Source organism: Copidosoma floridanum, unplaced genomic scaffold (genome assembly GCF_036245765.1).
Source record: "Copidosoma floridanum isolate Cflo_tuat_1 unplaced genomic scaffold, Cflo_Japanese_pri ptg000006l, whole genome shotgun sequence".
Taxonomy (NCBI): domain Eukaryota; kingdom Metazoa; phylum Arthropoda; class Insecta; order Hymenoptera; family Encyrtidae; genus Copidosoma; species Copidosoma floridanum.
In genome coordinates this window covers 24202872-24341346 of record NW_028321883.1, presented here as the reverse complement: position 1 = coordinate 24341346, position 138475 = coordinate 24202872, and the positions used below count along the sequence as shown (strand labels likewise).

Here is a 138475-nt window from a genome sequence, read left to right as displayed (position 1 = left end):
TACATATTATATGTTATGCCGATAATTTCGAAAAGGAGGGTTGAAAAAAAAAGCATTCTTTTTTTCTTCTTTCTTGAATCGAATAACATAGTATGAGGAACGGAAGGGGTACAAAAAGCATCGGCAGAGCACACCACCGGATGTAAAATAATCTTGGTTGCATGTGTTGCATTAGAAAGCAACGGCTGCACAGCGCGCAAATGATGTATGCACACACGCTGTATGGACGCAAGATCGAGAAGTGCATGAGGTGAAGAGAAGGGGGAGGGGGGGCGAGGAAAAAGTACGGCGAGTGGAAGTTCTTCATCTTTCGGACGAATCTCCGTTGAGCTTAGTATATAGCCTCGACGGATGAGCTGAGCATACAAGGAAAAAAAAAAAAAAAAGAAAAAAAAGGATGTGGCGAAAGAGGAGGTGTGGGATGAGGCGCGTCTTGTATATAATTATTATTCCGGGTTATATACGCGGGATGTGCACATCGTATCTTTGTACACATGTGCGTATGTATATACACATTATAAATGAGGGGAGGGAAGGGTTCACGCGCGGGCGCAACTTTTTCTTCTCTGTGTATATATCCTCTTCGACAACGTATCCACTGTGGCTATCTTTATGGCTTGTATCGCAGCGCTTTGGGCAATTTCGCGATCGGCCGAATAAGATGCCCCGGTGCATCGACTTCTCTTGCATGCATGTGCGTCCATACACGTCCAGGCTTCCTCCTCAAAGTTTTTTTTAATTTAATTCCCCCCCCCCCACCCCTTCTCGAGTACTGCACCCAACAACTCTTTTTCCCTCTTCGCCTCCGGCGTGTACAATAGATCTCCTCTGTGCTTCTTCCTCTTAATTTTTTGACTCATCGATCCTTGTAAAAAAATTGACTGACAGCTGCTTCGCGCCTCGTAAGATGTGTAATGTTTAACACAGGATAAAAAAGAAAATATAATGTACAACACGCCGGTTCGCACGTACGCCCGCAGTAATATCGCGCGAAGGGGCTGGTTTTTGTTGAAAAAAAAGGATGCAGGTTGGACTTGATGGTCAAACGATCGAAGAGTACGAGTGAACCATTGGGGAAACAATATCCCGCGAGTGGATGAATTCCTTCACCCGTGCAAATAGTAAAAAAAAAAAAAAAAAAAAAAAAAAAAAAAAAAAAAAAAAAAAACCAGTGCACCCGATGAAGAGCATCACAAACGGAGCTCAACAGTGCCCTCATTCACCGCGTCTCGTGTATCTCTCTCTTCGACTTTATATTGAATTTGCCGAGCGATGGCTGAATGCTATCTACATTATCGGAGCTTTGCAAGCGCGCCCGTGTGTTGACCCGCACACACACACACACATGCGGTCGCTTGTCGGCTGTTTGGCGTACAGATCGAGAGAGATTACGTCCATCCGTGCGTGTGTGCGTATACCGCGCCGAAAAGCATCAGAGAGAGAGAGAGAGAGAGAGAGAACGCGGTGCTGGTTGCACATGTATGGGAGAGAAAGATGAAGGGTTGTTGCCAGATGGGCGATACGCTTGTGTATGCCCACCCAAATCTCACGTGACGTCTCTGTCACGTATGGGTATAGCGGAGGGCCTCACGCGTATACAGAGGTATGTACACGCCATTGTCTTTTGGCTTCACGTATATATACGAATGGCTTTTAATGCCACCCCGTTTCTTTTCTCCCTTTTTTTTTTTTTTTTCATTCCTCGCGGGACAAGCTCCTCGGGCTGTTGTTGAAAAAAGTGCTGTAAAATGCCCCCGTTTGGGGCCTTGTGAGCACGCGTTCAAGTCTACAATAATTTTTATACTCGGTGAGCGTGTCGGTCTTTAGCGAGCGATTATCTCGCCGGTCGCTTTGATTCGAGATCGCGTTCAGCGATGAAAAGTAACGTATACGTACGAGGAGCGCGTGTCAGAAAAATTATGGACACAGCAGCTTGGGGTTTTCTTGGTTTTTTTATTTTTTTATTTTTTTTTTTAGAGGTAAGGAGCAGAAAATTCGAAAGACTCAAGAGTACGACAACCATGACAACGGGATAGGCTGTTAAGTGCATCACAAGAGAAGGTTTTCCCTATATATATAAAACCTCAATAATCGTCGTCCCTCCAAAATTGGTGGGGTGGGAGGGTGTAGCTAACGATCCGTGCAAATCTCATATCTTTCTCGCTGACGTTTAACAATACGGACGAGTGCGTGCGTGTGTATAAATATATATATATACGTAAACGCGTTATGAGAGAGAGAGAGAGGGAGGGAGCAAAAAAAAAGTGTATATAGGTACACGGGGAAGCCGCGGGGGAAGCGATGCAGATGAGAGATGGTATCGGCGAGGCGCGACGTAATCGGGCGCGGATCTCGCTCTCCGGTGGCGGACAATACTTACGGCACTCAAACATCTCTCCTCTTCGCGTTGTACGACAATGGCGCGCGCGCCCAATGGACGACAGCTGCCTAACGCTCGCTCTCCCTTTTTTTTTCTTTTTTTTTTTTTTTCCTCTCAAAGTGAAAAAAAAAAAAAAAAAATGGAAAGACATAACATAATCGGCCGAGCGCGGGGGACAATGAGCGCTACACGGGTGGGGATCGCGCGGGAAAATGGAGACATTAATCCTCGTTCGAGCGGCATTCAAAAACCACACACCGGTAGCCCCAACTTATACATATATATATGTATACAGATTCCTTACATACACGCGTGTGTTACTCGGGTGTACACTTTGACAAATTTATAGGCCCCGCTCTCTCTGTACGCTAGATATCATAATCCTGTGGGTTATTCTCCATACAGCCTCCGTATGGTCCGATTCCAGTATACGATATACCATACAATCGGTGGCCGACGGTGCCATTTGTAACGCGAGAAAACGCAAAAAAGGAAGAATAAGTACTCGCGCGGCCTTGCGATAAGGATCATCCTCATCCTTCGTATACGTGTATATTTGCGTAACAATAATAGTAACAAGTGGCTCTTGGAGAGCTTTTCCCCGCCAAGGGATCACGCACGCGTTTATATGTATACACACGGCCGTACGTACGGGTATTGAATTATATACTTGGTTGCAGGTATTGCGCAAAACCACGGTGTATGACGTTCCGAGCAACGCGATTGCAATGGCCTATCCGTCAACCCTACCGGCGTTGTTGTCAGGTTGCGAAAATCGCGCACATTCGTGCCGATCCGATTTTTTTTTTTGCTCGTTTATCGTCCTCCCCAACGTCTCAATGCGAAACTGTTTCAACCGTAACTCCAGCGGGCGTCATCGACGATCGAGCAATAAATTTTTCCCGATCCTCTCCTGATTTACGTTTAAACTCACTTTATTCAGCAATGACAACACAGTACATATACGTGTATACTTTTCTCTCGGTAATACGACAAAAAAAAAAAAAAAAAAAAAAAAAAAAAAAAAAAAAAAAACACGTGTTACTTATACCTTTCCGCGTACACGGAGGTAATTTTTCACGCAGATTTCGCCACGTCTATATACAATGCCTTCATCCCCCTCGATGGACGCAGGTGTATGTGTATATGTGCGAGGGCTCCTGCATTATAAGCGCAGAAAAGTGACGTCCCACGGCGCGCGAGCGTGAAAAAGGAGTCGAGGACTACTATGCATCGTTGTCGCGGTCAGGGGAGATGAGAGGAGAGAAGAAAGAAGAGTGGAACAAACAAACGAGACAAAAAAAAAAAAAAAAAAATGGGGAAAATCCTTAGATCGGCAATCAAAGATAGCCCAATAGCTCTCAGCTGCGTGTATACACGCCCATACGAGAGAGGGAGTGTGGGTATCGTGTCCGAGAACGAGTCCATTTGCAGTCCGCGTATGGTGATTCCGATCGTCGGTATTATGTGGCGTTTGCTATTATGCTACGTGTATTTCGAGCGCCATTGTTTACTCACGCTTCGTAGCACGCCAACAGGGTGTATATAGGCATATAAACGCATATATAGGTGCGAAAATACACGGAAAATTTGTTCTCCTAGCCCCCGATGTAACGTCGCAGAGGAGGCGTCCGCCTGGAAATGAAGAATGGCTTCGCGCGTATGTGTTCTACCTCCGGTGCGCACACGCGAGGAGGGAAAAAAAAAAAAAAGAGAGCCGGGGTCGATCGAGAAAAGCTCAAAGATGCCCAGCCGGAGATATAGCTGTCTGTGGTGACGATGGGCGCGCGGGGCCCGCGGTTTCAAAACGAACAACAGAGCTAGAGGCCTGCCTCCCGAAAACGACCGATTATGGCTGTCGTGCGGTTGCCGTACCGGTACTTTATTTTATTTTTTCCTCCTTTCTTCTCTCTCTCTCTATGTCATGTATACACGCACGCCTTTATTATTGTCGCGCGAGCGCGCGCGTGGCCCCGGCGTTTCCGAGGAAATCACAAAAAAAAAAAAAAAAAAAAAAAAAAAACACTCGGTTTGATAACGATCAACTTCTCCTTTTTGAGATTTACTGGCTCGAGAGAGAGAGCGGTATTGTGCGCGTACACACAAGAGCGCGACTGAATTATTCAATGGTTCGTGTGTTTTCATCGAGTGTGCGGTGCTATTTTATTCCACGCGCCTTGTATACAGGGTCTGTCGTTGTTGTGGCCGTGTTATTATTATGGATATGTGTTTTCGGTTGGAGGCTAAATAAAAGGCCCGTGATTGTTCGCTCCTTGGCCCACACAAAAAATGAAGCGTACAGCAGTTCACCGACACCCATGTGAGTATACATATTATGACAGTAGATAAATGAAAACGATTTAACGAGTCTCTTTTTTTTCTTTCTTTCCTTATACAGTCGATGTGATGCGACGTGATTTAAAATATGACAAAATATATTAAACAGCAATTTAAACGTCGGGCGCGTTGTGCAAAAAGAAAAAGACGCCAGGCGTACACGTGTAATTTTATCGATATAAGGCACGAGCTTTCACATCCGCTTGAGAAAGCGGGTATAGCGTAATAATCGCACGGTGCAGTTTTTTTTGTAATTATAAGTATACATCACTCCCGGGATGAGGTAATCGTGCGCGCTGCTTGCCCGTACAATATACTAATTACCACGTGCGATGAGTTGAATTGACGGTACGTCCAGAGCTGCTGCAATCCTATGCTTTTGTTTTTCTGAAAATAAAATAAAGATCCATGCGACTGAAAATTAATAAGTATTAAAACGCGCCACTGGCGGTCCAATCAAGAGTGGTGTGAAAAAAAAAAAAAAAAAAAAAAAACCGCCAAAGGTGAACAAATAAACGTGATCCTTCCCACGAGTGCTGTATACACACGCATTGTGGATCACCGTTATAATTGCCTCGCCTCGGAAAATTAAATAATCCTTGCACACGAGTACCGATATGTGCAACGCCAAGTATATTTCGAGCGATCACTCGCGATAATTCCCGGTATCAAAATATTAATAATACCGTGTATACACACAACGTATAAAGTGAGGTGAGACCACAGGAGGTCCCGCGTCATGATGAACTCTGCCACCTGCGCGTCCTCCCGAGGGAAAACGCACCTTTTAGTTTTTCCCCCCGCAGCCCAAGCCCACCCGCATTTCGTATACACACACACGTTGCCCCCGTCCCCCCCGAGTTGTTGTTCGTCCTCTGGAGATCGATCGAGAGCCGGTGATAAGCGGCCATCGGTACCGCGACTGATTTTCATTTTCCGGCCCGAGATGGGAAAATTAAACCTGCTCTCTTTCATTTTTTTTTTTTTTTTTTTTTCATTCACCGGTCGCACGCGTTGAAACACGGATTTGCCTCGAAATCAAACCGTTCGCACAACCGGGCAGTCCACCTTTCGGGAATTTGCCGGGCGAGAGGAAAGAAAAAAAAAAAAAAAAAACTCCACGCACGCCAGAGAGAGAGAGATAAGGTTAACACGCGAGAACACTCGCTAAAACATTCCGAGGGTTTCCTGCAGCTGCAGCATCGGCTGTAAAATCTTTTACACCTGGGTGTAACCCCCCCGCGCGTGGACCCTCTTCGAAAAACGTTGAAAATAAAAAAAAAAAAAAAAAAAAAAAAAAGAGAGAAATAAACGAAAGGGAAGAGTCGTTCGTTACCGTCGCGCACGCCTATATGCGTACACATGTCAGAGACAAACGATCGGTCGCGTGTGTATGTTCGTATACATCGTATCTGCAGCGACCCTTGTCACGCGTTCGCCCTGGTATATATGTGTATGTGTATGCACGGAGTGCGTGGTGACCCGCGTTCCCCGACGGTATGTCTTAATAGGCTCGGTCCCTATATACACGGTAGAGGACCTGCACCGCGACCGAAATCACCACCACGTGCCTATATATGCACGAAAATCGTTTAATTATACTCTTCCGCGTCGGTTTTGGCCCGATTAATTAGTCCTCGTGTGTATATATATATATATATGTATATTATTATGTATATGTATGCGTGTCGCTTCGACGGAGGGTCGATGTATCGGATCGATTAATTTTTTCACGGGAATTCACGAGAACCGATACAACCTCATACCGTGCATTTTTGGGACTTTGTTTTTCTTTTTTCCCTCCCATACCTATACGTATGTGTTTTTAGGTAGCGACTATTAGTTTCCACAGATGTGTATGAGTGTATATAATATATATGTTTCTCGTTGCACAAAGAGAGACGCACGGCTTGCTCGAGCTCTCTATCTGCGGACGGGAATCGCGACTCGAGAAAATATTCATCAATCTGTCAGGCGCGAAGAAAGAGAGAGATAATCGAAAGGGTGGGGGGGGTGGGGGGAAAGTACAAGCATAGAAAGGGGAAAGATCGGGACTGGTCATTATCGGCTATCGAGAAAAAGGAGCTGCTCTCCTGTAGAGTTACGTGTCATCCGTCGGTCTGATTAATGGACGACTATTAGCTGTGTGTATACGTATAGAGGCTCTCTCTCTCTCTCTCCGTATATTATATATGCAGCACATTGAAAGCCTGCTACCGAATAACACGTACAGTATACGCAGCAGTGATGGAGATATTGTGTACGCGTTTATTTCTGCGTGGGTGGGACAAGGTGTGGTCCGCGGGGCTGGACGACTACCGCGCAACTGCACACTACGCACCTGGAGATTGTTATTTAGCGTACAAGATGAATGTATACAAACATACAGTGTACAGGTTGTTTAAAGTATATATATATATATATTTACTCCCAAGTGATTTCTACAGATGATTGGTATATTACACATAACAAATGTAGGTATAATAATTATACACATCGCGATTTTCCGTTGCAATTAACTGCCGTTTCCTCGCTTCGAGGGATATTTATTGTTACGTATAGCTTGTTCACTTTTAACCGTTATTTTAGTTTTATTTTTATCGCCCATATTTATATGTTTACCAGAGCAGCCACGATCGGCACACATAGGGATACTCAATTTTTTATTTTTTTTTTATTTTTGCACCTCTACGAAAATGATCAAATTGTTGTATAAAAAAAAATCTCGAGTCCAACCGCGAGACTAATTTATCCCTGCCACTTTGAACATCGGTTGAATCAAAGCAACCCTTTATCCCCCAAAATCTCACGTGTGGCCAGAAAGAAAGAAAAAAAAAAAAAGAGAAAAAGAAGAGCCCGCGACTTGTCCCTCCACTTCGGAGTCTTATTCAATTTACTCCCGAGTTCTCTCGTTGCTCTCTCGTTCAAAAAGGATGCGTGGAGTGGCAAAAAAGGAAAAAAAAAAAAAAAAGGAGCGAGCGAGCTTCAACGGTGCAAGTAATAGGTGTATTTCAGCGCGGTATCCACGCGTAACGGGGAGGGCTCCCGACGTGCCCTGGCATCCCTCGCTCGGCTGTCTGCGCGTGTCACGCGCACACACACACACACACATTGTACCAGGTATGCACGGGCAAGGGAGCGAGCTTCTGGCTCTTTGAGGGCTGTACGTCGTCTATGCAGATACGTCCGGAGATACGTTTGAGCTTGGCCCCCGTTGTCGTCGCTCGCTCGTCCTCTCCGCCGAACCTGCAAGAGATAGAGCCCCGATATCATTCAGTCCCAGCCTCCTCGCTAATTCCATTCGCTTGGCCTCCCTCATCCATCTCCTTTTTACTCGCAACTCTCCGCACACCCGATCGAAGAAAACTCGGCTACGTACCTAAATGAATCTGGGCTTTATCCAACATCCAATTTTTATCACAAAATAATTGTGTAGCAGATTTTCAGGGGGGGGGGGGAAAAAGAAAATTATAAATCGTGCCTCAATATAGGGTTGGTTATAATAAAGTGCTCGATAATAATAAGTATACCATTTTGCTTATTTTATGCTTATGACCTATATACACTTTTTTTTTTTTTTTTTTTTTTACTCTCGGAAAATTGAAAACACTCAGTCAAAGCCCCCGGTGATAGAGACTCGCTTGCTCAAGGAGTTGGACGTCCGCTTCGATCGGATGTGACGGGCGACCGAAAATCTCTATACGTGTTACAAAGAGGGGAGAGATCGACTGGTACGAGGGCTAAATACACTGCAAAGGGGGTGGTGGATGGGACTCGCCACTAGTAATTCCGTTGGCACCCGCGTGGTAGGGCTATACGTATAATACACCGAAGGGGGACGTTGACACCTCGTGCATCCAGGGGATGAAGCGTATACGTATACATATATATATATACACACAAGTTAAATCGACCAAGCCAACATATTAGGTGCCTTCCGCTTCGGTGGAGGTTTTGGGTATTACGCTCACCCGGCTAATGCGATTAATCAATTGCGCCGATTTTTTTTTTCTTCGCTACTTTTTTTAGCACCAGCACGAATCAGAAGAAGCTTTAGGAAAGCTCACTTTTGCGACGGGGGAGTCGAGGAAAACCCGAAAAGAATTAGAATCAAAAGATATAATACCTGTACTCTGTCCTGTCGACGCGTAAATATATATATGTATATTTTCTCGCACAAAGCACAATGTATACACGGAGAGAATCTGTCGGGTAACGCATCACCATACAAAAGCCGTGCCGAGGTCGCGTATATTTTTTCCCTCCCCCTCGGAAAAAAAGTCGAGGATCGTCGGCATTTGTCGTCGAGCGGGAGGGTGGGCGCCATAAGAATAGGTACTGCTCGAAGCAGATAAGACTTATCAGCTCTGCCGAGTTCCGATACGCGTAGAGCGAGGCGTGCGAGCAAGTAAACTCCCCCTACGTACGTATATACGTGTATGTGTATGTATTATATGTATACGTGTGAAAGCGAGGGTGCACGCGAGAGTGGGAGTGTGTGCGTGTGTTATGAGCCATTGTTGCCTCGTGATGCATCGCCTCGTAAATATCGTATCGAGCCGGAAAGTATAGAGGGAGAAATGGAGTCTCTCTTTTTTTGAGATAAAAACTTTTTTCGCCACCTTCCTATATTGTTGCCTGCTGCTATGGCGTAAAGCGCCTTTTTCCAAATGCGTGTACATGCAAATGTGGGCCACCTGCGAGGCTCCCCAGTGAAACGAGCATCTTTTTCCAACTTTTCCTTCGTTGTGCGATTTATAGAGTCCAGTTGTCCGTATGGATCCGAGGCATCATTTTTCAATTTTGCGGGTCTACAAAATAATGTACTTACGGTGTATAGGAATGGCATTAGATGTGTGTACATTTGCATATAACATACGTGACAAATGGATCCACGAGGCTTCGATTACCAGTATAATATGTATACCTACGCGCGGAGACAGGGAGAGTGCAGATACGGCAAAAGAGACGAGGGAGAGGAGGAGGCCCTCGATGCCTATCTGGGGCGACGCTGCGAGCGGTGCTTCGTGCACCTAATATATAATTATAAGCGCTGTTGCCCCGAGAGCCACTGCCTCGTATACAGCGTACTGGTATGTGTATATATGTATACGTACACGTGCGGTTGCACAATGAGGCCTTTTTCTCCGGCACAATGCGCGCCCCGGGGCCGGGGGTGGAGCCGCTTGCGTCAGAAAGGTACGCACCTTATTTGCATGGGGAGCTACCCCGCGGATTCCTTCGTATAGCTCTGGGAGTTTTCTTTTTCTCTCTGCATCGGCGGCCAAACTCTCTCTCTCTCGCGGGTAATCCAAATTACACGAGAGCGAACGAAATTTATATGGAGCAATCGTTATTTTTCTCACCCGTGTTTATACAATCATGCACGAGGTGGTATACAATACATATATCCCATACAAGCGAACGAGTATAAATATCATTGCACATTGTATGCAAAGCGAGAAATTTTTTACTCAGTTTTTCGAGGCGCAAAGTTTTCGTACAATAAATCAGCCGATTCGCATAATAAAGCGTCCGAGAGATTATAATATTATTACGTAAAGTGACTCGGTGATATCACGTACACGTTTCGACGTGAAAATTACACGTTCTTCCATCGTAAACGCGGGTGGATTGAATAATTGATTGCAGAGGTATAAATATACGTATACCTTACCGATCTAAACGAGAAAGGCATCAAAGTTTCATATGGTACATAAATATGTGGTATACACCGATCGCGGCATTGTTCCGCTCGGCAGGAGTGATGAAATCCATCCGCGATAACGTTATGCGCGTATTGTACGCTCAACGATCGTTACCGAGGATCGAGATGTACACGTAGATGCAATTGAGTGGTTTCAGCCTTTTTTTTTTCTTCCTTCTCTCGCGCAACAACAATCGGCATCTCAAAAATATATGTTCCAACGATCGCGTGGAAGGAGTTGGTATATACATTATACAGACGTATTGGATTTACCACCCAATTTTTCTCCTGCCCGTCAAAAGACCACCTCCTCAATTTCAACGTAAACGTGAAAACTCGATCCAATAACGTATATCAATCCCTTTTATTAAAAAAACTCGGGGACAATTCGATTGGGAGTCCCGTCGTGGGGTTGAAACAAAGCGCGGGCAGATCAACGCGTCAGCCGCCACGGAAACCGAGTCAGTAGACGGTCCGGCGTTTTCAATTTCGCGCGGGTGATCCGCCTCCTCCCGAGGAGGAAAGTACAGATAAGACACTCGGGGCGCGGAGTGACAGATTCATTTTCGAGCCATCCTCCTCCTCCCCGCGGAGGGGGGGGGAGCAAAAAGTTTCCGAGTTCTACGATTTTTCCTCCCTCCCGAAATCTCAGCTGCCACTCGCTCTCTTCGACTTGTTTATTGCACGGCTGATTTATACGTGCTCCACACCGAGTCCGTTATTCCTCGACTCCGTATCGCCACACTTTTTCAAACAAACGTAAAATTACTACACATATTATTGAACAAAAAGTGTACATCATTCATGTAAACTGGGTCAACTTTATATATCTACGCGAGAGCTCCCGCTGATTCTCACGGAACGAGCCGAGTGCAAGTATATATACATATTATATATTATTAGCGTGCAACAGCAGTGCCATCACGTACTGCGTATACAATGTGGTTGGAGGTACAAAGGTATGCAAGCGCTTTTGTTTTTTGTGCGCCGTATATAGAGTGGAGAGAGGAGGCTGTCATCCGCGCGCGAGCCCCCGAGATACGCTTGATCGATATGGCTTCGAGGAGAGGCTGCGCGTGCGCTCGCGCGGGGCCCATTTATAAGATCATCGTATAACCCGAGGGAGAACGTGGCATCATTTTTCTAGGAGCTGGCGGGTGCCGTGTATCTCTCTTGTTTTCTTCTTTTCAATTGAGATGCGCCGCGCCGGGAGCGGTGCAAAAGTTTAGCCGTACGTATAATTAATGGTCGCGCCATGCGCGGGGCTCCTTGCTCCCCCCCCCCCTTTGTGGGGAATTCGAGGAATCGCGCGCACTACCTGGCTTACGTTATTAATTTAATTGATACGTGGGTATATGAGCACATATTTATATATACAGAGAGTCGCGCTCGCAAATAATGCCCATCGTTAAAACTTGATGGGGACGATTATTTTATCAACGATAATGAAAAATAAAGATCACAATATTCCAAGTTATTTAAATTGCGTTGGAATATCAAGCTTTTCTTTTACTATTTCATCCGTTGGTCAATTTGTCAAAAGAATCATGACACGACTCGATCTCTGCAGCCCCCATCGAGGACACCATATAATATTATATATACACGTGTAACAGTGGCTCGCGTAAGCGTTATTGGAAGGTGTATATACAGTATATACTTATACAATTGAAAAGAAGCGATTTTTTTCCTTCTATTGTACTTATTTGTTTTTAACCGCATCTCGTCTTTGCGCATATTGTATTTCCCACACGCTTGGGTGCGGTTTGCCTTTTCACGCTTGTATGCATATACACGTACACGCAACTGATCTGAAATTAGAAGGGATCTCGCTCTTTCTCCTTTGGTCCATTGTTGCGCCAGTCCTGGATGGATTTGTATCCGTTGGAGAGAAAAAAAAAGTGACGTACACATGATACATGTATGTACGTGTATGCGTGGAGAAACATATTTTTCCCCACCCGCGTAATCGGAAGAATTTATATATTTGGTTTTAGGTGCGGTGTCGTGTTTGGGTATATATATGTATACCTGCGTTCGCTCGAAGGGAGATTTCTCCGAGACATTTTCCGCTTCTAAATTCGATCCTTGGACCCGGGCATTCCTACACGTCAATGAGAAGCCTGACAGATCGCCCAGTCACGCACGGTTTCAGAATGTTTCCATCTTTTTTTTTTTTTTTTTTTTTTTTGTTTTAGCTGATCATTTGGAATGGCCTATACGAGCTTACAAATGCGCAAACAACGCATTTACATTTCAATTACAAATCATTTTTTTTTTTTTTTTTTTTTTTTTTTCACCGATTGCGGGATACATGGCGTACAGGGCTCTCATGACCGTGGTGCCATTAGCTACGAACGGCTAATGGTCTAAGTACAGCAGAGAGAGAGAGAGAGAGAGAGAGAAAACGTGGGTAGATCGGTAATATGCCTGTACATATACCTACTTTGTGCGACATGACACGAGAAGGAGATGGAGCGCACGTCAGAAATCACTTAGAGCTCCAATGGTCAGGTGCCTCCGCGCGCAACAATGACACGGCAAACGTCAGCGTCGGACGAGCAAAGTGGCTCTCTATATATACCTCGGAGCGTCGCATTGCTAGGAGTAGCTGCCCTCCGACCAGCTCGTGCGGCCGATATACCGGACAGTGACGCGCGCCACAATGGACCCGAGACTAATCGAGGGACCGCGCGCGCATCGATCGATCTCCACTCCGTGTCCCATTGTCCGAGAATATAGTGGGCAAGAGGGGAGGGAACGAAAGAAGAAGAGCGCGGTGCGCACGGTGACACGCGAAATTCCGGAAGGATTATGGACGATCGGCTCTCCGAGGTACATCTGCCTCTCGGGAGATGAGGCCTCGATACGCTCCGTGATCTAGATCGGTTTGGAAATGTCCGATCGAAGGGTGACGAGGTCCATTAAAAAAATTACTCGTATCTACACCATTGAGTGCGTTTCTCGCGCGCTACATTCACATGCAAATAAGCCCTCTTATACACACGGTGCTCCTTTGAACGCGTGTAGAGAATCTAGAGAGCTCGTGGCTGTGCCGTTTAATGGGCCGATCTCTCTATTTCTGGTTGCGAAAAGTTAAAAAAAAAAGATTTGTCTTATTACTTTGGTGCAGCGAATGAATATAGATGGACGCTTGGACCGGTGGTATTGTTTCTCCAGCCAAAAGAGGTGAATTATATAGTACGAGCAAATTATTTTGTTCTTGGTCATTATTTATTAGAAATAAATACATATCCCACGCATCACTCACCACATTCGTCTTCCCGGAAAATACCACGCGTCAGTCTCCCGGGATGATTTTGAGGGCTCTACGGATCACCCATGCATTTGTGCTCTGACAAGTTCACGCTGGGTGGGGCCGTTTTGACTAGGTACGTTTTCCCAGGATGTTTTACGGTGGTGTGGCTGCGTGTCGTGTTATACATACTCAGGCCCCCCTGGAATTTTCGGGTCCCCTTTTCCCGCTGCTCTCGTGTAATATGGCATATCTTCCGTGGTGCATTACGTCGGATGAAAAATCGAGTCCACAGGGACGCGGTGCACCTTGTGCTGTACGTAAGTGACTGGGTGTCTCGTTATGTTTTCTCTCGAGGACCTGCGATTATACAGAGGTCCAGACGGTTGGAGGAGGGATCCGAGGTCTGCCACCACGAAATTGGGCAATTCAAAGAGGGATCACGAGGGAAAATCAATCAACCGACAGGTGGCTCGTCATTACCGACTCTTACCTCCTCGGAGTGTCAACTAGTTTTTTAATCCAACTCCTTGGGCTCCCTCCACTTTTGTTGCTCACTTCAATGAGACGTGGGAAGACGAGGCCAATATTCTCACCGATTTTTACTATACTCCAATGTTACATGTACAACTATAAACATTGGTGTCATTGGTCACCAAGATATAGACGTATATGAACTGCATGCGCGTCCCAGAGGGTAGGTTATAGAGTGTATTATATACGTATATACCTTTAACAAGCACCCCAAAGGGATTCTCCGATGATGCATTGTGTCGCAACAACAGAGACCACATAACGCGGAAGAAATACGACGAACAGTGGGGCGGCGTGTCGAGCGAGTGTGTATAAATGCATTTGCGTATACATATATGTATACCTTGTAAATGTATATACATACATATATACGAAAGCGTGACAGTGAGAGAGAGAGAGAGAGAGAGAGAGAGACGGTGACTGGGGTGTTTTGTCAAGCGGATTCGGCACGGCCAATAAAACGGCCATTTGGAGCGGGACGCGCGTCTTTCGGCTGCCAATAAAATTATTCAAGGTAGGTATACATGCGTGTACCACGTAACGTTAAAGCGGGGGCTATTTCAATTAGCCGGGCTCGAGAGTTATCGGCTCTCGGGCGCCTCTCGCGAGTATACACACGACGTTTGGCGTCGATCGAGGAGGCGTGTGAACCGGCGCATCTTCTCACCCATTATACGTAACATGCAATGTGTATGATGTATATATGGACGCGAGTTTATGGTGATACGCACGAGCCGCAGATATATGTGACATTTGTACGGATGGAGGACCGATGCCAGCGATCGAGCAGTCAAGTGTCCCTTTGGCCCTTCGCTTTTGGCTTTTCACTCTCCGTGTTATTATTGCCGTTTTATGCTAAACTGGCCTCGTTGACTTTGTATTATCCTCGACCGTGAAATTAATGGGAAGTACATTTTCATGTATATACCCTCCGTCATTGGTTTCCCCGCTCCGCGTGATGTATGCGACAAAAGAGGGAAAAATGCGATTGGAGAGATGTGAAGGCTGCCGGGAGAGCTTTCCCAATGGATTTCCCTCATGAAAAAATGTGAGCTGATTTTCCCATTGTACGAGCTTGTGTATAGAACCGAGAGAGTCAAGTGCGATTGTCCGCTAACGAGGCTCTGCCGTCTTCGACAATAGCTGCGGGGTTTGTTGGGCCAAGTGGCGCAATCCATACAGGTTGAATTTAGAGGCTCCGCAACAATGAGAGTGCGAAACGCGCCGTGTGGGGAGGAGAAAGGTGATGGTGCGCGCGAGAGGTAACACAAACAAACAGATATAATATAGGATAGATCGAAGAACTCTATAACCCCCCACACCCCCGAGAGAGTCCCTCGTGCGAGCCATGGGTGGGCCAACCTGCCCTGTGGGAACCCCGCGGCTCCTATACGCACCTTGCCCTCCTCGCTTTTTTCACCATCTACTGCAGCTAGATACACTTTTTTTTTTTTTTTTTTTTTTTTTTTTCGCGACCAGTCACCCTCCCCAAGGCTTCCGATGATTTATTTCACGCGTTCGGAGAATCATCCGGACCGTCGAGTATCACACGTATACCCCGACAAGAGCCTCCGCGGGGTTCGTTGGATTCCATTGTGCTCTGATTTCACCTCGCGCCGTGGCTCCGAATCATTTTCACGCAACCTCGATCCGTTGCGCGCTGCTCTCTCGGCCGCTGTAATGAAATTTTCCAAGTCATTTGGACGAGCCGAATGTGTATTCTCACATGTATATAACACCCCGTGGGGTTCCACCACAAGGATCAAGTGTTCACGCAGCCAAGGTATTTTTCTGTTGTCCATCTGTATCATACACTTATCTCGAAAATAATAAAATTAAGGAACAATCGAGTGGTCGTTCATTGGTGTGAGGGTTATTTTACCTATATACACACCATGTAATATGTATATGCAACACAGCCCCTGCGCTCCCGTATACATAAATATATTATCCCAAAGATCGGGCAATTAAGCGTCGCCGGTCCCTTGATCCGGGCATTTGGTTCGCGAATGACTTTTCACCCCACCCCGCTCTTGTGTGTACGGGTAATAGCCGGGCTCCTCTCGCGCGGGAATAATTTGATCTGCGCCCTTTGGGCCACCGAGGCCGCAGGGGTGAAAGGCGCCGGGCTCGTTTTAACAGCCGAAGCATCAGCCACTTATCTGGCACGCGCATCGGATTGCGTCCCCTTATCGCTCGGTTGCACCACTTTTATACGCCCGCGCGCACACGCGGTCCGGGGAGAGGATATCGCGTCCGAGGCTCTAAGCCAACGCTCGGCCGAACAAACGGATTCCCCTCGGGTGTATCTATGCGTATGTATACAGCTGGAGGAGAGGAGAAACAGCCAAGGAAAATGCGTTATTTTTCTCTTCCAAACTTACCCCACCCCCCACTTTTTTGTTTTGTTTTGTTTGCCTCCTGGGGATATTAGGGTGTATGCTTGTGTACGCCAAAGTTTAGTTTGCATTGAGATAATCATCTGCGTGTAGGGTGTGCGTAGTGGTGGTATAGCTCGAAATAAACGATTTTTCGATTTATTATTTATTGCTATACGTAACGAAAAAAATGAGGATAAGTATACCAGTGGTCAGAGAACTAACATCTTTTTTCTTCTTGCTGTGCGCGGTAAAGAAAAACAAAAGGGAAAAAGGCGAGATTCGTGAGAAGGAGAAAGTTTCGAGTTTATTTTCACCCCCTCATTGTCCCTTTGGTGAGATGTCCTTATCGCGGGAGAGAAGTGCGCACATTCTTGGGGTGTCTCGTTGTGCCTTTTGCGAGCCCAAGGACCGAAATGAAATAAACGAGTCGCAGGTACATTAGTCACATCGGTGATGGCAAGAGCAGGATAGCGGCAACCAACAGGTTTGGCAACTTTTTATTTTTGCCACAGCCGTCGCGTATACTTGTTACGATTAATCGTCCTCGCGTGGACTACCTACTACCTCGGCTACCGGCTCGCACGAACTCGCCCTGACTCGACGTTCATTAATTACGTAATGATCGCCTCGACAGCCCCGAGCCTCTATACGCACTCGACGAGCTAACTCTTGACACACGAGCTGTACATTATGTATAGATATACATACATGTATTTTTGGGCGCGTTTCGGCACTCGAGGCGCCGCAGATAACGATTTTTTAATCAACTCTCCGAGCGTTGGTGCACGCGAGATTTTAGATTTATCGTCAACCATTGTGTTCGTGTATACAGTACACGCACTGCAGAGGGAAGGTAGAGAAGAAGAAAGAGATTTGAAAAGTAAATCGAGAGTCCTTTCATAAACATTTACACGGGCAATCTCATACATATAAAAAGCAAAGGAGAAGAAGAGGAGGTGGAGGACGAGCTACCGGCTGGTGTTGTGCTCGCCCATCCATGTGTCAACGTCTTATTCTTATTCTTCGGGGGGTCCTTCCTTTTCCATGGGAAACGATCGCGCCTGCGCTGCCGAGAAGAAAAAAAAAAAAAAAAAAAAAAGTCCATTATAATGCGCTTATTCTCTACTGCTGCCGTCCACCGGACTGCGTTAAACCGTGATGCGTGTGTGCGCGTTGATAAATAGTCCATACATACATGTAGGTATAAGGTGGGGTAGGAGGCGCCCTCTCGAGTGTTTCTTTATTTACGGGCTTGTCTCCTTTTTTATTATTATTTTCCTTTTCACCTATACCTACTCAACTCTCTTGTGCGTTACACTGCACTCTTGTACGGTATGTATACACACCTACAGTTTACTAGGAAGTGCCTTTTGACAAAAGCCATTGCCTCGCGGGACGACGATGATCCGCTTGAATGGAAGACCAATTTTTTTTTATTGCTTCACGGCTCCGTGTATCATCATAAACTCAAAATACGGCTCGATGATGATTTAAAAAAAAAAAAAAAAAAAAAAGTTGAGCTTACGTAACAATGGTTGTGTAAATTTAATCCAATTGAATCGACTTTTCACGATTTCTAGAGGGAGAAAGTCACATCCGCTGTTTTACAGTTTTACGATTGTGGACATTAGCGCGAAACAAGGTTTTCATGCATATTTCATCATGTACACCCACGTACTCCGATTTCAGGGATCAAAAGGGTCATTTGGAAGTTCCCCACGTGGAGTGCAAGTTCGACAATCGCATTTGCATTCGCTATCGCGTACCAGTTTCCCACGGATAACGGCGCAAGAAACTCCAAGTTGGAACTCTACGTGTTGTATAATTTGCTCTTTAAATCGAAGGCGTAAACATTTAAATGGGAAGAGAAAAAAAAGAAAAAAGTGTACTTGCGAAGCAAAAGGTCAGAGGAGTAGCAGCGGAGAGACGAAGATCGATGAAGTGGCCGCGAGGCGTGGTCGGTTTTTCGAGTGCGCGCGCGCGGCCACCTTCTTCCCTCGAGCGGTCCTCCCCAGCATCTGAAAACAACTCTCTCTCTCTCTCTCGGTGAGTAGCTCCCCCTCGCGATAATTGATCGCGCCGAGGGGGCAGCATAATGCCCGGCGATTTGTTGTCCCTGGCGAATGAAAGAAGGTGCACGGGTATATACGTGGGAGCCGCACAATCGTTGCTGGGGCGCGTATGGGGTGTCTCGTTACGCGAGCGGGGGGCATTATTAATCCCGGGCCATTAAAAACTGGACTCGCAGAGGAGAGGCCGAAGAAAGCCGGCTACCTGTCTTCCCCCCGGCTCGTCCTTTCTTCGAGGAGCCGCGGGGGAAAGTAGCGCCGCGTGCGTCCGCGCGATAGGTCATTTTTCTCGCGTGCCTTTCGAGGACGAAAATAAAAATAAATGAGTGAAATGTACACACACGGCCGAACTTTTCTCGAAAAGGTGCTCCCCGCGCGATCGGTCGATCGATTGTCCCATTCGCGAGGGCCATTCAATGGAGTGGATCCTCACCGGAGGGGACGACGTATTAAATTTTTCAAAGCGCACTGTCGATGCCTTTTATTCAAATGAGTTCCCGGTACATTGTTATACTACAACCGTTGCTCGGCCACATGATAATTAAAACGTGGCTGTATAATATATACCCACCAGTTTGTAAATCCGAGGGCACAAAGAGACCAGAATATGGATTTTACGGGAGGGCGTCCCGGCGAGAGAGGACTGCATAAATGCGTGTACAATATTCGTCGTGAGTGCGTATAAAAGGATCATCTTGAGACTCGTGTGGTCCCGATATAAATGTATACACCTACACCTTCTATGTACCTACTCGTACAGGGTAGGTATAGGTAAGTCACGCTGGGCCACACGTATAGGTATGTACATGATTGAACCGTCCCTCGTTCGTATTGATTGTTTGGCTTTTGTTCCCGATTACCGATTTTTCATCGGTCGGCTATGGACCGACGACCAAATGTTTCCTCTTTCTCTCCCTATGTGGTTTTCGTATGATTTATCTAATAATAAGCTCACTGTGGTTTTTCACTCAAGCAACATTATAGACCGCGCATGCAGTCGTTGCGAAAAAAAATAAGAATATAAAGTAACGTGTATACGTTGTAACGCTTAACGATAAGATCTAAGAGCGTTTGGTGACAAGCACGTGCACCAAAAGAGAGCTGATGCACCAAACTGCTCTTGCACATTTGAAGTACAGGGTACCCTGTAGGTGTAATTAAGCCGGTATAGAAATGTTTCCCCCCCCCCCCCATGCGGTGGAATCTGCGATTTGTTTTATCCGATGTTTGGAAACCCAAGTGGCGCTTGTCTGAATCGTGGACGTTCGCGTTTCGTTGCATTACGGCGTAATGAGACACGCGCGTGATTATACCTACGATGCAACGCGCGCGTGCCTTGTAATTTCGGAAAAGCCCGACTCCCGAGCGACGAGCCCCCCAAAGGGTTTTTCATAAATACCTGTTAAGCAGAGACCCGAGATAAAACTCCAAACGCGCACTTTCCGCTTAATGAAACGTCCCAGTTGTGGCCCCAACGGTCTGCGTGTAACGATGCTCTTTCGGGCGAAAAAAGGAATGAGTCGGGGCACGCACGGAAACAAAATCTCATCTAGCCGTGGGACACTTTGAAAAAGCGTGTAATGGGCTGCCTCGGAAATGTAAAAAAAAAAAAAAAAAAAAAATATTACGTCGTTGCCGTAAAAACGGGGAAACCCATTGGTACGTATGATGCTGGACCAGATAGCTGCTTCTCGTTATTTTTTTTTCTCCCTATGCGAACGTACCTGCGTATTATATGAACGCGCCGTCGGGGAGATGTTTGTCTCTATATGTAACAAAAAAATTCCTTGGTTTGTATATTGTGCAGTGATTTGTCACTCGATCTTTATTGGCATGGCACGATTTTCACCGAAAAAATGTGTGAAGCTCAGTGTATCTATCAGTTCTTTTGACAAAAGTTTATATGTATACACGAAAATCAAGGAAATAGCGATATTTTACCGTCTCGTGAACAGAGGTAAAGACAAGGTATTTTTTTCACATACTTACTCGATGTAGTTTGGTTCATCTACGCACCATACAGTTGCTGCAGTAGCTGTAGGTATTCTTTTCCACAGATATCCCACCGTAAACTAGAGCTTCTTGGATCGAGATTCGCGTCTTTTTTTCTTCTCACCCCAGGATGCGAATATCTGAATATCATACTTGGCAACACCTGTCCCCCCCTAAAACAATAAATGCTCCGAACGATGAAAAGTTTGAAACAAAAGAAAAAAATCCTCATCTCGTTCTGTGTATCTCCATCTGATTCCCCAACGGTGGCGAAACAGGCCCCGGTGTAAGAGGCCGATCCGACGCGCGGGGGAGTCACCGTATGTCCCGGGGGGAGCCGCGAGCGAAGAAAAGCCGTCGCGCGTCGCGGAGAAGACGAAGAAGGAGGCACGGGGGGGGGGGGGTCGGAGCGGCAGACGTTGGGGGAGGAGGAGCTCCCGGGAACGAGAGAGGAAGGACGGATGAGAAATCGATCGCGAGGGACGACGAATGGGCAAACGGACCGTGTTGTGTGCGTGTGTGTATAGCTCAACTGCCCCCGTGCACCGTCGTAGTTCTTGCTCTCGAGTTGAATCTTCGCGGGGAAGAGGAGGCATGCCTATTGCGGTACCCATCTACCATAATCATAATGTGAGGATTATTCTCGTGCTTAGTATAGCTGGCAGTGTCGATGTGCCCCAAAGTGGGGTTTTAGTTGTAAAAGTATTTGTGGGGAAAAATAAAATTAAAAAAAAAAAAAAAAAAAAAAAAAAAAAGGAAAAAGGCAATTTCCAGGGAACAGCCGGGAGATACAGGTAGAAGATTCCACGGAGCTGGGTTGGTATAGACATCGGTTGCTCGGCTAATTAACGACTCTCCTCGCGCGTGCTTCTACCTCTCTCACCTTCTTCCGTCGCTACAGTTAATTTGAATGCGGGTATACTTAGTATGGATGCTGGAGGACCGGAGGATGAAAGGAGATGCAAGCGCGTGTGTGTAAAGCATATTTATATACCGGTAAGGTGTTTGCCCGCTCGTTTCCTTGATGATCCACCAGTATCGCCAAGTCCCCCTGCAACATATATATACCAACACAGGTGATGTGCAATATATATAAGGTTTACTTACTCCGGTAGCCACTAATATAAATACACGTGTCTATTAATTACATCTACAGTTGATTGTTTTATTTATGAACACTCGGTGTACTTGGATAAGTGATTCCAATATAATTTACGATATCTTATTATATCGTGTACTTGGAAATAAAAAGGGCCGATTTCGATGTAATAAGTCTCGTCATCCATGTACATAATGTAATATATGTTTAATATCATCTTCATTGATATCTGCCCTTAAAAAAAACATTGAACCCCTTGATGTCCAATCTGATACGATCCTTCTCGATGTTCGTGCCACGTGTATGATTTTCGAATTATCGGTGCGGGCAACGCACCCGTGTACACCGCAGGTGTACTAGACGACCGTACCCCTTTCAAAGTGGGGCTGAGCCTCACTAAAAAAAAAAAAAAAAAAAAAATAAAAAAATTACGTGCCCGACAGTAATATCGCTGGACATGCAAGCGCGCGGGCCTCCCCGAATCTCCAAGGATGATCGACACCGGTGTAATTCGCGGTCGCGCACTTCCTTCCGCCCGTGTGTAAATGACGACAGTGATACTCATGTATATTCGTCCTCGTTAATGAGAGAAGGTGCAAAGTCGAGAACCTACACGCGCGCCCCTCCCCCTTCTTTTTCTCCGGTTGGCCGTTCGGGAGCGCAGCTGCACACTAATCTGATAAACTTTTCCTTCCTCCCGACGATTCGTATAATTCGCACACGCGGCGTGGTATATGGTACACTGCACGCGTGACGCGCACACGAGAGAGGAGAGCGCATCGGGGCGTGTGTGTGCAACCGTAATGGCCTGCCGAAGGAGTTGAGAGAATCGTCCTCTCGATAATGGGGCCCGAGCTCACCCCGCGCCCATGTTCTCTCTCGGTGTGTGTGTGTATGTGTGTAAAATGCACTGCCGTGCAACCGATCGATCGGCTCGTTTCGCGGTACCATTGGCCGGCTACGGGGAAAAATAAGTGCTCGGGCGACGATGGTTGTTATTGCCCCTTCCTCCGACTTTTTTCCATTGTTGTATGATTCGCCCACCCTTACTTGTCTGGATCTATACTTATTTATTTGTTTCGTATAGTATATTTTTTCAAGATGGAAACAAAAAAATAAAATTGGGAAAAAAGAGTGATTCTCTCTCTGCTGCGAAATGACGGGCCTTAAAAATAAGGTGCGTTACTATTGGGAAAGTACACATGGTGCAAACGTCAACGAGATGAGAGGAATCCCGAGGAGGAGAGGGGAAAAAAAAAAATGACGGTCGTTACGGGGAACGGAGGCTTATCGCTCGTACGATTTCGCGTAGGCTGCAACGTAAAAGCAGTGCTCTCGCGTTTATTTCACCGTCGCCGTTATTTTTTATACGCGCCTCTGGGTTTTATTCGGCGCGCAGGTAGGTACTTTTATGCCAACGAGTAGTAGAGGCGCGTGTAGAACACGGGCGAGGTGGTTTGTAAATTTTATCGTTGTTGGTGTACGTAAAAGGTGATGCTGCATCGAGTTGGCTCTGTCGGCGCTTCGAGTGCTGCGGGAACCTTTGAAGGCTTCGCGCCGACGGTACATGGGTTTTGTCCAATTTCAGACGATTTTTCGATCCAAGAGGCGACAAGTACGTGTACGTGACTCGACGACCCAAAGTTAACAACCTACGATCACGCGGAACAAAGGAATACGGTAAAATAAAGAAATGAGAAGCCATGATCATCAAGTCCCACAGACATGTACATTTTATTCGTATTGATTTTCACAGTTATAAAAAAAAAAGCGTTTAAAGGGGACAGGAACAAAAAAAAAATACATTTGTCGCACACATGTACATGACCTTCAGAAATATCCCGTTTTCGTGGTATTTGTTGACGTTACTCAAGAGTCAATTGCTTTCCTCAAAACTGGGGATTTGGAACCACCATCCCCTTATCTATATATGGTGATGGTAAGAAACCCGTGCTCTATACCGACTGAACCACAGTTTTGGTCAAAATGACAATGTAAATATATGCAGTATAAGGTTGGAAAAAAAACATTAATACGATGTGTATACAGCGGAGGTAAGTACAAGAGTATACTCTGGTGTGGAGCGTTGGATTCTCGAAGGAAGCGACAGCAACTCCGTGAACATCGGGATGAGGCAAGAGGCAAAGGGACGCGCCACCATTGGGCGCCACTCGCAGCATCGCCGAGAGATGCGATCAATATTACACACCCGTCTCCTCCTCGCGCTGCTCTTCCTTCTCCTCCAGCTCGCCCTTTTCTCCCTCCGTGCGGGCGGTGACGTCACGCTATCACGGGACGCCATCTTGCCATCAGACAAACGCGCCCCTCCGACCCAGGCCTCCTACTCACCCCCCCCCCCACGCTTCTTCTCCGGCTTAATTAGATTTTCCGCGTGACGGCCGATCGGTGAAAAGCGAGCCTTTTTGCTCCCCCCCCCCTCACCCCTTTTGGTTTTCTTAGGCGTGCGTCCTTCTCTCTCCCTCTCACGGTAGGAGCTTTCTGTCCGACCATTTTAGGGAATACCTACACTTGATTTTTTTCGGCAGGAGGGAAAATCATTTTTTTTTTTTTTCCTTAGGACATTGTTTTCCAACTATGTACATAGGTACATGTGAAGGGAACAAAGGATTATAGTTTAAAGGCATTCTGCAAAAAAATACCTGATGTATATACATTATAAAGATGACAAAACATATTGCCAAAGACAATGAGGAACGTCGCAGTTACGTCACTCGTTTTTGCATTACAACGTCGCCAGATGATAACGTAATATTATTACATTTACTTACCTATACCAACACACCGCACTTTGCGCTCTGTTGTTTGCGTTGTCGACAAAGTGCCTCTTATCATTGTTACAGCCTCTATCGCTTATATAATAATGTATTTTATATATATACCCATACATATACATGCGACAGATTACACAGTCCTACCATTATTATAATAATAATAATAACGAGGCCACGAAAGTTGCAGTTCGCGTGCATCACCAGACTATACGTGCACAACGAAGGGAGAAACTTCTCGTGGACGTGACGCCGTGTATATATACAACAACACTGCGGTACACCGAGAGGGCTCTTCAGTACACACACACACACAATATATATATACATATGTATATACCTACAGAATAAATATTATCGAGAAGGTAAAGGTTGGGAGTTTTCTCGAGGGCGTGCTCCAAGTGGAAACAAGTGCGCATTGTCGGACACGCGCTGGCACTCCAGATATGCCACCCAGCCCCCTACACACGTATACGATTTTTGGTGTACCTACATGGTACTTGTTCCATCTTCTGTGCAATATGATGCATGTATACATGTAAACTGCGGGGTGTGGGGGACTACGAGCAAGTAACAGCACATATGCTCCTAATCAATTTTCGTGCGCGAGCCGTGCTACTCTTGGTCGCCCTTAATAATACATGTTAGCTGTATACGTGGTACAGCGAAACTGCAGTTTGGGAGGGAAGTGTTGTTGAAGAAACGACGTTTGAATCAGCCGCAGTGGGAACAACACTCGTATAAGTAAACAGGAGCTGGAGCTGGTTGGTCTTTTCTCCGATTGTTGGCTCCTCTCGAGCACATATCAATGTATGTGTAAGTATAATTACAGTCGAGAGACGTGTATAAGTATTGTGTTCCGAACGGGCATCATCTAAATGTATACCATTAAGATCACGCCACGTACGCGAGTACGTATTAAAGAGTTGTTCATTTGTTGGTCGCGTCGAGTCACGGCACACTGCATCGTGCTCTTGTTCCTTCGTAACTTTCTTTTTCATTTATTCGCGTTCGGATGATTGAGGGTATAAGTAATCGACAATGCCCTCGTTGAAAGAAGGGACTCGTGGGGGGGGCCAAGGATGGGGCTGCGTATACAAGTAAAAGCGAATTTCCTCGCTTCGCAGGAGTAGGTATATCCACACGGGGGGTTGACCTCTTATTCACAAGCGCGGACACGGAAAACCACATGGTATATATAAAGTCCAGACAATGAAGTCGGGGCACGGGAATATTGGAATATGGTATACGCGCTCGCGACCACATAATGCACGTATATATACACGTAAGACGAGCTGAAATTGAAAGCATTGTCGGAGCGGGAGGTTGAGGAAGCCTCTTACACCACCCAAAGCTCGAACAATGATACTTAACTACTCTGCCTCCCTCCCTTCCGTGATCGCCGTCAATGGTACTCGGGTATACAATATATTATATATACGCATCGATATCGCTTGCGGGGGATGAGGAGGTGGTAAAGGACGCCCGTGTGTACACGAATCTCCGTGCTATGAGCTCCGCGTGGGATCCCCTTTTCCTTAAAACAATTTCTCCCGTGTGGAGGTGTTTCCCTTTCGTTCGCTTATCCGGCACTTTCACGAGTCGACGAGCATCGGACAATGACGGCGATTTCATGCCTATACATTTTATCTTCGCAAGCCGCACATCAGCGGAAACCTTATATCTTTGTACCAGAAGAAAACGCGGGGGAAATTAAAATTACAAAAAAAAAAAGCTTGGTTGCAAGTAATTGCAAAGGGCAAGGAATGTCGTGAAGGAGAGAAGACGCCGACGACGAGGGTGGGCGCGTTTTGCGCACTTATATACATAAATATACGCGTGACACCCGAGTCAGCAGCAGCTCGTCGCCCACGCGTGTATCCGGCTGGTGGATCCGAGGGCTTGACGTGCCGGGGAAGTGATCCGCATCGACGCTGGTGGCACTGCCGAACGAACCCCCCCCGCGACAAGAGGGAAATCCGCTTCCTACGTGCGCGTGTGTGCATCGTATCTATATACCCCCCACACCCTACACTCGGGTGGGGAGCTATTGTTATCCACTCTCGATGCTCTCGTCGACCTGTGCCCACCTCCTGACTCCTTCGCCCGAAGCTGCGGGTGGGCGGCTCACCCCCTGTACTTCGGTACTCACGAATAAAGTGACACCACACGTTTCCTTGATTTATTCCATTTTTTTTTCCCTCTCCCTCCCTGTTTCGGTTTTTGTGTGTGTTTAATCGAGGGGTGGTGGAGGGGGGAAAGAAGGAAATAGTTATTCGACCAAGTGGTACGAAAGCCAATTAGTCGGACGGAATAAAATAAATACGCGTTTGCCTACGATTTAGGATTATTATTTGAGAGAAAATTTTTTGCACAAGTAATCATCTGATTGTAGGTAACTTTTTCACCATCTGGTCCGACTTGACGGCTGTTTGTACCACTTGGCCGAAACATTCGAATTAAAAAATGGGAAATGCGGTGGCAAACAAGTTACGAGAAATATACAAATCACAGACGGTGAATTCCCTTGGTGGCCAAAATATCAAATTCAAATCGGGGGTACAATAATAACCCACCTATAGGTATAATGTGTACGTATACGGCAGAGGGCGCATAATATCTCGAGGCCTCCCCAATTGAAACGATCCCTCCTAATCACTCGGAAAGGTCGCTCTCGTTGCGGGTGTGCACACTCGGTCCTCCGAGTCCTTATCGAGAGCCTCCGCGTTTCGGGGCAATTAGTAATGCAAAAAGGGGGGGGGGGCTGATGTATGTACCACCTATACAGCACCCATCGGGGTTGTATCGCGCAGCGGCTCGAGTGATTCGATTTCGCGCAATGAAACCGACGTGCACGTATATGTATGTACACACCCATCTCGTCGCCATAAATCCGCGGCTATTTTAGCGTCGCTCGCGATTTAACGTGGCAGCTGGGGGGGGGGGCATAGCGGTCGGACGTGGCGTATACTGCACGTAACCGCAAACGCTTGAGGAATTTATGTTCTAGGCGCGATATCTGAACGAGTTTTGCATACCTAGACAACACAGTGTAGTATTATGGCTGCTACTGTCCCGCGAACGACGAGAGCTCTCTAAGATTGCGTAGCTCGATTGCAAAGCTCCGGGGAAAATTTACAACCCACCCCCTTCCCTTGGAGGAGTAAATATATCCTCCTTTATTTCTTTACTCAGCGGATTTCCATTGTTTCCTTTCAGTCGGTGCTAATGAGCTCCGCGGCGGGTTCGTCATACCATGCATATACACGTACAATATGTAAATCGATGCCCGATAAAACCCATGTGGCTGTTGGTGGAACGTAAGAGGCGCGCGTTTTCGAGGCCGGTAAAAATACACACCTATGCCCGCGACGTGCTCGAATCCTTATCGAGCGTTAAATGGAAATTCCTGGGCGTATTTCATTTCGCGAATATTCGAGCTCGTACGTTATATGTAGGTGCAACGACACTCTTGTGAGCCATCAGGGGAAAAAAAAAAAAAAAAAAAAAAAAAGCTCCTTCCTTGCAAACGGGAGTATAAAGTATACATGCGGCTAGGAAAAATACTCCTCTCCTCGTTTCGTTAGCCTCCTCTCTCTACGAGCTCATTAGCATCGGCTCGGCAATCAAGTGAATTATCACCCCGGGCTTCGAGAAGTGTCGTGATTTACGGACCGCGAAGGAAAGAAGGGTGAGGAAACAAGTCGCGAGGAATGGCGTTGTATGTACCTCGGGAGTTTTCGTACAACTTGCCATACATGCAGTACCCACACTGAGAGAGAAAAAAAAAAAGAAAAAAAAAAGGAAGGTATAGAAAGAAAGAAGTGAGAGAGAGTGCGTGCGCGGGGGCGTACACAGGACGTGGCGGCGCGGGACCTGGAGACGACCGGAGAACCAATGGGAGCGTGGAAGGCGCCTCGCGTGACGGAGCTCCGCCGGGGCTCCCTTTTCCACGCTTTGGAGAACGCTCCACCCGTCACCGACTCCCCACACACCTATACATTTCACTCTCTCTCTCTCTCTCAGCACTCGCGTGCAACCACGTACACTCGCGCTCGCTCCGATTCTTTGGAACGCGTATCAACCCATGGGCAATGCACGTATACATACGTACGGGCTACACCGTGTAGCAAACACGAGAATTCGCTATGGGAACAAAGGAGAGAGGATACATGCACAACTACGTGATTGTACGCCCATATTCGTATATATACGTATTATATACCCGTCTGCAGGAACGCGCGCCAATTTATTGTATCGGAGGTGAGCGAATCGGAGAGGGGGCAGCAATCCTCGCGGGAAACTTTTGGTGTTGCGCTGTCTATACTCGATAGCAACCCAAGTACATGTACGTACACGCGTTTTTCTAGTACCGTCTCGAGTTTCATTGCGACCATTATTGTCCAAAACGGATGATGCTCGAGTGAATTATCATTTATTCCCTACCGGTCGGCTTTAATCGTTTCGACGGAGATGAGCTCGGTCCCGGGTACAGGTCTCCCAAGACGGTGATTAATAATTATACATCCCAGCGTTTGTCTCTTTGTCCCTATACGCTATACGCAATAGGTACACATATAAATGCACACGGCGAGCTATCTGTCGTTTTGATTTTTTTTTTTTTTTTTTTTTTTTTTTTCTCAATTGAACGAGTTTCCCGCGGGGCAGCGTTTCTACGAAATCATTTATAAAACACGGGTTAAACGCGCGTGTGTCCTCGTACCTGGGCTTGTATACTGTCAGACTGAACTAATGGCCCCTCGGGACCGAATATCTCCCGAGATGTAGGTGATGTGTATAAATAATACAGGTACGTATATATATATCTCGTTCTCTTGGAATGATGTACATCATCACATCGTCGCCACCAAGAACATTACTTTAACAAAGGGATAAGGTATATGGATGTATCGTAACTACATCCCCGTGACACTATATTAGCAAAAGCTTTTTTTTTCCTTTTTGTTTTAATAGTAACAGCTCGTTTTGTAGGAAAATTCAAGAATTATTTGTCAATTCGGCTCATCAGCCATCCACGTGTTACAAGGTTTGAAATTCATTAAAAGCGACTTCTATGACTAAAGTCATCAACTTCATCTTGCTCCTTTGTCATACATTTATGGTGAAAAAAAGGCAAAAACTTCAACAATCAGCAGTATGGCTACCACGGCTACTTATTGTTGAAATTGTTGTCTTTTTTTTTTTTTTTTTAATTTGAAATACTTACTTGCCTTAAGCTTGAACCTGCAAAACAAGAGGACTTGGGTGACTTTGATGAAAAAATGATTAACTTCGGTAGTGTAGTTGAAACGTAATCATACAAAAATACTATAAGGAAATGGTGAAAACTCCTATACAGTATGTGCAGAAATTTATTTAACGTGATTGTGCGTTACCAGAAGAAAGAAGACATTGCAGCAGTACCAGGACCTACAACAAAAAATACGAGATGAATAATATTTATCGAGAAAGAGAAAACTATGTTTATAGAGTATTGTAAACTTCCATCTCATTTTGTTTTGTTTCCCACCTGATGCCACCGTTGGGCCATTTACGTATAATACGTAGAGATTATTATTTCACGGACCCTTAAAGCTCATTTTAAAACTAAAGACGTGCCGTGTAAGATTTGCGTGTCTCGTTACAATAAACCAATGGCGCATGAAACGATGAAAATTTGTTGGGGGTACACCCGATAAAACATCCGTACATAGGTACAAATAAGTTTCAATGCAGCTGGCGCATACATAGATAACACGTACAATGCATCGGGTCGTAAAACACTATTATTCCCCATACAAGCCTCCGCTCGATTGGATTGAACACTGTATAGCTGGCAGGCAGTATTACCAATTTTTCACGCCAAACATCGCGAAATCTTTCCCTTACTGGCGCTCGTGTACCGCACACTTCCTCGTTTTCACAACTGAACAAGTGCACCTACGGTACACCCATTGTATACATATATACATGTATATACCAACAGCAGCAACAACAAAAGAGCACGAGCCACTCTCGGGTATATACACAGAGAAAGAGATTAAGTATTCCACGTTCGATTCTCGTTATGTATATATAATATAATGTACCAGCCCCCCCCCCACATATACTTTTATGTATCAGTCGAGCCGAGATAATCGGCCGTACGAATATAACGATGGCGCGCAAGCAGCTCTCCACCTCCGGCGGCCCGAGAAACTCTCGCGCGAGAGTTCACGCCTCTTTCGCTTCGTCTTCGTCGACTCGACACAACAGAGCGGATCCACGGCTCGGTCGGCCCGTGTTCTCTCTTCCCAACGTTCTTTCAACCTCGCTGCAAAGAGTCCCCCACCCCCCTACCGCTAAATTACGCTCCTTTCATTGTTTCCCTCTCTATCGTGTATACGATGTACATAGATATGTGACTCGCGGTGGACTAAAATGTCCAACTACATAATCCCCGTGCGCTGTAAACGCGAATCGAAGGGGCCATCGAGACTAATTACGAGGCCTGTTTTGCGAGAATAGAATAAAATAGCGCAACGGGAGAATGCAAAAAAAAAAAAAAGGTATCGGAAGCTCGCCGTAAAAGGGGACACACGTGTATATTATTCGGATGAAGATAAGCTCAAGGGGAAGATGGGGTGCACCTATGCATACGTATACGATGGGAGGCTGCGGAGATCGAGCGAGACGCGAATGAAATTTCAAAACGAAGAAAAAGGAAGGGCTGCAGAGTTGTGTGTATATATATATAAAAAGTAGCATCAGGCGAGAGTTGCAGAAATAAGAAGGGGAATATAAATAGAAAAAAAAAAAAAAAAAGGAGAGAAGTAAAGGTACGGGCGGAGGGGGTCGTCGGAGGAAAAGGGAGGTATCGGGGGGGGGGGCGATAGGATCGCGGAGTGTATCCACGAAGCTCCCCCCACGAAGGGGGTTGGGAGGGATTTATCACTTTGCGCGCTAGTCCCATCGACGAAATATCGCGCTGTACCTTTTCTCTTCTTCCAACCCCGTCTCCTGCACTTATTCCCTCTCGCTCGTTAGAAATTTCCAACATGCATACAGACAATGTATATATGTATACGTAGTTCACTTACGCGGACGGACGTACTTACCGATAATACACGCGAGAGAGTGAGGAGCCGTTGCCTCCCCTCGTGTCATAATCAGCTCTGGGTCATCGCGGGACCGTGGAATTCCACGGAGATCGAGATGACTGCCCCTCTGGCAAGGCGCGCTGAGTGGAAGAACAAGAGAGAGAGAGATGGCTCTTATACACTCGTTGGATGTACGTGCAGGTTTATTGTGCGGTGTGTGTGTGTGTGTGTATGTGTACGGCGAGTGCGAGAATATTCGCGGCCGCAAGAGCGTTTTGCTGGTTTATCGATCGAACGGCCACGACCGACCGGTGGGGAGCTGCAAAAAGAGAGCCGAGAGCGCGCGTTGTTGCTGAACCCCGCGAGCCTTTCATCTCTCTCTCTCTCGCTCGCGTGCTGGGGATTTATCGTTATAATTGAAGCAATAAACGTCCTTATTAAACTTGTTGAGTATTATTATTATTATTATTATTATTATCATACACGCGCGTATACGAGTGCGTACTCGAGATCAGCTCACGCGTGTTTCGATTTCCTTTTTTTTTTTCGTTTTTCACATTCCTCGTGCGATCGAAAATACAAAATGTACTTTCGAAATGATTCTTTTTTTTGTCTCTCTTTGTAATCGATGTGTATACAAGATAGAGCGGAATATATTTCTTACCGTTAAACGAAAAAAAAAAAAAAAAAAAGAAATAAAACATCTACCCGTGACGTCTCTAGATTATAGTTTTTTTTCGTCCTCCTGTCTTACACTCGTGGACTCGGTTGCTACACTTACCGATCTAATGTTATATACATATATACGAATCTACAGTTATTATTTGAAAGAGTGCGCGTAACGCGCCTCCGTTTGTCTCAACCGAGTACACGGTTCCCGAAATTATTCACCTCTACGTGTAGCACGTACAGGTATGGGTATACATTTATACATCCAAGACGCGAGAGATAAGGAGCGATAAAAATCGACGGCCGATCGCCGAGTCTAACGAGCACCATCATCGTCACACGTACACTCACTTACATTCACACGGATACATATATACATATACATGTTTATCCACGATAGCATCGCAACCTTGTTTCTTTTCCTCCCTTCAAGCGCATCATATGCCCAACATATTAAGATCGGCAGTCCGTATACATATAGCGTTGAGAGAGGAAAGGGAGAGAAAGGATGTCGCATGATTGAAAGGTTTGCCATGCGGCGAGAGATCGTCTATCGATCGGAAGTTCCATTTTCGAGGTCCCCCTCATCCTCCGGACCCGTTTTCTTCGTACGGGAGAAAAAAAAAAAAAAAAAAAAAAGATCAGAAGAAGAAGAAGGTACAACCCGAGACGAGCAGAAGAAAAGGTGAATCTCTCTCTCTCTCTCTGCCTCCGTGCAGCAGGAGGAGGAGGCAGATCACGCGGATCGATAGCCAAGGGGATTATAACTCGTCGAGGAGAGTAAACTGCACGCGCGTCGATCCCACGACAGCGAGTCAGAAGCTGCATAGTAGCCCCCGTCTCATATGTGCACTCAGTGATGTATGTACATGTATACATTTATACCCACCTGATGATGTGGGCATGCATTGGTAGATGGGTTCACGCAGACTCACCGCGACGGATAACGATATTGAGATACAATGTACATATACATTGGGATGACGCTCCGATGGGAGTCATGCACACCGCGTATGTGCACTCTCATCCTCGAACTTTTGTCAGCAGTGTATAGGTTGTATACAAAAGTAGGGCCCAACTATAGAAGGATACATTGCAGTACTCCCGCAGGGGGACGTATATATAAATACCCAGACAGACGTGATTGCAGATAGTGATATTTAGAGACTTTGAAAGGACAACCAAAGGTTGCTTTTGTTCCCCATCGAGATGGAAATTCCTCATTTCGACCACAAATGTATATTACACATTTTTCGTGTGGATTTTCATTTTCCACCGGAAAAAAAGATATCTGTATCAAGTATCGATACAACGTCGTACTGAAGAAAAAAAAAAAAAAAAAAAAAAAAAAAAAAAATGGGGAACAGATTTATACACGAAGAACCCGACAAGGAGATTTCCCACAGAGGAGGACAGCCATTATGTGACGTTGTACAGCGGATTTCGTGACTCTGGTGGCACAAAAGCCAAAAGTCGGTATATAGGTATACCTACATACACATAGGGTTCTACATGCAGTTGGTTAGACCGGAGAGTTTCCCATATCAGGCATGCAAAGCTTGATGTATCGATGCGCCGGCTCACCCCCGTCATGACAACGACGACACGCACACACATATACACAGAGAGAGAGAGAGAGTCTAAGTATAATATAATACAAGTGATAGGTGCACGCGTTCACGATCGTATAAACGGCTTACGGGCGCACACGCACACGTGAAAGGGAGACACGCCTAATATTGCAATGGTCAGTCGCTCATCTCCCCTAATGGCTGGATTAGCATGAAAGACACGCTCCTGTTGGTCTAATACACGTATGTATACGCGTCAGTCCCGACTTAAGCATCGATTAATTGTTATTTAGCCGACAAAGATGAGTTTGATCGATCGTGCCCATACATATATACATACCGATCGAATAATAAATAATGGCCTTTGAATAAAAACAAATACTCGGCCAAACGCGTGTTCCGTATGTATGCGTATTACAACAATGTGAAAATGTGTGCAAAAATGGCCTCTATAGCGTGAAAAATAGCGCCGAGCCAAACCGGTATAAATATGCTACAACAGACCTCTTGACATAACAGAAAAGACAGATACATCCTATCTCGAAAATCAAAAGTCAAAGAAGCGAGTGAGTGTGTATGTATATAATATAGGATATATCCTGTCGTCAGAAGCTTAACCAAGCAAACCGAGCGAATCTCGCCCACGCGACGCCGATGCCAACGCTACACGTGTACACGAACTATATAGGTGCACGCACGGGAAAAAAGACAGAAGCCAATCCAAAAGCCCACTTGCACAAAGAGAAAAGATAGAGAGAGAGAGAGAGAGAGAGAGCAAGTATTATCCCGTTTGCGTGCCTCTACGTAATCCGGCCAAAAGTCGACGAGGGGCTGATGCTGCGACGCCACACTTGTATTATATATATATATAAGTACACTTTCCGGGAGGGTGGGTTTCGGGCGCCTGTGAGCCACGTGCCGATCTCTGTGGGATCATTTGGGGAAGGAGCAAGAGAGTCGTCGTCGAGATTAAGTCCCGTGCTCGAGCTCGAGTGCGATAATGCCGACGACAACAAATGCCGAATCAATGCAAAGCCCCGTAGTGCATCCGACGTTATAATACTCTTTTGCCTCTTACCTTTTCACCCACGTATGCCACACTGTGGAATCGTTTGATCGGATTTTTGTTGTTTTCCCTTTTATAATAAGTTGGACATTGTTGTTTCTCCAAAATTGTTGACGAAAAAAAAAACAGCTTTGGCCGTTTGAAATTGACGACCAAAAGCCATTTCTATACACACCCATTGCTGTCAATTAAAAGTATACATATATTTTTTGTTCCACAGCTATCCAGTTCACTTTTCCCATAGTCAGAGGATATGATAGCGCGCTCTGTTTTTTAATTCTCCACCGCTTCGGTAGCGCGGCAGTTTTAAAGTCATTGAACAGACGGACAGAGAGGGATCAGGTTACAGTGACTCGCCGACGCTCACTTGACTGCATACAGGACCGAACGCATCTGCGGGAGAGGAGCTAGGGCACCAAAGACGGCCGACATATTGTTGCTCCCTTGGACGCCGGGGGTCGCAGGACCCTCCCCCCATGGGAACATTTCACACCGGTAACCACGCGCCCGAGCTACCCCAACATTTCGCCCCCGTAGTCGTATTATGCGCGCGTACGGCGCGTCGATTTAGTCGGGGCTGGTTTACCCGCAGATTTATCGCGGCTGCCGCTCTCCTCTTTTTTTTGTTTTTTTTTTTTTTTTTCACAAAATAAAGCGCCAATTGAATTTATACTCGCTACACCGTATATATATAATATAAAATTGTTTGGGAAACCCCCTTTTTTTGCAACACGTTGAAATGGATTGGAATTAGGCAAAGAAAAACACGTAAGAAAAATTGACGACCCAAAGGAAGATCAGGAAGGCAGGTGCGGTGCACGAAGCTCGTTACTCAAGTGCATAAAATACACTTGCAACGCACGCAAAATTTCGGCGGAGCCTTCGGGGTATATGTAGCCCCGGTGCTGTTGCTCGTTTGTTCGCCGGACACCACCATGCACACATAGGCATTCGGCGTGTATTTTAATTAGAGGTCGAGAAACGAGGTGAGCGCGATAGAGTAGGAGGTGCAAAGTTAATATACGAGGCCTTTCGATCTCCTCCTCCCAATGAGTTTGATTTCTACACGGGCACTGTCTCTTTCTCTCTCGCCTTGTCTTCTTGTTCGCGTTGCCCGAAGATAGCCGACGATAAAGGTCGTGGGCGTGCACCGCTCGCGAATAAATCGCGCGCGCGCGTGTACGCGCCTTACTCTTGCATCTGCGCGAGAGGATGATTTGATACCGATACCGCGGCGTATATGTATATATATATACCTACATTCGCGGCTCATGAGGTGTTGAGCCGATATCAGCCTTTTTATTCAGCTCTTACCAATGAAACGACAAACAACGGATTTCGTGAAATTTTAGTTATGATTGTCCACATCGGTATCGTATAGTACATGCAAGCACACGGATACACCAAGTTAGCAGAGAGACTCAACTCAACTTTTTTTTCTCTCGCTCCAGCCCGAGAAGCGGTGGCAGCGGCAATAAAGAAAGGTGTACATATTTATACGTATGCAGCCAACAGCAAAACTCGCCGTGGTAGAGCTAATGACAGAGGAAGCGCGCCGGGCGTCTATAAATCTCTCGCTCGCGAGGCCGGCGGGTGTCATTCGCGGTTCTCGCAACTCTCGCGTTTTAATAACATCCTAGCGCCAACGACCGAGCTGCACCTCTGTTATTTAGATGTGTACGTGCATTGCGCTGTGTCCAATGTGTATCCCTCGAGGCTATACCCCCGTATCCTCTCTCTCTCTCTGATTTCGCAGTTCGCCACGTTCGCCTCACCCGAACCGAGAGCTCGACCAATTTTTTTCGCAGCAACGAGATTTTCCTTTTTTTTTTTTTTTTTTTTTCTTCATCTTGCCAATCATCATCATCGACGCATCAATTTCCGGCACCCACGGACTAAACGTCAAAAGTGCTGGAGCGAGCGAGTGTATATATATGTATATAGCCTGGATGGATGGATGTAACTGAGCACACAGCCCCCCGCATAACTGATGTCTTTTGGATGACGTGCGCGGACCCCCCGATGCGAAACTCGGCCGCACGTTACACACACACGTACACCTCGAGCAATGAATTCTTCCCTTTCTTCATTGCCCCAGTGTTACAGTACATGTGTATATGTATATATATGTACATGCAGGGGCAAAGGAGAGTATAAGGTGGGGGGGGGGTGGACGTCATGCAGGGCCTATCGGTGACAAAGTCACCCTCGAGTGTCGGGATTAGAGATTAAATAACCAAGCGGCACCCTCTAAACGAAGCCCACGTACTGTATATACGGAAGACCACCCTTGCTGCATCGGCCTCTGTGTGTGCCTATATATACACGTGTGAACGTATCAACAAATCGCCTCACTTGTGGGACCCCCCTCCCCTCACCCCACCCGCTATTTAAGTACGCTTCGACGGACATACATACATACCTCTCGTGCATCGTATTTTGTGCGTGTGGGTGTGCATGGGAGACCCTATTTACACCCGGCAAGATATACAATTATTATTCATTGCCGTATTGAATTTATCGGCATGTGTATCCTTTTATATTTTGTTACGTGAATTCGTTCATTGATTGTTATTTTATAGAATTTTACACAATATTTGCTAATAGTATTATATATAAAACACCGTTTGTTTGTCGTTGCTCGTCACGAAATTCCTGCATAAGTAGTTTGAGTCACTCAATCTCCTTGGGATATAAAAACGATACTCGAACCAATGACTGTTTTTCAATATAGAAATTTAAAAGAAAAATGATCGAGTTGGTGCGATGATGAAAAAAAGGTGGCAAGGAAGATGAGGGGCACAACGACTAATGTACGGCAATTTTCTTCAAAATAATCAACGGGGCGCCTGTATGCCCGTCTCGACCCTCGTCCCCGTAATTATCGAAAAAAAAAAAAAAAAAATGAAAAAAAAAAATTCAATGGAAGCATACGGGTATATATACAGCGCGGCTCATCGTGTCTCTCGATAACAGTAATCATCGCCGATAATAACAGAAATCGAGGCGTCGCGATATATATATATACAGGTACTGTAATTTGACAGAAAAGTATACCAACGACGGCCCATCTCCCCGTATATATATATATATATACACCCAAAGCTGCTACCGGTGCTGGTGTTGCGCACGCGAGTTTGGCGCGATCGTAATCGCGGAGCGCAGCGTCCGTCAGACTAATACTCACGTCGTATACTGCTCGCCGTTTATAACGACCCCATAAATTACTCATATGTATAATACGCGTATACGTATACGGGCTGCACGTGTATATATATATATATATATATATATATATATATATATATATATATATACATGCATACCATACACACGTCGCACAGAAGCTCGTGACGATCGACGTGGATAAAAGTGAAATAAAACACGGGACAACGTACAGGCTACCCCGTATTTTTTTTTCTTTTTCGCGCGACAATCGCGCACGTTTGTGTGTTTGTATATGTACACATACGTATACCTACGATGATAAAAATAATAACGGCGCAGACACGAGATCGGTACGAGTATACGTATATGAAATGAGCTAGCGCGCGAGCCGAAAATTTAATTGGCACCGCGTGTCTTTACTTTCTCTCCCCACCCCCCCTTGTTATACATGTACACATGCCAACGCGACAAATATTTTCGTTACAACCACGTCGAAGGAGACTAACGCGACTTTACTCAAGTAACCACATCTGTTTCCTGTTTCGGCGTAAAGGGCCCTTCCCTGCAATCGTCGTGCGATTGATCACCCCATACCTACCTTTATTTTCATAATTGGGCTCTCAAGTGCGAATTCGCATCAACTTGTTTTCACAATGTACGTGTATCCGTTTGTTTTAAGAACCATCACGCGAAATCACTATATCAGGTATATAAGTACACACGTAAGAAACGGAAAACGCCCAGCCACTCCCCAAAAAGATTTGCATACCGCATATTATGTATATACATATAGGTATGGTATTGGGTATACCCGTGGAAAGAGAGAAAGAAGAAAAAAAAAATTTGCTGCACGTATTATGCGCCACGGTCATTAAAAATTGCGGGGCAAGCGCCGTTTCCTGGTATAACTAACTATACGTAATACGCGGGCAAGCGCGCATCAGCATCACCTGCTTCTACGTGTAATATTGTACTGCCGTGTCTGTATGATATACCTATACAGTTTGACGTGTGCGATTAAGGCAAGTCGGCGTTTTTAATTTGTCGCGGCCGTTGGCGATGTTTATTATTGCACGTGTAATTTACGTATGCGGCACTTACATCATATTTTTCGGCAAACGGGTCGGTCGAGACGCCGCACGTCAGAGACGAGGAGCACGCGAGTACATCACGATAGTGATCGACAAGAGGCAGCGTTTCCTGGATGCTTGTAAGACGCGATTGTCGAAAATTAAAGCTCATTCACTGTAACCGCGTATTTGCAACGAAATGTCCCGTTCCTCTTCTCACCAATGGAACAATAGAACGGCGCGTCCCCTTCCTCGCGTGTATCGTGAAAAATCGGTTGATCGGCCAATATGCGATCGCACGGTCCCACGACGAGTGCACCGTAAATCCGAAAACAGCCACTTCATCTTCGTCGTTCACCCTCGGTCCTTCGAGTCATTTGTACACTTACGCGTGGGATAAGGTAGCCACCCCCCCCCCCAGTCATGGGAAAGCTTGCGGGTGTACACCTCCGCTCATAAGTCGGCGTCGATTATATTATTACATGACTGGCCGAGGCGGGAGGGTGTATACATAACGTATAAACACTCGGTGCGGAATCAGCTCGGAAATTCCGTAAATCCCATTTGATCCCGTGACGTTAAACAAACACGCTCTCGGCATTCGTGTAAAGGCTTAGCGGACGCGTTCGCACGGAGATATAGGGGGGGTGGGTACCTCTCTGGTCTGCAGCCTACTCTGCATGTACAGCCACCTACATATAAGAATGGATTATCGCGAGTTAATTTACGATGTGGCTCTGCGTGCGACTGGTGTGCGTTTAAGGTGCGCGCGTGTGTATTACTTGTGAGGGTTTACCGAGGGGGGGAATATGGGGATGGGTGCCCTTACATGCCCAGTTGTCTTTTGTAATATGAATGCGATGTAATTAATCACCGATACTGTAGTAGTTATGGATTTTTTTTTTTTTTTTTTTTTTTTCATAACAATATTGTTGTTTTGAAGTGCAAAATCTTGAAGAAAAATACGTTTTTTCGCCAATCAGAGAGCCGTTTAATGTACACGCATTGCAATCAACACGCGGCTCTTTTGTTTTTTGCAACCATATTTGTACATCCATTAAAACGAGCGCGTAATATTTTATGAATATTGTATTTTTTTTTAATTTGAGTAATGGAAGAAAAAAAAATAAAAACGAATACGGCAGTGCGGTTACATTGACGAGAGAAAACAAAAAAATGGTCGGGGTAACGCAAAAGGACAAAAAAAAGGACGCGTTTGCTCAACAATGGATTGTAATTTCCTGCGAATAGTTGTACATGAGTATACATGACCATGAAGTATATAATATGGGTATACAAAGCGCCGGTGGCTTTTGGTTGTTGTTTCGCACACGTAGGTGGGGCATATACGTATATGCATACGGAACTCAGCCTCTTTCTCTCGATAATGTTTTATACTAAGGTCTATGTAGGTATAGGTATACTAGAGCCAATATTTTTCTCTTTGTCGAGAGAGAGAGAGAGAGCGTCCTTTGGCCGTTGGGCCGTCGAAAAAGGGCCATCGAAGAAGGGGTTGTTTAATACTAACGCGCGCCTGCACGCGCCCTGGAATTCACATTTCCTGAGAGCCCACTCTGGAGCAGAGAGCAAATAAGTAACAAGCGTTTTGCGAGCTCCTAAATGTGCCTGCACCCCCTCTTGTGATTTTTTTTTTTTTTTTTTCCTCTTCTTCTCTCGACGAGCACACGCGCGCAATTTAACAATATGTATGGCGCGCTTGTTGTTTCCTTCCGCGGATAAGAGGCCGCAGGAGAGCACTTTTGGCGCGCGTGTATGCGCTGTTGTGCCCGTTCTTTCATTTGTTTTATTAGTGTATAATAGACACGAGGACTCGAGGATCGTGGAGTGTAGCGTACGTGGTTTCACGTGCCACCTACAGTGTGTTCATATATAATTATTTGCGCAGCTATTTCGGAAATACTTCCATGTGTCGCGTTGTGGCTTTTTGAGTAAAAAATTCAAATTCGCGTTTCGGGGTTGGTTTTCACGGTTTACTCATATCTTTGACACCATGCACAAACTTGCAAATAACAAAATATACATATATGTTTCAGAGCATTTTTTTTTTTTGTTTTTTTTTTTTTCACAAATTTTTGCGTCATCAAGGATTTAAATGAGAATAAGCACCTGTATAGCTGTGGAATTTTTCTAAAAATCCATTAAAAAAAAAAATTTGGATTTGAATAATTGACAAAAAAGTTGGCAGAGGTAAACATTGTATCTTGCGGGGAGAAACTTAAATCTACCTCGGTCTCAGGATTGGAAGGTTGACGGAAAATGTTTTAAAATCGTATTGCGCTCAACAATTACAATCGTGTTACGAGGACGTAAGTATGTATATACCATAAATTAAGGGTGTATATTATTATAATGTACGTCGTAACGCGCAGTAATAAACGTACGCGTATACCTATACATGTATGTGTTATAGATAGATTAGCTCACGCATGGCTGGCCCTACTCACCCCGCGCCAGAGGAGGAGGAGGAGGAAAGATGAGTTTTAATAGACTCCCAATGATGGTTCATTCGCTTTTCCCAACCGCATTTTCGCCGGTCGAGCGCTTTCTTTACTTATTGTCATCCGACATGGGAAGCGAGCACACGAGTCCTTCGTCACGTTCGCGCTCCATTAGGCAGATAACTCGGCCGGGCTCTCGCAAATTAATGAACACAAGCTTATGGTCGGCTCCGTTGCTCGTTCGCGCGTCCTGCACGTGTCCTTACACACACACACACACACACTCCCACGTATTAGCTCAAAGTCTTTCTCTTTCCTCCTCCCCGGGTATACTCCTTCTTGCTAACTAAGATATACTCTGAATCGTCTGGGCCCACGTGCCTGATGACAAAACTGGAGGAAAAAAAGTGAAGGAAGGCAAAACGGGTGTCGATTTAACTTTGAAGTAAATTTCCCACACCCGACCCACCACACGCATCGCCGACATAAGATTTTGAAAAATGATTTCAAAGCGCACATAGGTATACATACAACATGTACCCGCCGTGCGGAGAGTTGATGGGTTAATAAATAAGTAACCGAATACGCGGTCTAGTCTACATAGCATTATATCCTAGTGTACCAGTATAGTCGCAGACCCCTTCTCCCGCTTTAAACTCCGAAAAGGGGTTAGTTGGCCGGTCGTGTGAAACGCTTCAATGGGACATTATGTATTTCACGCCGGGTGACACCGGCACTATGCTACTCCCCCTCCTTTGTCGCTCATGGGCGGCTCTCGTTTTAACGATCTTTAAATCGGTTCTCCGTGCAGCCTACGCACCGTTATTTAATCAATATTATATACCGATCGCGGAACATTTTTTTTGCGAAAATCTGTTTGAAAAGTATAAAAAAAAAAAACGAACCAACCACTCGGTCGCCCATGTGTACCTACAACTTTTACTCCTCGTTCGAGTCCTCGTGACGCAGATATTATGTAGGCGTGCAGCTCTCGTGCGCGTACATAAATATAACACTCACTTGGCGCTTAAAGCTTCGCGTCAGTATGTATATATATATATATATATATATATATATATATATATATATATATATATATATACCTATACCTACCATCTTTATACTATATAATATGTACGCCCCCTTCTTTACCATTTCAATAGGCCAATCGAGAGTGACAGAGACGCTGACAGCTAGGTACAGGGCCATTGTGTTTTAACTGTTTGGGTATATAGTGGTATAGCACTCGATACCCATGAGAATAGCTCGGGCCTCTTTGCGAGATTCGTTTATTGGCACGCGTCGTCCGTCACGCATGTGTAGTGTACGTGTTGTAAAAAAACCAAACTCGAACTTGCTTTTTTTTTTTCTTTGTTTCTTTTTTGTCTCTTATAAGGATATTAATTTATTGTTGTTGAAATAATAAAATCATACGTGAAATTATTGCATCTTTGGATTTTTCAAAAGTATAACTCTTATAGAATATATTTATGGTTGTTCATTTCTGAAAAACATCGGCTTGAGACCATTGGTATATACACCGTACAACACTCCCATTTCATAAATAACAGCGGCAGTTGACCAGCCGTTTTCTCACCGAATTTCACACGAGCGCGCCCCGTACACGTATGAATTGCAAAATTTCAAGGAATAAAAAAAAAAAATAGGCGGACTTTCAGCGCTACTGTGCAACCATACCTACCCCTTTCTTGTACAGGCCCCGGGGTGTACACGTAGTCCAGTGCATCCATCATCGTAAACACGGTACACGACACCGCCTTCTTCGATGAGCCACGCGTCGAGCTAACGCCGGTGCGCCTTTAAATTAATCCGCCCCTTCTCTAAAACACATATATATCCCTGACGCGATTTTACGAGTTTTCGGGACCCTTGGCTATATAATACATATGTATATTACGTACAAATCGATCCCCCCATTGTACGTTTCGTTGGCCCCATGTGTTCATCCCTGAGCTGTTTTCCGTGTTGTATTTCGAGCGCTCGAAAATTGAAAACGTTATTAGTTGTACCCACCTATATATTATATATATACGTGACAGCACGGCGGTCGAATTGTCTGTACGCATCTCCTTGCAACTCTCGGTCAACCGTTGCGGTAACGATCTAGTGCCACCTAAACCTTACTTACGCGTGATCTCGCGTAACATAAAAATGAGAGAGCGCGCCTTGTTAAATATCCTCCGGACTCGGCTGGATTTCTCAAAGGACGGAGGGCGCAAAATATATTTGTGCGCGTATAGCTGACAACGCAACGTGCGCCGGGTTCAACAATAAAAACAGGGGGGGCCCACGCAAATAAGTCCCGGGACTGCACGTAGGATATAGGAGCTGCAGGCGAGGGCAATTTGCATGAGGCCTGTACCCATACTTCTGCGAAAAGGCGTGCATATGACCGTACGGAGCACGTATAAAGGAGAGGGATAATACCTGGCGTATGGCTCGTTACGCTGTTATATCAGGCGCGAGAGGATCTCCAGAGCCCTGCCCACCTGTTAAGCCCGACCCTTTTTCCGATTGGAATCTTTTTGTTTTATTTCTCTTCTCCCTCTCTCTCTCTCTCTCTTTCTTTGTATTCAGATTCTACGTGTGCAATGTAAGCATGTGTATTATTAGCACAGCAGAGCGCTAGAGCAAGTGTACTATTTTTCTCACGGGTGAGAACGAGAGTGTCATGGCTATTGCAATAAGACCGGCTCGCACGTGAACCGTGTGTCATTGGGATTAGAGGAACACCTTAGCGGGCACGGATCGTTGATTGAGCAATCGAGGGACGAGATAAGTCAGCAGTCGTACGTACTCTCGTTGCCCCCAAGTTATATCATTGTACAATGTGTTTTTAGGAATAACTGCTCCTCGGGTGTGTCTGGATAATTTTTATCGGAATGAAACAAAAAAGACTCCGTAGAACGTTGGCGTGAGATCAATTCAATTTGCGTGTCATCAGAGAGCTTGAGTATACTATGTTTCCAACAATACTTTACTACGAAATTTCAATTTCAAACAAAAAAACAAAAAAAACAAAAAAAAGAAGAAGTTTTTCTCGTGCATTGTATTAATATATAAACACGTTTCTCTCGATAATGATACATCTCAACAATAGCAAAAAAGTTCACCCCTTGATAAATAGATACTCACACACATGCACACAACAGTGTTGTCTGCTTCGTCCGGCATAGTAATAATAATTGCTTATGCGTAACATAAACTTCGTGTAATGCAGGTACATCAACAGCATCCACAACAATAAAATAATTAACCATCCAATCTCTTGCTTCTCTCTGCGTAACTCTGCCCTTTACAATGTCGCAGTCGGCGAATATGCTGAAGGCGCATATAATATACGCTTGTACCTTCTGTAGAGAAAAAAACTAAGCCCCCCCCCCCCCCCCGGATCATAACGGATTCATTATCCGCGCGAACGTCTTAATCCAAGTAACACGTGTATATTATGCATACACGAGAGGCGGCATCTAAAAACTCTCCTTCCTCGACTATATATATGTGTACAACTCCACGAATGTACTCCGTTCCCTTTTATTGTTCCCCGTTGCCATTCCTCCGCAAACTTTGTGGAAAAAAGCACAGAAGAATGGCTAAAAAATCTCGAGATAAGTCCCCTCCCCCTATTTTATTCCTATACACGCATGAGTGTGGGTATACACAAATATGTATACAGCACGGCGTATACCTACGTGATAAATCGGACCGCATTTGCTCTTATTATTATTATTATTATTATTATTATTATTATTATTATTCATGATAGCAAGAATCCACGTCCTTTCTCCTCTCGTCTCGTTGCAGCCTCGCGACCTGATATCATCGCCAATTTAATGGAAAAAAACCTACTTATATATACGTGTACGTATGTATGTACCTTGAGAGTGAGTGCCCTATACGTATATATAAATACGAGGTACAAAGATGTATATACACACCATATAAACGGGGGTAAAATGTATAAGTGTAACGTATATACACGTGTGGGTACGAACGGGAGCTGCTCGAGAGAAAGATTTATCGCACTGCGGTGCCGAGAGACTTCCTATATAGATACAACATGCAATACACACGTACACAGGGTATATATATATATAAGTATTAGATGTCTTCGAGCTCCCCGATAAAGACGTCTTTTGTTTATTTATGTATGAGACTGTGCAGCAGTAAGCCGCATATATGTATATTTGCATTTATACGGGTCCATACGGAGTATATATTATGTACATACACATATATATCCATACCCCTTACTTGCACGCATATACTTTAGAGTCCTCGGGTTTTCCAAGTGAAAATCGTTTCTGCAGCTCGCTCCTCCTCCTCCTCCTACCCCATAAGCTACACACCTATCAATGTTTATCCGTGTTTTGTCACTTATGTACAGGTACACAGTATTGATTTTCTCGAGGCCCGAGACAATCATTGTACTTATGCTATTATAATCACGAATAGCATTTGTACCTATACCGTAACGAGTTGAGCTCGCGGATGGTAGGATGTAGAGGCTATTTTGCTTGTAACTCGAGGTGATTTTAAATTATAATCAGGGATGGCGACTATTTTGTACAACATTGCCGCTCAGATCGGCGAGTAAGTATCGTTATTCTACGATATCGGTATGAATAAGTATACCGGGAAAGAGGAATTTTGCAATCGCACGTCAGTTCTCGGGGTAATAAAACACGCTCCTGCACGTGTTTTGATATGCTTTGATACAAGCGCCATGATACCATGGCTTCGGAGATGTTTTATACCTACTTTGTTAATACTGCTCGGTTTGTCGAAAGTATCCTCCTGTGTATCTTCACCTGCGTGTTTTAATGTACAATTGTACACATTCCTCGTAAAAATCGACTCCTAATCCAAGTTTCGATTGGTATACCGTGTCTTATATACACACACACACCCGTGGCAAGTCCACGATGTACGTATAGTAAAGGGCTCGAAACGTTGTGTAGGGGTGTAGTGGCACAAGCAAAGGTCACGCGTTAAATATCACAAGGTATACGTTAAGCAATGCGAGCCATCGGTGTAACATATCGCGCGAATCCAATGTACAAAGACGGGGTGCCCCAAGGGTGTACACAGAGGAGATCCATCAGCAGCTCGGTGCCGTCCGTTTCCTCCGCGATCCTCTGGAAATTAGTTTCAAAAACAGAGAAGCGCCAGACGCGGTGTTACATGCGACCGATGGCAGAGAGAGAGAGAGAGAGAGAGATAGATCGTCTTTGTCTCGCGCAAATGCCATTATCACCGCCTCGAGAGCAAATCCTCTCTTTGCCCGTACCCCGTACGTACGTATATAATATATATATACATCCATCCATATATTATATACAATCGTCGTAGTCGCTGGTACGCGTGTGCGGATGCATGCGGGATGGCGAGCTAAACTTTAATAATGATGATAATAATAATATAGCGAGCAAAGGAAAGCAGAGAAGCCCGTTGGGGGGGGGGGGGTGGAGCACAACACCGGAGATGGAAGCCAGAGGTAATTTCCGGAGCAGGAGAGCGAGAGGGAGTATAAAGCGTTTAGCCAAAGACGAGTTTCTTCGACGACGGCGTTACGTGTGTCTAGCCCTGTAATACAGCCAACCTGCATCAGAAGAGAGAGAGAGAGAGAAGCAGCCCCGGGTAGCTTATCGCCCGGCTTGAGCTTTCGCCGGGAAGTTATACATATATATATATATATACCGACGCGTCCCAGCAGTGAACTTCTCGCGATGTAATAATAGTTATCCCTCAATGTTACCCCCCACCCCCACTGACTGTTTGATATATATATATCTACCTACCTGTACTTGCCAAGTGCAGCGCAAGCTCTGCAGGACGATGTGCGGCTCGTACCTTGGGTGTGTTTATATATATATACGTATACCTACCCCTACTGGAGTGCAATTTGCATCTCGGCATCAGACTCGGATTAGCGCGAGTCGACGGGGAGTATGTAGGTATATACAAGTAAACGAAACAATTTTCCGTGTATCCGTCGCCCACTGCGTCGAATCGCGATGAAATACGAGGCCGCGCGCTATACTTACGAGCCACTTGTATCATTAAACGAGAAAATTAAAGACCATCGAGAGCCAAAGTGTATATATAACAACCCAAGAGATTATACACGAGCGCGTGCCTATATATACATATTATACAGCTATCATTTGCAAGAATATACACGCAAGTTGCATCTGTTGGCAGAAGCTCTGCTTCCTCCCTTTGCCTCCGTCTTATATATATACCGGATACTCAGCCCCATGTATATATACGTATTATGTATATGTACCTGCTCTGCGGGCGTATTAGCGCGGCGATAAATCTCTCCGGAGTAGCGGTAGCATCAGCCTCTCCTCTCCCTGGTCCCTATAGATATATATATATATATATATATATACGTACTCGTGGAGAGCAAACGCCAGAAAGTCATTTCCTCCAACAGAAGCGTCGGTGGCAACGGTGCTCACTTGGGGGGTGGGGAGGGGTAATAAAGCCATCTTGCGGAGAGCTGGCAGCAACCCGCCCTCGGAGGAACCGTGTGCCGGAGGAGTAGGCGGTGGTGCACGTATACCTACCCATACATGTGTATATATATATATGTATGTATGTGTGGATGTATGTATAACAGGCAGAGAAGCAGAGTCGCGGATAGCGATCTATACCGGGGTGGCTACACGGCTGCACCCTCGGCTGGCTGCCTATATACACCGCGTTGCTAAGCGACGGGCTCTCTCTCTCGGGGGAACTCAACCCCTTCCGCGCGCGTGTGCTCTCTCCCTCTCGGCTCGTGCAATGTGTGTGTGTATTATATAATATATACCTCGGGTGGCTGGTTGGCTTCCTCTTCCCCTGCGCCTCCTCCTCCTCCTCGACGGGGGCTAGAGATTACTCGTCTGTTCTTATCTCCGGCCAGAGATAGACCTCATCTCTCCTCTTTCTATCCACCCCCCCACCTCTCTCTCTTTCTCTCTCGTTCTGCTTGCAGTGTATATGTATAGTGAGCCAAAAGGAAGCTCCGGGTCCGGGCTGTCGGTGGTGCTCGAGCCCCAGGGATTGACGGAGGAAGTATACGTATGTATACCAATAAAATTACTACGACCCAAAAATGGACTCGCTCTTCCTCTCTCGCTGTTTTTTTCCTCCTCTCCTCCAACCCCCTTTCGTTTCCTTATTTGCAGCCACCGCGTGTGTCTGTATAGGAAGGCACGTGTATGCGTGTGTCTGTGTACGCTTACGTGCGCGGGGCGAAAGGGAAAAAAGAAGGGAGGGTGGGTGAATGAAAAAAAAAAAAAAAAAAAAAAAAAAAGGGAGGAGGAGGAAGAGTCGGAGTGAACTGATAAGGGTTTGATGTATGGGCCAGTGACGTCACTGCGGACCGAGCAATGGGGCGCATAGGTGTATATAACAATGTGCGAGCGTTTGCGTTTGTTTTTCGCTTTCTTCGCGCCCCATCGAGAGAGCGAGAGAGAGGCGCAAGGAGAGATTACAGAAATCGATATATGGGATACCGCATGGTCGGGGGGGAAGCGAAGCCATAAGGTGATGGCTATACGGTGTGGCGTGTCGCCTACATTGTCTATAAGTTTCGTGTGAAAGCTCCGACTCGGGAACAATACATTGTAAAATGGTTGATTACTCGTTGTTTTTTTTTTGTTTTTTTTTTTTGTGCCGAGGAAATATTATTGCTGATTCAAAGGTACATGTTTGTTGGCCGACGCAAGTGTGTCGTATATCCTTGCGAGAACGAAATAGACGTATAGAAAGGGAGGAGAATCAGGGGTGGTTGGGATAGGGATATGGAGTAGGGTGGGGTAGGGGAGGAGACAGATAGCGGAAAGGAGAGTGATTTAGTAAGATGAAAAGCTTCTTCGCGTCCCCCGTGCCGGCAGCCGGTATCGTTATCTGACGCCGGCAGAGATTGCCTGCTCCTTGCAGAAACTCTCCCTCGACCGTCGAGATCTTTTTTGGTATATATACTTTTCTTCCTTTCTATTCCTTTTTTTTCTTTTCCCCAATGCGCCTAGCACGCACATCCGTACACGTTGTACGTGGATTTTCCTTTCGCAAGGAAACATTCACCCTATAGCTTTCGCTAAATCCTTATACCATTAAAAGTTTGACTTTTTTTTTTTTTTTTTTAATTTTAATACTACATTAAATTTTCTGCCCCGGGAAGATCGACAGGATCAGCGAAGGGATATTACCTATACTTATATCCTTACTTACGGAGAAACCAAACGAGGGGGGGGGGCTGTATAATCGACATCGTGCCATCCGATACACGCGATTCCCCATAAACCCGCATTCTCTGATCCGCACGATCAAACAAAGATGTACAACCACCAGAAAAAGAGTGAATGTTGATTTTTTTTTTTTTTAAATGGACTCGTATGTATGCGTGATGTTGTTTTTTTTTTTCTCTTCTTGAACCACCACGCGAGTGTACAATCACGAAAAGTAAATCACAAATCTCGAGTAAACAGAGGAGAAGGGGTAGCGGTAAGCGACAACGAAAAGCGGAATCCACGTATAAAGGGGCGAAGAAGTGCAGCGCGAGGGTAAAAGATGAAAAGGGCGGGTGGGAGTAGTAAAGAAGAAAAAGAAGAAAAGATTCCTCCCCCTCGGCTCTTAAGACTTGCTGAAGAAAGCACCACGGGGCTACAGCAAACTCGCGACTCCGAAAGTAAGAGGAGGAGGAGGAGGTAGTGTAGCCGCGAGTCATTCTTTTTCCCGGTGGGGAATTAAATTTTTATGCCCCTTGCTGAGAGTTTGAGCGATAGCGCCGCCCTCTCGGAATAAATTAGGGGCTGCTCTACTCTCATCTCCGTGTGTATACGTACCGTACGACATAACAGAGGGGGGGGGGCGAGAGCAAAGGAAGAGAGAATTGCCGTTCGAGGGATTTGATTGGCCGCGCGGCTGTACAGCTACTGTTCTTCTCGGTCGCGATATCTCTCTCTCTCTCTCTCTACGTGTGCATGCCCTTTTATTGCTCAAGGGGGGGGGCTTACACGTGCATTACTCCCACGCGCCCTGGCTCTATCGAGCGGAAGGAGAGAGAGAGTGGGGGGCAAGAATCGAGATCTCGCTCGGATAAGCCGAAAGAAAACCCAAAAGGTCGTACAAGAGCAAAGAGCGGAGCAAGATCGTAAAACGCGTCCTCCGCAGTTTTTTCCGCGGATACGCTGGAGCTTGGACATCGAAACGAGGAGGAAAAAGAGCCCTCGTAAAGACGAGACTCGCCTTCCTTGTCCCCGATCGCACCTGATGGCGGCTCTAACATGCACGAGTCACTATTATTACCGTAAAATGTGGCTATATACACGAGACAAATCAAGGGGCTTATTACACATGTTTTTTTTTTTTTTTTTCTCTTGTTTTTCCTCCCGAAAGGTCATAGCGAAGGGAAAACCGTAGGCGTAGTGTTCGAGGGTGCCAAGGTATCCTACAGTGTTCTGGACTGGAGTGAGGAAAACGCAACGAAAAGTAGAGAAACAGAGGATTTCGGGGGAAGCTGGTGGTTGATGGGGGGTAGAAATTGATCGCTGAGGGTCGAGAGGAGGAGCGTGTAATTTAGACGAAACGGCCCGGGTCAGCGGATCACGAAGCCAAAAAGCCCCGTTGATTTAGAAGGGAAGAAAGCCCGAGGTAGACGAGTGGAGTAAAACGAAGAAAAACGAAGAAGCTTCGGAGCGAGGGAGGATAAACCGGCGGAGCTCCGGCTGATCAGATATACACACGCAGACACTGTAATATAAACGCCAGCACAGGCCCAGGGAGACGTGATCCCTCCTTTTATGTGCGCGCATATATATATACACACGTATAACCAACCCTCTTCTCGTTCCTTGGGACAAGAGGTGAGTGTGCGTGTGCTGGTATACTTACGCCTACAACCGTATCAGCTTCCCTGCTCGCTCTGAACAATGTTGAAGCTGCGTATAATGTGCACATGCAACAACCGATCCCGCCAAGTCATGCCTCTACGCGCATAGAGGAGAGTGCGTTGATACAAGGAATATGATGTCCAGCCGCATGTAAATTGAGCAGAAAAAAAAAAAAAAAAAAAAAAAAAAAAAAAGTACGTACACGTATACCCGGTGGTGTATCTGATTGAGTCGCGGGCAGCGGGGAGTTGCTACGTATTACGAGGACGGTAGGGAACGAGATTCGCTTCGGTTGGGGTTTAATGTCCCGGGCGAGGATACGCGCGTTTTGATGTTTTTTGCCGATCTCCGCTCGGCGTCCATTGCGCGCAATGAAACTCTTTCCGGCTCTTACTCGGTGTATACACGAAGCCACATCCACGCGGGCTTTTATGGTTTTTCTTCTCCCGAAGCTCGTTGCTATGCCGCTGTTTTCTTCATTACTCCAGAGCCAAACGGACAGATCCCGCGGCTCCGATTACGTTTTGCATGTATACAACTTTATACTTTCGGACTCTTTTGCATTCGTGCAGTGCGCGGGATATTTTTACGAGAATTTTTCTCCATGCAGAACGTTTGCACGCCCACGAAGATCGATGGGTGCAGAAAGTGAAGAAAAAAGAAAAAAAAAAAGGTTCGGTGTTGTACGTATACGCAAAACCAAGCCCGTGCAGCCGCGAATTTAAATATACTTTAGTATAAACGAGACGCATCGATCACGGCGTATTACACCTAAGCCCATTATCCTCGATAATCCGTGCATGCAAAATAATTTCGGGGTAAAAGCGCCCGATTGTCAATGTATAGGTATAGATACGTGTAAAATGTAAATCACGTGACGGATGATTTGAATAATGCTGTTATTTTTTTTTCCTCACTTATCTCGACGCAAATGCATTTATAATATGATATAATGTATACGTATATGTATGTAGCTGCCGAGGATCGGAAAACGCGATCTACCCAACGTGTACACAGTTTGTGGGTCCTTAACGGAGGATAATTTTGACAAACGCTGATTTAAAAGTAAGCATTTTTAGAAATTAAGTACACATACCTAATGTATATTTGAATGGTTAATTGAAATGAAAAAAAAAAAAGAAAAAGTGTGTTAAAAGCAGGTAAATCACTGTTTTGATGTTTATCGATGCTTCACATACATAATTCAAGTAGTCACTAAATGTTAACTTTAGCGCAATTTACAATATACCACGTAATGTTGACAAAATTTATTTTGCAAACAACCATATGAAGTTTTTGAAATGCGTAAGTGACTACAAACACTTGGTTAATCCTTAAAAAAAACACCCCCTACTGTATGTAGCGTATCGAGTTGAGGTAAGTCTCGAAATTTCGTGGAGAAAAAAATTTTCTTCGCTCATATAATCAAATAATCAACGTGGCAAAATACACGAGAATGAAACTGCTGCGCCATTACATTGCAACAATTGATCCGAGGAGAGGTAAGTATATAATAGGTATACGTGTGTATAAGAGAAAAGTCGCGATCTGGAGCTTTAATATGCAGGTGTGCCTATACGCGCTGGTGGTACAACATATATACAAACACTGGGGTGGTACACCAAAGTACACGGTCATCGTCACACAAACAAGTGGGCAGAGAGAGAGAGAGAGAGAATAATAAAAGCGGAGTCAGTAAGGATGGTCGGTTCAGCGAATTTGCTACCGTATAGGTATACACACACACACACACACACACACACACATATATATATATATATACATATAGAACGTATAGCATGCGCGAGTCGCGGCTGGAGAGAGAAGATGAAGGTTGCTTTGTGTTAAGAAGGATATCGCTTAGTAGAAATCACTGGTTGGGTGGCGCGGGTTACACGTATACGTATATACGCCGTGTATGGCGAGCAGCAGCTCTTCCCCTACCCCCGTTTCGAGCTCCTATACCGAGAACTTGCCAACTTCATTAAAATGTAGAACCCCATCAACAGGACTCATTGTTCCTTCCTCCCCCCCAACTCCTTGGCTGGATTAGTCGTTGCTTTTGTTTCAGCTGCTGCAGCTTCGGGTTTCGGGAGCGTTTAACGAATCCGAGGAAATGTAATCGCCCCCTTTTCACAGTGGGATTCGCGCCATCATCGAGTCCGAGCAAACGGCACGCGCACGTACGCAATGCCTCGTAAAAATCACACGAGAAGGAAGAAAATCGTTTACGCGAAAAAAAAAATTAGGGGGTGGGGTGGAGGAACCTCCTCCTCGAGTAGTTTTACGAAGAAGCGGATGTATTACGTTGGATGCGTATAATACCAGCGACGCGTTCGGCGCTGTCAACCCGAGCGTGTAATTGAGCTTGTCTCTCCTCTTAAGTGACTTGTGGTGGTACACGCGGGCGCCGCCGTCGCCGAGGAAGATTTCTGATTTATGCGCGCTTCATCAGGCGCGTTCTGCCGAATAAACGGCTGATTTACGCGGCTATTACTCGAAAACCCCCCGCCCCTCTTTGTTTTTTTTTTTAAAAAGATCGTCGCGTGTGTGGGTGATCGAGCTGTACATCAGGAGGATATGAGGAGGCTCGTTTTTTGTTCACCGTACCGGGAAAAACAATAATCGCGGGGGCACCTTCGATTCGGCTGGTGGATATGCTGTGACGCCAGGCGTTTTACGGGCCGTTGGGACCCCACGTACAGTATAGGGGCGCACAAATATATATATATATATAGCTCAGAGGTCGTGGTGAGGGTGTTCCTCGAAGGGAGGGTTTTCGGCAGCGCCAAGTGTGCCAAGAGAAGAGAAAAATTGTCGAAGCTTTTTTACGGAGCCGCAGAAATACAGGCGTTTATTCACCAGTGCTACTCGTGCCAGCAAACAGCGCTTCTGTGTGTATTAAGGCGTATATATGAGCTATCGTTTTTTTCCCGAATGAGATTCGTGTTTGCTTAGCTTGCTACTACTTTTTACCTCTTTTGGGGAGGGCTATAGAGCATATACTATTATCTGTTATAAATGATGATTTCGTGCACATCGTTAGCAAACCAGCTGTGTTTTGATGCTCATTGTTATATTTATTGTAGCCAAATATACGTAAAAGGAAAGAGAAACAAGACACGTCCCACTGGATGAAGGAAACCATCATCTTGCAAATGGGTGTACAAGAAAAATAAAAAACATTTAACGTAACTGAGCTTTCTATGAGTTTTTTGGTGGCAAAACTTCCACTAAATTTAGGGGATGGTGGTCAAAGATAGCTACCATACATCAATATAGTTATGAACTCGATTTCTCGATTCCAAGAGCTTTAATACATTTTCTGGACGAAAATGCTGGTTCACGTATGAATATATTTACATGTACTTGCGCTTTAAAGCTATATACCGATCTCCCTCAACTTTGAACCTTAACGTGCTCTGTTTATAATATATACAGTTGGAGACGTGAGAAAGAGAGTGTATACATACCTAGAAGGTGTGTGGGTACTGGGTGGAGGAAGTTTATGGTTAGACACATTATGCTGGAGCTCTGGATGTAATTAGCGCTAGCTACACCTTTGCTGCACACCCGTGCATGCGTGTATGCATTACACGTTGCCCAGACAAACTGACAGACATCAGACACGAGGAAGTGCAGCGAACGCATCGCCGAGAAACGTTGATCTGATTACGGCGCGCGTGGGTATGTATAGGTATATGTTTGCTGTTTGTGTGCATTACTTATGTGAAACTTATATAGATATGGTTGTGTGTGATATACATATATTGCCGACGGGGGAAAAAAAAAATTGCTCGGCTCTCTTTTATACACCGCACGCAAACTTTACTTGTGTCTTTCGCGCCTCCACCCACGCGTTTTCAACTTTACAGATTGAATATACAAGTATAAACGCATGCACGCATATATATATACACATATTTATTATATATACTGTTACATGCACCCACGGATTATAATAGATTGGATAACCTCGTTTATGGGGGTCCCTTGTTATATAAAGTATATATCACACATGGATCTCTCTCTCTCTCTCTCTCTGCCAATTACCCGCTGCGTGGTTTCGAAGATTTTCTCCCTATTATTTTCCCTCTCGCCCCTCTAAAACTTGACGCTCTAATTTTTCCCTCCCCCCGGCCCTCGCACGAGCGGGCGATCAATTATTTTAGCCGTTGCGAAATCCTTTCGTCCCGATCGAGTGTTCCCTACTATGTGTGTGTGTGTTTGTGTACGTGTGTACGTGTGTCTGTGGTTGTTGATTGGGATTGCGCTATTGTTCTTGCAACGTATAACATTGGATTCTTGTTTGTCGCTTGAGTTATTTATTGCCCCGGCAGATATACAACGGCACTACACGTACACATGGGAATGCGGTGATTCCGTTTTCGCTTGTTGCACTTTACAAATCGCGGTACTTATATCGCGAGAAGATAAAAAAAAATATCGCTCGTCCCGTGCTCGCGTGTTGATAATTGCGTTATGTTTCGGAAGGCGCGACGAATTTTATTACTTACTCTTCCCTTTGTTTTTTTCTCCAATGTTGCGTACATAAGTACTCCGTATATATGGGGTCAGTACACTGTAATATGAAAAAAAACTGTATAGTTTTTCTTTTGTATACGCACAAGGTTATTTGACGATAGTTTCAACGGTCTATAGCGATATAAATGTATGATTGAAATAATAATTAATGGTGGTTGAACTTACTTGAAAATAAATAATCACCTAATCGTCAATCATGATACTCCATCTATCATATTCCACACGAAAACCAACACACATTGCAAAAAGTTGCTACTTGTCGACTTCTGTAAGAGTAGTGCACGATTTTACCGATAACTGATAACAATTCATAATAAATAGCTAAGGTAGTGCATGACCGTACCGATTACCGATTGCAACAAACTATAGATACCTACATTGTACATACAAGTGACAGACGACGGGACTATTTATATTGGGTAATATATTGCGAATCACCGCACACACGTGTGTCAACAAACAAACATAACCATCAAAAAGATAGAGTGTAGTGGTTGAACGCGCTTTGTTTAAAATACTCGCAGTGAAAATTAGTTGACAATGTTACGCAGGCAAGCCCGGCTCCGGAGGGAGTACCTCTATCGAAAGTCCATCCAAGATAAGCTAAAACTAATCCAGGAAAAAAAGGATAAAATCAAGAGGTGCCTCGAGGAGAACGTTCCCATCCAAACGGATTTAAGGAAGGAAGCTCTCCTTCTGCAGAAAAAAATCGAATGGGAAGATGCTGGGCCGGAACTCGCGATTGCCCAGGGCACGGAGATGGGTGGAGTTGTCGGGAACAACGAGGACGACGAGTACAGATGGGCCGGCGTCGAGGACCCTAAGATCGTGATCACAACTTCCCGTGACCCCAGTGCCAAGCTCAAAGTCTTCGCCAAGGAGCTGCGTCTGATATTCCCGAACTCGCAGAGGATGAACCGCGGTAACTACGAGATCAAACAGTTGATCAACGCGTGCAGGGCCAACAACGTTACTGACTTTATCATGGTTCACGAGAAGAGAGGCAATCCCACTTCCCTCACCGTTTGCCACCTGCCATACGGACCCACAGCACATTTTACCATGTCAGATGTCATTATGAGGCACGACATCCCGGATATTGGCACCATGTCCGAACAGTATCCCCACCTTGTCTTTCACAATTTCAAAACCAAGCTCGGCCAGAGGACTATGAACATTCTGAAGTACCTGTTTCCTGTACCCAAAGAGGACAGCAAGAGAGTCATCACGTTTGCCAATCACAATGATTACATCTGCTTTCGGCATCATACTTACAAGAAAGTCAACGGCAGAGACATAGAACTGACAGAAGTTGGCCCAAGGTTTCAGCTTCATCTGTATGCGATCAAACTTGGTACGCTAGACAACGAAGCTGCAGCAGATGTGGAGTGGGCATTGAGGCCTTACATGAATACCAGTCACAAGAGAAAATTTTTGTCCGACGACGATGGCTGGTTACAAGAAGATGACGTGGAATAATCTTTCTGTAAATATACGTATATTGTTTTTATAATAAAAATGTTTGATAATCTAAAAGGTAATGTCTCAATTTTCTAATATTAATCGACAATCCCATAATCTTTGAAATACACGGTTTATTGATTATTGTGATTTAGGTACGTTTATGATATACATTTTCTTATTTTTTCATGTAACAAAATAATATATTGCAACGTTTTGAAGAATTTCGAAAACGAAATAGCTCATAGTTGATTTACGCACGCCGCGTATAGTGTAATTACAACCAGCGCCATCTCGCGTGGCTGGTTTTGAGTTAACTCGAGTTTAATCAGTGAGTTAAAAAGTACCCTTAAAATTTCCAAAAGAAATCACTAGGCTAGTTATTTTTCTCGGAAACGTTACGGCCGTATACGGGTACTTCTAATTAGTTCAAAATCAGCCACGAGAGATGGCGCCCATTGTAAACTATAGTTATATATACATATATAAACCGAAAACAGCGCCACTGATGGCGCGAAACTAAATTAAAAATTACAAATTTAATTTACCACTGCATAAACAAATTGTTGGTAAATCTCTTAAAAATATCAGTGTTGGATCGAATGTTGCTTATGGGTGCTTCATGAGCTGCATTTTAAATTCTGCAAGCAAGTGCCCATTGCAAACAACTGTCACTGTAGTTATGCTTAGGTGCTTTACTTACAACCACGTGAATCTCATTTCAACACATAACGCAAAATCGAAGATTCTGCTTTGTTTTGAGTTGTCATTAAAGAAAGTATAAGTACATAGTTAGCGAAAAATAAAAGTCGAAAATTGCGAAGCAAGTAATGAAAATGTAAAGGAGGCTAATAGAATAAGTTACATAAATTCTTACATTTCAGAAGAGCAGGTGCAAGAGCACCTAGTATCCGCAAAGTTAGTTTTCGTCGCCGGGACAGTATTATTTTTTTCGTCGAGAGAAAATAAGCTAATGCTAGTGTGAGGGAGCGATTTCATGATGGATTACTTCTCGACTCCGAAAAGTCAGAAGAATGACGGTGAGGATTTTTTTTTCACTCGCCTTTTAACGATCTTCGCTTTGGATTAGGTTATGTTTTTGTTGCTTTCTCACTCTCTTCTCTCTCGTTCTACTGTTGTTTTGATTATTTTGTTTCGTTGCTGATTTTCAAATATTCCATAATACTTAAGTACACACGAGTCAACAACTATTTAAAAGATATTCGCAATGTTTTAAGTAACAATTAAAGCATACGTAACTAATTTACTCTAAATAAAATTTGTATAATATTAACGTAAATTTAAAATTTTGTATTACACTCAATGTAGTAGTGAATATTTTTTTATTAAAATGTGGTACTTGCCAGCGTTTAAATTTTATTCAAAAAATTATATACGTTTGCATTAATAGTCAGGTGGCTAGTGTGTTTTTGTAATAGTCTTTAGTCTTTTGATGTCTTGACAAGATTCAGATTTTTTTATTGATAGATCTAGAAGTCACTGGAATTTCAAGGAGTGGGAGAGTCCGGAAAAAGTCTTCAAAATTGGTTGATTTTGAATCACCTGACGACGTGACGGATCATAAATTAAAAAAACAAAAAGCTCAGCATCAAGCACAATTACTTCAAGCTCAACAAAGACTTGAAAGATATGAGCAACAGTTACAACAACAACAACAGTGTCAGCAACGAAATTTACAAACTGTCAGTTCAGGGCGACCAAATAATCATGTACAGCAAACAAAAATGGTCCAACAAAAGAAGAGTTATCAACAACCTTCTGTACATTTTAAAGAGCCAGTCAAGCAACAAATCAAACAAGAGTCTAGTTCGGAAGAAGATGATGATTCTTCTGAAGATTCAGAGTCTGAAGGTGCCAATGGGCTAGATGATAGCGTAGAATCAATGTCAGATGATGCTACAAATACAATGATGGTAGGTGAGGAAGAAGAAGAAGGAGAAGAAGAAGAAGAAGAAGAAGAAGAAGAGAACCAAGATTCTGAGCCAGAATTTATTGGTTTTACGAAACTTGAGCCTCCTGAACAACAAACAGATTTACCTTCTCAGGCAAAAAGTAGTTTATATATGTTGGAAAAATACAAGAAAAAAATAATAATAAAGGATGGAAAGGTTATAAATAATAATAAACCATCTAAGACACAGCGGAAAGACAAAGGGGTGCGTGTATTTCAGTCATATTTTATTGAGTTTTCCTGTCTGTTTTAAAAAAAATTCTACTTGATTATTTCAGAAAACTAGATACACTGCTTACATGCTGTGGGCTCGAGAGGCCAGACAACAAATATTAGAGCATAATCCTAATATGGGTCAGTAAAAGTCTTTTATAAATAATGTAATTATAAATTCAGTTTGTATACACGTATTACGTTTCTATTAGATTTTGCAACTGTTTCAAAGAAATTAGGGGAATTATGGGCAACGGTGCCGAATTTAGAAAAGTGTAACTGGAGAAAGCGAGCACAACGTTGTGCAATTAATCCACAATCAGCTGAAAAATTCAGTAAAGTCGCAGTGCCGCCAGCCCGTCAATTTATCAATAAAATTGGTAAATTAAAATGTTTTTTCGGCAAGTCTGGCATAGCAATGTAATAAATGCATAAAAAAATATAATTTTTCAGGAAACAGAAACGGGGTGCCTGCGCCTCCACCTGCGCCTAAGGTTATACAACTAGGAACTCCAAGAATAGGGAACAAGTTACCTATATCACCTCCATTGAACAAGGTAGGGAGTAATGGGCATAATGATCCTCATTTTGAAACAGCAGTATATAAAATCGGAACTCAGCCAATAGACGTTGCCGCTCATTTGACTTTGCTTGGCGAAAGTTTGACAATTATAGGCCAGAAACTTAAAGAGCACGAGGGCCAAATAACAGTTTCAGGAAGTTTGCCGTTACTTTTAGATTCCTTACTTTGCGCTTTAGGGCCCTTGCTCTGTCTTACTCAACAGATACCTGAAATGAACGGAGCTAGTCCAAAAGTCTTGACTTCTACTCTTGAAAATGTGTCATACATAATGCCAGGATTGTAAATTAAATATCTACCATAAAGCTAGGATTTTTATACCCTTTTAATTTCACGAATTTTTTTTATAAAAACATCTTCATTATTTTTTTATATTGTGTTTGTGATCCATTTTTTGTTACTATAAGATAAACAAGTGTCATCCTAAGTATTGATCCTAATTATAATATTTACAAGCGTATCCGATAATTAATACGTTTTAGATGTAATTTAACTATGTAAAACTCAAATTGACCCAATCGATTATTCACTATATACATTTTATTTTTTTCTACTGTTGAGGCAAAATTGGTGGGCAGGTACAGAAAAGATTTACATCTCCATAAATGTCATCTATTCTTCCCACGGTAGGCCACATCTTTGTACTTGCTTTTACGAATGGCTAATAAAAAAATAGTTTTTTAAATTAAATAAAAGATTTAGTACCTTTAAAAGGTAAATTATTTTACTAGAGTTACTTACTGCTGGAAAAGCAGCCAATTCTCTTGAATATGGTCGATCCCATTTATCACTAATAATCTGTTCTTGCGTGTGCGGCGCCATTCTAAGAGGATTAATTCTGGCATCTAGTTTTCCATCTTCGATATCCTGAATCTCTTGCCTTATAGCTGTAATGAAAAATAAAAGAATTTGCAAAAAAAATTGATTTTGAATATCTTTTTGAATATTAAAAAAACAAAAAAAAACCCACAAATAAGCGCGTCACAGAATCGATCGAGCTCGAGCTTATCCTCAGATTCCGTGGGCTCGACCATAAGCGTGCCAGCAACGGGCCAGCTCATGGTAGGCGCGTGAAAACCGTAGTCCATGAGTCTCTTGGCGATGTCCACTACCTCGATATTGGCGGTTTTTTTCAAATCTCGCACGTCCAAAATAAATTCATGAGCCACGAGGCCGCTACTCCCTCTGAACAAAATTTTGTAGTATTTTTCTAGCCTCTTGCTCATGTAGTTGGCATTAAGGATGGCAACTTGCGTCGCTTTGCGCAGTCCCTGTGGCCCCATCATTTTTATGTACGCCCAGGAAATCGGTAAAATCGCCGACGATCCGTACGGCGCAGCAGAGACTGCACCCAAGCCCTTCGTTTCCTGGTTGGAACGAAAAAAAAATTATAACATTAACATTAAAAAGTAACCACTGATGATGAGGGAACGAAAAAAAAAACCACATACCCTAACATCACCGGTCAACGTATCGATGACGGGATGGCTTGGCAAAAAGGGCGCGAGGTGCTTCTTGACGCCTATCGGACCCATTCCTGGACCACCACCGCCATGCGGTATGCAGAAAGTTTTGTGCAGGTTCAAGTGCGACACGTCGCTGCCGTAGTCACCGGGCCTGCACAAGCCTACCTGTGCGTTCATGTTCGCCCCGTCGAGGTAAACTTGGCCGCCCGCCTTGTGCACCAGCTCACAGACGTCGCCAATCGTCTCCTCGAATAAACCGTTTGTTGACGGATACGTGATCATCAGGCACGACAGCTTGTCCTAAAAATCATCAAGCACGTGTTTGAAAGCTTCATTTACATTCATTAAGTGCCGAAAGAGCATGGATAAGCGAGATGATGATAACAGGGATCTCTCCAACCTTGAATTTATCAGCCATGGCCTTGAGATGTTCGACATCGACACAGCCGTTCTTCTTGACATTGATCGGCTCGATTTTCATGCCGGCCATCTGAGCAGAGGCCGGATTGGTCCCGTGAGCCGAAACGGGAATCAGACAGACCTGGCGTTCGCCTTGGCCACGGGACTCGTGGTAGCACTGGATCGCCCTGAGGCCAGCGTACTCGCCCTGGGCTCCGCTGTTCGGCTGGAAGCTTATGCTGTCGTATCCCGTTATCGCGCACAGATCCCGCTCGAGCTCGACGAACAGCTGATGGTACCCGCGCGACTGCTCCGGCGGCACGAACGGGTGCACATCCGTGAACCCTTTGAAGCTGCACGGCATCATCTCGGTCGTCGAATTCAGTTTCATCGTGCACGAGCCCTAACCGATGATTCGCACGAATTTAATTATTAGCTGCTCTCACCCTTATTTTTTTTTTTTTTACTCACCAGGGGAATCATACTGTGCACGAGCGAGATGTCCTTGTTCTCCAAAGACTTCATGTACCGAACGATCCGTGTTTCCGAGTGATGGGCGTTGAAAACGGGATGCTGCAAGTACGGAGTCGTGCGACGGAAGGGCGAGTGGTCAAGGTCCCTGCCCTCAACGAGACCGCTTCCGACGATCCCCTCGACCGTGGCGCTGGTCCCAAACACTCGGAGGATGTCATCCACGTCATTGGGAGTCGTCGTCTCGTCCAGAGACACGCCCACGGTCCCGTCCCTGTTGTACCTGAGGTTCATCCTCTCCGACTCGGCGCTTCTCCTGATGTTTTCCAAAGGCACTCTAGGCTTTATCGTCACAGTGTCAAAGTACCAGCCCTCGCCCACGAGGCCGTGCCCATCCCTCCGCAGTCCCTCGGCCAGGACGACGGTCAGCATGTGCACGCGAGCCGCTATTCGGCGCAAGCCCTCGGGCCCGTGGTAAACGGCGTACATGGCCGACATGTTGGCCAGGAGGGCCTGGGCGGTGCATATGTTGCTGGTCGCCTTGTCGCGGCGGATATGCTGCTCGCGCGTCTGCAGGGCCAGCCGGTAGGCCTCGCGCTCGTCCGAGTCCCGAGTGACCCCGATCATGCGTCCCGGCATCAGGCGCACGAGCTTCTGCCGGCAGGCAAAGAAACCCGCGTGCGGACCCCCATAGCCCAGGGGCACGCCGAATCGCTGGCTCGTACCCACGCATATGTCCACGCCGAACTCCCCTGGTGGCTTGACGAGCGCCAACGACAGCAGATCCGCGGCCGCGCAGACCAGCGTCTTTACAATCAATGATCACCATTGTGTTTAATCATCATCATCATGTGTTCCGAGTGACATGGTGACAATGAGCTTATTATATATACACACTTACGCCATCGGCATGGGCCTTTTTGACGAGGTCGGTAAAGTCCCTGAGGACGCCGCTGGTGTCCGGGTACTGCACGAGTACGCCAGTGATGTCTCTGGCGCTGGTGTCGAGGTCCGTGAAAACGTCACCCACCTGGAGCTCGAGTCCAAGGGAGGCGGCTCGCGTGGCTATGACGCTGATGGTCTGCGGGTGGACCCCGTCCGAGACGAAGATCCGTCGGCGCTTGTTGAATCGATGGGCGAGACCCAGGGCTTCGGCGGCCGCGGTGCCTTCGTCGAGCAACGAGGCGTTCGCCACCTCCAGGCCGCTCAGGTCGCATATCATCGTCTGGTAGTTGAGCAAACTCTCCAGCCGGCCTTGGGATATCTCCGGCTGGTAGGGCGTGTACTGCGTCGTCCTGGACACGTTCATTTCGTATATTATACACACGTGCGTTTGTTTTTTTGTTTTTTTTTTGCACTTTTGCTCATAATTACCATCCTGGATTCTCAAAGATGTTTCTCATGATCGTGTGGGGGGTGCAGCAGTTGTAATACCCCATACCGATGTAGCTGCGCCACACTTGATTCTTATTGGCAATGTCGTTGATTTTTTTTATCAGCTCGAACTCGGCTGGAAACAACATTTTCACATGTTGGTTGGCACCGTATGTACATAGTTGCACGTGCGCGCGAAACTTTTTCGACGATGATAACGATACTTTGCGCAAATTGAGAAATTAAGCAAGACGAGCGCTCTGCGGGGGATCTTGTAACGGTGGCATTGATCGCGAATCGGCGGAAAAGTAGGGTGGATATTTTTTTTTTTTTTTTCTCTCTCCTCGTTTTATCTCTGGGTATGCTTATTTTGAATTCTCGTGAAACGGCGACGCGCGTTTGCAAAATATACACGTCGAGGCACCAGCAGCGTTATTGGCGTCGCGTGAGCGAAGATGCGATTTCGAAGCATCCGATGACCTTTGATACAAGTGACGTAGATTTTTGTATACGCGTGCACTTTTAGTTTATCTGCGCTGTCGGAAAGTATACGGACCAAGAACTCTGTATATTACGCGCAAGTGCCATTCATAGAAACTAATCGCATCGATAAATTTAATTTATCCTTTGGCCAGCATTTTTTTATAAAATCCCTCCGAGATAGAATTATATATCAAATACTGCCGGTATCTGTCTTATTTTGTTTTCACCCTCATTTGCACCCTTATAGAGTCAAGGATTATAATTTAACGATACTCATTATTTTGTCGTTATCTACACCCTAATGGAATCCATCGAGAATAATTCGTGTGATACTCACTCATGGGCTCTTCGATGTCCAAATCTTTCTTGAACTGTATGTTTTTCGGCACAGCTTTGGCAGTTAATTCATCTAACGACTGAAAGGCAATTTTCATTTCGATTCATATATGTATTTTTCTTTTTTTTTTTTTTTTTTTCATCAGAAGATCATTAGTCGGAGTTTTTTATATCAAAGTACGTAAAGTGTCATTATATGTATTTTTTTTTTTAAATTATAAAATTTTGTAATCAAGAAACTCGGTGAGATATTATGTTTAACACAGCGCTTGGCTAGCTGGCATATAATACGTTTTGAAACGCGTGCTCCGGAGAAGCGCGTTTTTGCCATGTATAATTGATATAAAAAACGAACGTCAAGATGGAGCAAGATAAATAAAAGAGCAAGTGTCGAACCTCGAGACCGAGATAATCGAGCATCTCTGCTTGTTCCTGCTGCCGAGGGCCGATGTGCCTGTCCTGGAACTTCTCCCGGGCCGGGAAAATCTGGTCAAAGTTGGTCGGCCTCGCAAACGCGGTACCGAATCCACGCGCGTTCCGGCGCGCTGGCGTGATTTTGCGCAGCTGCTGCTGTAGCAGCCGCGAGCAGCGTGAGACCCTCAGTGTCGACAGCATTGGGTACAATTTTCCTTACTTCTCTTCTTCTGTCTGTACGACGATATTTCACAGATCCTTGTTTGCACCTTCGAACATTTAGAGCGGCTACACCTGCGTATGAGCGACGTTACAAAACTTACAGTAAAATCGCGGGTAGAGAGTATACGGACGGATACAGGTGTCTCGAGTAACAAAAAAATAAATAAATATATAACAAGTACGACAAACTGTACGGTACTCCCAGACTTGTGGGTGAATTATGGTTTTTTTTTTTTTTTTTTTTATAAACGAATCTTACTGGAGAAAAAAAGAATTGCGTTACGCGAAATCGAATTACAAAAGGCAAAGAGGCGGTCGATCGGGGCCTCAGGCGCGTACACGTTCACCGCGGTAGACGCACTATACTGACTCAGCGGTGCATTTCCGCGGTGTGTTTTATAAGTTTACATTATATATATATGTACATACATATATGTATTTGAGCAGCTCAGCTCCACGTGCTTACCATCAGCTGTATCGTTGTCACAATTCTATAGCCGATTCGTATACGAATTCGCGCGTAAAGCTTTACCGCTCGATTTTCCAGCGGCTATTTTTGAAGGGGGCTCTCGAAAGTTTTGCAGCTTGTACAGCTTTTATTTTACCTGTAGATCAAATTTTGGCAATAACTGTTTTCCTTATTTTTTTCAGCTGAGTACGTGGCACAGGAAACATATATCCATGTTTACGACATTTGTTGCAAGTTTAATCAATAATTTGTTGGAGCAAAGGCGAGTTTATTTCAATTTTCATTGACCATTGACAAACAAGACAAAGATTCTCAAGAAAATACGCGACATAGTTTATAGCTGCTACACTGATTCTGTCATTAATAGGATAATTAAAAGTTGCGACGAAAGAGCAAGGGTGAATTGTTTTGTTACAATGATTCGGGCAACTAATTATTTAAAGCGGATTTTATTACAAAATATTTTAAACTTAAGTAGGTAAGGTACTTAAAACATAAATTAACTAAAAATCCTAGCTTAACTATTTCAAAAATTTATCCTTCTGTTGAGAGAGAATTTCAGCAGATGACTTGGCATCGAGGAACAAAAATTTCACCTCGTCAATGTCTTCTTTGCTGATACTGGTTCTTCCATTGATTTTAGCTGTAATGGAAGCAGGTGTCAACAACTGAATAGCATATCTCAAAGTCGTTTTTTCGCCAAGTTCGCTGAGAGCTGTGAGAGCCTCGTCCTCAATTTGCAGACTTTCCGTAACTGCTCTCAATTTGATAATTTGCTCGATTTGAGTTCTTGAATAGGGTAAAGTTTTGATAATAAGAACTCTGTCCAACAAATCTAAAGGCAAACCATGTGACGATTGGATATCTTCCATTCCACGGATACCGCATTTGCCGCGATTCGTCGCGAAAATGACAATGGGTGCAATAGCGGTTTCCAAAGCTCGGTGAAGGTAAGTGAATGTTTCAATGTCAAGCATGTGTACTTCGTCAATAAATAAAACACCTGGAACCAGCTCGGCGATTCCTTGGTCAATGTATTTGTTTACTACCTTGTTAATTTCTTTTCTTAATTTGTCTGAAAATAATATGTAAATGAGACAACTGTTTTCAAAAAATTTTACTACACTGTAACAATAAAAATGATACATGTATTACCTGTTATTTCGGTTTTCTTAGGTTTCATTAGCTGGCCCATCATGGACATGATATCTTGACCTCCTTGAGGTCTTGCATTGGCAACATCAAGATCGTGTAAGGTCACATCCTGAACGACTTCTTTCTTTTTGTGTACATCTCCTTTGGGCAGAGGCACATACTCTTCAGCTTCTAAATCAAATTCAGTTGCATAGTTGTCACTTCTACCTTGCCTCTTGACAGCACCGCTATTTGCCTCAATGTAAATAACATCTCCCACTTCAACTTTTTCTTTTTGTAAGGACTCATAAATTAAAGGATCCAACTTGAGCTGTTTCGTTCCCTTAGCTGTTTTCAATCCAATAACAACGTGCGATACTGTTTTGCCATAGCCACCCATTGGATTTTCTGTTTCTACTGGTGACAACTCTGTAACTTCACCTTCATACACCTCTTTGGACTCTTTGATTCTCAAACCAATAGCCCTTCTAAAGTTCTCCATAAGGACTTCTGTTTTCTTAATTTCAGTACTGTAAACTTCAGAGCCTACCATTGGACAGAAAGGCACTTTGTTACCCAACTCCTGGGCAATGGCTAAAGCAATAGCAGTTTTTCCTGTGCCAGGTGGGCCAGCAAACAAAATTGCACGGCCTGCCATTTTTTTACTTCGGATCATGTCAACGATGTATCCTGCAGCCTATAAAATACCAAGTAAAATTAATATCCAGCATTTAGTTTGTGAGTTATTTGTATGCCCATGATAGTATTTCATTATAGATATGATTTTTAATGTCATATCATTCAGGTAAAAAAATGTGTACAAGTTTACTTGAAACATAAACAACGAAATTAGGGGAGCAAAATTTGAACATTCAAACACAACATAAAACTAACCTCTCTAGCCATTTCTTGACCAACGAGACCGGCTGCAAACGGTAATGCCTGTCCATTTTCGTCCAGGCCGAGGCCTTTAACGTGTGTATGTGCGGAAATTCTTTGGGTTTTAGCAGTGCTTTTAACTTCCTCGATCTTCATGATGATGGTTTTTTTTTTTCTTACAGAAAAACCTTCACTAAGAAACTTGTTTGATCAAACGATTCTCGCACGTTGCCGTGGTGTGTTGTTGACTGTCGCCATGTGTGATGCCGCCAAACGCGCGTTTCACTTTTCAAACGATTTATAAAGTACTTTAGGTATTTGGTTTCCGAATTCCGATGGGAATCTGGTACTTAGACGCTTAATGCAAACTTTACAGACTGCAAATTATAAACGTATTGGTTGATGAAAAAAATGTTACTAGAGGAAATGAAAGAAAATAAAAGGACAAAAATATGTTTTAGAAGTCTTAAGATTTATTTATTCAATAAAATTTCAACATTGTTACAAAATATGATTTTGTAGTTTTTTTTTTTTTTTTTTTTTTTTCATATATTAAAAATAGACAATTTAAAGCTAAAAAATGCAAATTTATATTTAAATAATTCAAACATAAAGAATCTCAAGGCTATATTTACAAGCTAAAACTAAATAGCACATTTTACTTATACAAACATTTTAACTTTTCGTAAAGGATGAATTTTCAAAATTTCCGATTTCAGAGGGTATAAAATTATCATCAGATGTACCCTGTAAAATGCAAGTGTATATGTATATATTTTATAATGAAATGAGAATATTCAGCAACTTACATCCTGTACAACTATGTAGTTTTGTTTTTCTGATGATAGATTTAACTCGTCCCCATCAGCACTAGTAAGAATCATAACTGGCTCTTCTATATTTTCTTCATTAATGTATGTTATATTCATTTCTGTCTCCTCCTAATAAAAAACATTGCATGAATTAAATTATTGAATATAATATATCTGTAAATAGTAAGGGTTTTATTTTATTTTCTTACAGGACAATATGGTTCAAATTCATCTTCGTTTGATTCTTCTGATTTAACGACAGCTTGACTTTTTCGAATAGAAATCGTATTTTCTATTTTATTAGGTTTTACAGGTGTCGGAGAAGAACATTCTTTAAGTTCTTTATGTAGATGCCGCCATATAGTTGTCTTTGGTATTTGATAAGTTAAAGAAGCTGCAGCCTGCGACATTCTTCCGGTTTTACAAGCTAATACAGCTTTTTCCAAACGGTTTTGTTTCTGCTCATCTTCTAGAGATTTTCGCCTTTTCCAAAATGATTTAGGCAATTTCCCTTGATTAATTAAACGAGTTTTGTCTCTAAAAAGAGTTGTTTTTGGAATCTATACATAGAAAATAAAATTAATCTCTATGATTGGTTTAAGCTTGTTCATTGACACATTATAAGTAATTTACTTTATATTCCATGGAAACTTTAGATAGAGTTTCACCTCTTTCTAAAGCTTTTACGGCAGCTTCTCGCCTTTCACTACCGTAACTTTTTCTTTTATCGCGACTAGTTATGGGAACACCTTCTTTCTGAACTCTCCTCCACAGAACAGTTTTTGGTATTCCATGAACAACAGCAGCTTGTTGAAGACTACATCCCTCTAAAAGAAAAAAAAAATGTATGCAATGTGTATAAAAAGTTAATTTTTTTTTATAAGTGATAAAGCCTCACCTGACACTGATTTAACTGCCTCCTTCATATCTTCAGCTGTGTAGATAACCTTGGTGGTATTTATCTTTACACCTAAAGCTTTTGCACGCATGTACAATGTAGACTTGGGGATGATATATTTTTCAGCTGCTTCTAACAATGATTTACCAGCACATATATCCTTAATGGCAGCAGCTAATTGGTTATCAGAATATTCTTTTTTGCTAGAACTTTTCCTTCTTTTGAAAGTCTTGTTTGAATTTGGAGTACTATAAGTACTTGTTATTTTACTATTATTTGCAGTTGTATTACTGACAAGTGTTACTTCTTCAATACCATCTGAATCTTCATCATATACAAAAGTAGATTCCTGAAAATATGGTTCATCATCTTCAGCTTGATCATTCGATGCGTCCGACTCTACTAAGCCAGCAACCTGTACGTACGTGTGAATATAAGTTTTCAAATGTCGATTCAAGAAAATTTTCAAATTTAATGACATTTAATCAAACTTACTTCTCGTAGACCTTCGATCTTTAATTGCTGAGCCAAAGTTAACAGTTCAGTGATTTCTGTAGAAGGTACCCTAATTTCTCCATTGTAACAAAATGAGACAATAGCCTGTAGATGATCCAGATTTACGTCAGGGATAAAAATTGTCTGATCCTCGTTACTGTCAGACAGAAGCTCCTGCAACAGCAGTTGAGTGTCAGAATCACTGTGACGTTGGTATCAAAATAACAAACGAATGGGATCAAAACACTTACTTGAAAGAGTTGACTGCAAGCACTGAGAACCATGCGATGGGCGCGAATCTTGTGGCCAGAAGCGCAGAGGGTGATGTCGAGCATGGACTCATCGAGAAAAAGCTCGCGTACGACTCCTGTGAACTGGCTGCCGTAGTCCTCGCTTCTGACATTGTTGCAGGCTTTACCGTCATCAGCGATTACCTCTGTTATGGACAATGTAGGAGCATCATCTTTCTCCAAGTCTTCGTTATTGGCACTTGGACCCATTTGAATTCAAGTATTCCTCTCTCCGCGTTTCTTAATCAAAACAAACTCAAATCGGCACTTTTAATTCAAGTTTCGCTGACGAGCCGTACGATGGGTTCGGGATTACGAAATCTATATGAAACACTCTTATTCGGTGTTGGCGCGTCGTTCAAGTCACGAACACGACATATTCCGGTACCAACAGAGATCCAACTAGGGAACGGAATTTATCCGTTGTTCTGCACTTCTGGAAAGCCTGTCCGTATCGTAATCTGGAATAGGTAACGTGGACAAGACGCGCGCTCCGTAGATACCTTGTACCCGCAATATATAGTATACGTGTAGCGTGTGCTCATTACAAAACTGCGACAATATGGCTGACGTGAGTGCGACTGTGCCGTTCCTCGGGTTCCTCTCCTTTCCTTTCTGAAAACAACTCCAATGGCGATGCTAAAAGTTGCTTGAGGGAACGGCAGTAGAATGTGTTGCAATCATATACCTATATCTATGTAGGTGTATCTGCGACTGTAGTGCATCTGGCATGAACCATTCGGGTTTCTTGTTTTTTTTTCTTTGTTTTCAGTTTTCCAGGTTTTCTTTTCTCTTTCTCTCTCTTTCTGACATTCGGAGATAAGAGAAAGATACTATTATATATACATATACAGAGTGAACAATGACGTATTTAAACTTGAAAACGAACATAAAACGGTTACAGCGCCATCTACTAGCTTATGTGTGCGAACACGAAGAACCTTTAGTTTTTTTAAACATCGTCATTGCTTTTAAGTGTTAGGGCATAAGTACCTATACTATGATTATGGAACGAGTACACTGTTGTTTCCACAACCTGTTAAATATTTTCTGTGCATTTTTGGAACAAACAATCCGAGTAACGAACGATAACTTTCGAACGCACTCAATATAATCCTTGCAAAAAAAAAGTCAAAATAAATTACAAAATTTTATAACCTCCAAATAAGAGCCCATAAAGTAGAATAAGAAAAAAGAAAATAATTACTTAGTAGTTATAGCAAAATTAATAATCACATAATGTGGTAATTTTCAATTGATTGTACCGAGAACCGAGGTTGTACAGCTATAGAGGTCGTAGCGTCTGTTCGGCTCGAGAGAGCATCTTTAAAGAGCAGTAAGTATATAAGAGTATAGGTATATACTTTTGCCTGTGTAAGTATACATACACTACATACATTGTTACGAATCAAGAAAAACCACCAACCGTTTTATCGGCATCAGCATCATATCCAGATATTCCAGATCATATCGTCGAACTTCGATTAAACTCTGCCTTGTTAGTCTCGTTACTCGTGTACATACTTATTCAGGAGTTTATTGTAAGGAATATTAGTTTAAAAAAGATATTTATCCTCTTGCACGGACTCTTAGACGTGTCAGAAGTCAGAACGTGCAGTATACATACTAAATTCACACTTCTTTAATTCCTAACAGCAGATTGAATTAAGGTTCGTTCATTTTTATTTTTACTATAACATTATATTTTTCAAAGTTTACTAGTAAAATAGTTTAATTTTCGATTAATCAATTTTTTACATAGCAGTCATCATGACTAAGAAGTGGACTGTAAAGGACATTAAGGATAAACTAGATGAAGATGTCCTGGACCTCAGTCTGTGTGACCTGGATGAGGTGCCTGTAAAGGAAATTGTAAGTGAATTCATGGTTTTTCATTCTAGATGTAATTCTTGGATAACTTGAAAAAAAATTTTTGTCATGGTTTGCAGGCACAAGTTAAGAGGTTCACTGAGTTGGACTTATCAAACAATGTACTTGTTACACTACCTGTAAGTCTTCCAAGCAACATTCACTGTTTCGTTGAATCTTGAAAATATTTAAACTAATTATTTTTCTTTTTTAATAGAAAAATTTTGCAACCCTGACTCAAATAGTCAAACTGGATTTGAGCAAAAATATGTTAACTGAAATTCCTGAGAATTTTGGAGAGTTGAAAATGTTGCGTCATTTAGATCTGTATGGTAATAAAATAACCAGGTTACCAATGAGTCTTGGTGAATTGAGGAGCTTGAAATGGCTTGACTTGAAAGAAAATCCACTGATACCAGCTTTTGCTAATATTGCCGGTCCATGTAGTAATTCTAGCGAGTGTCAAGCTTGTGCTAAGAACATTGTTTCTTATCTGGCTAATGTAAAAGTGACAGTAGAAGAGGAGAAGCAACGTCGTCTTACAGCTGTCCAAGGTTTGCAACTCTCTTCAAATACCTTGAATATTTTTGCATAAATTTGGATTAAAAAATTCTCTTGCTTTTACAGAAACTGAAAAAACTACTCCAAGCAGTAAAAAAGAATCGAAAAAAAAGAAGAAAGCAGAGAAAAAAGTTTCTGAGAAAGCTTCACCTTCTGCTAAAAAAGATGTTCAAGAAAAAAATAATACGCAAGTACCTCCAAAAGTTAAAATAGTCAACGATCATCAAGTAAAAAAAAAGAATTCAAATGGTAAACTCACATTAAGTATTCTTTTTTATAAATTTTTTAAATCAAAATATAAAAGTGAATCATTTATTTCCAGGAGTTTGCAGTCTCTTATGTTACGTGTTCATGTCGTTAATCAAGTGGACATTGCTTTTTGTCCTTTTGGCTATAACAATTTTTGCTGTTTTCCCATACTTTTATCCAAAGCCTGCAGATGAATTCTTCAATTACGTGGAAACTGAAACAGGTTTGCAATTAAAACCATACCATCTAAATATTGTTGCAATGTCTGAAGTTTTCATCGATAATGCTAACCAATGGACCAACCACATTCGAGATTATCTAGAGAAAACATATGAAGAGTACTTCCTGGAAGAACCTTCCCAAGAAAAAAATTTCTAAATAAATTTTCACCAGAACTAATAGATTCTGTTAATTATTTTTTTTTTTACCAAATGAGTATGATAAAATTTTATCTGCTCATTAAAATTACATTTTTTTTAAATAATTTAAAAGAAAGGGCCACAAAGTGGCAGTAAAAACCAAACCACTATTTTTAATTTTGTAATTTTTTAATAAGTACTTTTTCAATAATTTCTAATACACTTATTAGGAATATAGTTTGTACAATATTTTGAATTTTAAGATGTAAGTGCAGCAAACACAAATGCCATAAATAGCTTTTAAAACTTTTCCTTTTAATGTTTTAAGAAGATCAAGTGGATACATTCTATATTTCCATTTCCGCACAGTAACTTTAGTAGTATGTAAGCAAGGTATATGATACTTAGAAACATACAGAGAACTTGAAAATTCTTCCATATTTAGAAGAATAGTGAATACTTATAAATAAAGTTATTTTAAAAAATATCTTTTTTTGTTTTTTTTTAAACCCACTCTGAAAATATTTTTCTATTATTATATTTACCACAGTAGATTGAACTTTGACTGTAGGTATATTCATTTATTGGGAAGATTCGAAATACGTCTGATTTAAAATACGTTATTTTAAAAACGGCAACTTTTAGGCGGTGAAATGAAGCGATTTTCTTTCTATTCTCTACTTTATACGCAACAGTTTTTTTTTGTATCTACATAATCAGACACAATAATTTGAAATATCGTAAACAAAATACAAGATTAATCCCAACGGGTTTGGGAACTCTATACATGTACATTTTTGTTTTCTCCTGAGACACGTCAATTTATCGGCAGTTGCACTGCCAATGAGGTATACAGCTAATACGTGTACAAAAGGGTCAGACAAGTGGAAAATGCTCAAGTGCCGAGCGAACCGTTAAACGCGCGTTACTGGTAAAAGACCGGAGTAATTCCAGCGTCCTATATGTCTATGTTAACAGAAGAAATTACTCAAGACTCGCTGAACTACTTGCCTCGTCCCGTGAAAAGAAAATGAAGGAAATCGCAGGGCTCGTTAACGGTGAAATTCTACGTTTCGTTAAATTTTTTAAATTGATCTAAATAACTTTTTTTTTTCTTTTATATCGTCCACGTTTATTAATCTCATAAAAAACGTGCTATTTTGAAACTCCTATATCAGCAACTTACGAAGCGAACAAATTTTATATTGAACAATATGCGAACTTTCCACATTTTGAGGGTATAGGTAGACTTATTGGAACGTGGTACGGTGCAACATACGCAAACTGCATTTCATCACAATACATATGTTACGAATAGCGCCATAAACATATTAAAATATGTATACGTAACAAACGCATCTTCTCACTATATACATACTTGTGCGGAAAATCGTCCTTTTCGCACTTTTTACATAAATAATTATGTAAGCACCAACAAATCCTCATTTGACATCACAATTTTTGTGGATCAAATTTTTCCTTTTTTTTATACTGATTGAAAAAACTCCCATTCGACAATGGTAGAAAATATTTTTAAAAAATCACCAACTGCGTGTTTTTGATGTTTGGCAATACGTATTATGAATGAGTGTCTAACATGGATGGATTTACTGTAAGTTTATTATATATACAGAATTCTCATTGGATGGGTCATCCAACTGACGCGGTAATATATAGTAATCGACTTGGTAATAGGTATATGTGTAAGTACTTAAAATACTTATCGAATATCACATTCCGCTCCTCCTCGTTCTCTTATTGTACTTACCCTCCCTCGCACGTCATTCAATGTTAATACAGTCGTCGTTCGTCCGTGTTGTGGTAATAATATATCCTTCGAGGTATATGCCAGTATATATGACCATGATGTCAACGACTTGGGAGAAATTTACACGTCTTTTTTTGACTGGCAATATTTTTATTATTATTTTTTTATGAAAAAAAGGTGTGTGGTTTTTGGATTTTTTATTGGGCAAAAGTGCAGGTTTTTATCAACACGTTCCGTTCCGATGTATAATTATGCGCCTACTTGAATTTTGTTAACCAAAATTTTCCATGTTCCTGGGAGATATGTTGGGGATGTAAAAAGCCTTTGAGGAATAACATGTTTTAAGATGATTAATTCGCATATCCTCACAGGTAGCAAAATAAGCACATCTGGGCACAATCGTTGTATAAATGTTGTAAAATTTTGCACTATGTGCCCATTTACAACGCAGGAAGGCAGTGCAAAACAAAATTTTTTTTTCTATAAACCTATTTGGAGATTAAAATGCAAACTGAAGTATTTGGCAAAATAATAATAATAATTTTTCATACATTTTGACAAAAGACGCTTTTCTTCTAGTTTTATGCCCCTTTCAAAATACGTTTTTGAAAAAATTTTCTTCAACCGCTGCGTTACAAGAAGTAAGAAAAAAAAAACATCATTCTGGCATTATTAATAACGCATTGAACGTATTCTATACGCGACATGATCGTGATTTAGGGTATATATTTCAGGCTCATGGGCGCAGCATGAGTTCGAACTACGAGGGGGCAAGTTATATCTGTCCGCAAGAAAGTATTTCGAGCATTTCTGCTCTACATGTTACACTTGAGAGAAATAGCTGTCGAATTAAAAATTGAAATAAAAGTAAAAAAAAGAAAAGAAAATGTAAGTACATCAGTTTTGAGTGCATTACCAGTCAGCACTGTACTTATTATTTAAAACTCAGTGGTGTATGTAGGAATGGATCAACTTTGAGTGCCTTTTTGTGCATTTGGTTTCTATTCAATTGTTCTGAAATAAATCGTTCCTTGGTTAATTATAGTATTTTTTTGTTTTGTTTTTTTTTTTTGATAGAGTATCTTTTGATATACCCTACATGCAGAGGTCTTAAGCTTCCACCCCTGAATCCCGCACCACTTTTGTAACAATTAAAAATTATTCGTACAATTAGCTTGTACATTATTATACAATACAGAAGTACATCCCTGAATATCATTATACCATCAGCGATTAGTACACGTTAATTACTATTCGTTGCGTAAAATTGTAATAGCGTTTGCAGTTAATAATTAAAAATATTTTTCCATGTTTTCGTGAAAGTGATGAAAATTTGTTTACCCGTTATTGGCTATACTCGTGTACATATACCTATTCCCGTTTAATACAGTAACTAATTTTGATAAACAATGTACCGATAATGTTACACTACATCAGATCTATATACTTTAAGGTATGTCGTTCGACTTGTAGCATTATTTAGGTATATAATACCTCCGTGTGAGTATTTTTAGCTCAAAAAGAGGAGAAATTACAAAAAAAAAAAAAAAAAAAAAAAAAAAAAAAGGGGCACGGGTGTATTCAAGATGATTTCACATCAGCCATGACGTTACTCGCTCAATTTCCTTAGCAGAGGTCAGAGTGCGGGCAGCCCGGGGTATGAGTATACGCTATACATACGCGCGTTACAAGTAATAAAAATCGCCCTCGTCAAGAGCCTGGTCTGCTCTCTCTCGCTCTTTCTCTCGAGCCACTGAATACATTTTTCATACGCGTGTACACTTATACATGAGCCATCAGTGGTATAATTAAGAGGCTCGCGGGTCCCTCTGCCCGTCGTATATACATTGTGGCGAGGAGACGCGAAGCGAATAATGTAATATCGAGAAAGGGGGAGAAGCGGCTCTCCTCTGCACTCGACGCAGTCAATGAGTCACTTTTTTATGTAGCTTCTTATGGGAGAACGAAAAGCAACCAGCTCCTAAAGTTCATTCATATAATGTGTGTCTTTTGATGTAAGGAGGGACTCGGTGTGTGTGTATTTTTTTTTTTTTTTTTCGATAATTTTTATTTCAAGCACAAGCGCACCTGCAGATGTGTTACTTATGGCCTCGAAATTGCACACATTTTATCACAGGACGTGCATGATTATTTTCTCTTTGTTAAGATTTTAAAAAATTTTGCATCCGCAACGATGCCCTGTGCTTAAATAATCGACGATGCAACGGGCATCGACAAAAACACCCGAAGCCCGTCAAGGTTTCCCGTGAACATTAACATTATCACATCGTTTATTGGAAAAACATGAACCGCACGGCTAACACAGGGTACACTCCTTAACGATCGGACAAACAAACAGGGCTTCAATTTTATTTGTAATGGGTATATGCTCCTCGCACGCACGTGCGGAAACAAAATATTTTATAATGATCGAGCAACACTCATTGGGTCTCTCTCTCTTTGAAATATGTGCAACAAACGCAATAATGTTAGCTAAACGAAAGAAAGAGCGCGCACGTGCGCGTTTAGAAAGTGAAAACGTGTTTACGCAATCTTTACGTTACGTCTCTCTTTGAAAATTTCTTGTTTTTTTTTCTTCAATATCCGAATCCCCCCTCTACCCCTTAATGATCCTGTTCTGGTGATTATTGATGTTAATGGTCAAAAAGAAAAAAAAAGGAAAAAAAAAACACGAACCGATGAGCGACAAGATACGCGTGGAGTGATACATCGGTACAATTGATGAATCAACCGTGTAACTCAATAGATCGGCAAAAAAAATAACAATAATAGTTAATCAACTTGGATGTCATATGCTACATGTGGTCGGTAAAAAATGCGAATTCGAATTTTGGTGGACGTGATCGGTAAAGTTGTCTTTTTCAAATCGGTTGATCGGATCGAACGATTTATTGTATACAGCTTTTTTTTTTTTATATTATAGTGTGTTCACCTCTCATGAGGTATTAACACTTAATTGTATATAGCTCTCGATACAAAAGACAAACGGTACATCGTTGCGAAAAAAATCAAGCGCAATAAGTGTTTGGGGAAAGTTCGAACGAGCCGATGCTTATGTATTTTCGAAAACAAACACGGATTACGTGAAATAGTTGTCAAAACGAAATAATTGTGAAAGCCGAATCGTGGGTATGAACCGATGCAATGTTCACAGGAATAAATGATGTACGAAAATACATTATCGGCCAAAAGACGGCGTAATTGTTAACCAGGGGTGATGAATCTCATTGGGATACCGATTTAATGATCAGTTGTTTTGTTTTTTCGTATATTGAAAGTCCATTTTGATTCTTTGGCCTATATATGTATAAAATCCACACAGTAAAACACCGGCAAAGGTAGTGAATCAGATACCCCGATGCACATAATTATAGTGTACGTATATACATATATACACACGTGATGTCAGACACTTGCAATGTACATAAGCGTTAACTAAAAGCACATAAGTGAGCGAGATAGATAGACTCAGTGTTTAAAAGCATCATCACCTATCTTACACACATGTGTACATGACTATAGGGGGGAGAGGCTGAGGAGCGGCACGTCCGCAGTAAGAGAGGAGCAGTAGTGTCTCAGCGGGAGTCATCGGGGTCGCTTTCCTTCGCGAGTGCAATAAGTATTTGTCCGCAGTCAGCCCCGCCTCTGTGGGTACTTTTTAAGCTCACCGGGACAAGCATTGAAAGAAAATCGAATTTCCCGCTTGAAAATTCGCATTCGAAAAATTGGGAGCCGATCGCCTCGTGCCACTTAACCGGTCTCCCCTCGTATAAATCGGCCGTTCCTTTTCCACTTGCGCCAAAGAGAGGGAGAGCGATTGTATCGGTGAGTGCCGGCTAATCGTCCAGCAGCTCTAAGGACGCGATCGGTGTCCGATTCCGATGGTGCATTACTCATCCGTGTACAAGCTGAGGAATCGGTGACGCGATATTGTAAGGATTAAATGCCAAGCGCGCGAAGGTAAGAAAAAAAAAAAAAAAAAAAATGATGATTCGATGATGTGTCTACGCGATCAAGGAGCTCTTTTTCTTACTGTCTCCCGAGAAGCTTTTGATACGATTTTCCTTTTCGTGACTTGATTGATTGGATAAATTGATCGGCGCGACGCGACAGCTGCAATGAATAAAACATCGGTTTCATATACAGCATATAGAATATAGGTGTGATGTTGTTGACACCTTTTGGTTCATCCGTGGATCAATTTGTTGCCACGTTATTACTTTTCATACATAGTAACATCATCGATACTCATCGCGGTGGCATTTCGGCCAAAGAGTAGGTCAACTAGAGCGCATTGTAATACATTACTTCGTACACAACAAAAACGTAACTGACCTACTGAACAAAGTCAATTCGAAGGGCAAAAACTTTCTCATGGTATGTCGCGACTCTGTTCTTACAATACGAAGTAATGTTCTTTAATTTTTACGCGAATTATAAAATGGCACTATAGACCTGTAAAATTTATATGCAAGAATCAAATGAATTCCTTTTTTTTTTCCTAAAAGCTAATTGGCACTTCTCTGTATAATATTCTATGATGAATGTGGTAACTGTAATTAACTCCATCAGTTACATGCACCGCGCTCGCGAAGAGCATTAGCGCTTTTCTTTTCAAATGGATGATTTTACACACTCGCGCAAACACGTGTTTAAAATAATGAATTAGGTACACCAGTGGCATTGCGGTGCAAGCATGTGCCATTAGCATACCTATAGTGTTCACAGGTACGTACATCTAAACGCGAGATCGTTTGTGTACAAAAGAGCCGTCAATGCGATCCTTTATTATCTTCTTGCGATGCACACTCACGCGACCGAGTTTGTAAAGTATGTGTAACTTACATATTACGCGTATTGTACGATGACGTGAGAGCCAGACGAGACATCAGCTATGCCATGGGCTGCACTTTGGCGTACGTATACCGGGACTGCGGGGAATCAGCGGAACAACGCGGTAATCGAAATCCCGGAAAATGCGAGGCGATTTCGCGAAGTTCAACGCTCGGTACCACAGTTTTCCCACCCTTTGATCGATACATTTACTTGAAACAAAATTTTTGGGCGCGTACAAATGATTGTTTTTTTTTTTTTTTTTTTTCACGTCAAACTGTATCGAAAGTGTTGGACGGATACGTGAAAACCTCGGAGCCATTATGGTCAAGTGAATCATCAAGACAAAAATAATAGAATTAATAACTTTAATAACTTTCACCGAGCAAAACATAATCGTTACACATGGCAATAATTATCGGCTAAGGAGATGGAGGGAGAAAAGTCACGGTTGAAACCGATTGTTTGTTTCTTTTCAGGAAAAACAACGCTCGTCATCGTAAACACAAAATTGTATACAACGAGAGCAATGCATACATATATATGTAAGCGGTGCGTGATCGAAGAGCGTGCCATCAGCCGATAGTAGCAGCGCGTACGCGTGTATATATACATACTTTATACTTATCGAGAGCGAGCACGCATATCCTCCCACGCGCGCCTCGCTCGTTGGTATCCTGCATCATGTTCCTGCGATGCAACATCGATGACTCGAGAACATAATTCTTGCGTTTTGGACGTTGCCGTTTCATCGACAAGGCTGCGTACGGTTTAACATTCGAAAAGATCCATAAGAGAGTTGCTGAAAGTATTGGTATATACATGCCTTCGCTGATAATTCGTCCCACGGAGGGCTGAGAGTCTCGTGTGCATGAATGAATTACAAATCTCAGCGAGCCATGCACGGGCTGGACGGATACGTGGCGGGACTCCTTCGAGGTGAGTGTATTGTATTATATTTTTTTCCTTTTTTTTTTTTAGCCCACTCGGGTACACTTGATCAAACAAACGTGTGGTCTTTCGATTCATTGGCATGAATGTCACGCTGCACCGGTAAATTTAGAAAAAATTTAAACACCGTACACGCTTGTGTGTACCCATATTCTTCATGATAATGTGTGCTAATGGTAAGAAAAAAAAAAAAAAAAAACGTGCGCAGATACCGTGACTTTCCTCGAGTCCCTGGATAAGGTCGAGTTGCCGAACGACCAGAGCAGCTTGCGCGAGAATTTGCTCGAGCGGTTGGGCACGGTTCTCGAGCGTAGCGCGGAATTGGCCGAACCGTACCTCGAGATGGGCCCCGGGGCGTGCAGGAGCATGCCCCTTCTCACGCCCGGCGACATGGACGACGAGCCGCTCGAGGAGTACGTTCCCGCTGACGCGACTCCCAAGTCTCAGGTGAGAGGCCCCCTCACTCGCGCGTTTACCATTGTATCTATTTCATATCTACATAATTATTGGAATAACACATGTGTCGTAGAGGGGCTCGCTCCAGCACTATTACGAGGCCTTCCAGGAGTTTCGGGGTAACAGAGGCAGCAAGCGCTGGATGAGTGACAAGACCAACGGGATACCGGTCGCCGAGGAGGGCCTCGAGATCGACGAGGTTGTCCTGCGCTGCGGGAATTTTACGGCCGCCCAGGCCAAGGACAAGGCCACCAAGTCGGGAACTCTGATCCACCTCACGGCCATCCGCAAGATGTTCTCCCCTCTGAGCGTCTTCTGGCTGAACAGGCAACACTGCTGGGTATATATAACAATAACAATGATAAAACAGCATGCGTTGTTTGGTTTTTAATGTCAATTGAATCGCTGCAGATCAGTTTGGTCGGTTCGCACCTGCTGGTGTACGGCAGCGAGAAGGACAACCGGCCGCACTCGGTGCTGCCGCTGCAAAAGTATAGGTGCCGTGCGGCCCCGGGTTCCCTGGCGCGCGACCGGCGCCACAAGAACACCACCTTCGAGCTTTACTGTCCGGGCGAACGGACCTATCAGTTTGCGGCCAAAAGCGACCAGCAGATGCGCGAGTGGATCGCCGCTGTGACCAAGTGCCACGTCGACGAGGCCAAGGATACTCTTAAAACCGACGCCATCGGCCCGATCTTGGAACTACGGTCAAAGTGCGTCGAGCAGGTCAAGGAACGCATCCGACAGAATTACGAGGACGTCCTCGTCCCGACGACACCGGTAAATACACACACACACACACAAGTCGCAAAACAAAAGATCTATCCCATCAATTGGGACTTTATTAAGAACTTTTTTTGTGGGGGGAAAAAAAACATAGCCAAAGCCCAAAGAAAAAAAGTCAGTCACCGTGAAGGTGGAAGAGTCGCCTGCAGCCGTCCCGGCGTTGCCGGCGCGGGTGAGGAGGTTACCGTCGCTGCCGTCGCAAGAGTCGCTCAAGTCCTCGCACCCGATAACGTACGAGCCGAGGGAGGAGGCCGACGAGGACGAGGGATTGTACCACAAAATCGAGGATCTTAAGGCTCAGAGGGAATACCAGAACTTTCCGGTCCCTCTTGGCGTGGACAGCGATCCTCGGGGCCAGAGTCCGGTCCAAAATCAGAGCGGAACGGAGCAGGAGCTGTACGGCAAGGTGGTAAAGTCGGCCAACGCGTCGATGAAGAGCAGCAACGAAGGCGACGAGTCCTCGGTTCACGACCAAGTCCGGTCGAGGAGCGCCAGCAGTGGTAGTCTCAGTCAAAACGATTACGACGACGTGAGGCGTGTCAAGGAGTTGGACGGGTTAGCGAAAGTGGCACCGGAAACGCGGCAAGTCGACGTGGTGGTAGGGGACAAGATGGGGGAAGCCGAGTCAGCCAAGGCAGAGGAGGTGAAGGAACAAACCGAGACAGCGGTGGGAAAAAAGCCCAGGAAAAAGCGCTCGTTCCTGGATCGGATGCGCACGCGCAAGCTGTCGCTGAAACTCAAGGATGACAAGACGAGTTCGAAAACGGCGTCGATGCAGCTGGTCCTTTCGACGCCCCCCACTGCAATCCAACAGTCGGTAGTTGCGAGTGCAAAAAATCACGAGTCGAGCTCCCCGAACTCCGTCAAATCTTTGATTTTGTCTCGGACGGACTCGGCCATGTGGCGAGTTAACGAAGAGGTCGAGCAGAAGGTGGGGGCGAAGAAACGGGAGAAGCAAGTCACGGAGGGTGATTACGTATCACCACCCCCACCGAGGCCCATATATTCCAGTTTGCCGGCAGTCACAAAGTGCGTCATTTCCCAAGATATTTATGACGATGGTGGAGCCGACGTCAAAGGCTGCAAGGGCTGCACCAAGCTTCACGCTGACAACGAGCACTGCCGACCCATCAACCCGTTGAGTGAGTTTGTTACTACTTTTTATCATTATAATTAATCGTACGATAGATACACACTTTTTATTGCTTATACACGCATCACACTGTCCATATGTATCTTTAATCCTACGTGTTTACGATGACAATTGAATAACAAAGTGAATATCAAACGTTGCAGAAAACAATTTATTCCTCTCGGAATTGCAGCTCACCATCCAAAGACAGCAGAACCTGCAGCAGCACTACCAAGTGCCGAAGCCCGTCGGTCGCAAGGTCGTCGAGCAATCGGACAATTTGTACAGCGATGTCACGCTCTCTGAAACCTGCGTGAGCTGGTGATGCCATTGATATGACAATGACTAGGGATAACTCGCATTAATCCCGAGGCTATGACAAAGAGACTACATATACCAAATACTTACTCCTACAAAAGCTTATCTATGAAACGGATGGACAAGCCACGAGAGCAAGATCTATGGGGCGCAGGATCGATTGCCCCGATCGAAATATCGAATTATTGTACCGTTGATACGTATTTGTTTTTTGTTTTTTTTACAAACGCAGACCCCTATACTCGAGTCTTGCTTATAGTTTATACAAATAAACCATTGTTAATTTATTTTAAATGCGATATTTTTTTTTTTTTTTTACGTTACTACAGTAAACGTGCTTTAAAATAATGCTTGTCACGTTGTAATTTTTTTTTTTTTTTTTTTTCATACATACCTCGAGGTGAGAAAAAAATTTTTTTTTAAACTAATAAACCTCCCAAGGGACCATACCCCGTACGGGTTCCAAGCTTTTGACGTAGATATCCGATGCCAGTTCCGACTTATCCGTCCAAGCGTCTTTTTTCGCCTCCTCGAGCTGCTTGTCAACCTCCTTGTTAATCTTTTTCCTCAGTTGCTGGAGACGATGAACATCAGTTTAAAAAAAATAAAACTCAACGATCGCACACGTCAATATGTGTTTTTTTTTTTGTTTTTTTTTTTCGCTTTACTCCCAAGAGTCATGTATATACATCACCTCGATCTCGTCCTTGGTCTTGATACTGTGCTTCTCCAGAAGATCCATGAGATTCTTGATCGGGTCCTGCTGTTTCTGCACAGACTTGACCTCATCCCTGGTCCGGTAACCCGTTCCAGGATCGCTCATACTGTGCCCAAAGTATCTGTAAGTCACCATTTCAAGATTAATCGGCCCATCGCGGACCGCGTACTCCCTAGCGAATCTCACGGCCTCGCGCACCTCCTCTACCCGCATACCGTCCACCTGTAAGTTTAAATGCACATGTATGTATTTACTTTGACAGCAAGGGTTTTGTTGTATACTTTGAGGCCGGGTATGAGATCGCCGCGGGTGTAGAACTGATCGTTGGCCGAGTGCCGGTTCGTGCTCGTGCCCATGCCGTACTTGTTGTTCTCGCACACCGACACGATCGGCAAGTTCCACAGTTTCGCCATGTTCCACGCCTCGAAAATTTGTCCCTGGGACGCTGCCCCGTCCCCGTACATAACTATGGACGCCGCCCCGTCGCCGTTGTACTTGTGCGCGAAGGCTATGCCAGCACCCACCGGGACCTGTGGAGTCGACAAGATACTTACCGATCGTCAAAGGAAAAACGGCAAGGCACGCCCACCTGTCCGCCAACGATGCCGTCACCGCCGTAAAAGTTCGGGGCGTACATGTGCATGGAGCCCCCCTTGCCCTTGGAGCAGCCGGTTTGCCGGCCCATCAGTTCAGCGAAAACTTGGCGAACGGTTCCGCCAAACAGGATGGCGAACGGGTGGCACCTGTACGAGGTGATGAGGGTGTCGTTGTCGTGCATGCCGGCCTTGATGCCCACGGCCACGGCTTCCTGACCCGAGTACAAATGGCAGAATCCATTGATAAGCCTGGCGCGGTACAACTCGGCCGATTTGTTCTCCATCCGGCGGATGCGCAGCATTTGCTCGAGAAAGGCCAACGCCTCGTCCGCCCCAAGCTCGGCCGTGTCACCCGGACCCTTGTCCAGTTTGTACAGCTCGTATTGCTTCCGAGAAAATACTTACGTTATAACCTCGAGGGTTGAGAGATATTTTTTGTTTATTCCACTCGGATACCGGACTGGTTTTGATGCTTTGCGTCGATGCCTCGCGCGCGGTCGCGATCGGTAGTAGTGCATCCTTGGCGCGGCGTACAATCGGATTGCGAAGGCTCAACATTTATGCTCTGGTTTCTTGGTTTTAGCGATTTTTGTGCAATGTACGGGGAGACAGTAGGTGAGTTGGGGAAAAAAAAAAAAAAGACGAGCTGAGATCAAATATGTTCATTAGGTCGACAACGACGACCACAACAGCGCGTCCTGCATTTTCGTCAATCATGTAAATTCTCGTGGAACGAAAACGGCGGTACATCTGCGTTGTACCAGATGCAAGCAAGTAACCGTTAATATATCGAGGTCACATCGAGGTAGGGAGGAAGAAAAAGCAAGAAAAAAATAAAATAAAATAAATATGGAGGTTCGAGCTCAAGAAGCGAGCCAAGAAGAAAATCGAGCGGGGCACGTCCAGTGCGACGAGCGCCGCGTCGAGGAAATGGAACGGCACGTCAAGTGCTTGCGGGAAAAGCTCTGCCGGCTGGAAAAGATGCTCCCGTTGGACCCGGACGCAGAAGCACCTCGGCATGTCCAGGATACGTGTAGCGAGCCGAAAGGTCAATACTACGACTTTTCTTCATTCACCGAGTAGGTGTGTGTAAAAAAACTGTTGTTCATCAGATGGGCCGAGCGCCGAGTGCCCGGTGGACGGGCTCGCCAAGAAGGAAAAGTCGCTGCGCGAGCAGATCCACGAGATGGAGCGTACCGAGCAGGCTTACGTCCGGCGAATCGCCAGGACGGGAAGGAGCCGCAAGGACGTGCAGAGGGAGAGGCTGTGCCTGCTCGAGAGCTACAGCCAAAAATTGTGCAACAACTTGCGCAGCTTGAACGACAACCGCGCCGGTCTGACGAGGGAAGCCCAGAACTTGGCCCACGTGCTCGAGAAGACGAGGCGGAAGGATGCGCCGGCTGCACCGTCCAGTGGCTGCGAGTGCAAGGTCGCCCCCAAGGTGAGAGCTGCCTTGGTTTTTTCTTCTTTTGTTTTTTGATGTGGGTACATTTGATTTTAGTGCAACAGCTGCGTCGTGTGCAGTTGCGACGAGTGGGAGCGTGACCTGGGAATCAAAAAAGGCACAACGGGCATTAAAGACACACAGTGTTCCTGTCACGACTCGTGTTCGTCTTTGTCATCGTCGTCCTCGTCCGATTCGGAGACATCGTGCCAATGTCAACGCGCGACGACCAAAGCGAAAGAAAACATGTGAGCTGATCGCTCAAAAGAATCAAAATATACCATCCCAATAACACACACTTGAGAGCTTGCCGTGCTTACGTTGCAGAAAAAGTTGCCCCTGCAAGTGCGACCAACTGGCATCGACGGACTACTCTAGCGACGACGATCAAACGTGTTACAGCGAGAGATCCAAGTTCACCTGTTTTTGCAGCAAAAATCACTCGCACGAGGATTTATGGGACGCCAAGACAAATGGTATTTCGGAGTGATGATGTTTATACCTTTACGGAGACATTTGACTTAGAAAATGTATCATCAGTGAAACAGAAAAAAGTCGAGAGATGCCGAGGCGGACTGGACACCCTCGACGCGCACACGGCGGTCGTGAGTTTCAGGCACATCACCGACGCGCAGAAAAACACGTTCACAAACTCCCTTTCGAACGCGGTTGTCGATAATTTTCGGGTAATTTTTTTTTTTTTTATATACTCGCCCTTCAATGAGAAATCGGGTGATGTTTCAAACATGTGTTTCAATTGCGTGGTCAAGTTTTTAAAAGTCGACGAGCTCCGCGAGGGCCTGGAGCGCCTGAAAATCCGCAATCGCAACCTCAAGGACTTTCTGCAGAACCTGGAGAGCCCCGTGGCTCTGATCGGCAAGTCGTCCGAGATCGAGAGTCTCCACGCAGCCTCGAGTAGCAGCACCGTTGATCTTGCGAAGCAGACGCGGAGTTGCCTGCTGAACGTCATCGACGCGCTCGAGGGCCGGTGCCGGAGAAAGGACGCCGTTATAGTTGCCCTCAGTGACGAGCTGAAAATCAATGGTCGCAAGAAACTCTACTTGCCGAGGAAGGAGGTAAAAAAAGGGTGGATGTAACGATTTTTCAAAGTTTGACATCGACGAGTTGCATCGTTTTCAGCTGAACACCGAGAAAGCCCAAGTCTGCAAGAGTCTCAGCGAAGGATCGGACAAGAGGAGAAGAGCCACCGGCGGGATCTTCGCGACGAAGGAGTCGGCGATAGGATTCTTGATTTTACTCGTCATCCTCGTGTCGCACGCAAAAAGATTCGAGGTGGCTGCGTTTTTTTCGGCCTCCAAGAAGATCACCGCCAAAACGCTCTTTCGGCTAGTCATGTGGATCGGCGAGTCGGAGAAGTTGTCCACGAACTATTTGATTGCTATCTACTGGAGGATGAGACAGCTCTTCCAAGATGTAAAACGGTTTCACTTGTCGCTCTTGGTGGAATTCGGGTCGTTCCTCTCTCAACTGTACGAATACGTGAAAATGCTCGATTGGCGACCACATTACCTCTTGTCTGGTGTATGTGTGGTCGTTTTGGCGATTGTAATTATCAAGTTCAAGAAAATTGTTGCCGACCACTTGAAAATTCCAAATTCCAAGCGGCTCGTGGACTTGCTGATGTACGCACGCTCGAGGGTTCGGGTGATTTTTCAAAAGGTTTCCTCTTCGAAAGTTTTTTGGCTGACCTTTGGTTTCGGCAGCCACGTGCTCTGGGGTTTTTTCAAAGACGACCTCTTTGAGTCGGCGAACGCAGTTACGTCCTTCTTCGACCCGAACGGCGCGAGCCAAGGAGCCAGCCTGAAAAACCCTTCGGGGGTCGTAGGCGTTTCAAACGAAGGGTTTTGCCAGCAACTCGCGCGGTTTGATTACTTTTGGCTTGCTTCCGCTTTTACAGCCCAACTGAGGGGCGTTATGAATTTTGTGTGGCACGCGTTGGAAAATGTGATGAGGTAGTAGTTAATAAACCCGATCCCACTTTGCACCCTTCAAATGTCACAAGTGTTCCGTTGTTAAATAAAATGTCTTTTATTCATCTCATATCAAGAGTATATTGCGGTTTTACACTTATTTCAAAAGCCCTTTGTCCACGAGCACGCCGTCACTCGTCCGGGTTGAGGGAGTATAAGAGAAACTCTGGCTGTGCTCGTACACCGTATCCAAGCGGCTTTGGAAGGGGATTCGATTCAGTCTCCTGGCTCGCAACTGCGGACCGTGGCGCCGGGCCTGAAGGTGCATCGGCTTGAAGCGTATGTTAAACAGATCCCCGTGACCCTTCCTTTTGACGTAATCGTCGAACAGATCTGGCATGGGTGACGGTAGAGCACTCGAGTACAGTCTAAAATTAAGGTGTTTGTGTGATTTCGTTGGCTCTGATGAAATCGATTCAGTTGACCGATGAAATTTTGTTACTTTTTTGCGCTGCTCCGTTGAACCACTGAACCACCGCCCGAATCGCCATTGGCGTACTTTGACTCCAGGCGTTCCTTTGCTTTTGGTGACTCCTCGTTCTGGATCGTCAAACAATTGCGCGTAATTTCAATCGAACGAGTACAACATGGTTATTAATACAAGACTAAGATAATTACCGCGCAAGAGTCAGAGTCGTCGTCGTCGTCGTCTTCGCTCGAACTGTCTGTTGGGGGGCTCTGCGAGTTGCAATGGGTAATTAACGCAGGTGGATCGGGTATGGGTTCGGGAGGGGCGGGAGATTTCTGCAGTCACAACAAAGCAGGTTTTTATCTTTTTAATCATTTTTACCCACAACCTGTGTGTATACGTGTTGAAATTTTGCATCTCAAAATCAATGGTGTACATCAGAAACAGCGGCAGAGGTGTGTACATTTTGTAAAACGTTAGAAAAAAGGGAAAAAAAAACTGGGGAAAAAAGAATCTGAGGGCACGCTGCAGGTATAGATCATGGGGTATACCGACTATTACGCGACGGGCGATTGATCGGCGTAGGTGATGCGCATGACGTGCGAGGGGAAGAGCAACTTTTGGGTTATGGGATCGGTGCGCAGGGCCCGGAACTGATAGTCGTGGCTCCAGCTACCGGTGTGCCAGAGCTGCGCGAGCTCGTCCCACCATCTGCGGGCGTCTCGGCGGCGGGCCTCTCGTACCTGCGACTCCAGGGTGCTCTCCTCGTGCACGAGGTGCTGATGGTGCCGCGGGCACACCTGGCGCTCATGCAGGACTCGTGCCACCGAAGCGTACGTCGGCGCGGCCAGACGCTCAAAGTGAATCTGATCCCGTGTATTTTTTGTTACTTGTACGCGTAATCAAAATAATTCTTAGAAGAAAAAAAAGGGCTTTACCTTGCTCTTCTTGCGGCTCTTTTTGCGATCGATTTTAGGATCGCTAGGAACCGGGGTAGGTGGGGCAAGAGCGTTGTCGCAAGAATCATCGGTAGGCTCGGGCGTTTTGGGCCTCTTCAGCGTCAGTTGGCCAAAGACACCTTTGGCCTCGGCGACTTTGATCATGAAGAGCGAGTTGAACTGCATCATCTCCTTGCGCTTCACCACGACGATGAAAGAGCCTGGATCCAACAGCCGGCCGCAGTCCTGCTTGTACAGGTCGTTCAGGGTCGACATCTCGAACAAGTCGCTCTCCGGAATCTGCTCGAATCGACCCAAATGTATATACTATAATCCACCCCCACAATTGTCGTATATAGGTTTACGCACATCGAGAGCTTCTTCCTCCGACTCCAGATTTAATCTACTTTCGTCCTGCTGCTGCGACTTTTGCGCGATCTGCTCTACAGACAGGGAGCGCTTTCTCTTGCTCTTCTTTCCCGGCTCTTTGGGATGAGGTTTTTTTCTCTGCTGATATTGCATGGAAACAAACATACTTTCGATGTGTCTTTAAAAAAAAAAAAAAAAAAAAACTTCTTACCGGATGTTCCCGCAGATACTTGTCCCTGGCCATTTTGTTGGCGTAATCAAAAGCCTGTTTAATCATGTCCGTGGTCTCGCACGGCAGGAGAGTGTGGACCTCGTAGAATAGTAGCTGCACATTGGGTCTCGTGAGGGCATACCTGAGGGTGGCCATCTGTTCGGCGAGAAGGACGCGCGGCTGCCGGGGTGACTCCGAGTCGGTGCTCGTCAATGACTCGAGTAGCCGCAAGTCCCCGCCCCGAGCGATCGCGAGATCAACGACATCACGCACCCCGGTGTAGCTGCACGGGGGCGTAGCCAGGACTATCGTAGCCCGCTCGATTTCCGCTGAACTCGGGGCGCACGGGTACCTGATATTTTTTTGTTTTTTTTTTTTTTTTTTGTTTGTTTACGACATTTTGCTGTCATGTAGTCGAAAAATAGACCAGAGACTGATCTAGCTCATTGTTGCATACACGCGTACCTCTCGGCGTAGAGCTTGTAGCGCTGCAGCGATATGCCGAGACCATCGAGATAGGCCCTGTGCCGGTCCAGCTCGTCGCCCAGGGCGAACACCAGGATGACCCCCGCGTTCTCGACGTCGGCCAGCAGTTCGGCCAAGTAGCCGGTGTGCCTGGGTGCAAGGGTCGTGCCATGCGTGACGATCACTGGACCGCACAGCTTGCCGGCGCGAATCGCCTGGACCATCGCCGCCGCACCCACGCACAGCGATCTCTCCTGGAAACCACTCGTGTGTGCAACGAAATTCCAAGCGTGTGTATACTGAATAAGCGCATTATAAGCATCAGTACGAGGAAGACGAAGCTGTGGCTGCGCACGAGGTCGGAGACGGCCAGCCGTTCCCGCGCCTTCTCGTGCAAGTTAACGACTTTGGGGCACAGCGGGTCGAAGGCGTACTGGTCCTCGTCGAGTTCCCCGGTCGGCGAGCAGACGCTGCACAGCCGCAGCCCAAGTTTGCTCATTTCGTTGACAAAGTCGCTCCGGCTGGGCAGTTTCGCGCTGTTCACCCAACCCGAGGCGATGGAGCCCTCCTCGCCCCAAGTCACGCCCTCGGCCGTCCGCAGGTGGGCAGGCAACAGTTCGTCTACGACGAAATTACATATATTCCATAAATATAATTATGTTCCCGAAATTAAAAAACACCCGTCTATAGTACATATTTATGTAGCATCATCTCGCTGTGATATAAAATTATATTGAATATATATATAATACGTGGTTGGGGCGCGTGTACCCAAACTGAGGGCCGATCCGCCGATGCGCAGCCGCGAGAGACTGGCGGCCAAGCGCGTCCTCGTCGCCAGCAGGGCCTTCTCGATGTCCAAGAGTCCAGCCTCGGCCAGAGCCTCGTTTCTCCGGGCGATCGCGGCACCGTTGCCGACCCTCGCGAACTTGCGGCCCTGCATGTCGTACAGCAGCAGCCGGACTACCTTGTCGCGCTTCTTCAGCCGACCGTAGCGCCCCCAGAAGCCAACGTCGTCCAGGGCACGCTCCAGCACGGATTCGTCTGCATCACGACCCACCCAATGGGGTTTACTGTATACAATATATACTCAAGGATTATATTAGAATTTGACGTACATCTGAGGACGTCGTAGACGAGTCCGTAGACCCTGCGCATCTCGGCTTCGTCCCTGTAATGGTTCTGCTGGTGGGGATCGTCGGTTAGGAGCAGCTTGGCCGCGAGCAGTATGTCCTCGAGTTTCCATCCCGGCTCGACGCAGCCGTCCAGTATGACGGAGGCATTGGAGTCGAGGGAGTCGAGCCTATGTCTGGAACGGGGCGTCAAGGGGTAGGCCGTCCCGGCGTTCGGCTCCCAATCCCACTTGTCCTTGTCGCGGCTCCTCGAGAACTCCTTCAGCGGTTTCTTGCTGTAACTGCCGTCCCGGACTGCTGGATCTTCCGTCATACTACTGGCTCCCAAGTTATTATGTGGTTACGTGATTTTTTTAACTAATATTTTTTGCCCTCATCGTTTGAGGTTTTTCATGGTTTTTTGCTCCTCCCCTGCGATGATTAATCGGTGTAGTATAGGGTGACAACGAGTGGGTGTACACAAATGGGAATTTGGTTATGGAACTTTTGCAATTTCAACGAAACGCCCTTCAGGTCGCTCCCCCATGAATTAGGTGTACCTATACTTACAACATGAGTCGTTAACGATAATCGGACTTGTTTACGAACAACAAGTATTTTTGTTTCTTAATTGTATTGAAACAGCACGTTTTTTTTTTACCTGAGAAATTGTCAGTTTATAATTTTTTTAAAGTAACTAGGTAGATTGTTTTCATAAAAATGATAATCAAGTTTTTTCTTTTTCCAGGTAACGGAATCACCCGATGATGCACAATAGTATCGGTATCGTTGTGATACAGTTATACACCACAATATAATGGATTCCATGAAATACTAATGAAATGATTATTTTTGTTGTCATTAGATAAATAAAGCACACGCGTGGAACTCAATCTGACTTCCTCATATATTATTAGGTGTTTCTTAATGAATCCTGAGAAAAGATACGATCTAATGGTTATTTTTCTTAATAAATTATAGATTATATATAGCGCAAAATTTAAAAACAAGTCTTGTAATATTTCTAAGATTAACACTACAAAGAATCTTATCTTAGTCAAACGGGCATTAGTAATTTTGGAAATGTATATAATTGTAGGTTTATAAAAAATACGTTTAGGGTATAGCTTATCACAGTAGATTATACGTATTTCTTGTAAACAACTGTTCCAACGATTAAAAGTGGAAAGCACATGATATTTATGTGACCCACAAAATTGATCCATCATTAAAAAAAATAGAATTAAAAACCTCTGTCAACTGTAAAACCTCCGTCGTGATTATTTATGTGTTTTCTTATCGCCACTGTGAGTATCAAAGTACCGATCAATTGATAAAACTCACGGTTTGTCCTCGATAGCTTGGGCGCAGTCACTTTCGCGCTGAAGCTCGACAAGCCGGTAGTAGACCCTCAGCCGCCACTCGTCGTTGCTGGGGAGCACGAGCCGCTCGAGCTCGCAAGCGTACTCGTCCACCTGGGCGCTCTCGTCCAAGCTTCCCTTTTCCCATCTGCCCAACAGCATCCGGAAAATCTTGGCGTACAACGAGAAGAGGCTCGACCGGCGCAGGCAGCTCGCCCCGCTCCAGAAGCGCCGCCGGCTTTTCCTCGACAAGCCCGACAGGTACTCCAACGTGTCGCTCTCCAACGAGGTGTACATCTTCTTTTTTCAATCGGTATACGTACCGTTGGGCGACTGCTTGCCGATTTTTTCTTTTCTTTTTCTTTTTTTTTTTTTTTTTCAATCCCCAAACTAACTTATGGGCGAACAAATGATGAAACACTCTGCGAATGCCGGTTGATTTTCATCCTCGTTCGAGTGGCGGAGGAATGTTTTTGTGGCAACATTATACGGCAGAGTGAAAACTATTCGGTGTTGTTTGAAAATCTATAGCCTCTACCCCCGTTTAGATTGAAAATTCCGTCAACACTCGTCGCTCTCGATGTACAAAGTGTGTGTACCAGCGCTTCCTTAATTAATGAATAATTGAAAAAAGGAAAAAAAGAAAAAAAAAGATGGACACAATATCTACTGAAATTCCATCTCTCGTTATGGGTAGGCGAGTGAAAGAAAAAAAAGGAAACGAAGCTTCCTGTAGCCTCAGACGAGCAAGTAACACTGAACTGGAGGGATGTAGAAACGAGGAGACGCGTGTAAGGGCTCGCGTGACGCTGAAGCGATTCTATCTTCCCGTGAGAATCGCGATAGCACGTAGCCACGATCGTCGACGAGGGTAATGTATGTATTTCGTATTCATGTGTTCCATTTCCGTGCTTGTGGAAACAGATAATATTTTGTACGTTACAGAAAAACGAACGAGCCAACGTGTTGCTTATTGATGACTTGATCGAGGATGGATCTATTTTTAACTTGCTTTTTTTTTCTTTTTCTTTTTTTTTTTTTTTTTTTTGGCCCATACTTATACGTTTGATGTTTTGTCAGGAAAAAAAAAAAACTCAGAACCCATTGGAAGACGAGAAAGTTCAGCCAAAGACACGTATTAGAGACAAACAAAAATAATAGTCGTAACATCGCAACGAAGAATTAGGTGAGTATAAAAAAGAAAGAGATGACTGAGTATAAAATCCAATTTTCTAGTCGGATATTGCATTGAAATGTTTCGCGTGACTCTTGGACTGCCGTATCCGTGCAACTGCACATCTTCGAGAGAGAAATTCGCTATTTCAATTGTGTCACTGTTCTACTTTCCTTTCTATCTTTTTTTTTTTTTTTTTTTTTTTTTTCAATACGGGGACCTTCGGAGCGTTCAAAATAAATATAAGCCGTTGTGTTGATCTATACCACACGTGTACGTTTATTTGATGTATCAATCAAGATTTGCTGTTTTTTCGTATAAACTTTCAAAGAAATCGAAAAATCCTGCGATGCGGTATGTTTGTGAGACCCAGACTGTAATTTTTGCTTTTCATTAATTCCGTTGAGCTACAGTTAATGTGCACTTACATCATGATCTCCAATTATTATTATTATGAATAATAAATTCGGTGCATATCTTAGATTGAGTTTTTACACAAATTACAAATACGATGGTGAAAAAAAATGCAATTTTCCAGTGTCGTGTGCAGCTGGAGTGAAGCGCAAGTGTTTAACAGTTCAAGAGTGTCGGGTCGAGAGCTTTTGCGGAGGCGCGTTTATAATCGAATATACCAGCAGGTCGGAAAACCATTATTATTTCTAACTCAATGTGCAACTGACGAACAGTGCGTTTTTTGCGAAAATTTTGTTTTAAAGTCCTTCAAAGATATGGGACCAAAAAAAATAAACAAAGTTTTGCACCGATCAAAAATCATAATACTGTGCACTATAATTGAATTATCTTGTACATGTGGATAGTTATAGTTAAGATGTGTATCCCAGAAAAAAAAAAATTATTAATTTTTATTCTACAGTACAAAAAACTTTTACTCCTCGAGATAACACGATAAGGTCTATGTGCTAAAAAAAGTTTGAGTATAATGTAGTACAATACGTGATTTGTCTGCAGGGATAGTATACATATGAGAAATTAATGCTTACGTCTTATAACTACTACGGCATATCGTTGCGTAATGTTGCAAGCGGCAAACTTATTATGTTCGTAAAATTTACGTAAACAGTACACTTGTACTTGTTTTTTTGAAAACGATCCATTTACAACAAAAGAAACTTCGTGCAGATCGAAACAAAGCGTTTTGCAAGTAGTTGTGGCTCACTTTGTACAAGTAAATGCGATACTTTTTATTACAGCAAGAAACTTTCTTTTCCGCTACCATCGAAATAAGAACAGTTGAATTATCCAGAAATCGCTTCGACAAAGTATCGATGTCCAAGTTTTACTGGGTAATAATTTTCTATCTCCCTACTTACCACGTAAACGGCATACCACATATTATAATACCTGATTTGAAGGGACTCAGATATCATATTTTTGTACGCTTTCAAAATAGGAAAAAAAACGAAACTATTAATCAAACATAAATTTTTATTATTCACCATTTTTGACATAAAAGTGTACATTATTTGCAAGTGAAAATGTTGAAAAATCAAAAAGCATATTGTATAATACGCAGTACCTTTTGTATTTTATGGTAAACTTGATTCAACGAATTGACATAATTTGACGTGCATTAAAATGTGCGCATAACTGCGACGCTATTTTAGCGCACCACTTACCCGTTACGCCTCCAAAGCTCGTAGCAAAAAAAAAAAAAAAAAAGTACGACAACACCGCGTTAACGATCTAAAAGAAGAAACAAAACGACGATCGGTATAAAAAAAAAAAAAAAAAAAGGACGAAACATCGGGAAAAACCTTTCCAAACATGTGCATGGAAAGCAAAAAGTATATTATTGTTGTAAGAGCTCAGGTCGATCGGTCTCTGCACCAGCAAGGAGAGCACGTCGCTCATGATCCTCCTGTCCCCCCGAGTCGTGCCACTGGCAATCGTAAATCGCGCGCCGTACCTTTTCGCTCTGAAAATTTTCAGCTCGACCTCAAATAATGCCAAGACGCCGAAAAATACATGGCAACAACGTACCTCGCTTTCCACGACGCTCCCGCAGTAGGCGCACGTGAAGGCTTGCAGGAACTTGGTGGCGAAGGTCCAAAGCACCACCGACTGCCAGAAGGAACATCTCACGGGCATCTTGAAATTGAAAGAGAAATAAAAGGAAATAACGATTAAATCTCTATGTATGTATATATAGATGTGTTAGAAAAAAAGTACCTTGGACAACTTGTGAAGGTACTCGCAGAGTACGAGCGCTATCGTGACGTAGAGCCAAATGAGTATGAGGCTGAAAACGCGCTGCGGATGGTCGCGACAACGAATCAGCGTCTCGCGCTTCCATTGGCGTATGTCGAGGGCGAATTTGCCGAACCAGAGAGCCAAGAGCCGCAGTTGGGCCGACAGCTGAAAGACCCAGAGGCCAAAGGCGGCGTCGGTGCCGCAGCTCACGCGGAACAAGAGCCCAGCCAGCAGGGCCTCGTAGCCGTAGATGAGGTAGTATAAGAGGCCAAACGGGTACACGAGCAGGAACTTTCTGTGGGAAATTTGTTTTTTCATTCATTCATTTATGATCACATTATAGCTTGAGGATGTTGTTCCTGCCTCTCGGTGATCATGAAGGCGAACAGCGAACAAGCCATTGCCAGAGCGATGAGCATCGTGTAATAGACGGACAAGCGTTGGAGCAGCAGAGACTCGAGCAGGCTCTTGGGTTCTCCGTCGAGGGTTTGGCCAAGGGACTCGTTGATGGCCAAGAGTCGATCTCTGTGCACGACGAAGAGGATCACCTGGTCGTGGGCACATCAACGTTTAAAAGAACATTCGACAGGTCAAAAAAATAATAAGAAGCGCGGGCGCACCTTCATCAGCATTGTCCAGTTGCTGAGGCACCAGCTGAAGCCGCGAGTGAGGCGCGCGACGTCCGTTACGTGGACGTAGTAACAATTCAGGTGAAGCTCAGCATGAGCAGCGACAGACCAACGAACTTGGACAAAAACCTGTAACAATCTACGGGTGGAAGTAGTAGGCGAGCCAGACGCTTGTAGTTCCAATACTTGGACAGCAACGATTCTAGGTTCATTTTTATTTCTCTCCGTCGCGGGGTATGTGCCGCAAAGTAGCGTAATGCGAGGAAATCGGGCGGTGCTTATACTGCCCGACAATTGCGGCGAATCATTTATAAGTGGCTACTCGCGTGGCCGGGCGCTTCGAACTTTCATGAAGAATCTACTTTGTAACAACACAGCTGTATAAAGAGCGTTCAGGTTTTAATGAGAAAAAAAAACCGACATAAGTTTCTGAAGTATGTTTTTATTTATTTTTCTTTAATTTGCACGTATATGTTATACGTTATATAATATTAACAAACCGTTCGTTACAAGGAGTACGATATTTAACAATATAAATGTGATGAGTACGTTATATATAATTTTCGTAATTTACATCAAGGCACTTTAGTGCGTATTTTTTTTTTAGTTTATTAAATAAATTATTACTTTTTTTTTTAATGTTAAAATGGCAGTCTTTGGTTAGTGACGTGTATACAAATATCTACGCAAGTCTGGCGTTAAAATTCGATTTGTTTGACAGTATTCATCAGATCTATTATTTTTATCAAATTTTAGAGAAATACGATTTTAATCGACCTAGACTATCAATATATATTATATTAAAAAATAATACTCCATGAGTGAAAAAGATTATTTTCACGACGTTAGTTTATTCCCTTGTATTTCGAGAACAAGTTATACAGTACCCGCAAGGTAGACTTCAAATCCAAGTTCACAATATCTACAAATAAATAAAGCTTATAAGTTATTTTGTCAAGCATTAAGACGTGTTACGTTAAATAATTATTTACCTTCCGGTCGAGCCTTTGGTTTGGGTAAGCCAACATCTTGCATAAGCTCAAATGCAAAAGCTACGTTGTGCACTTTGTGCTCGTGAGTTTTTGGAGTGAGGTAAAAACTGCCCAAGGAAACGAAGAATCCTTCCAGCAGACCAAGCAATAAAATAAGAAAAACTCCGTCATAAAATTGGTTTTCAAGATCTGTCACCTCCAAGTGCACTTTACTCAGATGTTTATTAACAAACGTTACCAAAGACTGAAATTTGAATAAATGAAATTTCACTTATTTTACGCAAAACAAATTTTTTCAGAAATATCGTCGTCAATTACCTTCTTAACGACTGCCAGTTTTTCTGGAGCATAATCAAATAATGCATCAAAGGCGTCTCTTTCACATCTCATTCCTAAATCATCGTATGTCGATGTGATTTCTTCTTTAACAATTCTATGAGCCAATACCCCGTCTTTTTTTGTTACCACTACAATTTGGACAGAAACCAATTCTGGTAATCTCACGGGAGCTCGGAATAAACGAGCCAAACTGACCAAAAGATGTAAGATTGCAACAATATTCCTAGAATGTATTGATTCGATACTCCATTTGTAAGGAGGGTAACATCCCAAGACTCTGTTAGCTGTATTTAGAACAACTGCTAACTTTTGCCTCTGACCTTCTTCTGATTGAGTAACTTCGGGGACATCTAATTTTTTACCAGTCAGCTTTTCTATAATGACATTTTTTCTTATAATACTATTGGTTTTCAGAAATATGAAGATGCTCAGTAAATTTTATTTATTGTTAAAACATTCCCCACTTACCAAGCAATTTTTGGAGTACTTGACCGTCATACAAATCTTCTGTGATATCTTTGACAATAATTCTTTGGTGGGCTAATTCATCATTAATCCACTCAATCAACACACTGATTAATTCTTGTACCTTAGGTTCTTCTAAACTTTTTGGGATTATCATGGATCTTTCTTCATTTTCATCTAAATTATAATCTTCTGGCGAAAAGTCTAAAGTAGTAGCAAATCCAGGTGATTCAATAGCATATTTACCCTCTTCTTGTACTTCTTGAACTTGAAAAATAAATTAAAGAATGAAAATTACTCTATTTAAATATCAAAAAACGTTAATTATGAAATGAGTAAGACGAGTCAAGAAGGGAGACCTTATATGGCTAATGTGGGCATGGCCACCCACATTAAAGAATGGCTGTCAATTGTATCAACAAAGATTGATTGATTTCAAAACAATCAAATCATTTACCTTCTTTTATGCGCTTCTTACGACCAAGAGTGCCAATTTTATCCCAAAAGCTTTCTTCTTTGTCCTCTTTTTTGGCTGAAATTGGAGCTGGACGAGGAGATTTTGGTCGTGGAGACGCCATGGCTGCCAGACCTATGGGAAAGGTAAGACAACACTGATGTAGATAGACAAGTGTTGTGCTTGTTATACACAGCCTAAGACGTCATCATTCAAGAATAAATCTCGAAAGACTGTGCTCCTCTCTGCTCTTCTGCACTAGTCTGTAGTGTCTGCACCATATACACTTTCCACAGGTATACACACCCACACATAATCAATAGTGAGTGGGTATACAGAGCAGAGTCAGCAGTGTCAGCAGAGATCGGCAAACGGCAAATCTTCCAGACTTGATCATTTTTTTTAATTTCGAAACATCAAAACGGAACCAAATTTACCCAGTCGGCTTTTAAATTTTGAATTATAATTCGCCCTTCAATGTTATAAATGATACAATTGTTTATTCAATGAAAAATAAAACACTGTACTGTAATTGTTGCAATCACTATAGAATAATTAATGAAAGACGATAAATTTCTCCCACATAGATATTTTAATTTAAAAAACGGATTTTTGTTCCTAAAATTTGTGTGCATTCTGAGATAAAAAAAACCGATAATATTCAAATACACATACCTACAATCAAACCAACCGAACGAAATGACGGGCTATTCTTATCAGTAGTCTTAGGCCTGTTATCTTTTAACAAATCGTTATCTTGGTTCTTGTGTTTCTTCTTCGTTACAACATCGACTATCTGTGGGCGCGTGAACTCATCATCATCGTCGTTGTCATCATCATTAACCTTAGAACTATTGTCATCGTCATGAGCACCATCATTATCATCATCACTATAAATGTCCATCTTTCTTCTGACTTCGCTTTCCATTTTTATTTAAAGTTGCTGAAAAGTAAAAAAAATAAATTAAATTAAGTTTATAGGTATAAATCTGAGACAGTGCAACATATTTCAATTGAAAATACACAAGTATTTAAGGCACTCAGCTATAATTATTACAAATAATATCGTGCAGATCTTATTTTTTTTCACCTTGTTTACACTTTACGCATAATTATAATTAAAAACTTGAGTATACACTTTTACGATGGATAACAAGACTTTTTGATTGTTGCAAAATTTACATTAACGTATTTTTAAATAGCAAAATGATTCAGTAACGACGTTAACTCGACAAGAATCGGAGCATAACTGATTTACTGATTACCAATGTCAACTCAACTCTCGGGAATTTGTTAGTACTATCAAGTTATATGCCCCGCCCCCGATTTGATAAGAACTGGACAAGTGGAACGATGAATTCGGAATTTCTTTAAGCACACCCCGCACAGTACTGCTGTCTGCTGCGCAGTCCGGGGCGACATGGCGACAAGTGTTTTGAAATGTCGCAAATAAAGCTTCTAAAGTTTGCATTTTGTTAAGGTTATATTGTTTTTCAACTTTTTAAAAATATTTTATAGTAAACTAATTAGTAAGCAAAATGTCGATCGTTGCACGAGTTTGTGAGAAAACAGTTTATTCCTTCAAACCAATAGCAAACCACATTACGATTGTACGTACGATTACAAAGGCAAAAAAACCAAACACGTCATGGGATACATACGATAAAGGTAATTTATACTTAATTACTTTGGATCAACACTTTGTTGAGAGAGTAAGACTCATTTAAATATCTGCTCAACTTTGTGCTTCAATTATTTCATTTGATTCTGCCTTCAATTATTAGTGCTATTGTTGAACTTTTCATAGTAATTGTATTACGTACAAAATTTCAGATGGATACAGGATATTGAATCTGGTTCCTAAAAAAGCGCAGAGGGAGTTAAGAACCATTAAAAAGTATGAATGTTTACCCCCAAGAGAAAAACAAATGCCAGTAGATCAAGATTGGTCCTCTGTGTGGCCAGGCCAGAGGTCGTTTCATCCGGCTGTAGTCCCTCTTCCTGTGAGGCAAGGATATCCGATGCCAGGTCAGGGCCCGCCCGGGAAATATGCTAATGCAGAATTGATGAAAATACCAAACTTTCTGCACTTAACACCTCCGGCTATTAAAAGGCAGTGTGAAGCTTTAAAGCAATTTTGCACAGAGTGGCCTCAAGAGTTAGAAACTGATGAAAAATGTACCAAACACTTTCCCTTAGAAGTCATTACTTCTGACTACTTATACTCAGGACCATCCATCCGAGACCCATTGGCAAGGATCGTTAGTTTTAGAATAAAATTGTCAAGCTTGGAGCTTGATTCTCACGCCAAAGACAAAATATTAAGGTTGCTACAGCATAGATACGATCCAGAAACAGACCTAATAACTCTTGTGGCAGAGCGCTGTCCATTGAGAAAACAAAATTATGACTATGCTGAATATCTCTTAACTGCACTATATCATGAATCTTGGGTATGATACATACTAAAATTAATTATTAAATACATTAAAATTTATTTAAACAAAATGCAATAAGTGGAACTTCACTTTTTTTTACAGAGAAAGGAGGATTGGGAAGATGAGAAAACTTTGGCTGATATGGAATATTATGACTGGGATAAAGAACAAAGTAGGAAAAACCTTGTAACAGTATACACTTGGCCGGAAGTACCGCAAGATTATGATTATGAGCAAATACCACATGCCACGGAGTACAAAATTGCTGTTACTGATTTAATAAATAATGGCGAAGACGAATATGCTGTTAACAAATACAAAGAAGCTGTAAAGAAATTATTGTTTCTCAAGCCAGAGACAAAAGATACCGAAGATAAATAAAAAATACATTTGTTAGTCTTTTAAAAACTGTTTATTATTGTGTTATATAAAAACCTCAAAGAAACCAGTTTACTGTGCATAATATTTATGCAGATACTTTAGGGAAAAAAAAGTTTTTAAATTGCTCTCACCACAGGTAAACTTCTATATAAAAAATTAGTCATGTCCTCTCTTAAAATGGAAAGATTATCGAAATCAAGGAACCATGAAAAATAAATAGAGCGTCTTGAAAATTATCTGCATGCACGCGAATCACTTTGTATAAAGTGAAACGTTAGGTGCCTTTCCTTCAGTATTAAATTAAACATGAGGCACGATGCATGGTCTTTTGGTATGGAAAAACCAATATTTCTATTGTTTTTTAAAAATCAAAATAAGCGCTTTAAAAACGCAGTGACATTTTTCAAAAAGTACTTAACATTTAGGTGAAGACACTGACGACGCTGATATTTCTAATATTATCAAACAACGGCATTAGTAAAGAATTGAAAACGCACGACTTTTCGTTGGAAGGTAAAGCAACGGATTCGCCTGATCAACTGGGTTTGATTGCTAGACATTGTACGAATAAACACGAAATCGACGTAAATTCGAAAGCGAATCAAGATTTAGGGGCAAAGCAATCAGTTAGTTCTTTAGTCGATAGATCGGATGATCCCCGAAGTTACTACGGAGTGCCTGCACCTCCTTATATACCGTAAGTCTTAATATGAGCCACTAATATCAAAATACGAGATTTTTAAAAACCAAAATTAATTACAAAAATTGTTTATTTTAAATCACGTTTTTTTGTCTGTATTACAGGACCTTTGATCCAATAAGTGTACTAGCATGCTTAGCTTTTCTTGCTTTTCTTCTACAATCGTTTGCTGCACTGTTTGACCGTACGAGATCCATAATACCTACAATCATCAGTAGCAGACATTCAAATTCGGAATATGACGAGGGTTACACCGAGATAGAAAAACGAGTGTTGCATGCTTTGGAGGAATACGTATGTATTTTTTTTATTTTGCAACTATAAATTTTTACTAATTTTTTTATTAAATGATTCAATTTTTTCGTATTTCAGGCTAGCTTCGGCAATCACGTGTTAAATAGTGAAAGGGAAAGTGAAAAATCTTAATTGTGAAATTTTTATTGAAAATTTGCACATGATGAAACGTAAAATAGGACTTTTGTACAAGTATTTATTGTTTTTTTCCTTATCATTACATAATATCTAGTATTACGACAACTTCTCACATCTTGCACGCAAAAAGGTATCAAGTATAAATTAATCTGCTTGATAACAAAATATGTAATTTACCATTAAAACTAACGTAGATTTCAGTCAAGATGGCTAAAATACAAATAGCTTATCACTTTATTTTAAAATGTATTTTTATAAGATAACCAGTCAACAGTATAATCCAGGAAAATTCATGTTAATAAGACCATTTAAATAAATTATTTTTTATTTATTTATTTATTTATTTAACGAAAAGATTTTGTTAAAAAAATTAAAATGCTTTTTTATTAAGTTAGCAGTGTTATGTAGCGTTATGACGGCTATGATAATTTTCTAATGATTTGTCGGTTCTAAAAAAATATACATAAGCAAGTAAAAATATAGCAAATAAAAATCTTCGTTCAAATAAATCCAACTTTCTCAAAATTTAGAAGTTACGTTTTGCAAATAATAGATATATTTGTCCGTTTTTACTCTGTATTCAAAAACGTTTAAAATATTTACACATCTTACTCTGTATGCTTCCACACATTAGCTCGAAATGAACTGCTAAATTTCTTTTACCATGGCACCCGAGTTGACGGTAAGGTTGATCTGAAAATTATTTATAAATGTATTAGACACTTATTTTAAATATTTTATTTATCAATAGGATAATAAAAACTTACTTGTTGATTGGCTGTTTCTGAATATTGGGCTTGTGGTATGGGTGTGTTGACGTAATACCCCTTCTTTCTTTTCCTCTGACAGCCTTTAGTGGAGTATCTGCCGATTCTCCATTGACTCCTGAATTAACTGCAGGTTTCATCGTATCTGCTTTCAATTTTTTCAAGATAGCTATACTTTTGGCTGTCATTGTAGGCTTGGGAAACTCTTTGCCATTTTCTTTACCATTCACCACGACTACGTTCGTTTCTTTATTATTTTTGGGTGAAATTTTTTTTACCTTAGCTGGTGACCTAGAATGTACTTGATTTTTACTGTCAGATAGTACTCTTTTTTTACCTTTAATGTCTGACACACAAAAAGTACTGTTCAATTTAGATGTTTCAGTAGAACTTTCACTCTCACTCTCAGTAACTGGATCTATATCTGATTTAATCGTTACAGTTGTATTGAGTATTTCATTATTTGATGAAGACTCAATTTCAGGTGGCCTACCGTCGCATATTGCATCTTGTTCCGTCTGAGCTTGTACTGGTGTTGGTGGCTCCTCATCATCTGTATGGAACTCTAATAATTCAGTTATATTTTTACTGTTGGGATTTTCAAGGCCTTCGACACTTAGACACGTTGTACTGTAAAAATCTTCTTCTTGCTTATTCAGTCCATTATCGGACCATTTGATGTTTCTTATCCCTTCTAGTGATTTTACCAGCTGTTTGAACTCTTGTTTCAACTTGTCTGTAATTGTACCGCCACCTCTCATCATGTTATAATAATGTTGCAAAGTTGAGCTCATCATTTTAACCATGGTGGATACCGATTGCATTTCACATTGCTGAAGACTACTAATTTTTTTGACATGTTCAAACTGTTGTTGCATTCTTACTGTCTCAATTTCAGCAATTAAACAAGTAATCTTATCTTCAAGTTTGTCATAAAGATTTTTAGTCTTGATATTTATATTAAGTTCTGTCAAACTCTCTTCTACTTTACAGAGATCATCCCAAGCAGATTGCATTTGTACTCTAATAGTTTCTCTTTGACGTTTGAAATGTTGCAGTGACTTGTTCACTCGTGACTTACCACTGGCATTTTTTTCATCTTCATTACAAACATCCACGGCAGTTGTCAAATTACGCAGTCTATCATCAGCTGCCTTTTTGTAGAGAATCCTGCAGTACAAAATTTTGTCAGAACTTTCCAAGGAGAGTATTTTTTCGTTGAGAACTTTTTTCCTATTGTACAGTTCAACGAGTTTGTTGGCAAATTCAAGAATTTCTTTAGTTTTCTCTTCATTATTTACAGAATTCTGAGGTGCCACGGGTACTGCTCCAGCCTCGTATTTTAGCAATTTTTGCTTAAGAACCTCTAGTTCTTTCTTTTGCTCTTCAACCATTTTAATGTAGCTAGAAACATGCATTTGGCAAGAAACAATATTTTTCTTAACATTGGTCTTGATCTTCTTGGCTCTGTTAGCGTACCTTAGGGTGTTGTAAGTATCTTCAAAACTTGCACTAGATGGACTGATATTTGCTATCATAACTGTTTGACAGTTTCCACCAAGCGAATCCTTTAGAAGCCTCGTTAATTTTGAGTCACGATAAGGAATATGCTTAATCCCATCAGCTAAATTGTTAATACAATTTCCTAAAGCTAACAAAGACTTGTTTATGTTTGCTCCTTCCTTAAATCTTGGACCAGTACACCCGGTAGCTGAAGCTCTTTCAGATCCAGCCAAATCTATCATTGATAATTTGACATGTTTTACTTGTCCATCTATTTTGTTGGTGATATTAATATAAACTTGAAAAACCGCATGACTTCTGCTGCTCTCTTGATTAGCGTCCGTTGCATGCTGAGTTCTGTTTTTATTTCCTTTTGCCAAGAGAGCTAACAATTCATCAGCACTGTGGATAGAAACGATTTTCAGACCGGCAACAACAACACCAGCTCTACTGTCTTCTCTCAAGTGCAACGGTCCAACCTTGTGAATAAGATCCTGGACATTTTCATTATAAATTTCCAAGTACGAAACTCCAAAATTAAAGTCTTTGGAATCTTTTTGCAATTCAATTTGTGCAAACAGTTCAGCCATGGTGCGGTAAGTAATTCCTGGATCACCTTCCTTACCAAGCATTGTATGAGTTTTACCTGCTCCTGTAGCGCCATAGGCAAACACAGAGCAGTTGTAACCATCCAGTAAGTTGATAATCAAAGGTTTTGTACTACCTTCATAAACATCAGTATTTGAGCTGGACATGTCGAAAACCTTATCAAAAACAAACTGTAACTCTTTATTTTGTTTCTTCAATAAATCCCGACCTTTCTGTGCAACTCCTCTATAAAAGAAAGGATTTTCTTCTTCCTTTGGATCAAATATGAGCATTCTCTCATCAATAATTTTTACAACAGTTTTGAAATTATCTTGTTGCTCCTTTTCATTGTGGGGTCTCACTCTCACTATTACTTTAATACTCGTTTGTGCAGAATCTTTGCCCATCATAGCTGTGCTCACACTGGCGCTTGGTTTTAATCCAGTTTTTCCAGTGGACCGCCGCCTGCTGAATGTTTTGACTTTGTTTGGCGAAAATGCCTTGTTCAAATCTTTTCTGTTGAACACCATTTTTCCTGTGATTAAATCTTGGTCACTGTGTCATCAGGCTAGCCTTGAAAATAAAATAATCAATATAGTAATATAAATGTTTTTTTTTTTAAATAGTGTGGTACATAGGTAATGGTGATAGATAGAAAGGCATCGTTTGGATGATAACTGAACCATGATTAATTTTTTTCAATATTCATTTTGTTAGGTATTATTTTAAAAATGTCGTGGGTGCTACGTGGTTATTAATTATTAAAAATGTAACAAAAATATGGACATTATTGTAATGATTCAAATCTTCCTGCTGTTACAGTTGAAATATTAAGGTTTTTGTTATAGTCTAAATCTTGTTACAAAACGTTGCAATTACTTTTATATATTTTTTAGATAAAAAATAAGATGATAGGTGAAAATTAGTATGTCTACGAGGTGGTATTATGTTGCAGAGAAAAAAAAAGACAAAACTTTACAAGCAGCCAACGCTAACGTGTTGAAACACGTTATATGGCACAATAAATAGTGCCTAAAGCCAATAACTACAGTACCATGACTCGACTGTATTTCATCAGGTACTGTACTGACCAATTTAACGAATTGCGATGGGCCAACGGACTACAAATACAGTCTCCACCATATAATACTTGAACACACCATGATGTATACTAGAAAGGAGCAAAAGGGTTAATTACTTGAAAAGGCATTTTTTTATCTCTCGGGTCTCTTGGGCCCCGGGCCCCGTGCAACGAAAGTGCGCCTCCACTAGGACTAGGATGCATCCATGACGGGAAAAGGGTCACATTGCAGGCAGTACTTACTAGGCTACAGGTATACAAGATATACATGAACTGACAGCACATGCGAGAGGATGTAAGGTAAAACAAGCCATTAGTAACGGTGAAAAAAAAGAAAATAAACTCACCGGCGTCGTCAGTACCTTCCTCGGGATCGTCGGGGAATGGCGACGTGACCAGCTCCCGCGCGACGACGACGACGGAAGCTTCGTCTGAGAAACGACTGCAGTTTTCCTCCCGTTTTTTGAAAACACTTTCGGAGTAGGTAAAAGGGATTGATGCGTCACGCATTCATGTATGGAGAGCTAAGCAGGTATAACAATAGCACTTGTAACACGCACAGGTTGAGCGTGCAGCCGTCTAAGATCGGAAAATAAGTAGGAAGAGTCGGTTGACCGTTGATACACGCGTGTGCACCGCTGCCCCGCCACGGTGACGGTACCGTCTTTTCAAAACATGAAATTCAAACGCATTGTTTGAAGAAACGAACGCAAGGGGCGCTTGCGTCGATCTTCTTTTTTTTTATTTTTATTGCCATTGGTGTTTAAAAAAAATGTATATTTTACAAGTACTTATCAAAATTTCACTCCAAATAATTGGGTTAGTATATCTGCAATGTTAGACTACTATTTGCGCATAATTATAATATACGAACGCGTTGACACAATTGAGATGGAAAATAGAAAATTGGTAAAAATCACGACGATGGCGACAACGATCATGCGCATTAGCTGGTTGCAATGCGCGGGAAAGTTCAAATAAAAGAAAAAATGCTGAAACGACATACTGGCAAAAAATTTTTGGCAAAAAACGGCGTTTTGCGTGACCTTTTGACGATTGTTGCCCTCTCGGTACCTATATAATATAGAAAAAATAAGTATAGCGTTTGCCATGGATGCGCGGCGATCACAAAGGTCCGGTACTCCGGTGATAGCCTTGGAGAGCCGGAGTAGATATACGCACTATGCACCAGTGTAGTGACTCTAAAAATTACTTCATTTTTTGTGTCGCAATTTTTGAGTGAAAGGATGTATGATTATTTTAAATTTAATGTAATTACATGTCAAGCATGCGAATTAAGTAATTAAAGAAAGTAACAATCTATTTCATTTTAAGATGCACAACTTAAAATCATACAATCACCTAACCAATTTCCTTTCAGAGACGCATATGTATGTACAATTTGCAAGACAGCATTAAACAATGTTAAAATTATATATGTACATAAATATAGTTTAATGATGTTTTCGTTTCAAAAATAAACTGACCCCAATATTAAATTACGGTGAAAAATACTTAGAATTCACAATGGAAGCTCACTACCTGCATGATAATAATAATAATAATAATTATTGTTATAATAATAATAATAATAATAATAAAATAATTGACTTCAGTGTTTGCAGCTGGCATTGTTTATAAATTAAATTGCGCGTGTAATTTATATTAAGCGCACCGAATAGATGTTAGCACAACAAAAAAAAAAAAAAAACAATTCCCCGCTCTCTTCTCTGCCTCTTGCAGAGTTATAGTTATAAGTACCTTATACATCTTAAAATAGTGGTAAGATGCGAAAAGAGGGTAAGAGACGTGGTGAGGGTGGTGATTGGATTGGTGGTGATGTGAGGGACGGCAGAGAAAATGCATCATCCGACCAAAGCCCTCAACCGTCACGTTGCGGATTGAGCAGCGAGTGGAGGGGTGCTGTTTGTTTCTCTGAAGTAACCTGTAGTAGCGGTGGTGTTTGGTGTATTTGTCTGTCGTGCAAAAGCCGACTGCCGACAACCACACCAATAAAGCAATAACCTGGCCGAACCTCGTGGACACGCTCTTGTCTTACACTATTTTTTATGCTGCTGCCATTGCTGCTGGTTCTAAATCGCGATAAAAGTCCTGCAAATGCAGAGATTTCCGAGCTCGACGTCAAAGGTGCTACTGTTGATACCGCAGCGACTCGATCGTCCGAAAATAGGATGATCTTGCGCCTATCAGTTCTCAAGCACCTAGCCAAGAATTTATCCCCGTTCAAGGTCAAGCATGCCTGGTTCAACGGTGCCGACGAAACACGTCCCTACGCTACTGTCCCCCGACTCACGCCCCAGGAGGTTCGTACACATTTTTGACACATGCAGCTGTTCATGATACTTTCATTATTCATACTTTAGCATGGCCATGTGCTTCTTTACTTAATTAGGTATTGCTCGCATGATACGTCAATTCTATCGAGATTTGCAGGTGACTGACATACTACAAGCCAATGAGTTTACCAAAGAATTTGCTGGTCCAAGCTCTGTAAAAAGCTATGATTCCAATCAGTTAGCTTCCAACAATCCAATCGAGGATACCAGATCAGAAGCACGATGTCTACTGACGAATGGTTGTTCACCAATAGTTTATTTATTAATATGCATTTTTTTCTTCTACTTGGACTTAATTTTCATTATATTTTAGGATTCTTATTTGGAGTTTTCGACGGCCATGGAGGTAGTGCTTGTGCCCAAGTAATATCAAAACGTCTTTTGAATTACGTTGCAGCATGTTTACTTCCTACAAATATACTAAAGAAATTTTTAGAGTCATGGATCTCTGGAAAGAACCCTCAATTACTTGAGACATTTAATGACAAAGCAAAACTCATTGATGAAATCAATCAAATTTATCATATAAGTTTTATTGATTTTCTCAAACATTTGGAAGAAAGCAATGCTGGAAGAGAATTCCAAATGGAAACTACCTTGGAAAACGCTTTTCTTAGACTAGATAATGATATTTCTTCAGAAGCTTTAAGTGCAAAGGGAAAAAATGTTGCCAGAACTCTGTCGGTGGCAATGTCAGGGGCAGTTACTGTTGTTGCACATATTGATGGACCTCATTTACATGTTGCTAATGTAGGAGATTGTCAAGCTGTTCTTGGAGTACTTTCAGGTAATGAATCATATTTAATCAATCTAAACTGGTAGAATGTTTTTTTTTTAACTTTTGTTCACGTTACACTATTTAGAAAATGATGCATGGTCTGCTAAAATGATGACAGTGGAGCACAATAGTGATAATCGCGCCGAAGTCGAGAGAATTCTTTCTGAGCATCCGGAAAGTGAAAAATCAACGGCAATTAAGATGGAACGATTATTAGGTCAATTAGCGCCGTTACGATCTATGGGTGATTTTCGATACAAGTGGAGTCTTGAATTATTACAAAAGAAAGTAGTACCACTGTACGGCCATAACGCGATCCCTCCAAATTATTATACTCCGCCGTACCTGACTGCCATACCAGAAGTTAAATATCACAGACTGACTCCTAAAGATAAATTTTTAATAATAGGTAAATATCGATAATTTGTAACTTCATGAATTTTTATGATACACAAAAAAAAATTAATAAACATGTAATATTATTAGCGTCTGACGGTCTTTGGGATTTAATTTCTCCATTGGAAGCTGTACGCCTTGTAGGCGAACATATGAGTGGAAAAGTAACTCTAAGTCCCTTACGATTACCTCGAAAAAATATTACACTTGCAGAAATCAACGAAATGCTTTTACAAAGAAAGGAGGGATTGAAAAAAAAGCCACTGGACAGTAATGCAGCTACCCATTTGATAAGAAATGCGTTGGGAGGAACCGAGTATGGAATAGATCACGTGAAAATATCGAAAATGTTGACGTTACCAGGTGAGGTAGTACGATTGTTCAGAGATGATATTACAGTAACTGTAGTATATTTGGACTCTGAATTTTTGAGGCATTGTCCTCCGTAATAGTCGCTACTTTTTTACTGTACTTGATTAGAAATATTATTTGAAATGTTTCTGAAAGCCGTTTCAATTGTTTACGGTATGGAATTTGTTATTTATTTAATTAACAATAAAAATAATTTACATAAGAGAAAAGTCCTCTGATTAATATCAACACATTACATGTACATTATATTAAATCTAACTACTTCAAGGTGGTCTTAAAAAGTGTTTTGTAAATATAATCTAAGAGAAAAAATTGATTGTAAAAAAAAGCTTTCTCAAGATACAATTTTCCTTCATTTTTTATGCATTAAACAAAAAGTAATAAAAATAAACTTGTTTTATTGAAACAAAAACTCAATGTTTTCATCATTTAATGATAATGAAAATGTCAGAACCAACTCATTGATGTAATACGTTACGAGATTAAAGATAAAAATAAAATATTTAATAGTTTTTAGACATTTTATCTCAAAATATAGATCATTTCTGCTGATGATGCCATTTGTGGCGAGCTGAAAGCTTATTACACGCAAGTTTGTCATTCTAGTACCTTAATTGAGATGTTATTTAAAAATAAAAGCAAATGTTTTCAAACAATCTCGTGTTTGTCTCACTAAACGTTTAAAAAACAGGAGTAAGGCAAGCGCGTTCAAATTCAATTACTTAGATTTTTTTCATCATGTTCACTCTTGTGTATAGAAATCAACCTTCTTGACCGAAATCTTCTTTGAATTTTTCAAGCTTACTCATATCCTCTTCATTAACAGTTGGACGGGTGGTACTTAAAGATTTCAACATATCTTTCTGCAATGATAAATTTGACAATAGAGTATCGGTTGATTCGTTATTAGTTAATGGAATATGATAAAATACTAAATGAAGGTTTAAGAAAATAGAATCGACAAAATGCAATTCTTAATGAAATGCATTGCAAGTGAATAATCCATGCAGACTAGATAGTTAAAAAACGATTCTCAGTAATCTATTAGTATAGAGATTATGTTTTAATCGTGCGTTGTGCGTGCTGATCTTAGTAAGCAAACTTAATTAAACCTGTTGATTTTAAGAAAAAGGAGAATATAAACCAACTTACCATAGTAACTGGTGGTTCAAACAGCTTGTCTCCTGGCACATCCATCCAATTCATTTCAACTGCTGCTGGGTTACCAGGTGAACATGGTGTAAGGAGATCATCAACAATAACTGAATGATCTTTGGGCGATGGCCCGCTAACTCTCTTGAAGTGTGTGGCTGTTTGAACTTGCCTTACCGGCTGCATAAGAGCATCTCTTACAATGATACTAATGTCTGCTCCTGAATAACCATCGGTAGCTGACGCCAATTTCTTAAAGTCCTCTTCTGACAAAGTATGAGACGTGCTTCCTAAATGAAGCTTGAACATAATTGTTCTTGCTGGTGCTTCCGGCAAAGGAATATAAATTCGTTTCTCAAATCGTCTTCTGATCGCAGAATCTAAGACCCAAGGAATATTTGTTGCTCCCAAAACAAGGATACCATCATTATCCGTTCCGACACCTGTACACAATAGATGAGAATTACTTCATGAGATCAACCTCTCAGAAACTGTAAATTACATAAATAAGACTGTATCACACCTTGCATTTGAACAAGAAATTCAGTTTTTATCCTTCTAGCAGATTCAGACTCGTTATCCGATCTCGAAGAGCAAAGAGAGTCCACTTCATCAATAAATATAATGCTAGGTTTGTGTTGTCTTGCCAATTCAAATAAATTCTTGACTAATTTTTCTGATTCTCCCAGCCATTTACTCACCAAATCAGAGGACGACACAGAAAAAAATGTTGAATTGTTTGCTTCAGTAGCTAAAGCTTTTGCTAAATACGATTTACCTGTTCCAGGAGGCTGTAATAGAGAATGATAGTTAAATAATGGTATGATGAAAAATGTTTAATACATCTTCAGTAAGGGAAACTTACACCAAACAATAAAATTCCTTTCCATGGGATCCTTTTACCTGTGAACAAATGAGGAAAACGAAGGGGAAGTATAACTGCTTCTTTCAAAGCTTCCTTGGCTCCGTCTAAGCCTGCAACATCATCCCACTTGATATCTGGCTTTTCAATAATAATTGCTCCCTCAAGTTTGCTTTGGAGTTTCTTTTTCTCTGGGTCACTATCTGTATCACTGTCTCCACTGTCACTTTTTTTATCTTCACTTTTTGAATTCTCTTCTCCAGCCTTTACTGGTTTCTTTTTACCTTTCTTCAAGTATGTTTTCAACTTTTCTGCTCTATCAAGATACTGACAACATTTACTTCGTATGCTTTCTTTAGCTCTATCACCTTGCGCTTCATCTGAAAAATAATACAATTTTATTGTGATAAACAAATTTGCAGAAGTAGAGTTGTAAAATGAAAACTAAATGAGAACTAAATCTGACTTGAATCATTTCAATAATATTCTCATTATCAGTGTGGATTTCAGTCAAATAATTCAAGAAACTTACATTTGATGGCATGAAGAAAGTATTCAACTGAATGTTCGTAAAGCCTTAGGGCTTCTTCGTAATTTTTATTCCTGTCCTCTTCGGTGGCCTTTGTCACCATGTCAATGGCTTTCTATAAGATGTGAAGAATGTACCGTAAATAGAATACCAACTGATTCGAAAATCAAAGAAATGTCAAGTAATGGTTTATTTACCTGCAAAATGGGACCTGATGCCATGGTGCTCAACAAAATTACTGTCAACTATTCTTAGATAGGGTACAACAGATTTAAAAAAAACAAATGTGTCACACTCTGCTTGTCCCTTCGTGTCTCTATAACCTAAGTAATGTATTTTCTTAAAAACTTTTCACACGAGGCACTATAGCTTTTACCTAATAATTTGCAATGGTATTTGCATCGATTGTTGAAAATAAACAACTAAACTATATATTACAGGTGTTCGTTTTCAGACAATTAATAATAATAATGTAACTTGTGTTGCTGTCCCTGCATGCCAGAGTAAAAGTCTTTTTTCACTATTGGAAAATGGTAACCTTACCTTCAAAAAAATTCAACTTGCTGTCGTAGTTGATGCAATCATGATTTCGTTAATTTGTTGATCACGAATCACAAGAATAATAATGATAATTACGAAACGCTACAACTGTCAAAGTAAGTTGGGATTTGAGATAGATACACTTGTCTACTTGGTCGCGAGAGGAGGAGTATAGAGCAGTCTCTCCTCTCGCAGTTTTTTCCTATATATATGTAGTGTAATCGTTCTTCTTATTCAGAAATTTCAGAATTCAGATACTTAATCAGAACAGAATAGAGCTCACAACGCAGCTGCAAGTTATTCAGCAACTCAATCAACTTAGAAGCTTATCACGCCCTCTGCTCTCCTCTCTACTCTACTCTCGTGTATTGGGATTCGTTGTGCGTTTTCGCCCTTTCAAAAGACTAATTGAGTTGGGAAAAAATAGCTAAGCTAAGGTATTGTCATCTCCTCAAAAATATGTTATGGAAAGGCTTTTATCGTATTACAATCGTTGAACGGGTAAAAGAAATAAAAATATAATTGCACGTACAAGGCCTGTGTTATTTTTCCCCCAAGTGACTATATATTTACCGCGAGAGTCACGTGACCAGATCATCTCTGCATGGTGTCACTCTCTCTCTCTCTCTCATCTGATCTGTACCGCAGTATAAACATAAATACGGAGTCGCCGCCACCACTTGACATTGCACTATTGTATTGCAATAAATAACGAAAGCATGAACATTTAGGTATACAGTTTGGTTTTTAATTTTATAACGAGCTGTCATGAAAAACACAAAAAAAACATAAATTAAATAATGCATCGTTTATCATGACGTGTTAAATTCTTGCACTGTCAATTAAATGTTACTTACAGGTATATGATTGATTAAAAAAAACTGAAGATTGAATGTAATTATGTTTTACGTTCAACCACCGAAAGGGTTGGTTACATTGCACACTTTAGAAGAAATCGTTTTTTCACGTTTAGAGTATTTAAATAACATTTTGGGTAGCGATAAAAAAGTGACATTCAATGGAAAATTTGAATACTTGTTTGAAGGATCGCCATATGACTGCATTGGACACTTTACTTTAAGGTGAGTACATAAGTATAAAACATTAAAACCATAAATTATCAAACAATGTGATTTTTTATTTTTAGACTACTAACATTAAGATCTGATGGATTTTTTTCATCCTGGTTAAGCAAGGAAACTCTTTTGTTAAGAACAAGATTATCTGTTGTGAATTCAAGACAACTGTACAGATTTTTTAAAACAGTTGTTAAGCATTTAAAGCGAAGAGAAAATGTTGACAACCCTGTAGACAGAGTATTATTAAGACTTTGTTCTTTCTTCATGATACCGGATATTTTTAAACACATTGTATCTAAGTCTCATGCAGAAGACTGCACTGAATATCATGATAAAAGTAAGAAAAGACTTATTATTTAAAAAAATATATAGTTACTATTATATTTGTTTGTTTATTAACTATTTACTTCAGTTGATTTTGAGCTGTTGCTTGATTTGGTAGAAGAAAAGGCTGTAGAGTTACACAAAGGCTCTGCTGTAGTTCACTGTTCTCAATGGAAGGAATTATTGTGTTCTTTATTTCAGACTTTTATTTTGTTTGAAGTTAAAAATCAAAGTTTTCTAGTCAATAAATTTTCAACAGACCCTCGTATGAACGACATCTGGAACAAGCTGCAATATTCTCTGTTTCCTAAAGATTACAACTTTGGAAACATTACCGCATCTAATATTGATCGCGAAGTGCAAAAATTCCCTCCCTGTATGGAGCATCTACATTTATTGCTAAGACGCAAACATCGGTTGAGTCATTATGCTCGATTATATTACACCCTTTTTCTTAAGGAGTGCGGAATGAGCTTGGAGGAAGCAATAGCATACTGGAAAAATGAATATTCTAGACCACACAAATGTGATTCTGTTTGTATACATAATTGGCACAAAGATGCCAAGAAATTTATCTACAGTATTAGACACATGTATGGCTTAGAAGGAGTGAAAAAAAACTACAGTACCCCTAGTTGCAGCTTTTTCTGTGTAAGTTTTACCTTTATATGTACAAATTGGAAATAAATTTTTATTTACGAAAATCTTTACAGGAAGAAGTACCTAGTTCAAATTATGAAGGAGGTTGTCCTTTCAAAAATTTTGATACAGATTCATTAAAGTCTTTACTGTCGAATTCTATGACCGAGAGTGATTTGAATGAATTTATGGCAACTGGATTGAAACAAGAACCTCAAGAGACATGTGCGAATTTTTTTAGATTCAAAAGTATGACCCACCTTCAAGACATAACAATTAAAAGACCAGTTCAGTATTATAAAAAAATGTTAGAACTTAGTTAACTTGAGATTTATTTAATTTATACATGCGTCACAATTAATTTTGTTTGATGATTTATTTTGTTGACTATTTATATATTTGATATATATATATATATACATATATATTTATGAAAATAGAATATTTTTTCTCTATTACGCTCAAATTACAATTTTACTTAAATCATAAATTATCCTTTCCTGCTTGCAAACTCTCTAAGGCCATCCTGAACAACCTTATGAGAAACTCCATCTCTTACCAATATTGAAAGTACTCCTATTTTAACTAAGTCACTGATATTTCTTTGCTCATCATCAAAGAATATCATGTCCTTGTATTCAACGCCAGATTCATTCTTGATTCTAAAAAGAAAGCAACACAAGTAATTTTAACACAATTATGATACAACACAATAATAGGTGTACATTTTTTTTACCTTGAGAAGTGTGTCGTTTTAGTTCCTGGATAAATTTCCTTATACTTAATATACTTTTCCCATCCAAACAAATTCAACAATTGATTAGCTCCTTTAATTTCTGAAGTTCTTGAAGCCACTCCAACTTCAAATCCTTGTTCAACTAATTGCTTGAGAATTTCGGGTGTATCGGGATAATACCGTATTACGTGGTTATGCGCGTCGACAATTTTTTTGTTCGAACTGTAATACGAAATTTCAATAATATGCCATTTTTTATTTTGGCATTAACAACAAGTTAATCTGATGACATAAAAAACACAAACTCTTTCTTAAATGGTGGTGTCACATGTGTGTCTACCCAAAATGGCCAAAGTGTGTAATCTAATAAAAACACAAATGATATTTTATGTAAAATTAATTCATTTAATGAATGTAAAGAATAAATTAACTTAAAATTTCAAACCTAAGTCGAATACCACTATTTTAGGTTTTTTTTCACTCATATTTTTATCTTTGGTATAAAATTGATTGATATTTCCGAACAAATTTGTTATACTATTGTAAAGTTTGACCCTAATTAACTAATAACCATAACGAAACAACTGTGATAGCACGTGTGTATTACTGTAACAATCACAATCAACCCGCTGATCACATGCATACATTCACTATCACGTCATTCTGTCATTCACGTCATAGGTCACACTGTCAGGCTGGTAAGGTAGAAATTTCCGTTATTCCGTTTGAGATGAGAATTTTTTTTTTTAATTTCTTTGTGTTATAAATTGCATTTACTTACTTACTCAATCGTAGTTTGTACTTCAATTTTTAAATTATTATATAAAAGTATATACGTCCATTGAAATTAATTTCGAAAGAAATCAACTCTGATGGGTATAGGAAATGAAATGAGAAGTTAATACGTATATCTATATTTATTTATGTTATGTATATTATGTACAAATTAATGTCTAATAATCCCAGAAAGGGATCAATCGGATAAACTTTGTTTTTTCTTATATACATTTATAATATTACAGATACACCGACATTATCCACAGTCATGAAAGTATTCAATGTATTGATGTATAATTTGATCGAACTGTGATTATTCATTCTTTTTTTTCCTTTCTTTTAATCATTTTTTTTTTTTTTTTTTTTTTTACATGATTGTTTAAATCTTAATAAAAATTAATATTAATAACGATGATAAAAAATAAAAATATTTTTTCCATATTCTCAACGTAATAACATATCAATTTTAAAATAGATATACAACAATCATATCGTGTCCCCTATGTTTTAATCTCCTCGTAAAGTGAAAATCATAATTGGATTATACAATTGCATTCTTTTCTCACTTTCACCGCTAAACCATCGCTCGATAATTTATTTGTGTATATATATATATATATATATATATATATATATATATATACTTCGCTTAGTGTTAAAATGTAGTTTACGCAGTTACTTATTTGTTTGTTAATTTTGTGTTTTTTTTCGTTTTCATTTTTTTTTTTTTTTTTAATTATTACATACTTACTATATATAATTCGCACGACAATCACACATATTATCATCCAAGTTTTATTTTTTTAAGTATTTTTTTGTATTTACTTCAGCGTAATAGCGTTGATATCGAAACAAATTTATAAAAATACGTGTACTCCTCACACATCTAACTGGCTGTTGCTACATGCTTATCGTTATCGCTATATTATTTTTGTTTTCTCTCCCCTTATTACGACGTAAGTATTACAAGCGCGACCCAAAATATGACTGCACACTCTTAACGAAATCAAATCGTTTGTTTTTTTTTATATCGTCGTATATATAGCCGTCTTACACGAATATTATCATACATATGTACTATATTTTTCTCCGTATACTTGCCTACTTTCCTCTTTATTATTCGCACAGATCCTCAATTTTTTTTGTTCGTGCGGTCTCGCTAAAATAATAAGCTAAATTGGTATAACATTTACACATTTATATATATATATATATCTATAATGTACGACACACATCGTATCATGTGGTAAAAAAAGAAGAACCGATCCTGTGATTATCTATGTGCTGATTGAAGATGCATGCGGAAGAATGTAGGTATATATACAAATATTTTTGTATTTATATGCGGGTGTACAATGTATACATGTATATTAATGTTAATTATGAACAAGCGTTCTTGATCTAACGTCATTTCTCGTAATCAAAAAGGCACTGAACGCACATTGTTTAAATGTAGACTGATCAATCTTGTTATCGACGAATCGGTAGACTGCATTTTGTCTCTCCTTTACTTTACGCATCGTTTTATCCACCCAAAAAAATAATACTCATCATTACCCCGAGAAATCGCAAATAATTATCGTTTATTCGTGGTATACATACAAATGTTGTTTGCAATGTTGAGAAAAATATTGCCTCTTAAAGAGTGCTTGCGCACAAAAAGATGGAGATTTCACGTTTATTTATTTAATATTCGTTAAAAGTGTCGAATATACGATCTCTACACAAATTAGGATTGGTAATTTTTTTTATTTTTTTTTTATTTTTTTTATTTAGCACGATCGACTGGCGCATCGGAATCGATTTAAAAGCTGTCATTTGTAATTTTTTTTTTTGCATGTGCTAATTTTCTGCGTTTATTTTTTATTACATCTTAAATTAAATATAAAATGTGAATCAAATGCAAATATTTCAACCATTAGATTAAGCAACTATTTTTCGAATAAAAAATAAGCGTCACATTTATTTAAATTTCTATTGTCTTGAACGCTTGGTATTACTTTTGTTTCCATCATTATACTCGCTTAATTTCTATGAGTCTACCCGTCTACTAGAAAATGAGTAAAACATCTCTTGAAGCAAGGAAAAAATTTATTTTAATAAAAAAAAAAAAAAAAAATGCAATAATTTATCCATAAAAAAAATGTCACTCACAGAAATTTAGAGAGATGGTTTTCAATTTTTAATTTTCTTCATGCAAGTGCTACACAGCTACGATGATTAATATTCTCAGTAGTTATTGACATACATGTTTTTTCGGGTAAAAATATAAATTCCTATTCACTTTTTGCTGAACGAATCTTAGTAAAATAACATGTTTTTTTTTTATATACTAAATATACATAGGAAGTAGCTTAGCGAAAAGATTAACATGGAAAACTTTAGATTCTTATTTTATCCCCTATACATATTATTTATATTTTAAATACAATCTTTTTCTCTTTCTTTCATGTCTGTTTATCGATAATTTTGGACAAACCTGATCGCTTGAGATGGATTTTAACTTAATCTACCAGAATTTTTGCTTATACATTCGATACATAACTTTAATTTTGCAGCGTTTTTTGGCAAGAGTAAAACAATTTTCACCCACATTAAATTTTTTTTTTTTTGTTTTCGCCAACAATTATTTGGTTTTTATTGGTACAACATCTACAGCAGGATGAGAAATTGCAATAACCTCGCTTGGTTCATTTTTATTTACCGCTCTCTGGCTTCACGGCTAGTTGAAGATTTTTTTTGATATTACTTCCATTTTAAATGTTTTGTTTGATTTTTAGTACTATTTGCGTTAAACCTAATGTGATAGCATGAAATTCAAGATATTGTTAATTTGATGATAAATTTTTTCTGCAGTGCTTTGATCGTTTTTTTTTATTTTTACGCAAATGTATTGTATGTACCGCATTTATACATAAAACTGTTCGTTTTTTACCATTAAAATTTGGAAAAATAATAAAAGAATGTGTTAATAACGAATTTGTTATATACATCATTTGAATGATTTTCTTTTTATCCTTTTTTTCATGTATGCTATATATATATTGTTCATTATTCTACATAAACGCGCAATTATACGTTATTTACGTATGCATTTAAGCACGGATATTGTATGCGTGAGTATGAGTACATGATTTCAAAATCGTTCGAGCTGGTCCGATTTTTCTATTCATTTGTAAAATAATCTTTAATACGACGTATAGGTTAATATTTTTCAACATTTCATACAGAGACTCGAATTCCTTATTTTAGAACTTATCGCTCGTCTGGCATTATGTATTAAATTTGCTAAGTTGCTCACTTAACTGTCAGTCTCACGTATGTATACATTTAATTTTTGTTAAAGTATCGGCAGTTTTTCTCTGTATCATACATTTTAGTACTGTATTCAATAATTTTTCGGTTAATATTTTTACTACTTTATTTTTGTCTTATCAATTTTTTTTTGTTTTGTTTTTATTATTAATATTCAAAAATCTGCGACGCACATACCAATAACACTACTGTGTCTAACAAACTTACTAAGTCATTTACCGGTCATCTCTGATACTTATGTATTATGGTTACAGTAATTTATTTTCTAGGCCTCGTTGTGGGACCTAAAAACGTTTACGCATCACCATTAGTTAAAAAAATATTTTAATTGTACAAGTTGAGGATTGCAACAAATTTTTGCTTTTTTATCTCAAGTCCGTACTTATTAGTAATATGAATCAATTTTAAAAAACATGTTGAGACGGGTGCTGACGAGATTAAAAAAAAAAAAAAAAAAAAAAAATCATGAATTTTTTTACTTGACCCATTTTATAGTTTATTATTTTCTATCCAGAAACATCATTAACTTATAAATCTTATGAAATATTAATTTGCTCTGTATACGTAACATGCAAAATAAACTAAACTATTTGTGGAATATTGTATCCGTAATTTTTTTTGGTTACGTTTAGGTTATTTATTTTTGAACAAATTTGAAAAATAAAGATATTAGATTTGTTAATTTACCTAGCTCGGAGTGATCCCAAAATTTATATTCAATTTAATACGTTCAATACATATATTATATACATTTTGGGAGCGTTCTGAGCGCTTTAAGGTGAATAAACGTATCTATTGATTTATAACTACATGACACGAGTTATTTTTTGAATAGTGGGCATTATGCAATTATTTAATTGCAAGTCATTGACCCGATAGTTTAAATGGCTTAGAAAAGAATATAGTATAACAATGTTGTCACATAATTTTATACAAGTGTCTTATGGATCCAAGGCATTGGTGTATCGTCAGTAATTACTTTTATTACATAGTTTACATATCATAATTGCAGTGGCTGCCCAAATACATAGACTGTGTTTGAACGATAGTAACGTATGTTGATAAAATGCAAATAAGAATTTTACAAACACATCTTTGTACACTTCAATCGACGAGTGTACTATCGCACAAATTATATTAATAGTAATAATAATCATAATAATAAAAATAATTATAGAAAAACAAAATAAAGAAAATCGGCAAGATTTTTTCTGTTTAATCAGTGCCGCTTACAATCTTTTGCCATAAAAAAGTAAACTAAGATATACAACTATCAAAGTATTAACAACTCAAATTTTAAATATCGTGTTACGTACGATAGCGTAAGATATAAATATATTATTTGTTTGGCGCTCTTTCAGGGGCAACATAGTACTCGGCATTCTCAATTTCTCAATGATGTATAGTCTTTTGCGTAAAGTGATTATATGAAATGAAGTAGATACATTGCTATTCTCATACGGCACATAAGATCGAATAAAAAAGAGCAAAATCTTTTTAAAAACTTTTATTTGCACAAATTAAAATTTTTTTCTTTTTTATTCACTAAAAAATGTATTGTCAAAATTATAAAAATATGAAAATTTGCATGTAATTTACCTTTATAAAATTTGGAAGTTTTAAATACAAAAACTAAATACACGGTAGATTCGCGCGCGTGGCTATAAGAGAGAGAGTGTGTTTAGAAATTTATTAGAGAGAGAGATGAGAGAGAGAAATTTGGTGACGATTTATTTTTGCAAGACGTAAAAAAATTTCAATTTTTTGACGCAAAAAATGAGCTTAAAATAATTAAATAATGTGACAGAATCGTATTATCGCGCTGTTAATGTCCAATTGAACGAGTACTGTCGTACTTGGAAACATACATCTTCTAATTTACTATTACAAATAATTATAATTTGAACGTCAAAATTACTTTCCAGAGCATTGTTCAATCATTTTTTTTAGCTCTTCTTTGTATTTGTTGACAAAATAAACGAGGAAACAGTCTGCACGGACGCCTAAACAACTTTACAAACGCTATCAAACTCAAATATTTATTTTCGCGCGTCGCACTTATTTCGAAGTAACTAGACTTTAATTTTTTACATATTAAAGCAAAAAAAAAAAAAAATGTCTACCTGATCTACAAGTAAGTAAAATAAAATAAAGGAAAAGAATGTTTCGATTTACCATTTCTTTTCTTAACAGTCAAAACAAAAGGAACGCTAGAACGAAACAAAAAACGCTTAAGACAGTCCGTATGTACGTCTATCGAAGCCCGTTTCGCCAATCGAGGGTGAATTTTTTAGTTTCAATAGGTAAAAGGAAGACATACCTCAGTTTGCTTATACCGAAAATAGCACTTACTCGGTTTCTTCCTGGTCGTCTTACGAATTATTTCGTTTTTACACACGCTTATTGTATATACAGATGAAAATTACACACAATCGACAAGTAAAGCGGGCTCATTCGATTTTTCAAAATTGTACAATGCATCGCTATCAGTATTAACAAAGAAATAGTTGAATACATTTTTGTTTTTTTTCCCAAGACTGCGCTTTTATTCAGTGTTACGTTTTCATCATACCTTCTTGTTTTTTTAAATAACTCGAAGCAACAACGCAATTGAAATAATTACATAATATACGTACTTAAGTGAAGTATATAATACACGCTATGATTATGTATTATTCACTCGAAAATCGACGATAAATTTTTTGGATTCTTAGTTTTTAGATTTTTTAAAATTTTTTTTCTTGTTTTAATATTTTTGTTTCATTATTAACAACATTGCAACGAAACCAGTTTCATGAAATAGTAGAAAAAAATAAAATAAAATAAAATAAAATAAAGGCAGCATTGCAAACTTACAGCATAAGAAAATAATAGTTATAAAGTCATTAGATATTTGACAACCCTTAGAATGCATTAATAAACTTTTTTTTTTTTTTTCAGGAGGTTGGTTTTTTAAAATCTATATTCATTATTTCGGTTTAGTACGCATATTTTTAACAAATATATCATATGCGCTCGCTTATTAAAAAGTATAGGTAGGTACATACAGCTGTATAACATGTAAAGCCAAGCTCCTGTAATATACACAACACTTGAGGCACTTAATTGTGTGCTCAAATACCATTTTTTTCTTTTCCCATAAATTTTTTTTTATACGACTTAATAATTATTCTTTCCATTAAGCATTATCCTAAATTGTAATTAACCTTGCATAACAATAATAGGACTTTTTTTATTTAAAAAAATTGGTGTGTCATATTTTTCAGAGAACTTATAAACAGTGTTAACGAAATAGATTTTATGACTAGTTGTTTGTTCCGAAAAAAAATTTGAACAAGCTGGTATAACTTCTTATTTTCCAGAATACCGATACTAAAAGTACCATTTGTTTTTTCGAATTGAAGATTTGACACGGTAGAAATGAGTTGACATTTTATTATTCTAATTTTTGAATAATTTTCAACATCAAAGCATATTGTTCAACAATTTTATACGAATGTAAATTTTTGACAAAATTATTACATGGATAATCTTGTCAATTCCATTTTAATCGTCAAGATTTAAAAAGTCTTATCTACGTAAAATTTTTTTTTTTTGGTTAATTAGTTACATCCTAAAAATGTTGGATTCTTTTAAGCGATTAATCATTTGAACGATTAAATTAGTCATACATCAAAACAATATTGTGATTTTAAGAAATATTTTCAATATATACCTTTACCGCTACGGAAACTTTACCGATATTCTGGAAAACATACAACGTAGGTTATATATTAATAGTAATACAAATAATGCAAATAACATGCAGCGTTTCTAAAGTCATTAAAAGAAAATCAAGCAGATACTTGTGAATTTTTATTGTTCCTGCGAATTAAAACATAATTTTTATCACACTGATAAACATATTTTTAATTTACTTAGAAATAAGATTCAAACAATAAAAATTCGTTGCATTTTGATAAAATTTTGCCATGCTTGGTGAAAGCTCTATTTGTGAGCGTGTGTACATATGTAAACATATGCATTTACATATACACTCGTATGGTGAGGGTTTGGCACAAGATTTAACACTTTCATTCTCAGTTATTTAGCTTTGAACTGTAGATAAATTTATATTGTAGATGTTCGGTCAGGGAGAGGAGATACGTTTTTAAAGAAAAAGTTATAACCATAACATATTTCTTAGACTTTTTACAAGCTAATGAATACGCACTTCAAAATCACAGAACCAAAACGATAACAATATTTTTTTCCCTACACATTATAGGTCACTGATACTCCTAATAAAATACTCCACAGAGTAGAGTCATCAGCTTGACTTAATTCCTTTAACTTGCTATCTGTTTCTTCTTCTCTTCTAATCAAAAGTTCCATATTATTCTCTCTCTCTTTTTAATCTAATTTTTGTATGTCTTGTTTATCGATACCACTTGATCAATATAGGCAAAAATTCACTGTACAATGTAAAAAGTTTTTTTTCCTGTCACCCACGAACGCTTGTTTTTCATTTTATAACTTTTTTGACGCTCGGATAAGAGGAAAAGCAGGCGATTATTGAAGTTTCGAGTCACTAGCCAGACTCGAAGAGTTATTACGGTTTGTGGTAACTGCTCTGAGCATACATTAATATTCTATCCAGCAGTAGCTTCTCCAACAAAAGTTTTTTTTTTTTTTTTTTTTTTTTTTTTTTTTTTTTGTTATTGGTTTTTTTGTTTTTGTTTTTTGTGTCAAGAGTTTGCTACCCTTGATTTTGTTTCAAGCGATAGGAGGCAAATTTCACGAGCTCCAATGCCTTCACTATTATCATTAACTTTGCTTGAGCAAAATTTTTTCATTTTTTAAATAAATTTTCTTGTGTTTTTTTGAAGACGTACCAGACGCTGTCATTATATGTCTCTGAATTTCTCTCTCACTTGCAAATTCACATGGCATCCTACGTACTGACATCATCCTTTTCGTCGGCTTTGTGTTTTGCACACGGTAGCTCGCGGCTATGCTGAGCTACTTGGGCATAACTCGGCCTCGTACTGTCCTATAAACCGAAACAAGATAACACATTTATTAACGTTGAGACACTGTTTTACTCTTTAACTAATTTAATTATGATAGTATTTCTCTAAAAATTCAGTTAAATTATTATTTTTTTTTTTATATTTATCAATGAACATAAAGATTACATAGATCGTTTTAGTAGTTTGTAAAGAAGTATAGTTTTCCTTTCCTTGTTTTATTTATTCCTTTCACACATAGAAATCTGCATTAGAATTAACGTCCTAAAAACTGTTTTTGGACTATATCAAGCATTTTTATTTAATGAGTACGCATGCAGTTAATAATCCTTAAGCTATGCACATACCCTAAGAAGGTAAAAATATTTTTTGTGCTCATCTACGCTTATGGAGAAACTTTAAACAAACTCTAATTAATATTGATTAAATTAATGAAAGTTGATAGCGATGCCGGTAAAAAAAAAAAAAAAAAAAAAAAAAAAAAAAGAATCAAAGGGGAAAATTGAGTTGTCTCTACCAGTATATTCATGCCACTGATACAAAAACTCGATTTATAATAATAAGAAGCGGAAAAATAGATGTGAAAAATGATAATTGTAATAAAGCAGAAAGTAACATGTAAAGCTTGTAGAGAGAGATAGATGCGTGTACAGGAAAAAACTTACCGTCAAACCAATTGATGCTTTTCCACCAGTATGTGACTGAGCATTCTTTGAAGAGGAAGAAGGGCTGCGTTCGCAATTGCACCTACTGCTTACTGATTCAGCGACACATTCATCCTTGGCGGTAACAGCAATAGCAGCAACAGCAGCAGCAGCAGCAGCAGTAGCAATAGCCCCAGTAGCAGCAGGGATAGCTGCTACTACTGAGCTCGGGTTTTCGGTTGCAGCATTGGCTCCTAGGCCAACCTCGTCCACCACGCCATTCGCCACGTCAGTCTTATTAGATCTGTCAGTGGTACATTTCAGTGATATAACACTAAACCAGAACGTACATACATTTTTTGTAATGCAGATTCTACTTGTCGTGGTTTTTGTCTATTTTTTCAAGAAAACCAATACCTTGATGTATATGTTTTCGCCAAAAGAAGAGTTCAGAAGAGAGCAAAAAGGCGCGCGTGAGAGTACTTTGTGTAAACAAGATATACAATAAAGAGGGAGGAAGAATATTTATAGTGATGCAGCTATTCCACACGTGCCTTTAAAACTATGTTGTTATAATCGTGTCTTTTTAAGAAAATTAATGTGTATATACTTGTGTGATTGATGGCATGCATTATTATTATTATTATTATTATTATCATCATCAATTAAACAACTGTGTAGAATTTAATTGAACTGATATCAAGTTAAATTTTTGAAAAACTAATTAATTGGTTTCAAGATAACTAAAACCTTTTTAAGAGACATTTTTGTTAAAGGATGCACTACTCTTAGGCTTTATGAGAAGGAAAGGGAAGCTTGCAGAATTTTGATACACATAGTAATTAACAAACCAATTTTAACATTATTTATTAACTTTAAATGACAGTAGATTTTAGATTACTAGAAAGTAGTAGTATAATAATGAAATAGTAATAATAATTATAATGAAAATAGTAGCTATAGCAAGAGCAAAAGGGTTGTAACAAATAATTAATTCATTATATCAATAGTTTTGTAAAATATCGTATTAATTTTTATTATGTATCTTCTGTTTCTTCTGTTCATAGTAAATGACTTAAATTATTACAAATTATTTGTCAATTTCAATTGGTGAAATTTTCAATGAATGCCTTTTAAGTAATTTGAAACCAAAAATCAAATATTAAACTAAATATTCAATTGCATTTTAGAGAACTTTGATTTTTCTTGCACATACATTTTTTTGTTTTTTAACTTCTGAAAAATAAAGCATGTGAATTTGTAATCGCATTATCTTTCTAGGTGCCCCTATATTCGGTAACTCTGATAAGAATGCACGGTCTGTAAAAAATTACCAAGAAAACAATTTTCGCGTAAAATGCACTTAATATTACAACTTGGTAAATAGGAGCTGCAATAGAAGGATACTAAAAACAAAAATTAACTAATGAATATTGAAATTTACAAAAAAAGACAAAAATGAAAATGCAATAGCTTCGAGGAGAAACAGAAAAAAAAAAAAAAAAAAAAAAAAAAAGAATTTGAGAGCTTCAGCGTAAAAACGGATAAAAGAGAAAAAAATAAGCACTCACGCAATGCTTAGTTGCACTACTCTGCCAGTAGTTATCAAAATCCACTTTAAAAAATTGAGAATTCCTTTTTTAACTAAATTATTTTCATTTTTCGAATTATTATTGTCACTTACGATTATTTTCGTTTTTTTACGCATCTAAATATTATTTTATGCCATGTTGACTACCTACAATTCTGCGAGCTTAAAAATCGTTAATTCGCAGAATAGAATGATTAAAATTTAAATTACGCTCATTAAATTGTAATAATGATATTTAAACTAATCAAAACTACCGTGTATTTAATAAACGAAAAGTGGATAGGATTTATTAAATGTACAAAATATGAAAGCACCCACCAAACATGTTAATACAATGCACTTTTTTGAACAAGAATTCAGCATTCTCCAGGCTTAATGTCATGTGCCTGCACATTTTTTAATCTACTTCAATATATTGTACATATGACAAGCTTCACATGCAAATACATCTCATGTAAGTATGCTCAAACGCGGAAAAAAAAAAAAACATACTTAAGTGTTTTAGACTTGACAAATCTCGGAAGTTACTTAGAATTAAGTTCAACAACAATGGATTTTTTAAATATCTTATTGACAATGGCAGTCATAATTCAACTGTTTTATATTTATATTTATAACGTTACTAATAGGTTATTGAATCCAGCGTATTTTAATTGTAAACTTGGTTGTTAATCATAACCAAGATGAGAAAACAGAGAAAGTGAATTATGAATTAACATGCTACATAGAATAATTAATTTATTATTAGTTTGGTCAAATATTGCATTTTCTTGACACTTTTAAATATTGAGCCTTGTCTATCAGTCAATTTAATTAATTTATCGAAATAGTATAAAATGACTATGAATATGACGTTTTAACGTATTTATATCCATCTGCTGAATAACTACTTGCATGCTCAAAACGTCAGTCAACTTATATACACGTATATGTATCAATATTAAAAATGTACTAAAACTACATTCTTAAAAATACGACCCTTAAATAGACTCATCGTTGTAATAAAGAAATTTGACTATTTCAATGAATTGTCTCAGTTAATAGACATTATTTTAAACAATACACTAAGATCAGTGAAACCGAAGGAAAAAGATAATTGTAATTTGCGTTACAAAACAAAGTGAAAAAAAAAAAAGTTGTTATGTTTTTAGTGACTGAAGAAAATCTTTAAAGAGAAAAGAAAAGAATATCAAAACCAAATACAATGTGTCTTTGTATGGTGTGTTATTGTTACATAAGTGCATGTGTTTTAACAAAGAATTTTTCATGAGCTTGTCAAGTTCTCAACTATAATACGTGCAACAATTCTCATTTCTCAAGTACTTAAAAAAATTACTCACGTTTTGTAAATTGGCATTTATCATACATCATTGGAATTAATCAAAAATATTCCAAGGTAGAATATTGAACTTTATAAAAATTTGTACGAAAAATGAGAACATTACTTCAACAAAAGTAAAGAATTTTGTATAAATCTAAAGTAACTAAAAAATTGACTTTTCGTGGCACACACTTCAAAATACAGTTTACGACTTAGTTTGGAAGGACATTTACTTTAGTTTTGATTCTAGATATGCACCCCTTCTTTTTCTACCATAAATAAATGGTAAAAAATTTCATGCTTAAACGAAGAGAGAATAATAACAATGATAAAAATAAATCATGATGAAATATTTTCAATAGAAACAATAGAAAATTGTTCGCATGTTACAGTTTGAAAAAATCGTAGCTACCCTCAATAGATAAGAGTTGGCTACTTACTGGTAGATGAGATAAAACATGCACGCACGAGCAAAATTTTTTAAAGTGATTTTATGAATAATCGCACTCACTTATCGGGAGATGACGGGGGAGTGAGCGTAACAGTGCCGAGGGCGACTTCCGGGTCAGCGCTGCTATTAGCGTTGGGGTTCGAGGACGCTGGCACTGTTGCAGCCGATGAAGCTGCCACTGACGTTCCTGCAGTGGTAGCTACGCTACCGGCAACATTTTCAGGGGATGTGCGGCGGTGATGATGCTGTTGTAATTGGCTGCCAGGGCTTGTCGACCTGCTGCTGTGGCTGCTTAGTGTCGATGCTGCCACAGACGTCGAGGAAGACGAGGAGGACGACGACGATGACTGATGGTAATGATGATGCTGCTGTTGGTGATGGTGATGATGCGGCTGATGGTGATGGTGGCGTGAGTGTGGATTATGCTGCTGATGCGACTGGTGGTGATGTTGCTGATGCGGCTGGTGATGATACTGTGGTGGCGACACAACTGTTCCTGTCAGCTGTTGCTGCGACTGTTGCACCGGTGACTGTTGATCTTTATCTTTGTTTGTGCTCTTAAGCTTCGCGGTGCCTTTCACAACATCGGAAAGCCTATTCTGCGATTGTGTGCTGTCGGGATTCGTGCTTTCGTTAGAAGAGTTGTGTGGCTTTGTTGCATTGACATCGAGGCCCGGCAGTGGCGGAAAAGCTGCTGCTTCTAAATCAAACTGGAGCCCCCTGTTGTGCTGCGTATTGTTACTGCTGCTTGCAGTGTTGGCAGAATTCGAAGTCTCCCTAATTGAAGGGAGAGGATTGCTGTTGCTGCTGCTGCTGTTGGTACTGTTGTTTTTGGACTGCGTTTCTGGATCTTTGGTCCTACGGTGCGTACGGTGGCGAGGATACTGCGACGTCGAGTCTTGTTGAGGATGAATTTCGTTTTCCTGGAATCAACAAATTACGATTGAATAAGACTAGTGATTTTTTCAAAAACTAAACTTAAAATGCTGTTTCAAAAGATTAACTTCATGAAATTACATTTCATATTGTCGACTGAGAAAAGAAAGGCTTTAACTTGGATGAGCGCTAAGAAAGGTGATGACTCAGGTAAGTGCTAAGGTGATATCTCGGATAAGCGTTACGAAAGGTGATAACTCTGCTGAGCGCTAAGATACGTGTTATATCGTCTGAATTCTAAAAATACAACGATTGTTATTTAATCAACAAATTTTGATGAAAATAAAAATATTTTATTTGTATGCATTGTTGCAAAATTTATGTTTTAATCAAACTATCATTCTTAAATTTTACTTTAGTGAATGGTAGCCATTTTTTTTTATAAAGCTCAGCTGAGTATCCTTTTTTAGCGCTCGGCCGGGTTACATATAACCTTCTTAGAGCTTAACCGAGTTATTACCTTTCATAGCGTTAATCCAAGTTATCACTTTTCTTATTACTAATCGAAGTTATGACCTTTCTCCTCTCAGCTAATGATAATGATCAAACAAGCACCTGCGACCCTTTATTGGCATGAGGGTTACTGTGAACTAGCTCTCCAACAGAATGTACGGTATGGGAGGACTGGTACTTAGTGCCAGTTGAATAGGTAGAAGACATTGGTTTTGCACTAGGTAAGATATTTGGGATGGCTTGCGGCGCCACTCCGAGAGATACGGGTCCTCCGCTCAAAGGAGGATGCGAGGTTCTTGCCATAGGTACCATGTTACCTCCACCATCCATAAGACCGCTTCTTTCAGGACCGTTTCTTTGCTTATTTCTTGAATAAGTGTTACTACGCATACAATTTTTTGTGTTAATACGTACGACTTTTAAAATTATACTGAATAGATTTAATAGAACTACGAGGTTTCTAATGATCAATTTATCCATTATTTCTTGTTCATCTAAATGGCTTTGTTATAGATTTTCAGCATAAGAATTTTTGTTACAATTACCATATTGAAATTAAGATGATTTGTAGAATTAATTAAATCATCATATTCTATCAACTGAAATAATGTACAAATGTAGAAGTAATTTTACCTGTTTCTTTGATTATATCTGGTGTTGTGTGGCTTGAATGAACTATGGGAAGCGATTCCATTCATAGTGTAAACGCTAGTCATGTCATAGAAAGCTGGACTGGTCGGGCCCCACGGTACCATTCCAGTAGGATAAAACGGTTGATGCTAAATCAAGTAAAATTTTTAGTATTAAAACAATCAACATTCATGGAAAACTGTAGGGTACTTTAAAATGCATCTTATGGTAACTTTTAGATGATTGTACATACGTAGACGTGCACTTGATTTGGATATGGCGGCATAGCAGTTTGTGGCATTGCTGTGCCATTTGTATAAATGAAGCGCTGCTGACCAGGTTGATAAGTATTAGGATCAAATACTGGTGGCGGGGGTGGTGTTCTGTAACCATTTTTCATTCCACCAACATTTGCTACCGGCGTAGGTATCGGTAGCCTATTCATTGGTTTAGCTTTTATACGTGCCATTATTGGTTTTCCCTGCAAATTAAATAATGCCGATGTATAAAAAACCTTGTTTTTGCCGTATTAGACAGCTTTGTAGTATCTTTGAAAAAATTTAAATTATCTGACCTGAAATTCGCGAACTTCTTCCCTTAAAAATCTATAGGCTCTTTGAGCATCTTCGTCAGACTCGAAAGTAACATACCATGAACTGTTATGAGCAAACTCGCATGAAATAAACCTAGGACAACCTTCTCCAGAAAATAAATTCTAAAATTGAAGAAAAATATCATTAAAATCGGATTTTTTAGTTTTTTGTATCATTATTATTATTATTTTTTTTTTTCAAATCTCCAGTATAGTTGTCATACAAGAAAAATCATACCTTTACTTCTTCAATCGGAGTATTGTCTGGTATTTCACGAAGGATGACAATACATCTTTTGTGGTTTGGTCTAACTTTTTGGCCTTCTTCATCAACTTGCACGTTGGGTGACTCCCTCAGCACCTCTGTTATCAGTTTGATGTCTTTTGTTAATTTCTTGACTTGATTGAAATTGGCTACCGTCCATATTGGTACATATTGATCATTATCCATTTGTGATAATAAATATGCATCATTAGCTAAATTTTCCCTAAAAAAAATCAACAAAGAATTCCTTAAGTCATGTTATGATACACTATACGAAATGCAGTAGTTCAAATAAATTTTGCGGTTAAGACAATTTATTCCCATATGATCTAATTGACAATATGTATTTGAAAAATGATTCACTTGCTGTAACTTGGAATGTTACTATAAGAATAGTTGTTTGCAACGATTAACGATGATAAAATAATAGATGAATGTACAAATGTTCATGCACAAACATATTTTTATGTAGATGTGTTAAATCATAACAAAACAAATTTTATTAAATATGTTTATAGAATGTTAGATAAGATAAATAAAATATAATTTTACATGGTAAATAACTAATTAGTTATTAAGCAATGAACTACTAAAATATGTTGTGTGATGCAAGTGGGATGAAGTTTCAAATGTACGTACTTAATTTAAGCTAATGGATTTGATATTTACTAAGAAAATATTTCTTTATAATTATAAGAAAATCGAGTCTTTAGCAAGTAAAATTCTGAGGTTTATTGTATAGTTACGCTTATCTCGTGTGAACGACGTAATTACGTACATTTTTGTCGGGAGTTCGTTCAATAGCAAGATTGTATACGATAGCACTCTGACAATAGAACAAAAATGCAGTGACACGCCAAACAATTATTTGAAAGGAAAAAAAATGTGTTCAAGCATAATTGAATCACGGACGAAACTGTGTAAAAAATCATATTGCCAATTTGGAGGGTAAAAATGCTTAAGTTTGCTTTATTAAACCCATTAAAAAAAAAAAACTCTAATACATGGAATAAAAAATGTAAGCAAGTAAGTACCTGGAAAAGTAATACTCAAGTTGAGAAGAGAGCATTTGTTTTAATTGATCGAGTGGCATGTTGCATTGTCCAGCATGCTCGCCCATCTGGGAAGGGGGCGCAGAAACTTCGTTGAGGGGAGCCATGTCAATGGGTGCATAGCCTACTGCACCCCCCATCCCCATGGCAAGTTGGGGCAACGGCTCCAGTGGTCCAACACCAGTATCGAGCATCAGTTCGCCAGCAGCTGCTCCACCGTTCATGACGCTGTAGTCTATAACAGAAGCACCAATTGCTGCCAGGGAATCAGGGGTGGCTGGGTAACCCGCCCCTGGTGGGAGCTTCCCAATGTCCCCATTCATGTACACGTAGCCTATGTGGAACGACAGACTTGACTGCTGCTATCCTCTGGAACAGCAAAGAACAAATTTCATCTATAAGTATGAGTAAAAAAAAAAAATAAATAAAAAAATTAAAAAAAATAAATAAAAAAATTTAACAAAATAGAAACACAAGAACGAAAAAAGAGAAAAGAAAAAAAAACTGCCAAGGCATGGTGCCCTTATGTGTGTTCTCGCTCGCCTATCCACTGCAATCTGCTTCTCAATGAAATAAGATACAGCAGAACTGAGTGATGTAATCCTTCTGCGAATTATCACGGTATAAAAATAAACATATGTTCCATGCAGGTAAGCTTTCGGGCTGTAAGGATAATCATGGAGCAGGCACCGCAGCAGCCAAATGTGCCTGTCAGTCGCTTATTGTTGGACACAACATTTTAACCAGGATGTCCCACCCGTCCCGGGGATAAATACCTCTCCGATCGACCAGAGTCATCGCACCGCGCTCCCTCGAATTTTGGCCATTTGCCAGCGCTCACCTCAACCTCACGGATTCTTCGGAGCCGCTCGGCAGAGATGTTCAGGTAGCTGGACCAAATGAAGAGTAGAGCAGCAGGGACCTCGGTCAGGATAGTCAAACCGAGAATATAGACGATTACGACGATGGACAGAGAAGTATAGTCGTTGGAGCCGGGGAACTTTGGGCTCACGGGCCAGGAGCACTACCAGGCGGATAACTCTAGACTTCCGGTGCGTTTGTAAGGCTCATCAGTGCTAGGGGTCGAGCTCGCGGACCTGCCACATGCCAAGCCGACCGAACCGTATGGCAGCAACAGAGCAGCACGAACGGCGAGTAGGGTAGGTCGGTAGATGTATATAAGTATTTAGGTATAGGATAGAGAGAACAGCACGGCACAGCACGACAGCACAGCCAGCAGAGAGAATATATTCAGCAGCAGCAGCAGATAGGTCTGCGATGCGCGCCTCTGGCGTGTACGTAGTAAAAAGCCTGACTGTAATATGTCGTGTGCTGCTGCCCCGTGTGCGCTTTCTCTCTTGCTCGCATACTCCTGCCTGCTGCATGCAGCCCCAGTGCTCTAATGCCCGTGTGCACGCTCTCTTATCTTTCTCTCTTTCTCTCTCTCTGGACTCTCATGTATTTATACTATTGCATGCATAGACTGCACGACGAGAGAGAAAGAGATCTAACGAGCGCGGGCACGCACATATACATGTATACAAATGTACACCCATCCCTACCCTGAGAGTAGTACTCCAGGTATGTTGTACGTACATACCAACAATTTTAGGTGTATATATATATATGTATGATAGAGATACACCTAATAGAGATATATGCACATACAATAGAGTAACTAAACATCAGGGTCCATACGGATAAAGAGCGGATGCACGCAGCCCCATGTTGTTGTCGCATTGGCACCAGCAGACAGCGGCTTTTGGGACACTTGCTGCCAGTCGATGCAAAAGTTGCGCCAAGTGCGGGCAATCCAGACGAACGGGCCCGTGCAATATGTTGGCGGCGACTGCTGCTGCGGCTGCTGGCCAAATATAGAGCCGAGACCGCGGCCGGGTTGCAGAACTGAGCGCCGGAGCGCACTTGCAGCTTCTCAGCTCCGCTCTTTCGCTGTTTATGAAAAGCCCTGACTGACAGACAAACCCGGGTTACCGAGGGAAGGGGGCGTTGGGCATATTAGGCCCGACTTGCCAGGGCCTCGTGGTGGGCACGCGCGTCGACGCCTCCTTTGCTGGATATGACTGTTAAACACAACAGCGAGGAGAGCTGCTGCTGCGGGCTGGGCACATGATATACCTATATATAATTTGTACCTTCTCTCTCTCTCGGGAAGTGTATCTTCTCACACATTCACCAATGCGTTGGGGTTTGATACTTTGGTTTTTGATTCGAACGATATATACTTAGGCGAGCGCGAGTGTGTTTCGTTGAACTTAGCTAACGAGCTTACCTGCCTGCGAGGACAACGACGACGACGACGACGAAGATGATCAAGCGACGTGGTGACGGGTTTGGCTCGAAGCTACTCCACCTTAATCTCCGGGGACGGTTGTCCTCGGCGACGGGATCTACAACGGCTTCTCTCGCTCTTTCTTTCTCTCTGCAGCAGCGTGGACGCACGAGGCGAACGGAGAGCCAACGGACGACGAGACGTACTAAGCAGTCTCCTATTTACTGTGTACGAGAGATAGACGTACGTTCGCGCACGCACATAGCACGAAATCACATATAAGTGTATATTTACACTTTTACGTTTTATGTTATGTATTAGACGACACGACACATAAGTTGGTATACATGTATGGTAGATAACCGCTGGTGATGTATAGATCCAGGGGGAACCCCTGCCGATGAGTTGAGTACACACGAGAGCACAGAGAGCAGCACCAGTAGCACTGTTTTCGATGGATGGACCGATCCGTTAATAATCCGCAACGTTTGGTATACAACCTACAACTCTGCGTGTGCACAAAATACGGATTTCACACACGTACAGTACAAGGATGACAAACGAAAGAGTCGAGCCACTCGAGCCGGACGAATCAACAGACTGCAGCTGCTTTAGCGGAGCGACAACGACGTGCCTCGCTCCCTCGCCGTCGGGTAAACTAACTTCGCTGGTATGGATACGCCGCTTGAGCCTAAGCCTGCCCTGTCCCGTGTGCCGAGAGGAAGGCCGCAGCTGTGACTTGACGAGATCAGCCGTCCGTCGACGTCGAGGGGCTGCCACGCGCGTGCACTTCTACCTGCAGCTGCTACTGTTACCCGCGAGAAAGTCCACGAAGGCTTGTGAGCGACTAAGCACAGTAAGCACCGACTCGCCGAGCACCAGGCGAAGAATTGCGAAGCGAACGCTCTATACTTTCTATCCTTTTCTTTCTACCGGTTACAGGGTATAATAGAGGGCAGCAGAGCACATGCACACACATGCACAACCCTTTGACTCTGCTCTTTGCGTGTATGTATATAGGTAAGTACAGTAAGGGGGGGGGTTTAGTTTAGGTTAAGGTATATACACCACGAATTTTCCCTGTATAGGATGGCCGTGCACCTTCTGCTAAATACGACTTGACCTTTAATTGCCCGTTCCTGGACTGATGGCTGTATCGGGGTACGATTTCCTCAAGAGAAACTACAAAATGGCCGAGCATTACTGTACGACTCGAGTAGTTACGCTGTTTTAATACGAGTTTTCAGGTTGCGTGCGGCTATATGACCTAAACCCTCCAAAACGTGAGTGCATGCGACTTGGATACACAAAAACTGCATTACTTTGGCTCCTGTAAACATATATATATATATATAAAAGATTGGTTTGCTAGTCCATTAGTCCAATTTCCAAACTCCCAGTTTGCCATTTGTTATACTTGGTAAGAAGTAGATATGCACACAAAACAAGTACAGAAAATGGGAAACCAAAACATCCGTTTCAATGTGCTTCGCCGTCCATGATTTGTCATTTGTTTGAGAATTGCCTACTACCCCCTTCATGATTAAATGTGTCCATACGGGTGTCTAGTCTCTCGGACGTTATTGCTGAATGCCTGATTATAAAAAAAAACAAGTACGTTGGATTTGTCAAATTACGAGTAGGTGTAAGTCGACTGTCGGCTTGTTACACAGCACGCGGCTATGGGGTTAATATTTTAAATAATCTTATTGAACAGGTCCTGGACAGGTGCCTGAGCTGCCTGCGCAGGACCTGCTCAGGCATTAATGGAATTTTATCCAACGATGTGCACAGCACAGGACCTGCTCAGGCTCCTGCACAGGCAGCCTTAGCTCAGGCAACCTGGACAAATATAATCTAGTCCTGA

General features: G+C 41.3%; 20 protein-coding genes across 30 annotated transcripts; 9 read left to right on the top strand and 11 right to left on the bottom strand.

Moving 5' to 3' along the window:
* The first annotated feature begins 56511 nt into the window (after positions 1-56511).
* Positions 56512-57572, top strand: LOC106640290 (U3 small nucleolar ribonucleoprotein IMP4). The gene has a single exon (XM_014354271.2). It carries the CDS (start codon positions 56620-56622, stop codon positions 57556-57558), a length of 939 nt encoding a protein of 312 aa, XP_014209757.1. The 5' UTR covers positions 56512-56619; the 3' UTR covers positions 57559-57572.
* A 511-nt stretch (positions 57573-58083) lies between these two features.
* Positions 58084-61192, top strand: LOC106640234 (uncharacterized). 3 transcript variants are annotated; one of them, XM_089588416.1, is made up of 6 exons: positions 58084-58580; positions 59029-59478; positions 59527-59717; positions 59791-59866; positions 59938-60105; positions 60179-61192. In XM_089588416.1, exons 1-6 carry the CDS (start codon positions 58538-58540, stop codon positions 60589-60591), a joined length of 1341 nt encoding a protein of 446 aa, XP_089444542.1. In that variant the 5' UTR covers positions 58084-58537; the 3' UTR covers positions 60592-61192. The 3 variants fall into 3 exon arrangements, with proteins under 3 accessions (XP_089444542.1, XP_089444541.1, XP_014209675.2); XM_089588415.1 differs by having other exon boundaries at positions 59035-59717; XM_014354189.2 differs by having other exon boundaries at positions 59029-59717.
* On the bottom strand, positions 60613-65827 carry LOC106640233 (glycine dehydrogenase (decarboxylating), mitochondrial). Its single transcript, XM_014354187.2, has 10 exons — positions 65231-65827; positions 64836-64914; positions 64016-64151; positions 63543-63936; positions 62642-63448; positions 62172-62573; positions 61757-62071; positions 61276-61672; positions 61047-61192; positions 60613-60966 (listed from the first exon to the last, which is right to left on the bottom strand). Exons 1-10 carry the CDS (start codon positions 65447-65449, stop codon positions 60856-60858), a joined length of 3006 nt encoding a protein of 1001 aa, XP_014209673.2. The 5' UTR covers positions 65450-65827; the 3' UTR covers positions 60613-60855.
* Positions 65828-66201: 374 nt separating this feature from the next.
* pont (RuvB-like helicase pontin) lies at positions 66202-68278 on the bottom strand. The gene is made up of 3 exons (XM_014354246.2): positions 67968-68278; positions 67095-67770; positions 66202-67014 (listed from the first exon to the last, which is right to left on the bottom strand). The coding sequence occupies exons 1-3, from the start codon at positions 68106-68108 to the stop codon at positions 66461-66463; spliced, it is 1371 nt and encodes a 456-aa protein (XP_014209732.2). The 5' UTR covers positions 68109-68278; the 3' UTR covers positions 66202-66460.
* Positions 68279-68511: 233 nt separating this feature from the next.
* LOC106640281 (uncharacterized) lies at positions 68512-71048 on the bottom strand. The gene is made up of 7 exons (XM_014354261.2): positions 70409-71048; positions 70158-70331; positions 69663-70077; positions 69398-69591; positions 68974-69324; positions 68762-68893; positions 68512-68699 (listed from the first exon to the last, which is right to left on the bottom strand). The coding sequence occupies exons 1-7, from the start codon at positions 70655-70657 to the stop codon at positions 68628-68630; spliced, it is 1587 nt and encodes a 528-aa protein (XP_014209747.2). The 5' UTR covers positions 70658-71048; the 3' UTR covers positions 68512-68627.
* Positions 71049-71782: 734 nt separating this feature from the next.
* On the top strand, positions 71783-73913 carry LOC106640283 (leucine-rich repeat-containing protein 59). Of its 2 annotated transcripts, none has more exons than XM_023389224.2 (6): positions 71783-72117; positions 72213-72319; positions 72397-72456; positions 72534-72870; positions 72944-73126; positions 73200-73913. In XM_023389224.2, exons 2-6 carry the CDS (start codon positions 72218-72220, stop codon positions 73502-73504), a joined length of 987 nt encoding a protein of 328 aa, XP_023244992.2. In that variant the 5' UTR covers positions 71783-72117; positions 72213-72217; the 3' UTR covers positions 73505-73913. The 2 variants fall into 2 exon arrangements, with proteins under 2 accessions (XP_023244992.2, XP_014209750.2); XM_014354264.2 differs by having other exon boundaries at positions 72210-72319.
* A 4943-nt stretch (positions 73914-78856) lies between these two features.
* Positions 78857-84044, top strand: LOC106640245 (uncharacterized). Of its 3 annotated transcripts, none has more exons than XM_014354207.2 (7): positions 78857-79234; positions 80587-81046; positions 81267-81505; positions 81588-81854; positions 81926-82294; positions 82395-83442; positions 83626-84044. In XM_014354207.2, exons 2-7 carry the CDS (start codon positions 80983-80985, stop codon positions 83736-83738), a joined length of 2100 nt encoding a protein of 699 aa, XP_014209693.2. In that variant the 5' UTR covers positions 78857-79234; positions 80587-80982; the 3' UTR covers positions 83739-84044. The 3 variants fall into 3 exon arrangements, with proteins under 3 accessions (XP_014209693.2, XP_014209692.2, XP_089454762.1); XM_014354206.2 differs by having other exon boundaries at positions 83597-84044; XM_089598636.1 differs by lacking the exons at positions 78857-79234; positions 80587-81046 and adding an exon at positions 81101-81160 and having other exon boundaries at positions 83597-84044.
* Positions 84045-84174: 130 nt separating this feature from the next.
* On the bottom strand, positions 84175-85622 carry LOC106640246 (uncharacterized). The gene is made up of 5 exons (XM_089598822.1): positions 85521-85622; positions 85050-85450; positions 84750-85017; positions 84445-84690; positions 84175-84324 (listed from the first exon to the last, which is right to left on the bottom strand). Exons 1-5 carry the CDS (start codon positions 85620-85622, stop codon positions 84175-84177), a joined length of 1167 nt encoding a protein of 388 aa, XP_089454948.1.
* A 291-nt stretch (positions 85623-85913) lies between these two features.
* On the top strand, positions 85914-88485 carry LOC106640197 (uncharacterized). Its single transcript, XM_089598821.1, has 7 exons — positions 85914-86143; positions 86187-86505; positions 86566-86756; positions 86836-86984; positions 87034-87194; positions 87279-87584; positions 87649-88485. Exons 1-7 carry the CDS (start codon positions 85914-85916, stop codon positions 88483-88485), a joined length of 2193 nt encoding a protein of 730 aa, XP_089454947.1.
* Positions 88486-88596: 111 nt separating this feature from the next.
* Positions 88597-93661, bottom strand: LOC106640199 (uncharacterized). Its single transcript, XM_089598820.1, is given in 11 exon segments — positions 88597-88867; positions 88942-89039; positions 89118-89243; positions 89475-89774; positions 89847-90356; positions 90427-90781; positions 90841-91145; positions 91220-91512; positions 91663-91935; positions 92010-92338; positions 93348-93661. Coding segments are annotated over 11 exon segments (3174 nt in total).
* A 2573-nt stretch (positions 93662-96234) lies between these two features.
* On the bottom strand, positions 96235-97381 carry LOC106640200 (uncharacterized). The gene is given in 7 exon segments (XM_089598819.1): positions 96235-96242; positions 96302-96434; positions 96436-96474; positions 96540-96647; positions 96729-97044; positions 97086-97297; positions 97370-97381. Coding segments are annotated over 7 exon segments (828 nt in total).
* Positions 97382-97813: 432 nt separating this feature from the next.
* On the bottom strand, positions 97814-100883 carry parvin (beta-parvin). The gene is made up of 7 exons (XM_014354258.2): positions 100719-100883; positions 100304-100571; positions 99632-99763; positions 99178-99441; positions 98689-99083; positions 98371-98614; positions 97814-98300 (listed from the first exon to the last, which is right to left on the bottom strand). The coding sequence occupies exons 2-7, from the start codon at positions 100554-100556 to the stop codon at positions 98224-98226; spliced, it is 1365 nt and encodes a 454-aa protein (XP_014209744.2). The 5' UTR covers positions 100557-100571; positions 100719-100883; the 3' UTR covers positions 97814-98223.
* Positions 100884-101048: 165 nt separating this feature from the next.
* Positions 101049-102447, top strand: mRpS35 (mitochondrial ribosomal protein S35). Its single transcript, XM_014354155.2, has 3 exons — positions 101049-101296; positions 101462-102081; positions 102169-102447. The coding sequence occupies exons 1-3, from the start codon at positions 101167-101169 to the stop codon at positions 102445-102447; spliced, it is 1029 nt and encodes a 342-aa protein (XP_014209641.2). The 5' UTR covers positions 101049-101166.
* A 316-nt stretch (positions 102448-102763) lies between these two features.
* Positions 102764-103684, top strand: LOC149375605 (uncharacterized). The gene is made up of 4 exons (XM_089598817.1): positions 102764-102778; positions 102873-103144; positions 103252-103441; positions 103520-103684. The coding sequence occupies exons 1-4, from the start codon at positions 102764-102766 to the stop codon at positions 103571-103573; spliced, it is 531 nt and encodes a 176-aa protein (XP_089454943.1). The 3' UTR covers positions 103574-103684.
* On the bottom strand, positions 103570-108182 carry LOC106640273 (Kinesin-like protein at 67A). Of its 2 annotated transcripts, none has more exons than XM_014354247.2 (3): positions 107866-108182; positions 104347-107010; positions 103570-104272 (listed from the first exon to the last, which is right to left on the bottom strand). In XM_014354247.2, exons 2-3 carry the CDS (start codon positions 106965-106967, stop codon positions 104239-104241), a joined length of 2655 nt encoding a protein of 884 aa, XP_014209733.2. In that variant the 5' UTR covers positions 106968-107010; positions 107866-108182; the 3' UTR covers positions 103570-104238. The 2 variants fall into 2 exon arrangements, with proteins under 2 accessions (XP_014209733.2, XP_014209734.2); XM_014354248.2 differs by having other exon boundaries at positions 104347-107005.
* Positions 108183-109341: 1159 nt separating this feature from the next.
* Pdp (pyruvate dehydrogenase [acetyl-transferring]-phosphatase 1-like protein, mitochondrial) lies at positions 109342-111721 on the top strand. 2 transcript variants are annotated; one of them, XM_089598888.1, is made up of 5 exons: positions 109342-109842; positions 109932-110114; positions 110189-110662; positions 110739-111062; positions 111140-111721. In XM_089598888.1, exons 2-5 carry the CDS (start codon positions 109943-109945, stop codon positions 111496-111498), a joined length of 1329 nt encoding a protein of 442 aa, XP_089455014.1. In that variant the 5' UTR covers positions 109342-109842; positions 109932-109942; the 3' UTR covers positions 111499-111721. The 2 variants fall into 2 exon arrangements, with proteins under 2 accessions (XP_089455014.1, XP_014209795.2); XM_014354309.2 differs by having other exon boundaries at positions 109973-110114; positions 111140-111720.
* On the bottom strand, positions 111566-115006 carry Vps4 (vacuolar protein sorting 4). The gene is made up of 7 exons (XM_014354310.2): positions 114508-115006; positions 114162-114287; positions 113968-114079; positions 113439-113815; positions 113097-113364; positions 112574-113016; positions 111566-112284 (listed from the first exon to the last, which is right to left on the bottom strand). The coding sequence occupies exons 2-7, from the start codon at positions 114183-114185 to the stop codon at positions 112183-112185; spliced, it is 1326 nt and encodes a 441-aa protein (XP_014209796.1). The 5' UTR covers positions 114186-114287; positions 114508-115006; the 3' UTR covers positions 111566-112182.
* A 128-nt stretch (positions 115007-115134) lies between these two features.
* On the top strand, positions 115135-116963 carry LOC106640316 (DNA primase large subunit). Its single transcript, XM_014354313.2, has 5 exons — positions 115135-115235; positions 115364-115586; positions 115652-115920; positions 115996-116558; positions 116621-116963. The coding sequence occupies exons 2-5, from the start codon at positions 115405-115407 to the stop codon at positions 116867-116869; spliced, it is 1263 nt and encodes a 420-aa protein (XP_014209799.2). The 5' UTR covers positions 115135-115235; positions 115364-115404; the 3' UTR covers positions 116870-116963.
* LOC106640289 (magnesium-dependent phosphatase 1) lies at positions 116862-117920 on the bottom strand. The gene is made up of 4 exons (XM_014354270.2): positions 117728-117920; positions 117588-117645; positions 117283-117504; positions 116862-117208 (listed from the first exon to the last, which is right to left on the bottom strand). The coding sequence occupies exons 1-4, from the start codon at positions 117765-117767 to the stop codon at positions 117037-117039; spliced, it is 492 nt and encodes a 163-aa protein (XP_014209756.2). The 5' UTR covers positions 117768-117920; the 3' UTR covers positions 116862-117036.
* Positions 117921-122337: 4417 nt separating this feature from the next.
* On the bottom strand, positions 122338-137604 carry Larp4B (La-related protein 4B). 4 transcript variants are annotated; one of them, XM_089598408.1, is made up of 10 exons: positions 136609-137604; positions 134301-134687; positions 133240-133489; positions 132984-133124; positions 132663-132890; positions 132413-132558; positions 131882-132161; positions 130451-131313; positions 127049-127361; positions 122338-126406 (listed from the first exon to the last, which is right to left on the bottom strand). In XM_089598408.1, exons 2-10 carry the CDS (start codon positions 134639-134641, stop codon positions 126308-126310), a joined length of 2661 nt encoding a protein of 886 aa, XP_089454534.1. In that variant the 5' UTR covers positions 134642-134687; positions 136609-137604; the 3' UTR covers positions 122338-126307. The 4 variants fall into 4 exon arrangements, with proteins under 4 accessions (XP_089454534.1, XP_089454536.1, XP_089454535.1 ...); XM_089598410.1 differs by having other exon boundaries at positions 127049-127331; positions 136609-137603; XM_089598409.1 differs by lacking the exon at positions 136609-137604 and adding an exon at positions 135160-135509.
* Positions 137605-138475: the final 871 nt, after the last annotated feature.

Coding starts and splice junctions, on each gene's coding strand:
- LOC106640290 (XM_014354271.2), top strand. CDS start 56,620: ATGTTACGCAGGCAAGCCCGGCTCCGGAGGGAGTACCTCTATCGAAAG.
- LOC106640234 (XM_014354189.2), top strand. CDS start 58,538: ATGATGGATTACTTCTCGACTCCGAAAAGTCAGAAGAATGACG. Junction 58,581..59,028: donor GAAAAGTCAGAAGAATGACG/GTGAGGATTTTT, acceptor TTTTATTGATAG/ATCTAGAAGTCACTGGAATT. Junction 59,718..59,790: donor CACAGCGGAAAGACAAAGGG/GTGCGTGTATTT, acceptor TGATTATTTCAG/AAAACTAGATACACTGCTTA.
- LOC106640233 (XM_014354187.2), bottom strand. CDS start 65,449: ATGCTGTCGACACTGAGGGTCTCACGCTGCTCGCGGCTGCTACAGCAG. Junction 64,915..65,230: donor TCGATTATCTCGGTCTCGAG/GTTCGACACTTG, acceptor ATTGCCTTTCAG/TCGTTAGATGAATTAACTGC. Junction 63,449..63,542: donor AAAAGGCCCATGCCGATGGC/GTAAGTGTGTAT, acceptor TTGATTGTAAAG/ACGCTGGTCTGCGCGGCCGC.
- pont (XM_014354246.2), bottom strand. CDS start 68,108: ATGAAGATCGAGGAAGTTAAAAGCACTGCTAAAACCCAAAGAATTTCC. Junction 67,771..67,967: donor GTCAAGAAATGGCTAGAGAG/GTTAGTTTTATG, acceptor GGTATTTTATAG/GCTGCAGGATACATCGTTGA. Junction 67,015..67,094: donor TAAGAAAACCGAAATAACAG/GTAATACATGTA, acceptor TATTATTTTCAG/ACAAATTAAGAAAAGAAATT.
- LOC106640281 (XM_014354261.2), bottom strand. CDS start 70,657: ATGGGTCCAAGTGCCAATAACGAAGACTTGGAGAAAGATGATGCTCCT. Junction 70,332..70,408: donor CTTGCAGTCAACTCTTTCAA/GTAAGTGTTTTG, acceptor CTGCTGTTGCAG/GAGCTTCTGTCTGACAGTAA. Junction 68,700..68,761: donor ACTACATAGTTGTACAGGAT/GTAAGTTGCTGA, acceptor TGCATTTTACAG/GGTACATCTGATGATAATTT.
- LOC106640283 (XM_023389224.2), top strand. CDS start 72,218: ATGACTAAGAAGTGGACTGTAAAGGACATTAAGGATAAACTAGATGAA. Junction 72,457..72,533: donor ATGTACTTGTTACACTACCT/GTAAGTCTTCCA, acceptor CTTTTTTAATAG/AAAAATTTTGCAACCCTGAC. Junction 73,127..73,199: donor AAAAAAAAAGAATTCAAATG/GTAAACTCACAT, acceptor ATTTATTTCCAG/GAGTTTGCAGTCTCTTATGT.
- LOC106640245 (XM_014354206.2), top strand. CDS start 80,983: ATGAATTACAAATCTCAGCGAGCCATGCACGGGCTGGACGGATACGTG. Junction 81,506..81,587: donor ACGCGACTCCCAAGTCTCAG/GTGAGAGGCCCC, acceptor CATGTGTCGTAG/AGGGGCTCGCTCCAGCACTA. Junction 81,855..81,925: donor TGAACAGGCAACACTGCTGG/GTATATATAACA, acceptor GAATCGCTGCAG/ATCAGTTTGGTCGGTTCGCA.
- LOC106640246 (XM_089598822.1), bottom strand. CDS start 85,622: ATGTTGAGCCTTCGCAATCCGATTGTACGCCGCGCCAAGGATGCACTA. Junction 84,691..84,749: donor ATCTCATACCCGGCCTCAAA/GTATACAACAAA, acceptor TTAAACTTACAG/GTGGACGGTATGCGGGTAGA. Junction 84,325..84,444: donor AGACCAAGGACGAGATCGAG/GTGATGTATATA, acceptor CATCGTCTCCAG/CAACTGAGGAAAAAGATTAA.
- LOC106640197 (XM_089598821.1), top strand. CDS start 85,914: ATGGAGGTTCGAGCTCAAGAAGCGAGCCAAGAAGAAAATCGAGCGGGG. Junction 86,506..86,565: donor AGTGCAAGGTCGCCCCCAAG/GTGAGAGCTGCC, acceptor ATTTGATTTTAG/TGCAACAGCTGCGTCGTGTG. Junction 87,195..87,278: donor CGGTTGTCGATAATTTTCGG/GTAATTTTTTTT, acceptor TGCGTGGTCAAG/TTTTTAAAAGTCGACGAGCT.
- parvin (XM_014354258.2), bottom strand. CDS start 100,556: ATGGAAAGCGAAGTCAGAAGAAAGATGGACATTTATAGTGATGATGAT. Junction 99,084..99,177: donor AGTACTCCAAAAATTGCTTG/GTAAGTGGGGAA, acceptor ATGTCATTATAG/AAAAGCTGACTGGTAAAAAA. Junction 98,301..98,370: donor ACCAAAGGCTCGACCGGAAG/GTAAATAATTAT, acceptor ATTTATTTGTAG/ATATTGTGAACTTGGATTTG.
- mRpS35 (XM_014354155.2), top strand. CDS start 101,167: ATGTCGATCGTTGCACGAGTTTGTGAGAAAACAGTTTATTCCTTCAAA. Junction 101,297..101,461: donor ATGGGATACATACGATAAAG/GTAATTTATACT, acceptor ACAAAATTTCAG/ATGGATACAGGATATTGAAT. Junction 102,082..102,168: donor CACTATATCATGAATCTTGG/GTATGATACATA, acceptor TTTTTTTTACAG/AGAAAGGAGGATTGGGAAGA.
- LOC149375605 (XM_089598817.1), top strand. Junction 103,145..103,251: donor CCTGCACCTCCTTATATACC/GTAAGTCTTAAT, acceptor TCTGTATTACAG/GACCTTTGATCCAATAAGTG. Junction 103,442..103,519: donor TGCATGCTTTGGAGGAATAC/GTATGTATTTTT, acceptor TTCGTATTTCAG/GCTAGCTTCGGCAATCACGT.
- LOC106640273 (XM_014354247.2), bottom strand. CDS start 106,967: ATGGTGTTCAACAGAAAAGATTTGAACAAGGCATTTTCGCCAAACAAA. Junction 104,273..104,346: donor CAGAAACAGCCAATCAACAA/GTAAGTTTTTAT, acceptor AATAATTTTCAG/ATCAACCTTACCGTCAACTC.
- Pdp (XM_014354309.2), top strand. CDS start 109,588: ATGCTGCTGCCATTGCTGCTGGTTCTAAATCGCGATAAAAGTCCTGCA. Junction 109,843..109,972: donor CCCGACTCACGCCCCAGGAG/GTTCGTACACAT, acceptor CGAGATTTGCAG/GTGACTGACATACTACAAGC. Junction 111,063..111,139: donor AGATAAATTTTTAATAATAG/GTAAATATCGAT, acceptor TAATATTATTAG/CGTCTGACGGTCTTTGGGAT.
- Vps4 (XM_014354310.2), bottom strand. CDS start 114,185: ATGGCATCAGGTCCCATTTTGCAG. Junction 113,365..113,438: donor AAGGAATTTTATTGTTTGGT/GTAAGTTTCCCT, acceptor TCTCTATTACAG/CCTCCTGGAACAGGTAAATC. Junction 113,017..113,096: donor ATTTCTTGTTCAAATGCAAG/GTGTGATACAGT, acceptor TATTGTGTACAG/GTGTCGGAACGGATAATGAT.
- LOC106640316 (XM_014354313.2), top strand. CDS start 115,405: ATGTTTTACGTTCAACCACCGAAAGGGTTGGTTACATTGCACACTTTA. Junction 115,587..115,651: donor ATTGGACACTTTACTTTAAG/GTGAGTACATAA, acceptor TTTTATTTTTAG/ACTACTAACATTAAGATCTG. Junction 116,559..116,620: donor CTAGTTGCAGCTTTTTCTGT/GTAAGTTTTACC, acceptor AAATCTTTACAG/GAAGAAGTACCTAGTTCAAA.
- LOC106640289 (XM_014354270.2), bottom strand. CDS start 117,767: ATGAGTGAAAAAAAACCTAAAATAGTGGTATTCGACTTAG. Junction 117,505..117,587: donor ACACCACCATTTAAGAAAGA/GTTTGTGTTTTT, acceptor TTCGTATTACAG/TTCGAACAAAAAAATTGTCG. Junction 117,209..117,282: donor AAAACGACACACTTCTCAAG/GTAAAAAAAATG, acceptor CTTTCTTTTTAG/AATCAAGAATGAATCTGGCG.
- Larp4B (XM_089598408.1), bottom strand. CDS start 134,641: ATGAATGGGGACATTGGGAAGCTCCCACCAGGGGCGGGTTACCCAGCC. Junction 132,559..132,662: donor CAAATCAAGTGCACGTCTAC/GTATGTACAATC, acceptor TACTTGATTTAG/CATCAACCGTTTTATCCTAC. Junction 127,362..130,450: donor CCCCCGTCATCTCCCGATAA/GTGAGTGCGATT, acceptor GTTCTGGTTTAG/TGTTATATCACTGAAATGTA.